At 45.8% G+C, this 144,179-nt stretch overlaps 2 protein-coding genes across 6 annotated transcripts in view; one reads left to right on the top strand and one right to left on the bottom strand.

Moving 5' to 3' along the window:
• The window catches only part of VPS26C (VPS26 endosomal protein sorting factor C), a 20,595-nt gene extending 7,789 nt beyond the window's left edge, over positions 1 to 12,806 (bottom strand). The window contains exons 1-4 of one of the 2 annotated variants that reach the window (XM_083171709.1): positions 12,711 to 12,799; positions 12,096 to 12,204; positions 4,639 to 4,782; positions 3,358 to 3,507 (exon numbers count right to left, since the gene is read on the bottom strand). In XM_083171709.1, the coding sequence (XP_083027835.1) occupies positions 3,358 to 3,507; positions 4,639 to 4,782; positions 12,096 to 12,204; positions 12,711 to 12,772 (465 nt within the window). In that variant the 5' untranslated portion in view covers positions 12,773 to 12,799. Of the gene's footprint in view, positions 1 to 3,357; positions 3,508 to 4,638; positions 4,783 to 12,095; positions 12,205 to 12,710 lie in introns of both variants that reach the window. The other variant, XM_083171710.1, reaches the window with a different exon arrangement.
• A 50,744-nt stretch (positions 12,807 to 63,550) lies between these two features.
• Positions 63,551 to 141,089, top strand: DYRK1A (dual specificity tyrosine phosphorylation regulated kinase 1A). Of its 4 annotated transcripts, none has more exons than XM_083171704.1 (12): positions 63,551 to 63,871; positions 96,434 to 96,505; positions 125,370 to 125,569; positions 127,304 to 127,396; positions 128,101 to 128,289; positions 128,706 to 128,853; positions 130,610 to 130,896; positions 131,010 to 131,156; positions 132,648 to 132,788; positions 134,118 to 134,424; positions 135,999 to 136,123; positions 136,633 to 141,089. In XM_083171704.1, exons 2-12 carry the CDS (start codon positions 96,496 to 96,498, stop codon positions 137,245 to 137,247), a joined length of 2,262 nt encoding a protein of 753 aa, XP_083027830.1. In that variant the 5' UTR covers positions 63,551 to 63,871; positions 96,434 to 96,495; the 3' UTR covers positions 137,248 to 141,089. The 4 variants fall into 4 exon arrangements, with proteins under 4 accessions (XP_083027830.1, XP_083027832.1, XP_083027831.1 ...); XM_083171706.1 differs by lacking the exon at positions 63,551 to 63,871 and adding an exon at positions 63,948 to 64,100; XM_083171705.1 differs by lacking the exon at positions 63,551 to 63,871 and adding an exon at positions 63,961 to 64,148.
• Positions 141,090 to 144,179: the final 3,090 nt, after the last annotated feature.

The following is a 144,179-nucleotide window of genomic DNA, read 5'->3' as shown; positions in this document are numbered from 1 at the left end:
AATTTCTCCCAAGTATGGCAATGCCTCACATGTGTCCAAAAAATACCAGTTGGGTGCATGGCAGGACTCAGAAGGGAAGGAGTGATATTTGGATTTTGCAGCACAGATTCTGGTTGAATGACCCCCGAAGCACCCATACAGTGGAACCCCCCCACAAGTGACCCCATTTTGCAAACTACACCCTTCAGGGAATTCATCTAGGGGTATAGTGTACATTTCAAACCCCCAGGGGTTTCACCAATTTTGATACAACTGGGCTGTGAAAATGAAAAAATTTAATTTTTCATTTTCACAGCTCAGTTGTATCAAAATTGGTGAAACCCCTGGGGGTTTGAAATGTACACTATACCCCCTGATGAATTCCCTGAAGGGTGTAGTTTGCAAAATGGGGTCACATGTGGGGGGGTTCCACTGTATTGGTGCTTCGGGGGTCTTGCTAATGCGACATAGCACCCACCATTCATTCCACCACCAAATATCACTCCTTCCCTTCTGAGTCCTGCCATGCACCCAAATGGTATTTTTTGGTCACATATGAGGCATTGCCGTACTCGGGAGAAATTGGGGCACAGATTTTGGGGTGCTTTGTCTCCTTCATTACTTGCGAAAATGAAAAATTTTGAGCCAGATCTGCATTTTTGTGTAAAAAAATGTATTTTTTTACACAAAAATGCAGTTCTGGCTCAAAATTTTTCATTTTCGCAAGGAATGAAGGAGACAAAGCACCCCAAAATCTGTGCCCCAATTTCTCCCGAGTACGGCAATGCCTCACATGTGACCAAAAAATACCAGTTGGGTGCATGGCAGGACTCAGAAGGGAAGGAGTGATATTTGGTGGTGGAATGAATGGTGGGTGCTATGTCGCATTAGCAAGACCCCCGAAGCACCAATACAGTGGAACCCCCCCACAAGTGACCCCATTTTGCTCACCAGCTTTGGGAGGGGGGCTGGCGCTGCGGCTGGTGGGGGGGTGGGAGGGGTGCTGGCGCTGCGGCTGGTGGGGGGGTGGGAGGGGTGCTGGCGCTGCGGCAGCCGGGTGGGTGGGAGGGGGGGCTGCCGATCAGTGCTGTACTTAACAGCACCGATCACTGTGTGTGTGTATGTGTATGTGTATATATATGTGTATGTGTGTATGTGTATGTGTGTATGTGTATGTGTATGTGTATGTGTATGTGTATGTGTATGTGTATGTGTATGTGTATGTGTATGTGTATGTGTATGTGTATGTGTATGTGTATGTGTATGTGTATGTGTATGTGTATGTGTATGTGTGTATGTGTATGTGTGTATGTGTATGTGTGTATGTGTATGTGTGTATGTGTATATATATATATATATATATATATATATATATATATATATATATATATATATATATATATATATATATATATATATATATATATATATATATTTTTTTTTTTTTTTTTTTTTCATTTTATTTCGCAAAAAATAATTTCAAACTGTGCTGCGGCTGGTGGGGGGGCTGGCGCTGCGGCTGCTGGCTTCTGGCTGGGTGGGAGGTTAGGCTGCCGGGTGGGTGGGAGGTTAGGCTGCCGGGCGGGTGGGAGGTTAGGCTGCCGGGCGGGTGGGAGGTTAGGCTGCCGGGCGGGTGGGAGGACGGGCTGCCGCTCGGTGGTGATCGGTGCTGTACTTAACAGCACCGATCACCACCGATCTCTGTGTTACCGAGCGGCTTAGCCGCCGGTAACACAGAAAACGCTGCAATTGGCTGTTCACTTTTGAACAGCCAATCGCAGCGATCGCCGACCGGGGGGGGCATCCCTGCCCCCCCTGGGCGACGAGGGGGGATGTCTGCTGTCAGGGACAGCAGACATCTCCAAACTGTCACCGCATCTATAGACGCGGTGACAGTTTAAAGCCATGACGTACATGTACGTCAAATGTCGGGAAGTACTTCCCGACCATGACGTACATGTACGTCAAATGTCGGGAAGGGGTTAACAGTTTCGGTACTTGTGTATTTTGGCGGCGCCCACGATGAGGATCGCGTCCATCGTGTGTGAAAAATCGGGTCCATCGCGTTGCGTCGTGTGCATTAACATGGCACACGACGCGACCGACACGATTTCTCCATAGGCTTCAATGTTAAAATATTTTAACATTGAAATCGTGTCGGTCGCGTCGGTCTTGTGCCATTATAATGGCACAAGATAAGATGGACTTGATAAAGTCCATTTTACATGGAATAAAATGGGAAATGGGCCAATATGGCCCATTTTTCATTGTATATGTCCCCGTCATGTCCAAATATAACTGCCCCCCCATTGTGAGCGGCACCCCAGTATTGACGTCAACCCGAAGAGTGGCGAGCGCAGCGAGCCCGCGAGGGGCGGCGGTGCGCGTCCTCCGACCTTTTCATAACCCTACTATCCACGTCGGCGTGGAGTTGAGAATAGAATAGTGTGGCGAGCGCAGCGAGCCACCGAGCCCGAAGCGTGGCGAGCCCCGCGAGGGGACGCGGATACCTTCACAGGTAAACGCGTCCCTTCGCGGACTTCACAGGTGTCCGCGTGGCCACGGACACCTGTGAAGCCCGCATGGGGACGCGGATACCTGTGAAGGTATCCGCGTCCGCTCGCCACGCTTCGGGCTCGGTGGCTCGCTGCGCTCGCCACACTATTCTAAACTCCACGCCAACGTGGATAGTAGGGGTATGAAAAGGTTGTAGGACGCGTACCGCCGCCCCTCGCGGGCTCGCTACGCTCGCCACGCTCCGGGTTGGCGTCAATACTGGGGTGCCGCTGACAATGGGGGGCATTTATATTTGGACATGATGGGGCCATATACAATGAGAAATGGGCCATATTGGCCCATTTCCCATTGTTTTCTATGTTAGATGGATTTTAACAACTACATTTGATCTTGTGCCATTATAATGGCACAAGTCCGACGCGACCGACAGTATTTCAATGTTAAAAATATTTTAACATTGAAGCCTATGGAGAAATCGTGTCGGTCGCGTCGTGTGCCTTAACTTTAAGGTACAGGACGCGACGTGATGGACCCGATTTCTCCATCGGGTTCAATGTTAAAAATATTTTAACATTGAAGCCTATGGAGAAATCGGGTCCATCGCGTCGCGTCCTGTGCCTTAAAGTTAAGGCACACGATGCCCACGACGGGCGCCGCCAAAATACACAAGTACCACAGTTTCTTATATAGCGCAGCATATTCCATTGCGCTTTGCAAAGGGGACAGTGATACAACAAAACAGGGTATTTACAGTCAAAATGTAGGAGGGCCCTGCTCGCAAGCTTACAATCTATAGGATTACCACATGCTAATTCCCAACAGGGAGCACTGAGATTCAGGTTCCACAGTCCCAACACTCACCTGAATATTCACAAACACACCGTGGTAGGTCTCAAACAGGACCTTATTGCTCTTCATGACCAGCGGGAACTCGAAAGGGATCTCCGTTTTACCGCTGGGGAGTTTTCCCGGCTTCACCATTTCTACGCTGTTGCTAATAATCTGAATTGGCTGAAATAAAATCAACAGTAATCTTAGAATTTCATGTTCGTTCTTTCCAAATGGGTTCTACTCATGACAATGTATAAATTGAAATTTTGGTAAAATGAAGAATAACTGGTCCACGTTAAACACTAACGAGCAGGAGATGGGACGTGAGCGCCAATGTTCGGGTGTCCAATTCATTAATAAAAAAATACTAAATTATAGGTTTGTTTGTGCACCACACAAAGACTACTGGATGTATTTGAATGAATGTATCACTTTTGGATAGCTTATACCCCCTTCCACATCACAAATACCGGGTCACACCAGGGATATGAACACTGGTCTGTCCCAGGAGTAACCCGGCATGTGCCCAGTAAGGCTCCCCTCAGCGACCTGGAAATTAGCCGGGTCTCTGACGTAACAGGGGTGGGGTGGAAGCGCATCATCAGAGAATGAGGCAGCGCTGCCTCCTCTCTATAATGTGAACGGGACCCGGGTTAGCCGTTTACACTGCCCAGCAACCCAGGCCCGACCCGAGTAAAACCCTTCTTTTAACCCGGGTCAGAATGCTGTGTTGCTGGACCTGGGTTTTTCCAAACAGAGCTTTCACACCACACAGAGACCCGGGTCAACCTGGTAACAAGCTGGGTTGGACCTGGGTTATTTGTGCAGTGTGAAAGGTGTAATAGTGACCTGGACAGAAAATGAGGTGTGTATTATCTCAATGTGACATCCGGGGGACTGGCAATAAAGGAATCCTACTATTCTTTTGTCAGAAGACATCCACACAGACTAAGCCGCGGACAAACACATAGTATATGCATGCAAGTATTACATAGGTTCTCTCAGTAATGGAAACCAGGATTGGATTCTAATCTACAGTTAGTTCTACCGGACTAAAAAGCTTTCTAATCCAAAATGACATTATAGACTTGGGAGAATAATGGGGTAACGTTTCCCTTTTAATGTTACCTGTTGTGCATAAAGGACCGGTAGTGGCTGCGAATGGCCACGAAGACATGATTTAGCCGTCACTGTATCCTGGGAGAACACGAGTTCTCATTCCATAGTCCCTGCAGGTTTATGCTTTGAGAACATTGACCAAGTGGAACTGAATGGGGGAATGGAACATAGTAGCACACAGAGCCCACGTACCTTCACTGAATTATAGAAAGCTTCAAACACCCCAACGCTCTTAGCACTGAGCTGTAAGTTAACGGAACCCTCCATGGTCAGCATGATCCCTTGGTGCTGGACAGCGTCTTTACTCGTTACAACCACCACACCAGACAGCACTTCCTACAGAGAGGATAAAGCCAGGAAGCAAGTGAGACAATTCAGCTGACACAATGTGACTGAATACAGAACACGCATCACAAAGCTGTGCTCCCCCCTAGGCAGATATTGTCCTCCGACTTGGTGCTACGTGGATTTCCCAGGGCTCCTCTAGTTCTCTTGTTGGAGTAGAACAGCAGCTTACAGGCTATGTTATGACCTGAACAGCTATACTGGAGGGACAGCAGGTGGCGCTGTATCTGAAGAGATCAGAGTTGTATATTTATATTTGTTGTAATGGTGTGTACACACAGGTGAGATTCCCTTGCTACTCGACTTAAGATTTGAGTGCAGTGCAATCTTTGCTATCTCTGTACGTTTACCATACAATCAGCATTAGATTTGCACTATATAGTCATTGGTGCCCTGTCTATCTGGGTTTCGATTTGTGCTGTCCCGGGAGCGCACATCGGGATCGAAAGGTAAAAAACTGTGCGATCTGCATGTGATTTTGACTATATAGTCAAAATCTGATGTCAAATCTCACTGTGTGTACACAGCATTAGGTCTTTCAGCTTTTATTTTTAAGTTATGTTACGAAGAGCCACAGTAACAAAAATGAAAATTGGACAAATATTGGTGTAAAGCAAAAACAACAAGTGGATACTTACTGTATGGTCAGCAGAAAGAAAAGCGATAGGCAGCAAATAGACATAAAAATGGTCTGTTATTAACCAGTTTTGTTTTATCATGGTTTCTAATCATAGTGCGCAATGGAATTTGCTGTGCCATAAAAACAGTTAAAATATAAATATGCCACTACACTAGATGACCATTAGGTGGCGCTGTGCCAGATGTCGCTGTTGTAGTTCGCTCTTTCTTGTGGTCGTGTACTTATTCCCATATCTTGTCTGTTAATCCTCCACGTTAACATTTTATAGTTATTGTTCAGAGGGAAGTTTATCCCACTTTCTACCCATGAGGGTTGATGCTTCAACAATGAATATCGTTTTCATACACAAGCCTAAAACCCATGTTTTGGCACGTGAACATGCATCGACCCAGGCCTGGCTTATGCCTGATAGGTAACTGAGATCACCCCTAAAAGAAATTGAATGGCCAGGGACAGGTAACTGAGATCACCCCTAAAAGAAATTGAATGGCCAGGGACAGGTAACTGAGATCACCCCTAAAAGAAATTGAATGGCCAGGGACAGCAGAATTTGGTGAGATCATGAGAAAGAGCCCAGAGACTGTCACTGGAAGATTCTTGTCTGGTGTGAATGGTGAGGACCTAGGAAAAACCCAGGACATCCCCCATGTGTGAAAGGAGCTTCAACTCACACGGTCTGAGAGAAGATTTTCTGTGTAAAATGGACCTAAATCTCCACCAAAATGGGGTTTGGGTTGTGAAATATACTGTGGGATCATAGCATATGCGGGAATATAATTTATTTTGGGCACGGCTATAATAAATGGGCACCACACATCACATTTCAATTATTTTGGGTGCCCATTAACAGGCTTGATATGCCCAAAAGCATTCGTTTTACCGCTACACCTGCCTAAACTCCTCGTTAGCGCACCAAAACCATAGACTTCTTACATATTTTAGGCACACCTTTAGTGGAGGGCTTAAAACAATTAAATTTGTCCGTTAAATCCAAGCTGGATACACAACTATAGATTATCTTTCCAATCTGGCTGGTTGAAACAAAAAAAAAAAAAAAAAATAGGGTAATGTCTGGGAACAAATTACAATAAATCGTTTGCTGGAAAAATGGACAAACACATAAAAATGACATAAATTGGTTAAATCAAAAAGCTTTAACCAATTTGTTAATATGACCATTTTAGTATTCCATATTTGGGAGCAAACGGTCAATTGTCATATGAACCCAGAAATTACCAGATTTTAATTCCAACAAATCAGATTGGAAAGATAGGATGAGAGATTCAGAAAGTGAGAGATTTGGTAAGAAGTCTCCAGTTGTTTTAAAGCGGCAATCATTTACACTGCAAAACCAGTTTAATTAAATGATTGCCGCTTTAAAAAAAAAAAAAAAAAAAAACATGGAGATTTCTTACCAAATCTCTCATCCTATTACATTTCACCCATAATCTTATAGTGCGTATTCATCTTAAGGTCTGGCAAGCAATAATTAATGTGAGAGATCCTTTCCTTCTTAATGATTATAGAAGGATTGAACATAAACTCGAAGAATAGGGAAGTCCTTTAACTAGGTTTAGACTCATTGAAAGAGCTTTAGAGGGGGTATTCAATGCTGGGTCACGACTGTAGTTACGTCCCAACAGCCTTGACCCTGTCCCGTTGTTGTTTGAATCCTGACTCGCGATTTGCGGTCGAGCAAACTTCCAGCCTATTGGCAAAAGGGGTAGTGTTCGCTTAAGCGGCAGTGGATTGTCGAGATTCGCCCGTGATCACAACAATACACCGCCGTTCTCTGCAAAACGGGCGTGACTGCTTTTAAATTCCGTCCCGTTCTGTCAATCTGCCTCTTCAATACAGTCGATCAAGACCGCATTGAATAGGAGCCTGACGCTATATCCCCCATTGGAAACTATTTAAAAAAAAATACCAATCACAGGAAAACAACTATAGGATCATTTCTTAGCAGATCCTGCCGAATCTATACGTTTAATATGGTAAAGAGGTGATGACGTCTCTATCAAAGCCACTTTGAAATGGGGAAGTAAGGAGAGGAAGTACCCAAAAGTTTGGGGCTTTCCTAGCAGTCTTCTCATAAATGCTCCAAGCGATGCCAGTAGCAGTTTAAAGGAGCACAACTGTCATGCTATGCTGTGGAAGTAAAGCTTTTGGCACACCCTATAGATTTCATCCACTGGTCAAAATCCCAAGAGGTGTCTTCTACAATTTGCTATGGAAAAATAAATAAAATCACAGACCAACAAATCTGTTCAGTTTGGCTAAATTTCGGGAATCGTGACAGCTGAACGGACAGTTTATGTCACTGGGTGAAGGACGAATTTCCTACCCAGCTACAACCTATTTCATGCACATGTGATCAGATATATGCAACAATATAATGATAGGCTAATTGGCTCCCACCAATTTAACCCTACAATGTCTGTGTACATGTGGTAGGGGATATAGATTGTAAGCTCCACTGGGGCAGGGACTGATGTGAATGTTCAAATATGCTCTGTAAAGAGCTGCGGAATATGCGCACTATATACAGAAACTGTTAAAACACACAATTCATAACATTCCCTGAAGCTACCACTAGATGGCACTCAATGAAGCAATTTGATTGTTGCTATGTTCAGACCTGTATGCAGTGGGATGTGCGAGAGGAAGTGTCCAAAAACCAAGGACATTAGATGGGTTTAGTCTTGCCAGGGTAAACCCGGTACTAACAGGTACACAAATGCACCCAAAATGGGCATGAGGTGATTGTATTGCTCAAATGGGTGCCCATCACGTACTAGGCACCCTAAAAACAACTGCAAGTGTGTTCTCACCACTGCTGTGTCGAAAATAGAGAACTTGTGTAAAGGCCCATACACACTGGACGATGGAGCTGAAAGTCGCTCAGTTTACCTGCCTGAGTTGCTTTCAGGTCAAAAGTCACACCGTGTGTACTGGCTAGCAGTGAGCGCTGATGTGCGCTTCTGGGTCATCACTTACCAGCAGATGAGCGATGGGGTGGACAGCTTTCCATAGCACTCTCCTATGGGAAGTCGTCCAACCCCAGGGAAAATCCCTTAGACGGGCAGCGATTTTCCCCATCATCTCCTATCATACACGCAAGGCAAAAATCGCTCAGTATATATGGACCTTTAAATCAGTTTTCGGTTTTAAGAAGGATAGTATGGTAAATCAAAAACAATATATTATATATAAAATTTGGGAGCATACTATCAAGTCTTTGCAGAAATGCAATTCTATTCCTGGGCACCAGGTGGCGATTATTGCCAAACACTGCAGCGATTTATTTGCTATGTGGCCAATTTTTGTGGCAATAAATTGCATGAAAAGCATCCAAATCACATGTTCTTGAAATCGGATTTGATGCGCACGGGCATCAGAGTAGGAAGTTTGCACCTACTGCACGATAGATTTGTCGCATCTCTACAGAATTAGCTGGTGTACCATACAATACATCGTACGCAAATGACCGCCAAACACTAGTTTATATGTATCTTATCACTCACCCTATCCTTGTGCAAATGCTCAAGTGCCCTGTGTAATGTCTAATGCAGTGGTTCCCAAACTGTGTGCCGTGGCTCCCTGGGGTGACAAGGAGCACTTGCAGGGGTGCCTTGGGTTGATGGTCCAGGACTATCTCATATTATATATGGTCAATGTAATAAGGAAAATCAGCGCTTGTCACTTCTGTTTATCAATATATTTTATAATTGGAAGTGAATCATGTTAGTCACCACAGAACTGTATCTAAGGATGACATAATCGCAACTTATTTCAGTTAATATATATCTCTGAGGTTCTTGTTATCTAACTTTTGGCCTATGTGTGCATCGAATTCTGATACTCTAGGGTGCAGGGATTCAAAAAAGTTTGGGAACCACTGGTCTAATGGTATAAACAGCGACTTTCAATAATCCAGAAAAGTGTATTCAAATAAGGTGCCTCGTACTAAAGGCCAACATTTTAGGGTACACAGACCCCTTTGTGAAGGTGCAAAAACCATATGGATTATGCACCTTGACAAAGAGGTTTGTGTACCCCAAAACATTGGCCTATGATGCACCTTATTTGGATACGGTTTTTTTTGTTTGTTTTTTTGAGACAGAAAAAACAAAAACCTCATGTTTTACACATTTTTTATTTAATATTTTCAGAACTCAAAATAATCTTGTTGTAACTTCTTTATAGTGTAAAATGTATTGATAAAGACCAGTACAGGTATAACTTCACAGTAACACTGTTATACATTATTTAAAATTCAACAATGAGTTCCAGGCACCCCTTTATTTTTGTCATTAATCGTACTTAAATTTACAGAAATCAATCAAACATAACACATCTGGTAGTACATCACACAAATTCCAAATTATATGAACACCTACATATTATGGCGTGTCCTCTGTGGAATATGCCAAGATAGGTTTACTGTATCTTTCTCATCATTGCGTGTAATGTCCCTATTATATATTTACAGTAGCAGCAGATTGTGTTGCGCTTTGTAGACAGTGATAAAACGGGATGCGGTCATCTATTAGAATGAACTTAGGTCTACAGTCATTAGGTCGACCCCACTAGGTCGACTGGCAGGAAGGTCGACATGGGCCAATGTCGACATGACTTAAGGTCGAATTTGCATAAAGGTCGACATGAGGCAGGTCGACTGGTCATAAGGTCGACATGGGTTTTTCACTGTTTTTTGAGCCGACAGGCGGTATTTCATGCCCTACCATCCACTAGGGCGTGGTGGGAGAATAAAATAGTGTGCCGAGCGCAGCGAGGCACCGTGCCCGAAGCATTGCGAGCGATGCGAGGGTCCGATTCTCATTGCCAACTGTGTCCATGTCGACTGTGTCGACATTCGTATAAAAAAACAGTGAAAAACCCATGTCGACCTTTATGCAAATTCGACCTTAAGTCATGTCGACCTTGGCCCATGTCGACCTTAAGTCAGGTCGACCTTCCTGCCAGTCGACCTAGTGGGGTCGACCTAATGACTGTAGACCTAAGTTCATTCTGACAGATGTCCCGATTCCGATAAAACAAACTGGGTAACAACAGACAGACTTGGAGGTAGGAGGGCCCTGCTGCAAGCTTACAATCTATGGGGACATAGGAGGGAAACACAAGGACATGACATAATACATAAGTGCCTCAGAGGGTTACGCGTGTGGTACTTAAATATGATAGGCTTGCCTGAAGAGGTGAGTTTTCAGGGAACGCTTAAAAGTTTGGAGGCTAGTGGACCCATTACCTATTAGCTTGACCCATGCTTCTGTTTTGCAACTCTGTATACAGTATTTATTGCTTCGGTTAAAAGCTATTTTTAATGGGTCAAAAAATAAATGAGTTTTCTCCTAAAGAAAATGTTTAAAAGGTGCATACACACTTGGTGTTTTTGCCCACATCTAAGCACTTTTCCCTGGGGTGGATAGCGTTCCTTCGCAGGACACTAGGGAAAGCCGTCCACCCCATCACTCATCTGCTGGTAATACCCCAGCAGATGAGCGACGGCGGCCGGTAATGATACAGGAGCGTGCATCAAAATTGCCATGTACACACTGCAACTGACAGAACCGAGCTGATTTCAGTTCAAAATATGGAAACCTGTTACTTCACTTGCATGCACCACCTGGATCAGATGTAAAGGTGCATACTATACTATAAGATTTTTAAACAATATGCACAACAATAATATTGGGCATAGTAGTGTGTACTCAACCTTCTGAGCATGCAATTCCATTTTGCCAATCATCAACCACTGCATGCTTGGCACAAGGTCCAGGTGACGTCACTGAATGATCTAGTTATCAATATGGTTCAATTTGTATGCGCTACATAATTTTCTATGGATCACCGGTGAGATCTTTAATGATATCGCTCTTGTAGAGCATCGTGCAGCCTTTGATTTACTACCAGTTATTTATAGGACGCAAACATAGGGGTCAATCCTAGTAATTGAGAGGGGTGGGAGTTGATCTTCCAACTGCGATTAAACGCCGGCAACGGCACCCAAATTCACAGGCTGAATTCACTCAAAATTGCTTTCCACCCTATGGGGCAGCGTGCGCTTCTATGCAAATTCCACCCACTGTAAAGTACGTACTGATGATTCGAAGAGAATAGGATTGACCCCATATTCCACAGCCCATGTAGAGAATAGTTTACCATTCACATCAGTCCCTGGACAGTGGTCCAACTCCGCGCGCCCCTGGACAGCGGCCCAACTCCACACACCAACAGTGGGAAGGAACACACCAATAATAGTTGATATGTGCAATAATTTCAGAAATATTAATATAAATGTCATTTTTTCCCATTATAGTCAATTTGCATTCCTTATCTGCAGACCATACTGTCATTCCACTGTCATTCCTTTTAGTATGTCCCCAAATCACACATGTATACTTATTTTGAGTTCGAAACCAATACTTTGAGGATGTCAGACAGCAATACTAGCCACTACACCACCATGCCATAAGTTCTCTAAACTCTAGTTATAGAGATTAACTCCATAATTTTGGTTGATGCAACCCCAGGCTTCCCCAGTTCCTAAGGGATAAGGGACCTCATCCTACCCGGCATCGCATACAGAGAAGCTGGCAGCCACAGGCACTATACCCCCGAGCTGGGAACCCCCCTCTCTTACCCCCTCCCTGTAGACTTTATTCGCCCTCTTGATCTTGATGTCAAGCGCGGTCCCCATGGTCGTCACCTCCTCCTTCTGCTGCTGCAGCTGCGGCCGCCACCTCCTAGCCCTGAGGAAGTAGAAAGTCACATGACTCGCCGAGCACATGATCACGCGGCGGCGTGCGCCGCTTCCTTGTTTGTGTTTTTTTTTTTCCCTACGTCAACGAGCTTTATTTGTCAGCCCCGTCGCAACGCGTGCTAGCTTCGCCCCTCCCTCTCCCTGCAGTTACCATGGCAACGGCAGGCCGGGTGACGTATGACACACTAGCTGTGGTGGTGGCGCAGTTCAATTAGAAACGCGCGGGAGAGAGAGAGGCTGCTGAGTCACCGCGGTGATTACCCCACGCTGCGGGCAGTGACCGGGCCCGAGGCGGGCAGGGTGACCGTCTCAACAATACCCCCATCCCCCCCCCCAACAGTCCGCGGAGTGACGCAGGCGGCCGCTATGACGCAGGTTTATTATTCCCTAGACTTTTATTATCACTACATCCTCCCCCCTCTCGCCGATGATGTCAGCCAGGGCGGGCGCAGCGCTCGGCTCCTGTCTCCATGGCGCTCGGGCTGCTGCTTTTACCTCACGGTGGTGGCCGGCGCAGTGGTTGCGTGCGTCAGCCTGAGGTAAACAAGCCGCCGCATCAGGTGTTGCTGCTGCTGCCAGGTCTACCTGAGTCAGGCAGCGGCGCCGTGCTATTGGTCGAGGGATTCTGAGCCGCTGGCGCGATTGGCCGGTCTCGGCTGTGGGCGTGACTCGCCCCGCCCTCTCTCCCGCCTGTTGTACAGCGCGCGCTGGACAGATTAACTCCTCGGCTGCTGGAGGAGAGTGATGATCTGGGTTTTTCTTCTTCTTGCGCCGGTCATTAATGCCACAGTGGCCCGATTATTGCCTCTGCCCTGGGGTGAGAGGTGGTGCTACTACGTGCTCAGCAGCTGGATGGCCTGCTGGCAGCTCTATATCTGTGTCTGGGCATGAACATATATTAATACTGTCCAAGTGCTAGCACATTGCGGCAGTGATGTGTGTGTGTGTGCTGCAGGTGGTGTGTGAGACTGTATACAGTCCTTGGGTTGACGATGACTAAGGACAGCCGCTAGATTGACCACAAATGTTTGACAGTGACTAGGTTGGCAACTAGAAATGATTGACATACCTTAGGTCAGGCATGTCAAAACGGTGGCCCTCCAGCTGTTGTAAAACTACACATCCCAGCATGCCTTGCCATAGTTTTACCATTCCCATATAGTAAAACTGTGGCAAGGCATAATTGGACTTGTAGTTTCAAAACAGCTGGCGGGCCATAGTTTGGACATGCCTGCCCTAGGTCAACAGTTCAACAGAAGGTCAACACAAGTTTAAGGTCGATGTGAGATTTTCACGTTTGTCTTTTTTTATTAAATGGTGTTTTTTTTACACTTTACTATTGAAGTGGGCATAGAGCAGTGGTTTCCAAACTTTCTTGACCGGGGTGCCCTAGAATATCAGCATTTGTTCACGGCATTGGTTCTAATAGTCCATACATTTTAGGATTGGCAGCCACCAGCACTGGTTTAAAAAAAAAAAAAAAAAACCAACAGTAATATATATTGGCACAGCTCTAACCTTTGATAAAGCCAGTTGAACTGGCGAAACGCGTTAGTTATCCAATACCAGCACCTTTTTGGCATTGCTAACCGATTGGACACATCCACCACGAGATTCAGTCCCAGACCAGACCTCCTCACCTTCCATTGAGCTTTCATCTTTGGGCGTCAGGATCTCCTCTGGTGGCAGAGAGCACCCCTTCACTCCAGGAACCCCTTGCCTATAATCAGAATTCAGCAAGTGAGGCTCGCCGCTCTACAATTCGTGAGTGACTGGGATCAACATTAGAAAGACCCCCCAAATATGGACCATAGGTCACAATAGAAACGGGACTCAAACCCACACAGGTACTGTCTACATTGTGAGAGATTGGACAGTCCATAAGGTATCATCCAAATGGAAACAATGCCACACAATTGCTGTTATTATCCTTGCCTCTAAAATTCTGATTATTATTAATTATCTTTTTTAAGTGTGTTTTTAATAAGAATAAATATTTGTGTTTTACATCCCATGGTGTTCAGTCAAACGTATTCCTCCTCAAATTAGCGTTGTGCCAATATATTTTCCTGTCTTTTTTCCATACAGTGGGACTAACTACCCCACCTCTGCACAGCAGCTGGGATTTTAACCCACAGCCCGTTTGTCCCTCAGAGGACAACTATTTTTGGCACCAGCACTGGTTTTGCCTGTCACTTTGAGCATAAATTTGTTTTGGTCATGGACCCCCAACACGAAACACCCTTGCAAACATCCCCAAGGGGTGCCCATAGAGTGAGAATATAATAGTGTGCCCGAAGCACGACGAGTGCACAGTACACTTGTACGGTGTTCATGTTGACAGGTCGAAATAGACACCCAAAAAAGTGAAAACACCATGTTAAATCTTGTGTCGACATTCTGTAAATTTCGGCCATTCTTCGATGTTGAACTAGTCATTTAGACATTGTCTATCATCTATACCATAACCTGTGAGACTGGCAGGTTCCCCCAACCTGGGGCTCATGCATAGCTCCCCATTCTGCTGTAAAACATATCATTTATATATGTATTGTTCATTCTAGCACCCGCTATCTCTGAAAACCCACGCAGTTCCTGTTCCCTGCCTGGGGTGTCGATGTCTAGTGTCCGTGTGTCACTGAAACAGCGCCACCTGTTGGCAACACTACATCTAACTTCTAAAGCATTTGCTTTGAGCGGGCTTACTAGTCCTCTCTCTCTCTCCATACATACACACACACACTGTCAGCCAGCCAGGTGCCGGACGGGTTCCCGACAGTCGTTTACCCGACATCGGGATCCCGACTGTCAAAACGCCGACAGCCGGGTGCCCGATGGCCACACACACTATTTTCCCTCGTGGGGGCCCACGACCCCCATAGAGTGAGAATAGAATAGGGGCTTTTTTGCGCTCGCCATGCTGTCTGACTCTGGCCAGTCGGGATCCCGACTGTTGGAGTCCCATACCACACCCAGCCAGCCTGCAGGATCGCCAGATGTCCTGAGCTGGTGCAGGCTGGTGGACAGGAGCTCCATCTGACAGGGACGCGCAAGCATCTCACATGCTCCCACGTCCCTGTGAGCAAGGCGGCAGGGAGTAGCTTCCCTGCCCGTCTCCGCTTCAGGGAGTGGGGGCAGCAGGAAGCCAGCGGAGGGCTCCAACAGAACGGGGAGCGAACGCCCCTTCTGTCTGAAGGGGCAACTGGTGCGGGGTGGCGATTGGTGATTCTATTGCCAGGAGCATCTATCTCTATCTATATATCTATATACAGTATACCTGTCCTGTCATACAATATGCTGTGCATGCCAGGAACACGCCTGCATTTCAGGGGCGTAGATCATGCGCACTAGTAAATATGACCACCCCTTCGGAATCTCCTAAATTGATACTATATTTTAGTGTGTATCCAACTTAAGGGGGTTATTTAGTGAGTGCTGATATTTCCCAAAGTCGAAAATAACAGCACTTTTTGCTGGTAATAGGTTGAATTTTTATTCAACCTATTCAATCTTACGTTCCCCCTATTTCATTGAATTTACATTCAGTCCTTTTCCAAAGGTTGGCTAACAATAAGTGCGGATCAGAAAAAAGGGTACTTGTTTCCTAGCACGGCCACAACGATCATGATCGTGGGCATCGTGAGGAAAAATCGTGGGCATCGCGGCCATCGCAAGCACTAAAAAATCGGGTGCGATGGCCGCGACGCGATGCCCGCGATTTCCCCATAGGGAACAATGTTAAATGCCTCAATTTAGCCGTGATGCCCCCGATTTCCCATAGGAAACAATGTTAAATGGGTCAATTTACCCAAATCATCATCGGGAACAATGTTAAATGGGCCATAAACCACCCAAAACACCCCTGAACAGTGAAATGTCCCCCCAAAAGTATTTTACGCCACCCCACGATCAACGTGAACCCGAAGCGTGGCGAGCGGCGGCGGTACGCGTCCTCCGACCTTTTCATACCCCCACTATACACGTCGGCGTGGAGTTGAGAATAGAATAGTGTGGCGAGCCACCGAGCCCGAAGCGTGGCGAGGGGACGCGTTTACCTGTGAAGGTATCCGCGGGGCTCGCCACGCTTCGGGCTCGGTGGCTCGCTACGCTCGCCACACTATTCTATTCTGAATTCCACGCCGACGTGGATAGTGGGGGTATGAAAAGGTCGGAGGACGCGTACCGCCGCCCCTCGTGGGCTCGCTGCGCTCGCCACGCTTCGGGTTTGCGTTGATCGTGGGGTGGCGTAAAGTACTTTTGGGGGGACATTTCACTGTTCTGGGGTGTTTTTGGGGCTTTCTGGCCCATTTCCCATTGTTCCCTATGATGATTTGGTGAAATTGAGGTATTTAACATTGTTTCCTATGGGGAAATCGTGGGCATCGCGTCTGGACCATTTAAGGCTTTTTTAGCCGCATACGACGCGACCGACGCGATTTTCACTATTTTCAATGCATTTCAATGGGAAAATCGGGGGCATCGCGTCGGTCGCGTCGTATACCACTAAAAATGACACACGATGCCCGCGATTGTGGCCGTGCTAGGAAACAAGTACCGAAAAAAAGTGCCAAATTTAATAATTTGACGTCCATTTTTTTGTCAATAGAGATTCAGCTTTTAAAAACAGTTAAATCTGCTACCGTTTTTGCTGATCCACGGTTGCATTGAATAAGCGAGTGCCAATATTTCTGCTGTCTGAAATGATCTGTACACATTGAATACCCCTCGATCATTTCTTCTCTCTGTGGCCCTAATTCAGCTTTGCCAGCAACGCTATGATTGCAGCATTTTGCCTATTAGCATAGACCAGACTCTGCTCCACACACATCGCAGCTGTGCAGAGGTGTGTGCTGAGCAATCCGTGCTTAAGCATGTCGCTCAGCACCAGCTCCCCCTGTGTATGGGGCTTTACAGTACATTACAATGCTGGACAAGTGTATGCTAAATATTGGTGCATCTGAGGTAACAACACCAAAGTAAGCATCAATGTGCCAGAAACCAAGGGTTAGGTGCTGTGTAAAATAAAACCACCATTGTTGATGTCAGAAATTCCTCTGTTCATACTTTAAAACATCCCATGCAGTCAAGTAACCTGTTCAATAGTACAAAGCCACCAAATAAATTAAAAATGTAACTATCACAGTTACATATGGCTGTAATCGCTGGGAGAGATACAGTACCAGTGTTTGTGTGAACTCAGGGTTATGGGTCATTAGGTCCACTGTGTCCAGGTAAACCATTATTGGGTGGATGACAAAAGGGTCAGCATGGGAATGGTCGACATACGTTTTTCATGTTTTTGGGTGTCGACATGGACACCTGTAAGTGTACTGGGTCCCCTCGCATGGCTCACTGCATCCATCATGCTTTGGGTACACCATAGTTGCCTACCCTCCTGCATTCTGCAGGAGACTCCCTGAAATAACAGCAATCTCCCTCTCTCCCTCATTAGTCTACTAATCTCCCTCATTTCACCTTGCCCACATTACACTGTTACATTTTTTGGGAAAAAAACTAATGAGAGATAAGCTGTGTACACACGCTTAGATTTTTACCTGTTTTCGATTTGATTTTGCTTTATAGGAGCAAAATCGAATCCACATCGAATCGTTTTTAGGACACTTTCGATCTGCATTCGATTCGATGCGCGCTCCCGTTTTCTCAAAATCGAATAGAAAAATCTACTGTGCAGCCAAGGAAATCTTGAATTCGATCCAATAAATCGAATGAGTACATTGTGCCTACATTGTGAAATCGAATCGAATGCAAAAGTACAGATCTAATGCCAAATTGAATGGGATGATCTGATGCCAGATCTAATAGAAAATCGAATCTAACATCAAATCTAAAGCAAATCTAAGCATGTGTACAGGGCTTTAGATACATTTACATTGAATCATCAGCACCATTTCCCAGCACATTACCAAGCATGACACGCTCCCTCAATGGGGCACTTTGCAAAACTCTTTGACCAACTATAAACTCCCTGAAACTAGTTTTCAAAAGTAGGCAAGTATGTTTGTTAGTGTAGGACTTGCAGTGGAATGGGGTCCCTTGGCGATGGGCTGCAAGCTTAAATGCATTGATCAATTCATGAACTAAAACCCCATTATTTATTTAATTGATTGTTTGAATGTTAAGGTGAGTTAGTTTGTTGTAGTGAGTGCTGGGCCCCCTGTGTTTGTTTGTGTGTGTGTGTGTGTGTGTGTGTGTGTGTGTGTGTGTGTGTGTGTGTGTATGTATGTATGTATGGATATATATATATATATATATATATATATATATATATATATATATATATATATATATATATTTGTCCATATGAATAGTTTATTAATTCCCCAGTGTGATCGGACAGTTTGGTAGTGGGAGAGTCTTTTCGCTGCTGTGTTAATCAAAATCTAGCCACCATGGTTACCTTGCTTTTCTTATTATTAAATCTTACAGGGCATCTGTACATCTTGGAAACAGGAACCGTCTCTTATCTTTGCCAATATTCAACAGCTTGAGCACTTGTATCGTCCAGACGGAGGAAAAAGAAATGGTTTATTTCTTCCAGAGGAAAAACTTACGCGAGCCAAACATTTAAAGCCTTTCTTTTGCTTTTTATCCAGACTAGTTGTATTCAAGACATACATGTACCATACTGCTAGCACACAGTCTGCATTTCCTACAAAATGTGATGTGCGCGAATTGAATAGCCATTTATTTGTCAACATATTTATTGGCATGCAGGGAATTAACACAATTTGTACATATGAATGTACTGAATGAATAAGAGGCTTTTTCACACCTGTAGAGGCTCATGCACAGTTTTGCCATCTCCCTCCACCATAGACTCTACCATTTCTGTTATGCTGAGTACTCCTCAGGGACAGACATCCATCCAGGCCCTGTTGGACTCAGGTGCAGCTGGAAACTTCATTTCAGCTGATATCGCTGCACAGCTCTCCATACCTCTCCAGCCGTTAGAGCAGCCTTTGGTCCTGACAGCCGTTGACAGTAGCCACATCTCCAGTGGTCATATCATCTCTCAGACTGTACCAGTACATCTTCAAGTCGGAGCTCTGCACCAAGAAAGGTTAGAGTTTTTGGTCCTTCCTCAGTCTTCACACGCTGTAGTTCTGGGAATGCCATGGCTTATCAAGCACAAGGCCTGGAGTAAAGACTGCTTTTCTTCGGATGTCTTTAGTAAAGGAGGTGCCGATACTCTGCCGCCCCACTGGCCGTGGGACTGTCCCATCAATCTCATTCCAGGCAAGACTCCGCCACGGGGATAAACGTATCCCTTATCGTTACCTGAGACAGAGGCCATCTCAAAATATATCCAAGAAAATCTGGAAAAAGGATTCATTCGGCCGTCCACCTCTCCTGCAGGGGCAGGTTTCTTCTTTGTCAATAAGAAAGATGGCAGTTTGAGACCATGTATCGCTATCCACTGCCTCTCATCACCGAACTGTTCGATAAAGTTAAAGGGGCTACGGTCTTCTCCAAACTAGACTTGAGGGGTGCATACAACCTGATTCGTATCCGCCATGTGGATGAATGGAAGACGGCCTTCAATACCCGAGACGGCCATAATGAATATCTCGTCATGCCATTTGGTCTATGCAATGCCCCTGCCGTTTTCCAGCAATTTGTGAACGACATCTTCTGGGGCATGTTGTATGTATCTATTGTTGTTTATTTGGATGACATTCTCATCTTCTCTCCCAATCTCAGTACTCACCGGCACACCGTCTGTGAGGTGTCATGTTGCCTTCGCCAGAACCAGCTTTTCTGCAAGCTTGAAAAGTGCGTCTTTGAAGTTTCTTTGGTTCCCTTCCTTGGTCACATTCTTTTCAAGTACTGGGTTGGAGATGGATCCTGAGAAGGTTTGTGCTATTCAAGATTGGACGCCTCCTAACACCCTCAAAGGAGTTCATCCGAAATTTCCCACTTTAGCAGCACCTCTTACTGCACTTACCCGAAAGGGGGCCAATCCTGCCCAATGGCCGTCCGAGGCTTCTGAGGCCTTTCGAAAGTTAAATCAGGCCTTCATAACCGCTCCAATCCTTCTTCAGCCAGATGTGAATAGACCCTTCATCCTGGAGGTTGATGCCTCTTCAGAAGGGGTAGGGGCAGTTCTTTCGCAAAAAGGAGAAGATTCAGAGCTTCACCCTTGTGCATATTTCTCCAAAAAATTCCTTCCAGCAGAGAAGAACTACCCCATTGGAGAACAGGAGCTGCTAGCAGTTAAATTAGCCTTTGAAGAGTGGCGGTATCTGTTGGAGGGGGCTCGTCACCAGATCACAGTCTTTTCAGATCACAAAAATCTTTCTTTCTTACGTCATGTCCAGTGTCTTACTGCTCGACAAGCCCGCTGGGCCATGTTCTTTGAATGATTCAACTTCCAGATCAAGTATCATCCAGGTGTTCTAAACAACAAGGCTTTATCTTGTTCCTTTGATGCCAGTTCAGACTCTGAACCCCTAAAGCAGCCCATCCTGAACCCAGTAGTCTTCACCCATATCACTCCTCATCCTACACCTCCTTCAGGGAAGTCCTTTGTGCCACCTAATTTACGCAAGAAGCTTTTGACTTGGGGTCACGCCTCCCGTTTTGCTGGGCATTCCGGTATTCAAAAGACTTTGCAATTCTCCTGCGATCATATTGGTGGCCGACCATTCGGCAGGATGTGCTCAGCACAAGACCTCTCGAACTCCTCCGTCTGGAGCTCTGCAACCACTGTCCATCCCAACGGAACCGTGGACGCATCTCTCGATGGACTTTATATCCAAACTACCTCCATCTGGCGGGTATACTGCCATCTGGGTGATAGTCGATAGATTTTCAAAGATGGCCCACTTCGTGCCCCTAAAGTCCCTGCCTTCTGCTCCTGTGCTTGCTCAACTCTTCATATCGTCCATCTTCAAGCTTCATGGTCTGCCTAAAGAAATTATATCCGACCGGGGTGTTCAGTTTGTCGCCAAATTCTGGAGAGCTCTATGTGCTGCTGTTCAAGTAAAGCTGAAATTCTCCACCACCTTCCATCCTCAGACTAACGGGCAAACCGAACGTGTCAACCAAGATCTAGAGACATTCATTCTACTTTACGTGTCCTCCTCTCAGGATGAATGGAAGGATCTTTTACCTTGGGCAGAATATGCACACAATAACTCTTACCATTCCTCTTCAGGTACCACACCTTTATTTACAGTTTATGGCAAGCATCCACGGTCCCCTGACTTCACAAGTCTGCCATCTCCAGAGGTTCCCGCAGCTGCTTCTTCTCTTCATCGTTTTGCAAAAATATGGGATGAGGTCCATAAAGCTCTTCTTTAAGCTTCTGCCAGATATAAGAGGGCGGCTGACGAGAAAAGAAAGGCAGTTCCGCTCTTAAAGGTAGGGGATCAAGTATGGCTGTCCACCCGCAATCTTCGTCTTCGTGTACCTTCCATGAAATTTGCTCCACGCTTTATTGGTCCATTTCCCATCACTCAAGTCATCAATCCGGTGGCTTACAGATTGCAAGTTCCATCTTACATGAAGATATCAAATTCCTTCCATGTGTCTCTTCTTAAGCCTTTAAAGTTAAGCATCTTCCAAAGGAGGGTACCCAGACCTTCGAGAGTCAATACAGAGAAAGATGCCGAATTTGAAGTCAAACGAATCATACACTCTCGTTTTCGCAACTACCGACATCAATTCCTGGAAGAATGGGCTGGGTTCGGTCCGGAGGAGAATTCCTGGGTAGACCAAGCTGATTTACACACTCCAAATCTTGTAAAACATTTCTTCCTGAAGAATCCTCATAAGCAGCACAAGCATCCTGAGGTTACCTGAAAGGGGGGGGGGGAACTGTCACACACCATCACGGCAGTGCACGGCGGGTACTGTACTCACCCGTCCGTGCCTGCCGCCGACTGGCGTGTGTCGGCCTCCATGTCAGGTGAGGCGGCAGGCAGAGGTCCGGCAGTGTGGTAGTCAGCATGGGAGTCTGCAGCGTGGTCCCGCTCTAGGCAATAGATGCCGGAAGACCAGCGCCGCCATCTTGCTTAAGGGCAAACAACTACCGACATCAATTCCTGGAAGAATGGGCTGGGTTCGGTCCGGAGGAGAATTCCTGGGTAGACCAAGCTGATTTACACGCTCCAAATCTCGTGAAACATTTCTTCCTGAAGAATCCTCATAAGCAGCACAAGCATCCTGAGGTTACCTGAAAGGGGGGGGGGGGGTACTGTCACACACCATCACGGCAGTGCACGGCGGGTACTGTACTCACCCGTCCGTGCCTGCCGCCGACTGGCGTGTGTCGGCCTCCATGTCAGGTGAGGCGGCAGGCAGAGGTCCGGCAGTGTGGTAGTCAGCATGGGAGTCTGCAGCGTGGTCCCGCTCTAGGCAATAGATGCCGGAAGACCAGCGCCGCCATCTTGCTTAAGGGCAAACAGGGGGATTGGGCCAGGTCAGGTATTCTCACCTGTTTCACTGTGACAGCCAATGGCAGCCGCCCTCTATGCATATAGGGGATCTGCCTAGGTAGCTCAGTGTCAGTGCAAAGAGTCTTCTGTGCTGTGCACTTCCTGTGGGCTCCTGACTCATTGTGCCCTTGCTATTCCTGCTGTGTCCGTCAGCTTGCTATTGGCTATTTGACCCCATCGCTCATTCTAGCCACGCTGGTCGCCAGCTTCTCCCTGGTACTCTTGGGTGCTACCTCCTGGATTCCTAACTCTGGGCCCGCTCCTGGATCTTCCAAGAATCCGTCTCCAGCATCCTCAGGTCTCAGCCATTCCTCATATGCTTTCAGTCTCCGGATCCATTGTTGTTGCCATTCTTCCACTTCTTTACCTGGACATTCCTCATCATTGTTATCTGGACATTCTTTATCATTGCTATTTATTATTATTTTGCCTGCCTTTATCTCAAAGAAGTATTTGAGTCCCTGTATGACATCATTCATTAAACCCGCTCGTTTTAACCCTAATGCTGCTGCCTCGTCTCCAGTCCCTGTGTATCACACGACCCCATCTGAATCTTCAACCGTGACATTGGCATGCACTGTCCCTATATTAATTTGGGGGGGGGGGGCACCAATTCCCTTTCTGGCACAAGGCACCAAAATGCTTTGGCAGCGTCAATAATCAAAACTCATGAAAATTATATGAAAATGTAGCACTTGTGTTTATAATTGATAAAATTCCATAACTTATGAGTGAAAAAGAACCCATATATATTGCTTGTAGGTATGATCCTGTTATGGTAAACATAATTTGTGGTGTGTGTTGGTTGCATTGAGAATAGTATTATGAGGCAACAATCCTGTATGGGCAGTCACACTACATAAACCGATTTACTGGGATGCGTTTATCATGTCGTTGGTCGGGATGCCGGCAGTCGAAATCCCAGCACCATAATCTTGACCAACGGTCATAACACTGGTGTTGGAATCACGCCATCGCTGGAAATCCGTACAGCCATAAGTATGTCGGGGACTGGGTTTGAGCACTGGGGGGGGGGGGGGGGTAGGGGCAGGAAGGTTAAGAACCAAGGAACTACCAACTGCTGCTGTTGGTCTTCCGAATGCCAGCATCCCAACCTCGGTTCATCCATATGTATTTAGATTTACTTTTATGAATGGAAACATGCAGGTGCTGCCTATGTATTAGCGGCAGGGTTGTGTTTTTTTATTTTTATTTATTCATTCTATTTTTCACATTGGGAAGCCTGCTAGGATCTGACTAATCAGTGCAGACTTCAGTCAAATACAGATTAATTCACCAGTACGAATGATTGCCAAACAGATAGAACACTGTGGCCACATAGGACCATGTTCTATCAATGGCATAGCCTTTCATAACAGCCAAATATGGCTGACCTGGCCATATATATATATATATATTTAAATTTACCCCAAACCATCTGTAGCACCATTAATTGATAGTACTTTTTTTTTCGTTGATTGGTTGGTGGTGAGGACTTTGCTGAGTTCCTGATGGCTGAGAAAGCCTTGGGTGCTGATTTATACGTCCTGGGTTGCATTCATATATTAAGAGACACATCTGCTTTCTCATCCTGGGCTACTGTTAAGTGCAAAATTAACCATATCCAGAGGCGGATTGGCCCACCGGGAAACCGGGCCGTTTCCCGGTGGGCCGGACCAGATTTCACTCTGGCTGGGCCGCTTACCTGTGTTAGAAGCGGCCGCAGCCCAGCCTGGTCATAAACGGCAGCATTGCCCAAAACAAATATGGCCGCCGCATATATGCATATATTGAATGCATACATGCGGCGGCCATATTTGTTATTGGCAATGCTGCACTGTCTGCGACCCCTGGATGCCGGCGGAAGCGCGGCGCCCCCCCCACACATGAACACCCGCCCCAGTGTACGTCCGCCGCGGCGCCGCCCTCCTCACTGACCTGACAGACCTTTTCTGCTCGGTCACTTATTCCGCCCGACGCCCACCCTCCCTGCCGCTTGCAGCTCCGCCCACTCCCGCCCGTTCAAACCCTCCGGTCAGCTCACCCCCCCGCAACAGCAGGGAACCCAGGTGGAAACTTTTTAAAGTGAGTAGTTGCCCACTGCCACCAATGTGTTAATTGTTAAAAGTATAATGCACACAATATATATATCATACCTCCCAACTGTCACGATTTTAGAGGGACAGTCCCGATTTTCGGGTCCTGTCCCTCTGTCCCACCCGCGGCAGGCATTGTCCCGCTGCGGGGGGTGGCAGTTGGGAGACCCCCCCAATCTAGTAGAATAGACGCTGTGCGCATGCGCACAGCGTCTATTCTCGTATGAAAATGAGGTCGCGGCTAATTAGCATAAGCCGCGCCCTCATTTGCATACGCCCCGCCCCCTTTTCGGGCACTCGCGCGGCTTCGCCGCGCGAGTGTCCCTATTTCTTCAAACCAAAAGTTGGGAGGTATGTATATATATATATATATATATATATATATATATATATATATATATATATATATGTATACATATATATATATGTATACATATATATATCTGTATATATATATATATATACATATACACACACTATATATACCTAATATATATATATATATATATATATATATATATATTAGTGTGTGTGTATATATATATATATATATATATATATATATATACAGTATAGGCTATGACTATGTTTTAGCCAGACATGCCCTGGTTCCAAAATTGTCCACTACCCTGTCGACTTGTTGTGTCGACCTTTCATTTTGCAAAATATGTTTGAAAGTGCTATGTTTAGCCTATACCAGTGGTCGAAGTGGGGCGGTATACGGGGGTATGCCATACCGCCACTTTAATCTGAAGATAAAAAAAAAAACTTTTTTTTCCCCCTCAGGATGCTCTCTGATCACTCAGCAGCGCATATTGTGCTTTTGTAATACCCCTGTACAACGGGGCAGTCTGGCAGGGGACGTTGATGGACAGGGGGGTGTCCGAAGGTGCGCACTATATTCACTCTTTACTTTTCCATACCCCCACTTCAAAATTTCCATACCCCCACTTCAAAATTTCCACTTCGACCACTGGCCTATACTGTTTATATATATATATATATATATATATATATATATATACACACACACACACACTAATATATATATATATATATATATATTAGTGTGTGTGTGTATATATATATATATATATATATATATATATACAGTATAGGCTAAACATAGCACTTTCAAACATATTTTGCAAAATGAAAGGTCGACACAACAAGTCGACAGGGTAGTGGACAATTTTGGAACCAGGGCATGTCTGGCTAAAACATAGTCCCGAGTTATTTTGAAATGGGGTACATTAAAATAACCAAAAAGAACCCCCAGACTGTTGTTCAGCATGTTTTAATTCTAATATGCACTTATATATCTGAGTCCCCATATCTGCTGGTTATATTTGACTTGCAAAGGCACACAGGTCCTTTTCAACAGCTGCGTGGAGTGCCGGCTCGTTGCTATCTGTATGTATATATATATATGTGTGTGCAGGGGCGTAACTAACTATTCAGCGCCCCCCCGCCGCACGTTTATTCGGCGCCCCCCCACCTAACCTGCCCCCCCTTCTTACCCGCGGTCTGCGTCGTCTCGCCCGGCTCTCTGTCGGGACCTTCCTGACGTCACGGTCCCGGCCGGCTCCTGCTGCTACAATGAAAACGGACTCTTAGAAAATGGCTGCCCCCATACTGCAGACAGAAAACTGTCTGCAGTATGGGGGCAGCCATTTTCTAAGAGTCCGTTTTCATTGTAGCAGCAGGAGCCGGCCGGGACCGTGACGTCAGGAAGGTCCCGACAAAGAGCAGGGCGAGACGACGCAGACCGCGGGTAACTATAGCCCCGCAGCCCCCCCCGGCGGCGCCCCCAATTTCTCTGCGCCCCCCGCGGGGGCTGCGGAGCTATAGTTACGCCACTGTGTGTGTGCATATATGTGTGTGTATATATATAAAATCCAGGAGACCGACACTCAGGTCTTAAATGATGAAAGCCACTGTTACTTGCTCCGGTGCCCTCCGATGAGAGGGGATGAAGCCTCAGCGATGTATGTGCAGGACAATAAGCGGCACTCAGAGACTAGGTAGCGGCTCGAGCTGCTTATTGTCCTGCATATATATATATATATATATATATATATATATATATATATATATATATATATATATATATAGCTTGTGGGGTTGCGGCCTGGCACTCTCCGATCCCTTAGCAGCTGCCCCGGTGCCTTCGCATGACATAAACAACAACAAAAGCATGATTGGCGGCACTCAGAGGTCTTTTCAAATGTATATTTGAGCAGAAAAGCTTGACGTTTCGGAGCTTGCGCTCCTTTTTCATAAGCGTTCTGCTCAAATATACATTTGAAAAGACCTCTGAGTGCCGCCAATCATTCTTTTCCATTCCAATTGTAAAGCGCAACGGAATATGCTGCGCTATATAAGAAACTAAATAATAATAATGCATGGCTGCAAATGAAATTGTAGCCATGCACATGGGCGGGATTTTCACCCAGACAGGGCGGGACCTGATCGCTGGGCTCTGACTATAAGCAGCCCAGCAATCAGTTCTGAATCAGGCCGTGTGAACAGAAATGCACTGAATAAAATGGCCCCTGCTCCCACCCTTGGAATTCAAACCCCGCCCATTATGTAAATAACCTTTTGTATGAAAGATTTTCAGCAAAGTCTTTTACCTCCTGAAAATCTCTCGCTCTTTGGCAAAAATGGCTGTGTGTATGCACTACTTTGGTGACAGATTTATCTTCAGAGATTTTGGCAAAGTCTTTTGAAATGAAAATCTTCTAGTGTGTATGGGCCTTAAGATGTAATATAATACATTTTACAATTTTATACTGTCAGCTTTTATATTGAGCTAAAGAGGTGTTAGTGGGAGATGTAAGATTAGAAAATAAAGTACCTCTAAAAGTAGTATCAGATGCAGACAGAGATGTGGTAGAAATTTTGAGAGGATTTCGGACCTACTGTATTTACCAAATATTGCAGGATATTCCCCAAAGAAGCCATTTTTAGGAGACACCCAACCACACCCCCAAAGGTTTCTATAGAGAATGCAATCAGATTCATCAAGCTCTAGTCTAGAATGCAATGTATTCCAGAACTTTGGTCCAATAGAATAATACGATCTCTAGACAGCATTATCCTATAGTAACCCGTGGGCTACCTTTTTGCAAACTGAGCATGTGCAGTGTGTGGCAGGGACCCAAACCAGGAAGTAGTGTTTCTCATACTCAAGGATGGTAATGGGTAACCATGGCTATGTAACACTGACAGGGCCAATCCGCCCCTGTCAGAGAGAGCTATTAACCATGCCCCCACAGCGGCGAAAATGGGGCGTGACCTCATTGAAATAGGCCACACCCACACCAGTAGGCCACACCCCCTAAAAATTTTGGGCGCGCCTCCGGCGCGCAAAAGGTACCCCCCTCCCCGAGGGCTGCTTAAAATTATTTCCCGGGCTGCTTTTAATTCCCAATCCGCCCCTGACCATATCACAGTTGACTGAGTTCCAACAGTTCAGCTGAGGGAGGTTTCTGTCTTCCCTGAGCTCGCCTTAGGACACTTGTGGGTACTTGTGTATTATCACGTCACCCAGTGGCGTAACTATAGCACCGCAGCCCCCGCAGTCAAGGGGGGGCGCTGTGCATGTGGGGGCGCTGGGGGGGCTGCGGTGCTATAGTAATGCCCCCGCCTCCCATTCCCCGTATGCTTACCTGTCTGTGTGTCTCGGCTCCCCTACTGGCTTCAATCAATTCTATGGAGACGGACCACAATAAAATGGCCGCCCCATAAAGCAAACAGTTCTCTGAAACTGTCTGCGGTATGGGGGCGCCCATTTTATCGTGGTCCGTCGGCATAGAATTAATTGAAGCCAGGAGGGGAGCCGGGACGCGCAGACAGGTAAGCCTGCGGCGATGGGGGGGGGCACCCCCCCCCATTAACAGCGGGGGGGGCGCCCCAAACCAAGCTACACCACTGACGGCACCCAATTTCCTTACGTACGCTACCGTACTGAAATAGCATAGTATCGCATGTTACGTTATAGTGGCATGCAATGCGATGCGATTTCGTTCCCGCTCCCTGTCATTCCCACCCCCTGTCAGACCCTGTCAGAATCATTCTGAGGTGAATTTCTGACAGGAATGGCAGCATCCCTCAGACCTGCCGTAGAATAGTCCGAAATGGCTGTACCTGTAAATATGTTCAGCTTGCCTAAGATGGAGGAGGAGGCTGTCCAGTTCTTTTAGTAGCAGCATCATCTGCTGCTGCTGAAGCAGAATTGCAGTAACGGGCACCCTATGCGGTTGTCAGTGAAGGAGTGTATGTGGGGTGCCATGTCAAAGCATGCCGTCTGAAGGTGAGCCTAAGAGCGGGCCATTGGTTTCCAGGGTGCTGCTTATCCTTCCTCACCTTGATTCGTTTTATATATTCCTGGGCAGAGGAGCTCACATCAATTGATTATTGTGAGCGACAGCTGCAAATATAAAAAAAAACTGTGGTCCTGTATAATCAATGGATGCGGGAGGCTTGCACCATGGACTTTATGGCGCAGCCCCAGCGGCGTATCGGTGATCCTGGGCACATTGTGGAGGTCGATGAGAGCTTGTTTGTCAAGCGAAAGAGCAATGTCGGCCTTACTTTGCCTCAGCAATGGATTTTTTGGCGGAATTGAAAGTGGACAGTGCTTTGTTACTATGGTGCCCAAACCGGATGCCACCACTTTTATGGCGGCTATAAATGAGAACATCGAGCCAGGCACAACTATTTATATAATTTATTTTTGAGTTGCCCTAACAGGGTGAATACCCTGATTTGTAAACCCACAGAACCAGCTAATAAGACCCTGTAGAGGACGAAAACCCTTTTGACACCAGAAGGAATTTTTGGAATTAGGAACTTCGGTGTGATTACATTTGTATTGTACATGGATAGAACTTTATTGAAAGGGAACAATCTTTGAAGTCAAGCACCTGGCAGGGTGGAATATCCACCTTATTGGTTAAGGCTTAACACTAATGTACAGTATATGGTCTCATTTTCATGATTTAGATTTTATTTGTTGAACATATCCACCTTGTTGAAATACCACCGTGAACTCGCTAACACTGATGAAGTCTCACCAGAGATGAAACGCTTTGGTTGATTCAGCTTGTTAACTTCAATTATGCACTGAAAAGTCTTCATTGAATTTAACCTTTGGAAAAAAAAGACTTTTAATAAAAACCTTTTTTTATGAACTTTGTTTATACATGTTATTTTTCTTAATAAGAAATGAAACATTGAAAAACTGTAAAAGGGATACAACTCCATTTAACAATAAGTCGGATAATGTGAAAATCCCCATGTGTTGTATATGGTTTTATGGTAATAATTAATAATAATTGTTTAATTATTACATGGGTAGGTCCACCTAAAATGTACTATAAGTATGCTCATTGGTACCATGTCCATTTTTACAGACCTTGATTGAAACCATACTTTGGTATATGAACTTAAGCTTCGATACCTTTCCTATGCATATACCTTAGAGTATTTTATACTTTGTCTATTTCCATCTGAAAGCTGTTACCAATTGGTATGTAAACAGAATGTATATGTAATTTAACGCATGGGTGCATTGGACTAAAGGTCCTGTCAATTAGCTTTTTTCACTTCACCTTCTTATATATTTGCTCCTTCCTGACATTAAAGAATTTCACTCCTCATTTCTGTCTTATGTTCTCTCCTCCCATCACATGTATATATTATTATGCCACCTTATTACTGGTTATACTATATAAATTACATACGGCATTGTTTCACCATCCAGATCCTTTGTTACCCTTGAAGAAGTCCCCATGGGACGAAACGCGCAGGGTTATCTCAGACCAATACCTATGGTTGAATCGGGTATCAAAACTCCTATGTGAAATCATATCAATTGCACATAACTGTTCAGAATAAATGTATTTTATAATGTATTTTATGTTTTATTATTGTTCGGAATAAATATATTCTACTTTTTACCTGTGTCATTTTTTCTGGTGAAACACATTCAAGCGCACCTCTATATCTTTCTTTCTATCCATCTACTGGACCTCTATTAACAGCGGGGTCCTAGAGAAGTGCTGCTATTCAAATAGCGGAGGATAAGGTCAAGGCGCCATCCCACAATTGTTTGTATAAGGCCTTAGGTCGATACCTGAAATTGGAAGATCGACACAGGTTGACAATGGGAAGGTTGACATAAGTTTTTCATGTTTTTCTTTTGTCCCGAATGTTGACACAGTCTACATGGACACTGTCCTAAGTGTACTGCTGTGCTTCCCATGCTATTTTTTTTCTCCCACCACGTCGTAGTGGATGAAATACCGCCTGTCTCAAAAAAAATTTTTTTAAAAAACTCATGTCAACCTTTTGATTGTTGACCGTATAACCTGGTGTAAATTCCAGCCAAAGATGGTGATAAGTAGAAAACCAAACATACAGATATGAGCAGGCAGACCACCTGATGTGTATAACACTGTATATCCGTGCATCAACTGTACATTTCTTTCTGTGTACACTATGATAAGAAACTATAAATAAATAATAAATAACTATGATGGAGCATATATCGATGACTTGCATTCTTCATCAGACTCTTACTATGCTACACTTGCACATAAATGCCATTAATTCATTCGTTTCGTACATGCTGGCACTGTGTGTGTTTAAAAATGTTGGTGCAAGTTGTGCACATGGCCAGTACAACAAATCTGTCAGATTCTGTGTCAAATTCTAAAGCATCTCTCTTCTCCCTTGTAAGGAAAACTACAGGTGCTAGCTGTATGAATCCTACTGAGATGTCATGGCTAGTGATACGGACTGCACACTTTTTTGTCCCACAGTCCAAAATATGTCCAAATGTTTGTAAATAGAAAGTCGATATGAGCTATTCGACACACTGTAATACCGCTAATGTATCTTAATTAAAAGCCATGGGGGGAGATTTACTAATCTGCCGTATTTACGCATTCGTATTCCCCTGCTATACGGCCGTTAAATATGAATCAGCAGCCTGCACGGATCAGTCAGATCAGTGCAGGCGGCAGTGTGTAAAAATGGAATAAATCAATAACCAGCCCCAATAATGGGCCCCCATCCAGAATTGACCATGCCCAGGCTGAAGCCCAGGGCTGTCCCCGGTGCCCCAGGATGGTGGGAATTGGGCTGATTACAGTGTAAATAATACGGTAAACCATTGTACATTGTTGTGGAGCTACAAGTCCCAGCAAGTCTGCGATGCATGCAGAGACTTGGAAAACCACAAGTCCCAGCATGCAGGGCATGTACCAGCATGCAGGGCATGCGGGCCGCTGGTACTTGTATTTCTACCACAATATAAATAGTTAAATAAAACACACTCATATTTACCTACCTTAATACGAAGAATCGATCCCCTTCTCCAGTAGAGTGAAAGTTGGGGGAACCTTTGGAAGGAAATTATATTTACCAGCTCCTATGGTGTGGTTCAGTCCTCTTCATTCCAAAGCACGCATCCCCGGACTGGAAAAACAAAGGATTGGCAATATCCGAAGCCAGGACAGACTGGAGTATTGCAGAATGTTATTGGTTACATTCGGCGCCCCCCCCCCCCCCCCCTCGAAGTGCGCAATGTGGCCGATCAGGAGCTGATTGGTCACTCAGCGCTCTGAGACTCATAGTAAGACAGGAAGTGATTCCTGTCTGGTCTGAAGCTGAGCAGTGAGGAGTGCGAAGCAATGTGGGATGAGGGGCGCAGAAATGTAATTTTTTTTTTTTACGGGGGAACAGAAATTTTGAAAAATGAATAGGAGCACAGAAATAACAAAATAATTAATAAAATATCTACATGGGGGGCTGCCAAGGCTGCCCAAATTTTTATAAAACTACAGGGAATGGGATGTTAAATATCAATAATACTCAGGGAGGGGGATGTTAAATATCAATAATTCTACAGGGAGGGGGCCAGAGCCTGACAAACCAATGGGCTGATCAGGCTACAGCTTAGAGCGCATGGCCACTCTTCATCCACCGCCGCTATGGCCCTGTGTGGTGCATACACAGCTCCCTGGCTGTTAAACAGCTCACACCAGCGCCAACAGACATTTGAATTATGGTGCCTGCTCGTGGAAAATCATGCACAGGTAGCGCTTGGTTGCCAGACCGCAAACTCAGATTGGCTCACAAGCCACAAGCCACACAGCAGCATAGGAACTGAGTATCCACCACACAGGGCCGTGGTGGTGAGCGCTCTCCTGCACTAATGTGCGAATTTTGTAAGGCGCACTAATGTGGACAATGTGTAAGGGGCACTACTGGAGGAATTATGTGTAAGGGTCATTACTCGGGGCATAATATGTAATGGGCATTAAGTGTGTGGCATGTGTAATTGGAATTACTTGTGTGGCCATAATGTGTACTGGGCACCATGGCATGCGACAATGTGTTAGGGGAGCTACGGTGTGCATAATCCTGGCTCTTTCAGATCACAGGTAGGACCCAGGATTTTGATCCCGGGTGTGACCCTTTTAATACTAAGGGGGCTATTCAAGCCAAGATTCCAACTGTCGGAACGTCCCGACAGTCGGAAACCCAGGCCATTTCCGCTACTCTTGACTGCAACTTAACAGCCGGGATTTAAAGTTCCGGCTGTCGAGTGTCAGAAAGTCTGAGGATTGTCGAAACCACAGCAGTTCCTCTACAGGGAGGCTGGTCTATAGCAGTTGAGCCCCGACCGGGATGGCGAGTCATTTTTACACAACATTTTTTATTTGAATTTATATAACAAATGTGAGGAATGCTGGTATTTTTAGCCAATATTTTTCAAATCTCTCACAGAGATGTTGACACTCAAAGGGTTAACTGCCGATATTTCCACTGCCATAAATATCCAGACATTGAATACCCCCCTAAACCAGGATCGAATTATTGAGTTCTAAACTCTGGCATCTCAAATACAATGGAACGAGGAGGCCCTGATAGCAGCATTTTTGCATGGACTCTTGGTAAAGGTCATATATGAGCCAGATTAACTTGATCTTCCAACTACTCTTGGATATAATGTCCTAAGATTGATCTTCACTTCCGGGAGAGATCTCTGGAGAACTTTTGTTTTTGAACGGGTCAAGCATCGACCAGCTCTTCGTCCCATTTCACCTGACTCTGATGTTGAGCCGATGCAATTAACAGTATCAAGCTCTCAGCAAAAGAGAAACAACATCGCCATCAGATAAACTTATGTATGTATTGTGGGAACACTGCCCACTTGTACCAAGTGCCTGGGAAACAGACATTCCTAGTTTCCAAAGGAGAGACGAAGCTAAAGGTGCCCACACACTAGAACGATTTTTGGGCCGATTGGCCGATTTTCGCTAAATCGGCCGATATATCGGCCGATATTTACCGAAAATCGGTCGAAAATCGTCCGATGCTCGTTCCCGTGGATCTTTTGCTAAATCTTCAGATCTTACGTGCTGCACAAAAGATCAGAAGATTTAACAAAAGATCCATAGGAATGCACACGGGATCTTAAGAAAAGTCTTTGGTAAAGATGTGCACTTGCCTGAAATCTTTTGTCCAGATCGGACAAAAGATTTGAAGGCTAATTTATGCGCACATCTTATGATCGCAGATCTTTCTAGTGTGTGGGCACCTTAAGAATTTTGAAATTCTCTCCTGCCAAGAAGAATTATGTTATTTCTGTATCTTTGCAATTGTTGACCAGAACAGAACCATTCCAGCTCTACTGTATTCCTGTGCTGCTGGCAATTTAATTTACGTGGAACTATTATCCCAACATTAGATTCCCAAGAAACGAACCCAAGCCATTACCCTCATGGCAGTAGATGGTAGTCCTATTCCAAATGGGACTATTTTCCAAGAAGCCGCCTGCCCAACCTCCGGACTGACTGCAGGACGCTGAGGTCAGGAGGTATGGGCTCCGCCATTGGTTGGAAATGGGTCCTGGGTAGGAAGGCCCAGGTTACCCTTTACACTGCCCCTGCTAATAAAAAAATTACTTAGTTATTAATACAAAGAGTTGTGTTGAAATACCAACAATACATTTAGTTTACAAAGGGTCGTAGACTTCCCATATGTGACGACTACATTTTGATATTGGCCCTCATTCTGGTTGGTACGCTATGTTGCGAATTTGAAACAGGGTCCAATGTTGAGGATCTACGCATGCACGAATATGCGGCTGTGCAGGTCATCGGCCGCCCTCGGAGACTTGCATAGTCTCCGTGCAGGAGGTGCGCTTGGGGCGCTCGTATGAAATGCTGGGTGTACCGGGAAACTGCTGATCATCCCCATGCAAACTGGGGCGGCTTTCTGCTGGGTGGGTAGCTGACATCAACGAGCAGTGTTCACGGGGCAGTGTGCCGCTAATCTAAAGCACCAGAGAATGACTTAGATTAGCGAACGCTTCTGAAATCATTAATAATTTGTATATGCAAAACAACCATTCGCAGCACTGCGGGGAAACTATGCGAATAGTGGAAGGGCAGTGCTACAAGGCCGGCAAAGCACCGAAATCACGCTGGTTTGCGAGCCAACCAGAATAAGGGCCAATGTGTTGAGTATAACGGAGGGCAAAAAAATTATGGTACTCTTTACCTAGAAGGGCGCCCATCGCGGACATCGCATGTCCAAAAAAATCGCATGCGATGCGACCGACGCGATTACCGCGATTTCCCATAGGGAACAATGTTAAATGTCCCAATTGACCCGATTTTCCATAGGGAACAATGTTAAAAGGCCCACAGAGGCCAAATAGCCACCCTGAAGTGTGAAATGGCCCCCCCAATTGTTAACGCCACCCCACGATCAACGCCAACCCGAAGCGTGGCGAGCGCAGCGAGCCGGCGAGGGGCGGCGGTAAGCGTCCTCCGACCTTTTCATACCCCCACTATCCACGTCGCGTGGAGTTGAGAATAGAAAGTGTGGCGAGCGCAGCGAGCCCCGCGAGGGGACGCGGACACCTGTGAAGGCCGCGAGGGGACGCGTATACCTGTGAAGGTGTCCGCGTCCCCTCGCGGGGCTCGCTGCGCTCACCACGCTTCGGGCTCGGTGGCTCGCTGCGCTCGCCACACTTTCTATTCTCATCTCCACGCCGACGTGGATAGTGGGGGTATGAAAAGGTCGTAGGACGCGTACCGCCGCCCCTCGCGGGCTCGCTGCGCTCGCCACACTTTGGGTTGACGTTGATCGTGGGGTGGCGTTAACAATTGGGGGGGCCATTTCACAATTCAGGGTGCCTATTTGGCCTCTGTGGGCCATTTACCATTGTTCCCTATGGAAAATCGGGTCAATTGGGACATTTAACATTGTTCCCTATGGGAAATCGCGGTAATCGCGTCGGTCGCATCGCATGCGATTTTTTTGGTCGCATGCGATGCGACCGACGCGATTTTTTTTACCTTACGATGTCCATGATCAAAATCGTGGGCGCCCTTCTAGGTAAAGAGTACCAAAATTATTTTACCTTACAAGTAACACTAGCTGGGCACTTTCATATTACAGCCATTTTTTTACAATAAGAACTTCCTCGATTTAAGTTTTAACAAAAAATGGATTTGTTAAAACTTGTGCTTAAGTACGATACATGACAGTGGGGTGGCCCTGTAATACATTCTTCAGATATTTATATGTGAAAGGATAATAAGTGAACTACATTCTTTCTGATAACATAGCAGGTTTCTCTGCCCATAGCAAGCAAACACAATTCCAAAGTGAGAGTTCAGAGAGTTCACAACACTCAGGGGCGTGGTGGCCAGAAGAGGAAGCCTGATGTGTTGTTATCTGAACTCAGACGGTTAATCAGTCTTCATCCCCACCACTGTTCTTAAACCAGCTCTGCGAATATTATTGCTGTGTACAAAACATAAACTCCAGTAGCAAACGACCTATTTATCCCAAAACATTCCATCTCGCGGTCGGCAGTTTCTTCCCTGCAGCTGTCAATCAAAGCTTTTGCCGCCGACATAATCCCTTCACAATCACCCCGAGTCCCCTCATTACATATACTAGTATAATGTGCCACTTTCATACAATGCCAGGGATCTCACCATAGAGCACACATCGTTATGGGGGTGGTATATTTGCAGGAAAGCTTTTATGTTGATGTCACTGGAGAGCAGTGACATTGGACACATGAGTGGGGCTGTCACCAATAAGAACTTTTATAAATCTGAGAGTGGGAGCTTCATAATCAGCATCTCTCGCTCCCCATGTGCCTCCCTACACTGCCCTGTAGCTGTCACTCTCCCTGTCTTCCGCTGTCACTCTCTCTGTCTGTGTGTCCCCGCTGTCACTCTCTCTGTGTCCCTTGTGTTGTTCTCCCTGTCCCTGCTGACACTCTTCCTGTTCCTATGTCTCCGCTATCACTGTCATTATCTCCCGCTGCCACTCTACCTGTCTCAGTCTCCCATTGTCACTCTCTCTATCCCTGTGTCCCCACTGTCACTCTCTGTCCATATGCCCCCGCTGTCACTCTCTGTGTCCCTATGTCCACACTGTCACTCTCCCTGTGTCCCCGTTATAATGCTCCCTGTCCCTATGTCACTCTCCCTGTCCCTATGTCCCTGCTGTCACTCTCCCTGTCCCTATGTCTCAGTTATCACTCTCCATGTCCCTACTGTCACTCTGTCTGTCCCTATGTCCCTGCTGTCACACTCTCTGTCCCCATGTTCCTGCTGTCACTGTCTCTGACTCTGCTGCCACTCTTTCTGTGTACCTGCTGTCACTCTCCCTGTCCCTGTTTCTCTGCTGTCCCTCTCTGCCCCTGCTGTCATTCTCTCTCTATCCCTGCTGTCACTCTCTCTCTGTCCCTCCTGTCATTCTACCTGTCCTTTTGTCACTCTCTCTGAATTTTGGCTCATACCATGTGGCATAATGTGAAAGGGGCACTGGTACTAGATAGTATAAGGGGTATTATTATTATTGTGCATAATGTGTATTAGGGGTATATGGTGGTACACTGCACTTACACATCCATTTTTGTGGCCACACCTCCTTTTCTGGAGCATGCGCATAACTACAGCTTCACTTTTTCATACCCCCACTTCAAAATTTACACTTCGAGCACTGTGTGTGTGTGTGTGTGTGTGTATGTATGTATGTATGTATGTATATGTATATATATATATATATATATATATATATATATATATAAGCAGAAGCACTCAGGAGGACTTGTGAAAAAACTTTTAGTGGCAAAGGAAAAAACTCCAACGTTTCAAGGCTCGCTAACCCCTTTAGCAAGTCTGTGAGTTTTTTTCTTTTGCCACTAAAATTTTTTTCACAAGTCCTCCTGAGTGCTTCTGCTTGTTTTGAATTACCAGTATATAGTTTCCCGAGAGTGCACCGAGGCAGTTGTACATTTTAGGGACAGCGTGCCGGGCTGATCTATACTCCTATGGATATATGAGAGGGCACCGGAGCAAGCATTCCCTGTCTTCCACACTCAAGACCTGAGTGCCGGTCTTATTGGACTATATATATATATATATATATATATATATATATATACTTGTCCAAGAATCGGCACTCCCAGAGACAGGCTTGTAACTTGAGCCGGTGCCCTCACAGGTAGAGGTATAGGCAGGTGTGGTGCGGCACTCTCGGCATAATAAGACACACGAAGTCAGCTTGTGGTCAACGTTTCAATTTTATAGGCAAAATTGTCATCAGGATGACAATGATGACAATTTTGCCTATAAAATTGAAACGTTGACCACAAGCTGACTTCGTGTGTCTTATTAAGCCGAGAGTGCCGCACCACACCTATATATAGATAGATAGACAAGCAGAGGAAATGGCAATCGGAGACTTTGAAGTGGTGAAAGAAGTGGGACCAAACTTTAATCCGTGGTAAAGCTTGGTCCCACTTCTTTCACCACTTCAAAGACTCCGAGTGCCATTTCTTCTGCTTGCCCATATTGTAGAGTCCTGATGATGGGGGTTCCCCGAAACAGCTGTTGGCATTAACCCCTTCAGTGGCAATCCCAAGAATTTTCCGGGCTGTGCCTTAGTGCCTCAGTGCCCAGTCTGGCAAGCCCAGAAAAATCTCAGGATTGCCACTGTTTAGAGCTGCTGCTCCCTCTCCTATGTGCCTAGGCACCCTGGGGTGCCTCAGGACACTTACAGGGGTGCCTTGGGTTGGTGGACCAGGATCAATTCATATTAGTTATGCCTCATTTCTACTGAATATATATATAAATATACACATTTCTACTGACTCTATTTGGACGGTGATAAAGAAATAAAGAAAAAGTCTCTGTTTAAGAGCAGATTAAAGGTACATACACACAGGGCGATTTTAGCCCTATTAGAAATTAAGCAAGGATCACTCCGTGTGTATGCCCCATGGCGATTCGCGGTCTCATGCCATCACCTGACTAGCTCTTGACTACATGTAGTCAAGAGCTAGTCAGATCACCAGAGGACACCGGTTAGCACAGACTGCCCATACACACATCGCTACGTTGGATGATCTAGCCGATGCGAAGAACAGGGGCGATCTCCCTAGCCTGCATCGCTCAGCATGCAGGTTAGCAGAAATCGCCCAGTGTGTGTGGGGCTTAAGCTTCAAGTAAACTCCAGGATGGATAAATTGTTGCAATATTCAAAACGCTGCCACTGACCACCAATGATAAATTGGGAACTAACTGTACAAATGATCATAATTTTAATTACCATTAAACTAACCATATCTAAATCATAGGCCACTAGATCTATTCACATAAACTCAACAATATCATACTCATCCTAGCATTGAATCAAAACCCTTTATGCAACAGAATTTTTATTAGCATAAAAAGTCAGGCATAAGCCTTGAAAATAACACCAAATGCTTTAATTTTTTATTATTAATAATATTATTAATAATAATAATAATCTTTATTTATATGGCACCATTACGGGCACTACACACATAGCGATGTGTGTAGGGCGACCTAGCTGTGCTAGGTCAGGCACTGCTGCACCGCTGTCGCTCAGCACACAGTGCTGACAGGCCACACACAGAGCGAGCTGTTAGCTCTGTGTACTGAGCCAGCTGACAGCGCCAGTGTTCTCCCGTGGAGAACACTGGCGACCAGTGAGATTGATGGACACTGCTTATCAATCTCGTACAGCGAGGCGCGGGGATGCGCATTGCTGTCACTATAGCCCCTACACACACACCGATGTAGGGGCATTTTCTAAGCGACTTTGCCAAACTAAGAAAAGTTGCTTAGAAAATGCCGTAATATCGGCATGTGTGTAGGCCCTATTAGGGATCCACATCTCATTTACAGAGTACATAAACAAATAAGCAAAACAAGAAGACTTGACAGTTCAAGACAATATATGACATGTGCAGGGTATATAAACATAGTTGCATCATCAAACAACACTGCAAAAAGTTTTAGCATGGGATTAGATGCTGTCGAAGGGAACATGGAGTAGAACACAGGTTCTCAAACTCGGTCCTCAGGACCCCACACAGTGCAGGTTTTGCAGGCCTCCTCGCAGAATCACAAGTGAAATAATTAGCTCCACCTGTGGGTCTTTTAAAATGTGTCAATGAGTAATAAATGCACCTGGGCAGTGGCGTAGCTACAGGGGTCGCAGCGGTCGCACCTGCGACCGGGCCCCTGAGCCAGGGGGGCCCAACCCCCACCACTGTAACCCCCGCCACTATAATAGGGCAGCCGAGGTTTAATGGCATAATTTCGCACATGCGCAGAGCCGTTCCAGCTTCAAGTATGGACGGATAGCATCGGGCGTCAGCGGAGCACGCTCCATACGTCTCGTAGAAGACCGCCCATTGGGCGTACAGCGTCACCAGCAGCAGCGGCTTGGGTGACGTAGTTGCCCCTGGTAACCTGGAGAGAGTCGCCGCGTAGAGGATGGTGAGTGGGGCCGGTGCGCCAGTGATGCCGCGGGGAGGCCGGTAACGTTAGGCGGGCGGCGGTGCTGGGCGTGCTGGTAGGGAAAGGGCATTGAGTGGCTGTGCCGGGAGGATTGCGGCTATGGATGAGCGAGCTCCTCCGTTGCTGAGACGCCATGATGCTGAGGAGGGAAGGTGGGGGGCTCATCCTGGGTGACTCATAGGAAGGAGATGCCATGGGGATTACAGACAGCCGTGCTGGGGATATCCCTTCCCTGCCAGCTTGCTGTGCCGATGTGGGCATCGGCATGCTCTGCCGATAGAGGATGTGCTGGGATTTGTAGTGCCACATCTAGATATCATGGCCACTAGTATCATAATATAATCCTTTGGGCCTTGTAGATTAATACCTAGCACACCATAGCTTCCAGTAACATGGGCCTCTCCAGTTTTATCATCTTTGTTTTTTTAATATTTTATTTAAATAAACTACTATCCTATGTTTAAATGTTAGTTCTATTATTAACATAATATACTTGATGTATTAAAATATAAACAGACCGAGATTTTAATTTTGTTGTATGTAGGGGGGCCCCAAGCTGACCTTTCGAACCAGGGCCCATTAACCCTTAGCTACGCCCCTGCACCTGGGCACCTTCTGGGTGACCTGGAAAACGTGAACTTGAGGACCAAGTTTGAGAACCCCTGGAGTAGAAGATGATTTAAAGTAAGAGAAGGGCCCTACATATGAAAGTTTATATTCTAAAGGGAATGGGTAGACAGACACAAATGACATGGATGGTGTAGACAGTGAGCCTTGAACAGTGGGTTATGATGCAATTTACCTGGGTTTGGTGAAGAAATGGGTCTTGAGGGACAATTTTTGTAGAGAGATGGAGAGTTCCAGGGAGTGGCACATGCAAAATCTTGAAGCCATAATCTAAAATATTCTTAGTTGTCAGTATGGAAGTTAAGATGCTGACGAGGGTGATTTCTCATGAAATGCCAAGACCCCCCGAATGAGTTTCCCACTGTTCGTTACATTGGGAGGATCTGGCATCTGATAGGATTAAACAAAAAAGTATATTTTGAGCGCTATGGGTCAGTATTTGGGTGCTGTGTGCAAGTGGCTGCCCTCTGGGAGGGGGTTGCCGCCCCCAAAAAAGGATACGTAGAAGAAAGGAGATACCAGTAGGCGCCTTATGCACACAATTTATGACAATTTATTAAACAATCTTAACATACAAAATATATTAAACTAATAAAGCATAAAATAATCCACAACAATACTATAAATATAAGAAGTTAAAAACATGTGCACTAGTAAATGCTGAATTGATGGATTTTATATTTACCAAGTCCCGGTAGGCTTTTAGCATATGCGCATATGTTGCCAGGTACTAATGTCCCAAATTGAAGAATAAAGAACCAGCGTTCTGCAGAAATATGTGACACCTGTGAGATTTCCCACAGGGTTTTTTGTAATCCAAGAAAAAGGGTTATTAGAGGCTTAAAAATAGCAACCAATGATGGAGTCGACACTTCTGGTAAATATAAAATCCATCAATTCAGCATTTACTAGTGCACATGTTTTTAACTTCTTATATTTATAGTATTGTTGTGGATTATTTTATGCTTTATTAGTTTAATATATTTTGTATGTTAAGATTGTTTAATAAATTGTCATAAATTGTGTGCATAAGGCGCCTACTGGTATCTGATAGGATTATCCTTTAAGTTCTTACTTGGTGTGCAGACATATGATTTTACTGTCTTTATTTGACTTGTGTGCCATTATTATTTGTCCCCCAGTAAAAACACCATGTTTTTTTTAGATGGCATTATCCAGACAGTCATGCCAATATTTTTTCATTAAGTACTAATAATTAAAAAAAGGACATCGTTAAACCTCCAAAGGATATTGATCATATACTTATTTAATGCCTCCATGGTAATTTTTTTCTTAGATGAATGTACAGTACCAGATAGGAAGTGTACTAATTAGCCTACACAGCTCTTCAACCAACATAATCCAATTTTATTAACCCCTTGGGTCTAGTAGGTTAAAGCTGTAATTGAAATAAATAGCTTTTTTTTTCTTGGTCTGACCATTATCTCAAAACAGTCATTATAATGGTGGAAATGTTATCATTGGTGCTTTCAAATAAATCCATCTTAATTTAAAAAAAAAAAATCTGACATTACACTATCCCAAAAATAATAATAACACAAATATTGATATGGAAATGTATATTCGGAAAAATATTATCCATGGAAATGCCTGTCAATATAATTAAAAGCCATCATCAATATGAGCAAAGTATTGATAGATTGTCTCTTCCTTTAAATAATTGTTTACTTGTTCTATTTATAATGATTATAGAAATACAGGAAATTTTGGGTGATATTTAATAGGATGAGAGTATCAGAAAGTGAGAGATTTGGTAAGAAATACAGTTTTTTTAAAGCGGCAATCATTTACACTGCAAAAGAAAACTGGTTTTGCAGTGTAAATGATTGCCGCTTTAAAAAAACTGGAGATTTCTTACCAAATCTCTCACTTTCTGAATCTCTCCTCCTATTAAATTCACCCCTTTGTATCTAAAAGAATTATCCTAGGAAAGGCATATTAACTCATATCATTTAAAAATCATATAAAATAATGTTATAGTAATCATGTCAACTGGTGTGAAATTTCCAGAATATTATTTTAAATAATTATTTTTTATTGAGGTTACACATTTTAATTTCTAAAGTTTTATTTATATCAACATTAAAATAAAGTTTTAAACAACATCTGTTTTTAAAAATTGTTTTTTTGTAGGAGAGAGCGCAAGACCAATTTTACTCCTTATAAAAAGTATATTTATTATACACAAATAACAATACAAATAAAAATTAATAATTATATTACAAAAAATATAGGGTGAGATTTAATAGGATGAGAGATTCAAAAAGTGAGAGATTTGGTAAGAAATCTCCAGTTTTTTTTAAAGCGGCAACCATTTACACTGCAAAACCAGTTTGATTTTGAAGTGTAAATGATTGCCGCTTTAAAAAAACTGGAGATTTCTTCCCAAATCTCTCACTTTCTCAATATCTCATCCTATTAAATCTCACGACCTATTTCAATAAAAAAAATCAACCAGCATTGCCACATTTATATATGAAGACTAGTTTGAGGCAATTTCTAAATTTCCTTAAAAATAAATGCACTTTAGATGTAGATTTTTTGCCTGCTTATAGTTACCGTCCATTTTTTAGTTTTTATGGTCAGTCCTGAACCTCCTTAATTGTACAGTGCTGCCAGTGTGTAAAGGTCCGATAAGAGTTACAAGGTCCCCCTGCACATAGGTGTGCGCACATAGAGTGTTAGGGGTGCACAGGCACCCCCTAATGCTGTGCCCACCCTTATATACTTTTGCTTTTTAGAACTGGTATTCCATTAAAACAAGCGCCCATGGTAATAGACCATTGTCAAATCACTACTTTCCTGCGTCATCCATATATGTTTATGACTGTATTTGCATGTACTGTTACACAGAGTAATAAAAGATTAAAACTGAACTAGGCAGAAGATTATGGTGCGGCTGAGAGATGTTTTATATTGTAGCGTGTGTAAATAGCTGATGGTAGACTTGTTTGATTGGTGGTATTAAACACACCCAATGGGCGTGTAAGACACCCCCTAATGAAATGTACTGCGCACGCCTATGCCCCTGCACCTCTTTCCTGGAGGGAGCTCTTGAATGGATGGGCTCTATCGCAGATGAGGGGAGCTGTGATCAGCGCCACTGAACTGGCAATGTTATTTAAATTCGGGATTCCGGCTGTGTCATCTTCTGAGAAAACCGCAGAGACCCATCCAGCAGAGAAACGCGTGAAGAAAGGGGTTAAATCAACCAGCATTACCACCCCCACTTCCAACTTGGGGGAATCCATTTGTGTCTGCCTGTACCTAGCATCTGGCAGATTTGGTACATCCCTGAGTGACAGCAGTCCACCTTACACGCACGCCGCAAGCTGGCTTGGACGCCGGAAGGAGCAAGCAGCCGGGCAGACAGCGACAGTGGTGTTAATTTGCCAGAACATACATCCTACAGCTCACACCCAGCAGAGGAGACTGCAGCTCCATACCCCCTGGGTGAAGGGGTTGTCACAGCCGGGATACCAAATTTGAATAACATTTCCAGTTCAGTGGCGCTGATCACAGCTCCCCTCATCTGCGATAGAGCCCATCCATTCAAGGGCTCCCTCCAGGAAGGAGGTGCAGGGGGACATTTTAACTCTTTTGGGACCTTTACACACTGGCAGCACTGTACAATTAAGGAGGATCAGGACTGACTATAAAAAATAAAAAATGGACTGTAACAAAAAATCTACATCTAAAGTGCATTTATTTTTAAGGAAATGTAGAAATTGCCTCAAACTAGGCTTCATATATAAATGTGACAATGCTGGTTTATTTTTTCTAATGAAATTATATATTTTTTAATATAATTATTAATTGTTATTTTTATTGTTATTTGTGTATAATAAATATACTTTTTATAACGAGTAAAATTGGTCTTGCACTCCCTCCTACAATAAAACCTTTATTAGCAAGTAATTAACTCCACGTTACTATTGGGAGCTGCATTTCCAATTTTTATTTTATTTTTGTTGATCTTAAGATTGTTATTTGATTTGCGACACCCCGCCCGATTCTTTAGTTTTTTAATATTTTTAAAAATAAATTAAAGTCTCTGTTGATCAAAAAAGTTTATACTGAAATTTCTTAAGGAAAATTAAAATTACATTTCTTTTTTTGTTTTTGCAGAACTTTTCACTATCTGACTTGTGAAGAAAATGCTCCAAATCATACAGAAAATGTGTGCTTTCAGAAGTCCACATTTCAATAGATGTTGTATTGTTTATATACTAAAGAGGTCTGGTGCACATGTTTTAAAAAATGGAGTTCTCCAAATGTCAACATTTTTTTTTCTAGAAATCAGAATTTTCTCCAAAATATTGACAGCAAATTTCTTGTTCTACAAATACAGTGTAATAGGCAGTCTTGAAAATATATGGACGATGAGTTTAATTTAGCACAGATATTTTGTGATATACTATCCCCCGTATCAGTGTCAAGTTATTTTAGAAATATACAAGAATGAGAGGAATGTTACTTCCATTACTACATTATGGTAATGTCTGGCCGCGCCAGTTAGTGTAGATATTCAGACTGTCTCCTGCTGTAAAGTGCACAGTCTGCTCTCTTTGAAAAATGAGACCAACACTGCAAAGCGATCATCTAAAAAGACCCACACTTCTAATATAAGATGGCTACTAACTGTCTGTGTCTCTCCAAACAAAATGTATTCCTTAAGATTATACTCCTAATAGCCGAAAGGTACAGCACCTTTTCTATACAATACTAAAGTTGGGCTGCGACTTTAACTACATGAGAATTAGTTTTAAACACATACGAAGTCACAGATGAAGCATAACAGTACTAGCCGTGAAAATGCAAAAATGTTGCCCTTAGTTGTTTTATTTGTGCGAATAATATGTACATTTTAAGAACAGATGACCTGGCGCGCCAAGAGGGACTATTTGTCGTGACTAAAACTACAATGTATGAGGACACACCTATATGTAAAGCATCTGGATAATGCCAGTATCCTTAGCTTTTCAGAATGTCAAACAATAAATAGGGGTCCATCGTAGATGAGACATCGCAATAATTCTAAAGATTAATAGTTGGGGAGTTGGATCTTAGGCACAAATTGTGTAATGTCTACCATTAACTCTCCAAAGAATAACAATATGGAATTATTCATCAGCCAAGCCGTTGCCTTAAAAATCTTTACTGTATAACGATATCTAAAGGTAAGTTTAGTGTGATTTTTTCGAAGAGGGGCAGCACGGACTGTGTAATGGTTAGCATTACTGCCTCACAGCACCAAGGTCATGGGTTTGATTCCCACCATAGCCCTAACTGTGCAGAGTTTGTATATTCTCCCTGTGCTTGCGTGGATTTTTCTGGGTACTGTGGTAGAAGTGACACCATGGATACCCTAAGGTCGTGCTTTCAACCTATCAAACAACATTTTTTTGAATATCTTAAACTAAAGTCAACGAACTTCTGAGGTAGACTAGAAGAAGAAGAAGTAGGTCGACTCAACACTTATTAAATTACCTAATTATTTACTTTGACAATGGCATCATCCACTTTATTTTTTACAATTGCAATCTAGTGTTCATTTACAGTTATAAAAAATTATAAAAATAAAAATATATTTCTATCTAAGACTTTAAAGCATTTTTTCATGCTGAATTACGAAATTATAAAAGTCATAAAAACAAAGACGTTTCCGTTTATTAATATTTTATTGCTATTTTAATTATATTTTATTTGTGCAAAAAAATTGATCTAGTTGAAAAAAATGTAGATGTCAAATTTATTTTTCTAGCTCTTTTCTTCGGAAAAAATAACAAAAAAAAAAAATCTTACATCTATCTTTAGATCCATCTAGATCAGGGGTGTCCAAACTTATTGCGACGAGGGCCAGATTTGGTGAAGTGTAAATGTGTGGGGGCCGACCATTCAGCCTGACATTCTTTGAATCATTAATCACATCAGAATGGTCCCCCACTCTGCCCACATTCACTTTATGTCCCCCAGTCTGCCCCTTCCCTGTATTTCCCCCAGCCTGCCCCCATTCACTGTATGTCCCCCAGCCTGCCCCTCCTTCACTGTATGTCCCCCATTCACTATATGTTCCCCACTCTGCACCCATTCACTTTGTCCCCCGACCTGCCCCCCTTCTCTTAATAAAAAGAAATAAAGACAAGTGGTGTATGTTGCGCAATTAATAGCAGCTGGAACAGGGTTTTGTCAAGAACCCAACAATACTAAAAGTAAAAAAGGAATGGTTGTGTGCCAGCGCTTGCTGTCTCAATAATTCATTACATGGTTCTCTTAATCGAATTTTTTAATATAAAATATATAAAAAATACATACAATTACACATATATGAAAAATACATTCACTGTATATCCCCCAGCCTGACCCTCCTTCACTGTATGTCCCCCGCTCTGCCCCCTCCCTTCTCTGTATGTTTCCCAGCCCCTTGTGTGAGGCACAGGAAGGAGAGGCAAAGCAAGCACTGCAAGGACAGGAGATGCTTGGGCTCCCGCTGCTGGCCTCCTCCGCTCTGCATGTTACGGGAGCAAGCTTCCCCCTTGCTGCCCCCCTCCCCAAACACTGCTGTCACTGTGATTGTGGAGTAGGGTGATATACAAGTGCAGTAGCAGGGGTAGGACGCCGAACACATCTGACTGTGGCGGTCGGCACCTCCTCACTGCAACAGACAGCAAGGTAAAGGAACGCTCGTCGGGGCCCCACCTTTAGTGTCCTGTGCTGTGCTTCCCACATCTGATGCTCTGCCTGCTTCCAGCTGGAGGCTGTGGGCCACTTGAAATTACAGCACGGGCCGCATTTGGCCCCCGGGCCTGACTTTGGACATGCCTGATCTAGATCTATCCATCCATCCATCTATGTATAGTTAGCATATTTATCTATTTCAGTTGTATGGAATATGCAGGAAATATGTTTTAGATGATAAAAATGCAAATTACTGAAATATTCTCTGTAAAGCGCTGTTGATTATGTGGGTGCTCTATAGATAACAATAAATATATTGAGCAGATTAATAAGATTAATAAATTAAATATGTTTATAAAATGAACAATGCATTCTGTTCTAAAATAGATAAAAGAAATGGTTTATATTTAACCAGATATATATATATATATATATATATATATATATATATATATATATATAAAATCTTTTCAAGCTGTAGGAACGTATTTGATTTCCATAGAAACAAACATTTAACAAATATTCTAAAATACTTGTCTATACCGGTTTGTCACCTTTTTTCATCCACTTGATAACTCATTTATATTAGGTTGCATGTTTGTCAATTTAATACCCCTTTTACACAAAAATCCGGGTTTTTCCTCTTTGACCCAGGTCAGCGGTGGTATAAATGAGGTAGCGCTGGAAAAAAAAATGGGTCCATTTACCCGGGAATCCTACCCAGGTCCTGACAAGGGTGGAACCTGGTGAGGACCTGGGTCATGGGGCAGTGTAAATGGGTATGCCAGGTCATCAAACCAATTACACCAAATGGGAGCCCAACCTCCCGACTGCAGTGTCCTGTGGTCAGTATGGAGGTTAGACGGGGGGGCACGTACAGCCTCCACTGCTGTCTGCTGTACTGTGCAGACAGCAGTGGAGCCAGTGAGGAGGTGAATGGATGCCTGTGTGCAGCATACATTCACCTCACAGATGGCGGCTAGGGGTGCACAGAGGTTGGGGGCAGCCCAGCAGCTTACCTTGGTGCTGGGCTTGCCTCCAGTGCGGCAATCGGCACTCCCGATGCGTCGCTCGGTGGTCCTGATGCTTGGAGATGATGTCATCTCCAAGCGCCGCCCCCTGCACCCATGTGTAGTGTAAATGGTGCCGGCCCAGGAATATTCCGGGTTAGAACTGCAGTGTAAATGGGACAAATCCCGGATACGACCCGGATTGGATCTGTGTTACAAATACCGGGTTGGATCCAGGATTTTGTTGTAAAAGTGATATAAGCGAACTAGGGGGAGATTTATTAAACATTGTAAAATACACAAGTAATGGTGCTGCTCAGAGAGACCAATCAGATTGTAAATATTTAGTACATTCTATAAAATGTTATTTAGAATCTGATGGGTTGCCATGGGCCACACCATGGTAACTTCTTGAGGTCAATCCAATTCCGAGCACAACATGAGAGTTGCCATGTTGTTTAAACGATGGTAACAATAATAGGTGCCCACATTTCACACCCATAGACAGATTAAATGGAGTGTGCAGGGCATACTATACCACGAGGCCCCTTCTTCAGGGTGAGCCACAGCGCCCTCACATCTTTAGCTGTCCCTCTTGTGCAGCAGCAGTACCAGGCAGTCAGCTTGTGAGCAGAACAGTATGCAGTGCAGGCAGAGTCACATTAGTATCAAGTTTCATGACCTAACAATGGAGAGATAGGTGGGTGGACAGAGCAGTAAATGACCGAGGGGTACCATCTTTTCCTCTTCCCCACCTAGGTGTCTGGTCATTATTAAACTATTACTTTTAAACTAATATACACCATTGGTTTACATTTAATATACACAATCCATACATACCAACATGACCTATTACAGGAGAGACAAAAGGATCTCTACTTGGACGTCCTTCTTCAGTTATGGTTGCAATCACACAGGTGATGCCAATTACATGTAGAGTGAAGTCCTGGTATGTGTCCCTCCTGTAATGAGTCATGTTAGGTGATATGCACTACATAATATAACCCCCCCCCCCACACACACACACACGTTCCACCAGAGTCTCCCCTGTCTTAAGTGTTCTCGGCCTCCCCTAAGGCTTAATTGTAAGGAGGGATGTGTACGGAACCCTGTTGCGGAGCTACACTGTCCTGGTGACCTCCTGCAGGCTAAGGCTTCACCTTTAACAGCCACATTTGAAGGGTAAATTCGGTTCACCCCAACCCCGGTGCCACCAGGACTTATGGATGATAAGGCTGCTGCAGGAGGTAGAGGGCCGCAAGATGGGAATAAACAAGCTAAAGTACATCTTTTGTGGTATAAAATTATGCAACAAAAATTGGAGGACACGCAATGCGGAGAGTGATCTGGCAAGATTAGAGATGAGAACAATTTTTGACCTCAGAACACTCTCCCCCAATGGTCTTAACTTAGACTTTGAATGTAAATGGTTTTTATGATGTCTTTTTTATGATGTCGACTCTATGGTTTTATACTAATCATGTACATTCTTTTTTGTCTTTGTTTTCCCTATCTCCAATGCCTGGCAAGTTGATTTAAATACCGGCGTGTAGAGAGTTAGGCGATATATAATGAAATATTTTATGCTCTTTTCTTACCATGTTTTAGAGTTTTTTATGATATGTACTAAACTGAGATTCTAGTTTTTTTATGATATGTATTAAACAGAGATTTTAGTAGTTTTTAAATAATTTTTTATCATTGTATTAACTTCATCTGCTTGTTTAAATTGTATTCAGCATGTTAATGAGTAGGTAGTTGTGTGTAATAATACGAGCCGGGCTAGGTTTTGCTTATTGGTCGACAGACAGCATGTGATCAACAAGCCTCCCTTTAAAAGAAGCCCGGGAAGGATAGCGGCATATCTTGATAAAGGAATACATCTTCCGAAACGCGTTGATGCCGACCCCATTGAAGGAAGGACAGAGACACAGATCAGAGGACTGAAGCCGCAGCGTCTGCAGCGCTGCCCGCCGGCTCATCTAACATCCGTCCCGCCGTGTCCTTTTCTTCACATTACCTGTTCCCGTGTACATTACCCCCGCTTTTACCTGTATGTCTGGAGAATAAATCGTTTTTACCTGCAGAGGAGTGGAGCGTTTGATGTAAAGAACCTGTTACGTGCACGCGTGACAGAAAGCTAAAGTAAGTCTGTCTCCAATTTCCTATGCACAGACGTGGGGATTCTTGAAGTTGTACTGATACTGTTACGTGCATGCGGGTCAGAACTTGAAAGTAAGTGTCTGTCGTTAGGGGATATCCCTGATCCCACCTGCCTTTCAAGTTACTGTTACCTGCACACATCTTTGGGACGTTCAGAAGTAGGATTTATGCTGTTTGTCACATCCAATTGAACTCTCCCATTACTACTCAGCGCTGGTTTCATTCACATCTTTTCTATTTTCCAAGCTAAAGTACATACACATTCCCAATGAGGGTTAGAGCCACGAATGTAACAATGCATATATTGTTACCTGGGAATAATCCCAACTGCCTAAACGTGTAACAATACACAAGCTGATACAGGAAATACCTAAAGAATAATAATCAAATGCAACAATGCAGAAATATGGTACCAGTAAGATAATAATAATACACAGAGGCTGTTAACCCCAGATTTATCTGAAATAGCTGACCACAGCCCAGTACAGGAGCAAGTAGGCATGCTGACAGGTAGGCAGACAAACCTACCTGTCACCTGTCCCCCAGAAACACGTTGACTGAGGCACCAGTGCATACAGGACGCTATAACCGGCGTCCTAGCAAAGGCTTGGAAGGTTGAAATACGAATCACCCCGCCTACAGGCGTGGGTGATGTCCCCCTGCTGTTGCCGTGCCCCGGGCACACCCAACGCCTCACTGATGCATGTCCCATACATCGCCGTCCGGGCGGCGGCGGCGGCTAACATAAATCCAGCCTTGCCTGCACCTATTACATCTACTTATTTTTTTAGCCAGAACTTTAATACATAAAACATTGAAACACAGAATTGGACAGATAAGAACCACTTGACCCATCAAGTTTGCCTTTTTTATTTTACCTTTTGGTTTCTTACTTAAGAAATCACCAGCAAAGTAGCGATAGATAAATTGAGCATGGATAGTAGACTTTTTCAGTTTTCAGCATGCCCCAGCGTGTGTAGGTGGGGGAAGCAGGGGTGGATGTCACACAGAGACTGAACATCTACTGCCCCATTCGGCTGCCCCTGGTATTCTTTTTTTTTTTAGCATACTTTAGTGTTCAACAGCCAAAGGCATATTGGGGGTACAAGGTTCATTTTAGCAGATCGCATTGAAACGTGACTATCTTTACCATGTAAAATACATATTTTGAAAAAGTTTGAACAAATCTTCCCACCAGGGGAGAAGGGGATTACTTTTGTCATCAAAAAATAGCGCTACTTAATCTAAACTGATGAACAGCACTCAAATGCCCTAATTTGGTGATTTCCATAAAATCTGATAAGTTTGGACAACTGTGTACTAGCATCCAAAACGCAACCAAGAAAAAGGCACCTGGGATGTAACACCAGCGATAGAACACGTATTGGAAATTAAAAAATTTACAGTTAATGGAACCACCTGGGGCGGCATGTGTCCTTCCAATTTTGACATTTCATACCCTTAGGGTCAAACCATCCCATATATTTAATGCAGGGACGCTGATTATAGTGTCTTGGATAGATCACAGATTTTATATCATTTTATCCAGAAAGCAATTTCATATAGTCTACACACGTTATTTGCTCCCATTTCCAGTTGAAGGACTTTCTTCAGGCTGCACCTACTCTGTGGAATGCCCTCCCACGCACAATAAAATTCTCCTCTAGTGTCCAATCATTCAAGGGTTCCTATAAAACTCACCTTTTCAGACAGCTTATCAGATTCTGGAACCGCCCATGTAGCCTTCATAAACCTTTCCTATCCAATCACATTCCCCACTGTATCCTCACTTATTTTCACACTCACCTTTCCATCCTCCTGACCCCTGGCCAACATTGCTGTCACCGTATCATACAGACCATTAAGAACCGTTGTAATCTGGTGGACCATTATGCAATAGATAACACCTATCCTTGTGTATCAATGCCTTTGACCCTATAGATTGTAAGCTTGCTGTTAGGACTCTGAGAGGCAACGTCAATCCTGACCACTGACTCTATTGCCTCTCCTTGTGGTCGACTGACACGTGCAGTGCTAGACTTCACCTATAACAGGCACGTTCGAAGGAGCTGGTTATGCTGGCTCCGACCCCGGTGCCGCCAGGCCTTACATGAGACAACGTGTCCGCGGAGGCGGGGATAGTGCAAGAGGAGAGCTAGCTAATGACCCGCACAGGACGGGGTACCCCCAGAGTCTTCGGGGGAGCAACAATGCTCAAAAGATGACACACTAATAGAAACAACCAGGTGTAACATATACACAAGATGGTACCGTAATAAAGAGAATCCCAATAGCTGAGGTGCAACAATGCACAAAGTGAAACCAAATAATAAATGCAGTGAACTCCTGGACTTATCTGGGCGATGGATATCCACAGGAAGTTCAAGGGGTAGGGAGACTGACTGGCTGTAGATGGAACCAGGAACAAGCTGATAGATAGGCAGCACAGGACTGGCACTGGGAACGCTGACAGAACGCCTGGGCACTGGGAACATCCAAATCCTAAATGGCAGATCTATAACCGGCGTCTGTGCCCAGCAGACACCGGCCTTATGTTTCTGAGACGCTGCCCAGCGAAGTGTGACATCAACCGCTGCCTCCTGCAGCGTGCGGCCGCTCGTCAGGACAGAGGCTTGGGCCATTGCTTAGCAACGGACCAGACGCTTCTGTCTCCCCTGCCCGGCGACTGACAGTGAACATGGACGCCACGTTCCCCAGCCTTCGCCCCATCAATGACAGCAGCACTGCCAGAGGAAGGAGAGCCGTGGAGACAGCACCGCGGCCGCCTAAACTTGCGAGCAGGGCCCTCCTATCCTTTTGACTGTCTATAACTACCCATTTTGTTTTACCCTATTTCCAATTGTACAGTGCAACAGAACCTGCTGCTCTGTATAAGAAACTATTAAACTGCGTTTTACACTAGATGCAAGAGGTATCTTGTGTAAAAAGACACACAGCGTTGTCTTCTCTGATCCGCTGCCTGCATCTGAAGTCCGAAGGCGCAGCATAGATCCACATCGCAACCATCAGTCGCAACAGTGGGCATCTGAGTGACCTTCAGATCAATCAGAACGTCCCACAAATCTAAGCTGCCGTGCCAGTGAAACACCCTTAAAGGATGCAGTCACTTCAATCTGCACACCCAATTGGCATGCACAGATCTGAAAACATTGGGCAGTTGTGACCGATTAGCTACTGAATCAGACCCTCTGTTATGTATAATAGGTACCACTGGTTAATGTCTGTATACTTTTACACCAAAACTAAAAGTATGCGACCCGGCAGTTGTTCCCTTTTACACCGGCATTATGCCGGGTGGGTGATGCCGGCTAAGGCGGGCCCTGAGCTCCATGCACCGGGAAACCCACCAGCTGGGACCCTCTCAACGCCGACCGACACACTGGGGGCAATCCCAGCACCTGGGAAAGCTGCTGGGCTTCCCCCAGGCTCTGTGCACCCTCAGTCCATGATGAATGGATGCCGCACACGGGCATCCATTCACCTCCTCCCAGCCTCCGCTGCTGTCTGCATAGTACCCTAAACAGCAACAGGGGCTGTACGCAGCCCCTGCCTAACCTCCGGACTGACCGCAGTTTGGAAGTATGGGCTACCCTATTGGTGGAAATGGATCCCTGGGTGGGATGACCCGGGTTACCCATTTACACAGCCCCTGACTCCAGGAAGCCCTGTGTTCGAACATTTGCCAGGTCGGACACCCAGGGAACTTGACTCAGGTAATTTTTTACTCCTTTTACACCAAGCCCTGGCCAAGAGTGGAGCGGCAATAACCCGGGTCGAGGCTCTGGTGTCAAAGGAGTCGTAGACTCCTGGATTAGAGGGAACCACCTTCAAGACTCTACCAGAGAATACTTATTACCATCTACAAGGTAAGCAGGGGATCATCGAGTAGGCGGTGATTAACCATTTGAGTGCCAAGTGAATTTGTCAAAATAGGTGTGAAAATTGCCAAGAAAACAATTGTATTCATTAGAATGACCTGTAATGTTTACCTTATATAGGAAATTTTTTTTTTTACACAACCTTTTTTATTTGAATTTATATAACAAATATGAGCTGGCATTTTTAGCGGAGATGATGATGGCACTCAAAGGGTTAATGGTGAAATTTGCAGTATCATACAAATTTCCTGTCCACTTTATTTGCATCGAGCTTCTTCTTTTTATATATATTAGTCCCCAAATTCCTGGAAGTCAGAAGTGAAAAGCAGCAATTATGTTTTGTAGCTCTGCCTAGTCACTGTCATTTTCTTGAACCTTTGTAGAACTGGCCACAATCCAGTTCATGAGAAGATTATGACAGAAGAGCACTCCGAAGACATAAAAGACTAGCGGGGAAGGTAACATTCACAATGGAACTGTACTAAACAGTAAATTCTGCAAGCTAACCTACTAGCGTCCTCATAGAATTTCGGCATATATATAACTGGAATATTTTGTACATTTACCCTTTAATATTTACATAAGACAGATTCTAAGGAAAATAAAAAGATATAATGGTTGCAGTCCCTTTAATGTATGTAAAGCAGTAGCAGAAAGCTGCAGGGAAGAACACTGTGGACTGTACTGTACTGTACAATGAGCCAGCATGAGAAGGAGAGGTCCAAGGTGAACTTCGCTTCAGCAGCTCAAAGTGTTCACTTGTTAACTTTCCTTCATCCTCGCATTTACCCATCATGGCATTAACCAGTAACGCGACATTTCCTATGTAATGCACAGAGATGATTTGTGTCAATTATTCATCAATTACTCTTATAGGCTGAAGATAATTATGGGTAAATTTACTAAAGCTTCTGCAAATTATTATTATTTCTATATTGCAGTGGTTCTCAGACTCGGTTTTACAGGTCAGATAGCTCAGACAGATGCACAGGTGCACTCATTACTCACAGACACATTTTAAAAGATCCACAGGTGGAGCTAATTATTTCACTTGATTCTGCAAAACATGCACTGTGTGGGGTCCTGAGGTCCGACTTTGAGAACCTGTGCTCTTTTGCATCCTAGAAAATGATAGACAGAATCTAATTTTGATTTTGCTTGACCGCAAATTGCCAGACGGGATTCAATGTCCCGCCTGCCGATTGGTGAAAAGGGGGCGTGTCCACGTAAACGCCAGTGGATTGTCGAGATCTGGCCGTGATCGCGACAATTTGCGGTTGTTCTCGGCAAACCAGGGCCGATAGCTTTTAAAGTCTGGCCCGTTCTGTCAATCTGCCTCTTCAATGCTGTCGGGCAAGACAGCATTGAATAGGCGCCCGCCTCTATTTCCCCTGTCAAAAATAGCATTGGGGATTGAATACCCCCCCCCCCCCTTATTAAGTTTACACCCTAATGTTAAAAATAAACCTTTATTACCTAATGCTCTCATTATAGCCCCCTTATAAAAGTTTTTCTAGTGACAATGGGGCACATGTATTAACCCCTTGGGTGGTATGCCCAGAAATTTTCCGGGCTCAGCAGGAGGTCTCGGAAAATTCCGGGCATATCACCAATATGCACTAGGTGCGCGCCAGTGGTGTCCAGGTGTGCACCACTGGCACACCACCCATAGACACCCCCCCCCAACCCCTCTGCTACAACGATCATACAGCGGAGCTCTCCTGACCCTAGCCACCATTCACTTTACAGCAGTGACGTAGGCGACAGGCTCAGGGATGTTCGGTGTGGCTAGGTAGCGCTCAGGAGTTCAGGCGCCCGAGTCCTCCCGAGACGCCACCAACATCCATGAGCCTGCCGCCTATGGTCACTGCTGTAAAATGAATGGCAGCTGGGGCAGCGGTGGCAGGGGAGCTCCGGCATACAAATCCTGGAGCAAAGGTAAGGGGGGGGGGCTCCTACATTCTGTGGTGGGATTTGCTGGGGCAGGACAAACCTGCCCTGGTAGGTTTGTCCTGCCCCACCAAAACCCACCACTCAAGGGGTTAAGCTTGGTGAAGAGATAAAGTGGAGATAAAGTCACAGTGCTTAGACAGGCTTTACAACTGAGGGGCTAATTCAGTGCCGCTCACTAAGCAGTGGCCGTTTGCCTGGGCGAACACCCGCCCGCTCCGCCGCCAAGTCCCCTCGGTACCATGCGAGGGGATGTACGTGAACACATTCCCTCACATGCGGCCATAGGGGAAAGAAATCATTCCATGGTCGTTTCTCTCCCCTTCAGATATAAAAGTCGGTCTAGACCAGTGATTTTCAACCTTTTCACCTTGCGGCACACTAAATAAGATTTTAAATTTGCCAAGGCCCACCATGAGATCCCCACAGGGCAAAACACATTTGCCCCCATGGGAAAAACCAAACCTATAAGCCCCCATATAAAAAAAAAAAAAAACAATCACACTCTTCCCCACAGGTAACAAAAATAAAATACATTGGCACTTTACATGAAAAGAAGAGACCAGTAAATAACAGTTGAACTGGTGGTGGCTGTAAACTGGTTAGGGCATCTCTAGATCTAGAACAGCTTAAGGAACACTAGTGTTGAAAAACACTGATCTAGACTGAACTTTATTTCCCTCTGAGTCCGCCGAAGAGGGAGCGGGTGCTGATGTCCGCCAGCCCCCGGCAGGCTATGGCCCGTTTGGGTTCCCAAGGGAACGCCCAGTGTTTTCATGGGCCCGCCCATTAAATGCTGGGCGTTCTCCTGCCCCGAGCCAGTGTTCTCCCCCTCTGGAGTGAATGGCACGGCAAGTGTGAAACTCATAGCCGTTCCCTCCCCGACAGATCGTTACAGAATTTCCCCCTGATTCTCGATTCTCCATTGTTTCCAGCCGATACTCACCAGTCTCCATTGTTTCCAGCCGATACTCACCAGTCTCCATTGTTTCCAGCCGATACTCACCAGTCACAATTGTTTCCAGCCGATACTCACCAGTCTCCATTGTTTCCAGCCGATATTACCCAGTCTCCATTGTTTCCAGCCGATACTCGCCAGTCTCCATTGTTTCCAGCCGATACTCACATGTCGCCAATGGTTCCAGCTAATACTCTCAGTCTCCATCGGTTCCAGGTGATACCTAAAGCCATTGTCAGGAACCCGGTTCTCATGCCGCTCGCGTGCGCCTCTTACCGGCATGCTGGTGTAATCTGCTCTGCAGATCAGCTGCTGGTACAGTCTGCAACCCCTGGCACGATATCTCCTGCTTACAATCCATTCCCTGTGTCACCTAGGAATCCAGGTGTAATCCTTGTCCTGATTGCGGGTCACATGATCCAGGTAAACTCCAGCTTACTTTCTGGTCTGTGTTCTGCTGCTGCGGCTAATTCCACAAGCCTGCGGCTGATTCCCTAATCACCTGGAGGGATAAAAGCCTGCTTCACAGTCTCCTCCCCGTCTTCAACAACTTGTCAGTTCCCCTGCAAGTTCTCCAGCGTCAGGCTCCTTTCAAAACTCCCCACTTGCTCCAGAGGTCCGGTTATCTGAGTCCGCTGTTACCTGCTTCCATCCACAGCGTTCCTGGTTATTCCACTCCTGCCAGAAGCCTCCACGAGTTCCATCTGCCGTGTGATCCAGCTCGCTGTGTGCAGCCCAGGTTACCTGCTCAGCGTCCGGATACCAGTGGGTTCCCATGCCCGTCACCTTTCGGCTTCCAGGCCGCCCCAGTGATCCCCAGTGATCACCATCGAGTCTCCTCCGGCTCACAGGCCGCATCACCGAGTATTCTCCTCTGGCTCCCAGGCCGCATTGCAAGTACTCTCCTCCGGCTCCCAGGCCGCACCATCGAATACCATCAACCGGCTCCCAGGCCGCATCCGACGGTACTCAGTCCCCTATACTGTGTACACCTTGCTATCTACATTCCTCCGTGCCCTCTGTGTTGCTACCAAGCATTCAGTGCCATCGATCACCATCGATGGTTTAAGTACCCCATAACATCTTTGCTCTACCAGTCTCCAGAGTATCAAACCCTGACAAAGTCACAGAGGAAGCTGGGTAGAGGGCCGCGACCTGGTCGACAGTTGCAGCTAAGTCCATATCCCCTTGCGGGGGTAACTGGTGAACACCACTGTCGGCTTAGACCCTGCGCCTCTGCCTTAGGTTCAGCCAATCCTCTGTGTCCCCAGCAGGTCATCCCTCCGTGCATGAGCTTCAGATATCTTAAGCCTCCCAGCTTCTGATTCCCTGCGCCCTCCACTGGCTCACCCAGGTCAGTGCCGGGAACACAGCAAGTCCAGGCCGTGACAGCCATCATAGGTTCTAGCCGTTACTCTATAGCAGGTGTGGGCAATAAGTGGCCCTCCAGCTGTTGATGAACTACACATCCCAGCATGCCTTGCATCAGTTTCTGCATGGCCATATAGTAAATCTAAGGCAAAGCATGCAGGGATGTGTAGTTCCTCAACAAAAATTTCTATTTACGCTACTGAGCAGACTAAAGGTTAAATAGAGAGGAACATCCATTTAAAAGCCTGCAATTTCCTGGGCTTTACTTTGTCGACTGAGATCAACTCCATTCAGAATCAGCTTTATTGGCCAGGTATATTTGCATATACTAGGAATTTCCTTTGGATTGCTGTGCAACAGCCAGGTAGGTAACAGTTCAACAATGATAGTACAGATATACATGAACACATACAGGTATAAACTACATGTACCTGGGAAGGGTGATAGACATGCACCGGAACATATACCCACCAAGCTGCACAGCTTCTAGGCAGCCATCGGTGGCGCCAATGGTCGCCGCAGCAGCCAGTCAGGTAACAGACAAGCAGAGACAGTACAGTTATCACACATAACCGCCGAGCTGCACAGCACCTAGGCAGCCATCAGCAGCGCCACTGGCAAAGGACGGAACACGAAAATATGAAGAATGTTTAGGTCTATCTACGCATGCCTGACAGCTATATGTGTTACATACGTAGGCATGGTCAGCCTACATATGTAACATACGTAGGGATGTAGCAGCCTTTTCTGCTACATCCCCTTATGTCATACTTTTAGGCAACTTTACTTAGTTAACTCACCCTCGGATGTGGATTATTAGGTCGCTAGTAACTAGGTTGACCACTGTTGGTCAACAGTGAAAAGGTAGACAGTGAAAAAGTTGACATGGACAAAATGTTGACTCAGGCAAAGGGTCAACATGGAAATGGTCGAGACATAAAAAGTTTGGCATAAGTTTTCACATTTTTGGGTGTGTATGTCAACTTCTGTTGACATGGACTCCGAATTAATGTAAAGCATTCTCTTGCTGGGCTGTAATTGGATAAGATAAGGTTATGTGGGCGGTTCTGGAATTTGATAAGCTGTCTGAAGTTTTCACAGAACGCTTGAAGGTTTGGAGACTAGAGGAGAGTCTTATTGTGTGTTGGAGGGCATTCCACAGAGTAGCTGCAGCCCAAGGAAAGTCCTGCAATCGTGAATGTGGATGAGAGACGTAGGGCTGGATTAAGGTGTTTGGGGGCCCTGGACAACAAAAGGTCTGAGGGCCCCCACCCCGAAGGCAGCCAACCCCCCTCCCCGACGGAGGCAGGTTGGTCCCCCCCTCCCCTGGTACCTGACCAGCGTGGGGATCCGGGCAGCGGATGTTGGTGCTGGATAGGAACTAGTAGCGCTACTAGTTCCCATCTGCCGCAGGGACCCCGCCGCTGACTTCCCATCCGCCGCAGGGACCCTGCTGCCTCCTCAGCACTGCATGGACCCCGCTGCCCGGATCCCCGCACTGGCCAGGTACCAGAGTAGGAGGGGATTGGTGTGGAGGCTCCGGATGTATGGGGGCCACAGGCGACCGCCCCTGTTGCCCCATGTATTATCCGCCACGGATGAGTTGGGAGATATTTAAGGATAAGAGACATACTTTGGTGTAGTTTGGTTTATGGCTTTGTGTGTGAGTAAAAGTATTTTATATAGAGTACGGTAGAATACAGGTAACCAATGGAGGGACTAACAGAGCAGTTTTGCAGATGATAAACGTATGGCTAGGAAGATCAGCCTGGAAGCTGCATTCATGATGGGTTGTAGTGGTGAGAATATCTGTATTGTTAAAGACAAGTAAGGAGACTATTGCAATAATTGATGCTGGAGATGATGAGAGCATGGATTAGAGTTTTAGCAGTGCCTTGTGTAAGGTATGGGTGTATTTGGGATATGTTTTTTAGATGCATGTAACATGATTTAGAGATAGATTGAATGTGGAGGACAAAGCACAGTTCAGAGTCAAGGAGGATACCTAGGCAGCGAGATTGTGGGGTGGGATTGAGTGTTGTGTCATGTTCTCAATAGTGATAGATATTGGGGGAAAAGTTACTACTACCACTTTCACACCGGACAAATAACCCAGGTTGTTGTGCAGTGTGATACCGCCAACAGGAAAATACCGGGTCCAGCAACCTGGAATTCTGACATGGGTTAAAAGAAGGTTTTTTCCCAGGTCATAGCTGGGTTGCTGGGCAGTGTAAACGGGTAATTTATTGCTGAGTCCTCACTTCGCAAATTTACTTAGTGATTTAGTACCCTCTAGGTCTAGAAGATAATGGATAGGATCTGACTGGTTGCCCATAGCAACATCCAATTGGTTACTACAATTGGTGGGGGAAATAGGTACTTGTTTCCTATCTGGGCGCCCGCTAAGTTAATTGCGCACCATGCTATTCTCCGTAGAGAAATCTGATCGCATCGCATCGTACACATACACGATATTGAACGATGCGATGCGATGCGATCCGATTCGATTTCCCATAGGAAACAATGTTAAATGGCTCAATTTAGCCAAATTATCATAGGAACAATAGTAAATGGGCCAAAAACACCCCTGAACATTGAAATGTCCCCCCAAAAGTAGTTGACGCCACCCCGCCATCAACGTGAACCCGAAGCGTGGCGAGCGCAGCGAGCCCGCGAGGGGCGGCGGTACGCGTCCTCCGACCTTTTCATGCCCTACTATCCACTAGGGCGTGGAGTGAGAATAGAATAGTGTGGCGAGCGCAGCGAGCCACCGAGCCCGAAGCGTGGCGAGCGCAGCGAGCCCTGCGAGGGGACGCGGATACCTTCACAGGTAAACGCGTCCCTTTGCGGGCTTCCCAGGTGTCCGCGTCGCCATGGACACCTGGGAAGCCCGCGAGTGGACGCGTATAACTGTGAAGGTATCCGCGTCCGCTCGCCACGCTTCGGGCTCGGTGGCTCGCTGCGCTCGCCACACTATTCTATTCTCACTCCACGCCCTAGTGGATAGAAGGGCATGAAAAGGTCGGAGGACGCGTACCGCCGCCCCTCGCGGGCTCGCTGCGCTCGCCACGCTTCGGGTTCACGTTGATGGCGGGGTGGCGTCAACTACTTTTGGGGGGACATTTCAATGTTCAGGGGTGTTTTTGGCCCATTTACTATTGTTCCTATGATAATTTGGCTAAATTGAGCCATTTAACATTGTTTCCTATGGGAAATCGAATCGGATCGCATCGCATCGTTCAATATCGTGTATGTGTACGATGCGATGCGATCAGATTTCTCTACGGTGCCGTACGTAGAAAACCTGGGCGCCCAGATAGGAAACAAGTACCGGGAAATATAATTCGTTGTGTTTTGGAAATATTAAGTATTCAGTGACACTGACAAATACATATGGTGACAAATCCTGCTAGCCCACTGCTGCCCAAGCCTATGTGCTAGTCACTGGTTTGCTCCACGATACGCAGATGAAAATGGGAGTTCATCTCCTGCTGTTTCCATGTATTGAAAAGTATGTCCTTAAGTTTTTATATACACTGAGCGTCCATACGGTAACTGAGACACTGCAAGAGGAAGAGCCATGGTTACCTAGCACACATGAGCAGCGCAGCCGGAATATATACATTTCTATATGTAGATAGCAACCTATATAGATATATATCTATATATACACATACATTTGTTTGTGTATATAGATACACACACATATAGACGCACACATACACAGGATACATAGCTAATCTCCATAAACCGACCGCGTACCCTCTGTGTCCGACAACCACAATATTTACATCAATATGTTTATTAGCTGCAGAGCTCCCGCCCCACACGTTTTCCCCCCCTTTAATTGTTTCTTCTCCCGTCTCCTCCCCTCTCTAAGCTCCTCCCCATATCATGTGACCGCAGTCGTCACGGCCGACCGCTGCTGCAGCGCCACCTCGATTCTCCGACGTCAGCGCGCATCCGGGGGCTTTGCGCTGATTGACAGTCGCCATGGCAACGCGCTCACCCTGCCGCCATTTTGTTATCCGTTTTTTTTTTTCTTTTTCCCCGTCCTCCCCCCTCACGGTCTCCCCCCCCCCCTCTCCGTTTCCCGCCCCAGCAGTATATACCGTGTGATACGTGTGCGGAGCCCGAGCCTGTAATAAAGCTATACTGACTGACTTGTTGTGTGTGCGGCGGGAGTCTCCCCCTCACGGTGATAATGAGGAGGGGGAGAGAGTGACGCTGGTGTGGGGGCTCCGGTGTGAGGCGGAGGCGGTGCTGCTGCTGTGGTGGTTTCCCAGCTGCCCCCCCTCCCCTGCTCCGCAGCTTTGGAAACGCGCGCCATTTTGTGACTCCCCCCTCTCCCCCCGCCTCTCTCCATCCATCCATCCATCCTGCACGGCCGGGACCCGAGGAGCCGCCACCGCTGCCGCCGCCACCGCCTCCTCCCCCAGCAGCAGTGCCGGGGAGCTGAGCACCGGGCTATGTGCGGGGATCCGCTCCTGTGTGCCGGGCGCTGCTGTGACCGGAGCGGCGCATAGCGGGGAGCAGAGCAGGGTAAGGATCTCCCTCCTCCATCCCCGTGCACGGGGGTCTCCGCCGCCCCCTCCTCTCCCCCCTCCCTCCCGCGCAGCACGGTGACATTCCCAGTGCCCACATCGGTACGAGGCCGCACGGGGGCTGTTGTCGGGGGGCCCGGAGCGGCCGGGGGATGGTTATGGTGTGTGGGTGTGGCTAAGCCCCCGGTGTACCCGGCGCCCCTCAGCTGGGAGACAGAGAGACCCCGGTAACGTATCTGATGGGGACACGGATCTGTGTGCTGTGTATTCCTGCTGTATGTATATAGGGATCTATGCTGTATATAGGGATCCTGTGTGCTGGCTGTATATAGGGATCCTGTGTGCTGTCTGTATATAGGGATCCTGTGTGCTGTCTGTATATAGGGATCCTGTGTGCTGTCTGTATACATACAGGGATCCTGTGTGCTGTCTGTATACATACAGGGATCTATGCTGTCTGTATAGTGATCCTGTGTGCTGTGTATTCCTGCTGTATGTATTTAGGGATCTGTGCTGTGTATATATATAAAGGGATCCTGTGTGCCGTCTGTATATAGCGATCTATGCTGTCTGTGTACATGGATCCTGTATATAGGGATCTCTGCTGTATTTTTATAGGAATCCTGTGTGCTGTATATAGGAATTCTGTGTGCTGTATATAGGGATCTATGCTGCATGTATATATGAATCCTGTGTGCTGTATATAGGGATCTATGCTGCATGTATATAGGAATCCTGTGTGCTGTATATAGGGATCTATGTTGCATGTATATAGGAATCCTGTGTGCTGTATATAGGGATCTATGTTGCATGTATATAGGGATCCTATGTATTGTATATAGGGATCTATGCTGTATGTATATATGAATGCTGTGTGCTGTATATAGGGATCTATGCTGCATGGATATAGGAATCCTGTGTGCTGTACATATATAGGGATCCTATGTGCTGTGTATGCCTGCTGTATGTAGTAGGGATCTTATACAGTATGATTAATGTACTTGCTGTATATAGGAATCTATGTGCTGTTTATACCTGTCACATGTTTTAGAGATCCTATGTACTGTATGTAGGTGTATATTATATAGTGTTTGTGCTGTATATACCTGCTCTATATAGGAATCTACATGCTGTACCCAGGGAATTATGTACTGTATGTGGGGGACTGCCTTATATATAATTATATCTCTGCTCTATATAGGGATCTGTGTGATCTATACCTGCTGTAAGTAGTATGTTCTGTATACCGGGATGTATTTACTTTTTGAACTCATCTGGATACATGTACTGTATAGTGATCTGTGTACCTGTTGTATAGGGGTAAGGGTGTGTGTGTGTGTGGAGGGGGTGTATTAATATTGGGATGTGTATGTGTGTGTGTGTGTGTGTGTGTGTGTGTGTATATATGTATATATCTATATATATATATATATATATATATCTATATATATATCTGATAATCATGTGAAGTATAGGAGTACTGAGCTACATTTGGTGTACAGGCAGCACAGTGTTTAATGTGTCACATAGTCTGCTGCTGTCAGTGGGGCCCACCTGTCATCTGCTCTCAGCTGGGACTTGCATGGTCTCAGGGACCTGTCATCTGCTCTCAGCTGGGACTTGTATGGTCTCAGGGACCTGTCATCTGCTCTCAGCTGGGACTTGTATGGTCACAGGGACCTGTCATCTGCTCTCAGCTGGGACTTGCATGGTCACCGGGACCTGTCATCTGCTCTCAGCTGGGACTTGTATGGTCTCAGGGACCTGTCATCTGCTCTCAGCTGGGACTTGCATGGTCTCCGGGACCTGTCATCTGCTCTCAGCTGGGACTTGTATGGTCTCAGGGACCTGTCATCTGCTCTCAGCTGGGACTTGTATGATTTCAAGGACCTGTCATCTGCTCTCAGCTGGGACTTGTATGGTCACAGGGACCTGTCGTCTGCTCTCAGCTGGGACTTGTATGGTCAAAGGGACCTGTCATCTGCTCTCAGCTGGGACTTGCATGGTCACAGGGACCTGTCATCTGCTCTCAGCTGGGACTTGTATGATTTCAAGGACCTGTCATCTGCTCTCAGCTGGGACTTGTATGGTCACAGGGACCTGTCGTCTGCTCTCAGCTGGGACTTGTATGGTCAAAGGGACCTGTCATCTGCTCTCAGCTGGGACTTGCATGGTCACAGGGACCTGTCATCTGCTCTCAGCTGGGACTTGTATGGTCTCAGGGACCTGTCATCTGCTCTCAGCTGGGACTTGCATGGTCACAGGGACCTGTCATCTGCTCTCAGCTGGGACTTGCATGGTCAAAGGGACCTGTCATCTGCTCTCAGCTGGGACTTGTATGGTCTCAGGGACCTGTCATCTGCTCTCAGCTGGGACTTGTATGGTCTCAGGGACCTGTCATCTGCTCTCAGCTGGGACTTGCATGGTCACAGGGACCTGTCATCTGCTCTCAGCTGGGACTTGTATGGTCTCAGGGACCTGTCATCTGCTCTCAGCTGGGACTTGTATGGTCACAGGGACCTGTCATCTGCTCTCAGCTGGGACTTGTATGGTCCAGGGCTTGCATGGTCACAGGGACCTGTCATCTGCTCTCAGCTGGGACTTGCATGGTCACAGGGACCTGTCATCTGCTCTCAGCTGGGACTTGTATGGTCCAGGGCTTGCATGGTCACAGGGACCTGTCATCTGCTCTCAGCTGGGACTTGTATGGTCACAGGGACCTGTCGTCTGCTCTCAGCTGGGACTTGTATGGTCACAGGGACCTGTCATCTGCTCTCAGCTGGGACTTGTATGGTCCAGGGCTTGCATGGTCACAGGGACCTGTCATCTGCTCTCAGCTGGGACTTGCATGGTCACAGGGACCTGTCATCTGCTCTCAGCTGGGACTTGTATGGTCTCAGGGACCTGTCATCTGCTCTCAGCTGGGACTTGTATGGTCACAGGGACCTGTCATCTGCTCTCAGCTGGGACTTGTATGGTCCAGGGCTTGCATGGTCACAGGGACCTGTCATCTGCTCTCAGCTGGGACTTGCATGGTCACAGGGACCTGTCATCTGCTCTCAGCTGGGACTTGTATGGTCCAGGGCTTGCATGGTCACAGGGACCTGTCATCTGCTCTCAGCTGGGACTTGTATGGTCACAGGGACCTGTCGTCTGCTCTCAGCTGGGACTTGTATGGTCACAGGGACCTGTCATCTGCTCTCAGCTGGGACTTGTATGGTCCAGGGCTTGCATGGTCACAGGGACCTGTCATCTGCTCTCAGCTGGGACTTGCATGGTCACAGGGACCTGTCATCTGCTCTCAGCTGGGACTTGTATGGTCTCAGGGACCTGTCATCTGCTCTCAGCTGGGACTTGTATGGTCACAGGGACCTATCATCCGCTCTCAGCTGGGACTTGCATGGTCTCAGGGACCTGTCATCCGCTCTCAGCTGGGACTTGCATGGTCACAGGGACCTGTCATCCGCTCTCAGCTGGGACTTGTATGGTCACAGGGACCTGTCATCTGCTCTCAGCTGGGACTTGCATGGTCACAGGGACCTGTCATCTGCTCTCAGCTGGGACTTGCATGGTCACAGGGACCTGTCATCTGCTCTCAGCTGGGACTTGCATGGTCACAGGGACCTGTCATCTGCTCTCAGCTGGGACTTGTATGGTCTCAGGGACCTGTCATCTGCTCTCAGCTGGGACTTGCATGGTCACAGGGACCTGTCATCTGCTCTCAGCTGGGACTTGCATGGTCAAAGGGACCTGTCATCTGCTCTCAGCTGGGACTTGCATGGTCTCAGTGACCTGTCATCTGCTCTCAGCTGGGACTTGCATGGTCTCAGGGACCTGTCATCTGCTCTCAGCTGGGACTTGTATGGTCTCAGGGACCTGTCATCTGCTCTCAGTTGGGACTTGTATGGTCTCAGGGACCTGTCATCTGCTCTCAGCTGGGACTTGTATGGTCACAGGGACCTGTCGTCTGCTCTCAGCTGGGACTTGTATGGTCACAGGGACCTGTCGTCTGCTCTCAGCTGGGACTTGTATGGTCTCCGGGACCTGTCGTCTGCTCTCAGCTGGGACTTGTATGGTCACAGGGACCTGTCATCTGCTCTCAGCTGGGACTTGTATGGTCCAGGGCTTGCATGGTCACAGGGACCTGTCGTCTGCTCTCAGCTGGGACTTGTATGGTCAAAGGGACCTGTCATCTGCTCTCAGCTGGGACTTGTATGGTCTCAAGGACCTGTCATCTGCTCTCAGCTGGGACTTGCATGGTCACAGGGACCTGTCATCTGCTCTCAGCTGGGACTTGTATGGTCACAGGGACCTGTCATCTGCTCTCAGCTGGGACTTGTATGGTCCAGGGCTTGCATGGTCACAGGGACCTGTCATCTGCTCTCAGCTGGGACTTGCATGGTCTCAGGGACCTGTCATCTGCTCTCAGCTGGGACTTGCATGGTCACAGGGACCTGTCATCTGCTCTCAGCTGGGACTTGTATGGTCACAGGGACCTGTCATCTGCTCTCAGCTGGGACTTGTATGGTCCAGGGCTTGCATGGTCACAGGGACCTGTCATCTGCTCTCAGCTGGGACTTGCATGGTCACAGGGACCTGTCATCTGCTCTCAGCTGGGACTTGCATGGTCACAGGGACCTGTCATCTGCTCTCAGCTGGGACTTGCATGGTCACAGGGACCTGTCATCTGCTCTCAGCTGGGACTTGCATGGTCACAGGGACCTGTCATCTGCTCTCAGCTGGGACTTGTATGGTCTCAGGGACCTGTCATCTGCTCTCAGCTGGGACTTGTATGGTCACAGGGACCTGTCATCTGCTCTCAGCTGGGGCTTGTATGGTCCAGGGCTTGCATGGTCACAGGGACCTGTCATCTGCTCTCAGCTGGGACTTGCATGGTCACAGGGACCTGTCATCTGCTCTCAGCTGGGACTTGTATGGTCCAGGGCTTGCATGGTCACAGGGACCTGTCATCTGCTCTCAGCTGGGACTTGTATGGTCACAGGGACCTGTCGTCTGCTCTCAGCTGGGACTTGTATGGTCACAGGGACCTGTCGTCTGCTCTCAGCTGGGACTTGTATGGTCACAGGGACCTGTCATCTGCTCTCAGCTGGGACTTGTATGGTCACAGGGACCTGTCATCTGCTCTCAGCTGGGACTTGTTTGGTCCAGGGCTTGCATGGTCACAGGGACCTGTCATCTGCTCTCAGCTGGGACTTGCATGGTCACAGGGACCTGTCATCTGCTCTCAGCTGGGACTTGTATGGTCTCAGGGACCTGTCATCTGCTCTCAGCTGGGACTTGTATGGTCACAGGGACCTGTCATCTGCTCTCAGCTGGGACTTGCATGGTCTCAGGGACCTGTCATCTGCTCTCAGCTGGGACTTGTATGGTCTCAGAGACCTGTCATCTGCTCTCAGCTGGGACTTGTATGGTCCAGGGCTTGCATGGTCACAGGGACCTGTCATCTGCTCTCAGCTGGGACTTGTATGGTCACAGGGACCTGTCGTCTGCTCTCAGCTGGGACTTGTATGGTCACAGGGACCTGTCATCTGCTCTCAGCTGGGACTTGTATGGTCACAGGGACCTGTCATCTGCTCTCAGCTGGGACTTGTTTGGTCCAGGGCTTGCATGGTCACAGGGACCTGTCATCTGCTCTCAGCTGGGACTTGCATGGTCACAGGGACCTGTCATCTGCTCTCAGCTGGGACTTGTATGGTCTCAGGGACCTGTCATCTGCTCTCAGCTGGGACTTGTATGGTCACAGGGACCTGTCATCTGCTCTCAGCTGGGACTTGCATGGTCTCAGGGACCTGTCATCTGCTCTCAGCTGGGACTTGTATGGTCTCAGGGACCTGTCATCTGCTCTCAGCTGGGACTTGTATGGTCACAGGGACCTGTCATCTGCTCTCAGCTGGGACTTGTATGGTCTCAGGGACCTGTCATCTGCTCTCAGCTTGGACTTGTATGGTCACAGGGACCTGTCATCTGCTCTCAGCTGGGACTTGTATGGTCACAGGGACCTGTCATCCGCTCTCAGCTGGGACTTGCATGGTCACAGGGACCTGTCATCTGCTCTCAGCTGGGACTTGTATGGTCACAGGGACCTGTCATCTGCTCTCAGCTGGGACTTGCATGGTCACAGGGACCTGTCATCTGCTCTCAGCTGGGACTTGCATGGTCACAGGGACCTGTCATCTGCTCTCAGCTGGGACTTGCATGGTCACAGGGACCTGTCATCTGCTCTCAGCTGGGACTTGCCTGGTCACAGGGACCTGTCATCTGCTCTCAGCTGGGACTTGCATGGTCACAGGGACCTGTCATCTGCTCTCAGCTGGGACTGTATGATCCAGGGCTTGCTTGGTCACAGGGACCTGTCACATGTATGGCAGGGAGTGCATGGCCATCTGCTCTGAATTGACACATCATTGGTCCAGGGCTTGCATGGTCACAGATCTGTCTTTGCTCTGAGCTTGCACATCTATGGTCCGGGGCTTGCATAACCACATTGAGCTGTCATCTGCTCTGTATGGGCATGTGCGCTTTAGGACTTTGGGTGGTCACAAGGACCTGTCACTTACTCCGAGCAGGGACATGTAAGATCTAGGTTTGGATGTTCCTGTGGCCTTTTCACGTGTTATTAGCTTGGACATGTATGATTTATAGCTGGCGTGATCTCCAGGACCTGTCACTTATTTTGGGTATCTATGATTCAGGGCTTGCATGGTTACAGGTTTCTGTCACTTGCTACTAGCTGGGACATGTATTATGTTGGACAGAGGTTCCCCAACCTGGGCCTTAAAGGCACACTAACTGCCCAGATTTTAAGAAAAGCTATACTTGAGCACAGGTGACTAAATTATACCTCGTTATTTGGTTTAGCTATCTGTGCTTAAGCATGGATACCACAAAATCCTGGACTATTCGTGTACCTTGAGGACCGAGGTTGAGAAACGCTGATCTAGGACTTGCATGATCACAAGCACCTGTCACTTGCAATGAGCTGGGACTGTATGACTACTTGTATGGTCACATTGCCCGGTCACTCTGGTGACACCTGCATGGTCACAGGGACCGGTCACTCTGGTGACACCTGCATGGTCACAGGGACTGGTCACTCTGGTGTATAATATAGGACCCCTGCATGGTCACAGGGATCGGTCACTCTGGTGTATGATCTAGGACACCTGCATGATCACAGGGACCGGTCACTATGGTGTATGATCTAGGACACCTTCATGATCACAGGGACCGGTCACTATGGTGTATGATATAGGACACCTGCATGATCACATTGACTGATCACTCTGGTGTATGACTTATGACACTTCCATGGTTACAGGGTCCGGTCAGTCTGGTGTATGAATTAGGACACCTGCATGGTCACAGGGTCCTGTCACTTACTTTGAGCAGCAACATGTATAATTTAGGGCACTTGCATGGTTACATGCACCTGTACCTTAGATGTTCTGGTGTGTGATGATGAAGAGTAGCGGTGCCGGAGGGGCATATGTTGGGCATTTACGTAAATGAGACTTCTATGGACATGTCCCAGTATCTGGGCCGTGATGTCTTGAAATTGGGCAATGTTCATTCCATCTACAGGTTGTTTTTCCTTCCTTTATCCTATTGCATTATGCTGATGTATCTCTGTTAATGTAATATATTGTCCCATATATTGCATCTCTCCTATATTTAGCTATAATGTCCTGTGATCTCACGTTGGGTAATGATAACGTCTGTCCCAATTTCTTACTATACACTATTGCGATCTCTGTGCTCCCATGCATGATGTGATTGTACTTCTGTACATGGTAATTATGGTAGAGACCAAACCAAGCAAACTTTTTGATAAGTTGAAATGACCGGCTTGGGCCTTATTATATTATTCTTCACCGTACAGTCCAAACCTATCCTCCTTTCACTTTCTTTTTCACACTTTTCATCGTCCAGACACCTGGCCAAAATTGCCGGGTCACCATATCATACAGCCCACCAAGAACCTTTGCATGCTGGTGGAAGTTATGCAATAGGGAAAACCTATCCTTGTGTATCAATTCCTATTTCCCTATAGATTGTTAGTGTTCCTTCTAGGAACTGTAGCGGGCAGGGCACTGCTGCATGGGGGCAGCATAAGGGGGGCAGACCAGGCCCGCCGACGTCACTGTTGTGGGCGGTCCGAGCCACCAACGTCCTGAAAAAGGGACATGCCCAGGGCTGCACCATCATGAAAAGGGGTGGGCCCAGCCGCCGCTGTCACTAGAGCCCCTCCCGATGTCTCTGCACTGCTGGGGAAGCACCGGGCATCGCCATGTATAGCGGCACTGGGCTTCCCTGTGCACACCGGTAGGGTCGGAGGCAGGCTCTTTCAGCGGGGCGCTGCTAGAGGGGCAGGGTGCATTTTATCCTTTAAAAATCGGGCAGGGCCCAGCGCCCCGCTAAAACAGCCTAGCCGGAACACTAATTGTAAGCATGTGAACAGGGCCCTCGTACCTTTTCAACTGTCTGTAAATACCCAGTTTGTTGTATCACGGTTTCCAATTAGTAAAGTACCACAGAATTTGTGGCGCTATATAAGAAACGATTAATAAATAACAGGCTGCCATTTGCAGACATTAGGATGGTTTCTGAGATATAACCGCTAGAGCTAATGTGACAGTTCTTCAACAATTTGCTGTTTTAAATCTACTTATACTGTGGACGTGGAACCAGCAAATTTATTCTTTTACATTTTTAGTAGTGTTCATTCTAGAGCGCTGCACCTTTCACAATCCATGCAGTTCCTTTTTCCTGCCTGGGGTGTCGCCGTCTTGAGATACAGACCGGACTGCTAGAAACACCACAGCAGACAGCGACACCCCACGCAGGAAAGAGGAACTGCAGGGTGCTAGAATGAACAGTACATTTAGGACTTGATGTCTTTTTTCTTATACTCTGTATTATTAAGTTGTCACTTGTATAATGGGAGGTGGCATTATATCCTAGGTAAGTGTCCAATGCAAATTTATAGTCCAGTGATACACAACAGGCGACAGATTCATCGGGATTTGTTTGTTACAGCTTGTAACACTTGTTAACAATGCCTGTTGTGTTTACTGATTATAGGTATACTTTCGGCTTATTACTAAGGGGGGGTACACACCAGAACGATTAGGGCTCAATTCCATCAATCTGGATCCAATTCCGACCGATTGGATGCAGATTGTATGTAGATTGGGCATGTTTAAGTCCAATTCCGATCCGATTCCAATCTGATGTGCGTCCCCGCTGTCGTTTGGTCGTTTTACAGATCCTACCTGCTGCAGTGAGGATCTGTAAAAGATCCATTCAACTGGATACAGACTCAGATCGGATTGGGATCAGATTGGATGCAGATCGTTAGCAGATTGTGTGCTCCAACAGACAGATCGTGCGAAAATCACACAATCTGCTAACAATCTACTAACAATCAGGATCGTTCTGGTGTGTACCTGGCCTTAGTGGATGGAATATGTGCGTCTCTTTGTAATTATAGAGGGTAGCCCCTGCGGATCCTCAGGTGTATCAAGCTGCCTGATTCAGAGTCGCTCGCTAAGCTGTGTTCTTTCGCCACCCGCATCCCCTCGGTAACATGCGCGGCGATGTGTGCCAGAAAGAATTTCCTCGCATGCGGCCGACGTGGACAGAAATCGTTCAATGTCACCGACTAGCGGATGATTTCTTTCCCCTTCGGAGATAGTCAGTCAAAACTGACTTTCATTTCCACCGCTGTTCGCCGAAAGGAGGGCGGGCGCTGTCATCCTGCGACGTTAGCTGCCCGCCCCGAGCAGACATCGGCCTGCCTGCGCTCCCATGGGGAACGCCCAATGCTTTCATGGGGACACCCCCTTAATCACCCCCTTAATCCAATGGTTATTATGTTACCCAAACTCACATGTAAATAGTAGAGATTCCGTATTGGTCGTGTCCTTCATATATCTAGTAAAGGTAAATCACTACCCAAACGTTACCGGTCGCGCTGCGTACACACCGCCATTACTATTCAACATTTCGAACCTGCATCTTTAATGTCTTAGGCGCATGGGAACAGACGATAAAGTAAAAGCCCGTGTACCAAATGATGGCCAAACTTGTATACTTAGTTGGAAGCTTATGTTTTTCTCAATGGGGAGAAATGAATTTGTCATTTTGTGGATGCAGCTCCTGAGTAATAAGCCCGAAGCTATTCAATTGCTCGTGCAGTGTACTCAGGACTAGCTTATCCCAGGAGATGCTGCAACTAAGCCCCTGACATTAGTCACAGTAAGGTGCATCTCATGGTTCAGCATGGGTACAGAGTATTCGATAGAGCGGCTTCAGGTATGTAACCCAGGAGCTACATCCCCACAGTGACAATTGAATATAAGGGCTTGATTCTGGTTGGCTTGCAATGTTCGCTTGTGCGCAGATCCTCACCATAGCACTTTCCTTACGTACGTAAGAGTGAGTTCGTTAACCAGAATCACCCCCTATATTCCTAATGTACATTTCCTCATGGGTATGTCACAGACCAGTGTAAAAGGTACTGATAGACTGAGATCAAGCTCTTGGACTGCACCAAAGCCCTGCATTCTCCATGTGTTGCAAACTCCAGTGTATGTGAAGCGTTAAGGAGTTCCAGCTGGTGCGTTTGCTCTGAGGAAAACTTATAAAACCATAAGAAACTCTAATGTTACAGTAGTTGTGGAAAGCAGTAGTATGCGATATTTGTTACCCATCAAGGGCTTTTTAATGGATAAAAACTTTAATTGTAACTCTTAAACCCTGCACACAGGGGGCGACGGGGAGCAAAGATCACTGCTCATCCCACAATGCACCTGTGAGGTTTGCTGAGAGATCTGTGTGGAGCAGTGTTTTTTATATGCAAAGAGTTGCGTTCTTAGCAGGAAAGACAGTGCATGCAGGACGGGCAGGGCCGCACATCGCCATCGCTGGGGGCAGGGCCGCACATCGCCATCGCTGGGGGCAGGGCCGCACATCGCCATTGCTGGGGCCATACACACATTTGTTGGTCTCCTTTTAATGTTATATCTTAGTTACTGTTTGCTTACAAATATCATGGTCCATTTTGCACTTGTCCCCTTTCAGAATGATCATAGTACGAAGACTTAGGGGGGGGGGGGGGTCTTCAATCCCGGCGGCTGTTTCTACCGGTGGAAATAGCGCCCCTCACCTATTCAATGCCGCAATTTACGACCGCATTGAATTCAGTAAACTTTAAAACAAGTCGGATCGGTTTTGTCAGAAAAGGCCGCGGATTGTCGATTTCACGGCCGGTTTTCTACACTCCGTGGCAAATCCTCTGACTTTCCGACAGTCGGAACCTTGAATTCCAACTGTCGGGAGAAACAAAAACGACTTGGGATTCTGACTGCCGGGACCTTTCGAAAGCTGGAATCCCGGATTGGATGCCCCCCTCCCTCCTTGGAGTGGAAGCAAATGAGAAAAAAATACAATGGCCCCCCAACTGCCATTTTTAAACAGACAGTTAGGAGCTGGCTGGTCCTACTTCCAGTTAATGTGTCCAGGTGGTACTGACTCCTTGAATGATTTCTGCATCACTTTGCCAGCCTGGGCTATGTATGTCTGCATTATTATACTTCTGTGTTCCAGTTCTTGTTGACTCCAGCGGTCCCCCTTCCCCATTGGCTACTTTAACCCTTGGAGTGCCAATGTTGCTGCGACAGATGTGCAAAATATCCACTAAAAATGCCAAGGCCGTACTCTAGGAATATGAACACTTTATTCCCGGCAAATGATCTGAAGTCAATTCATTTAAGTGCAATTAAATATTGCGCCCCCAAAGAACTAGTTGCCGGGACCGGTGTTTTTGTTTAGCAGATATTTTGCACATCTCTCACCGCGACGTTGGCACTCAACTCCCGAATCCAACTGTCGGACGTTGCTGACAATGGAAATGTTTTACATTTCCGGTCATTTATTATATAGTGGTGAGCACCAGTTTATCATTGTGGGCAGTCTAGAAGGAGACATTTGCTGCAGCGGCATTGTATCTAATCGCCGTGGGTTAATGTGTTGCCGGTAGACGGCGTGGCGTATTTCCCAGTTGCGCATATGTAGTGAACGGGTTCCCCTCAATTTTTCTTCATTCCTAGAAAGTTGATTTTCGCGGTCGGGTGCACGATGGATTCCTCCAGATCAGCGCAAAGAGCCGTTATCCAATCTCTGCGCGGGGAAGGCGAGCGTGATTCAGACATTGATCGCAGGATGAAGGTGGTGTGCGGAGAGCAGTGTCTCGCACAGTGCACCATTTGTGAATGAGCTCTTCCCCAGCCGTAATCGTGGCAGGGCTGGCGACAACGTGCACCTGCCGGGGCCATGGCAAGTCCTTGATGCTTTCGGGTCCCGCCTCATAGCGCGGAGACCACCGGAATATGGTGCACCATGTGAGACACCGCTCTCCGTACACCGTCTTCATCCTGCGATACATTTCTGATGCAAGCACGCAAAGCAACTTTCCAGGAATGAAGAAACTGAGGTCAAAGCCGTTCACTACACATGCGCAACTGGGAAATCCGCCACGCCATCTTTCGGCAAATACATTAGATGCACCTTATACCTCTTTCCTGGCCCTTTGCAGAGTAATTCCCATTACCCCCTCTAATGTCTTTGTTGCCTCCACCTCTACGCTGTTCAGCACCAGTCGCAATGAGGAGGGGAGAGCAGTCTGGCTAATGTTCGTGTGACAGATCAGGTGCCTTCTGGATATTGTGCCACATGTAGTAGTACTGTATTGGCCTGCAGTCCATCCTGGTGGGGTGGGGGCTGAAGGGGGTACAGTTGATTATATAGTCTGGAACTTTTTAAACTTGTGTTAAGAGCATCTATATTTTCAGCATTAAATGTTCTTTCTTCCATAATTTGGAGCAACATGTTGAAGTATTGACCTAGATGTGAACATACACTGTCCCAGTCTCTGTTCTGGACCAACCAGGCTTGCCGTCCATGGACTGCATTATGAACATCTTGGCTCGACCTCTAAGTATTTAGGGCCTGATTCTGGTTCACTCAAAAATGCAAATTCTCTCTCTCTCCAATGGACAAAACCATGCTGCACTGCAGCACTGTGCATGTTACATGTGCACAGAGAGAGTTAGATTTGGGTGAGTTATTTTGTTTTTGTGCAGGGTAAATACTGGCTGCTTTGTTTGTACACTGCAATATAGGTATCAGTTTGAAGTAAAAACCCCACCCAAATCTAACTCAATGGGCGGTATTCAATGTTCTCCGATAGTTGTGTTTTTTTCGCAGTTTCAATTTTTTCCGCTCTTTTTCTATGTTCGATACTTTTCACCTATTCAAAGTGGGATTTATGTAATGTCGATACGGTATCGCTCGTTTTTTCATTTCCTTTGTTTTGCTTAGTTTTCAGCGATAGATAACTTCAACAACTGACTTGCCATGTCATTCCTAGCACACAGCCTAATATGCATTGACACAGTAAATAAAAAAAAAATTAAAAACTAACCCATGATATACAAAAGAATAATTAAAAAAACAAACCAAAACAAGACCTTACAAATGCAGAGAAATAATTACCATTTATTGAAGGCAATTTTCTGAAAAGCCAGGTCCAAATGATGTCGCAGTAAAAAATCGATCCAGGTGACTGCGAGCTAACTGCATCTACGACGCACGTGTCCACAATGACTAAACTCCGCACGTGCATGCCAATATATACCTTTTATCGATGGCGGGAAAGCAAAATAGAAACTCCCACCGTTTGCCTCATAGGTCTTTTACCGCAATAGACGTTACGCGTCATACAAATTTTGAATAGCGGAAAAAATGTATTAAGCAATACATTAACGCAATGCGAAACAAGCAATAACATTTTATTATTGCCATGCGAAGCAGTGACGGTGCACATTGACTACCGCCCTCTCTCTCTGCACAAGTTACATCTGCCACACCTGCAGTGCAGCATGGTTTTGTCCATTAGAGAGACAGAATTAGCTGTTGCAAATGAACCAGAATCAGGGCCTAGAGCTAGACGTTGACCACAATTATGTGTGTGCTATATATATATATATATATATATATATATATATATATATATATATTTTATATCTTGCTGGGTTCTGCAGTCTAGAACAGTAAAATCATCAATTACAGTAACCCCTGCCTCAGGCAGCATGCATAGTGATAGTGCAGGTTCCACGCGCAGAAATAGATTACTACGGTACCTCCCCTCCCTCGCTGTAGCTATAGCAATACTTACTTTGTTGCCTTGGTATTCAGGATGCTTTTATAGCCGATGAACTCACACAAACTTTAGGAATTAGCATTACTAAACTGTCTCTTCTACAGCAGACACAGTTCCGTGTGGCTGAGGACACGTTTCCCTACTTTATAGGTTTCCGAGTGTAACTAAAGTGATCCATTCCCCTCTGTCTCAGTAGTCATTAATAAAATGTTACCAAAACCATAAGAACCATTTCCCCAATTATGTGAAACCCCCCCCCCCCTAAATTTATTGTGGTACCAATCGTTAATTGCTCACTGTTGCATATATTTGCTTAACCTACAAAGTGTATGCGGCATGCATGCAGGATATCCTGGAAACCTGAGCTGGAATTTGGGAAACGGACTGCACGTTTTAGCAGTCTGACCTCTGATACGGCAAGGAGCAAGGTCCGATCATGGGAGCCCAAATGTGACCCTGGTATCTCGCTTTGGGCACCATGACTTATAAGGCAACAGATGTTGACATAGTGACAGTGCTAGGCCTCCAACCTTGCTCCTCCCCCTTGCGCCGAGTGTCACGTGGTTGACTGTTAAAAATGCAGCGGGCTCCCTGCATTAGCCACGAGCCTCGCTTTTTGGGGGAATCCTTACGGTCATATGACAGCAAAGAATTGCCCCGGAATGTGGACTAGGGTGAGTGGCCGGCGCGGGCGGTAAACAGCGAGGGTGGCTTGTTTTCGGCGATCCTCCCCGTTTAACCCCCTCGCCGGCCGCATTGAATACGGCCCACCGGGTTAAAGCATCTGCTCTAAAACTTTCCCAAGTTTAGCAGTGATCCCATTTCCCCAGTGTAATCACATGTTAATTGGTGGATCATTTCTCTTTAATCAATGGGAATTTCCATTTTTCTGCTCCTACTTTTTTGTTGTACTTCTTTTTTGCCACATGCGTTACTTGCGAGTTTGAGATCACCCGTGTTACTTAGTAACTGAGGTTTGCTGGGGTTTTTTTTTGCAGCATTTACCCGCATCATTTAACTCCTGTGTTTACAGTTTCATTTGTATCTCTGAAACGACGATGTAATCCAAGGGAACCTTAACTCTGTCTGTCCACCATACGGCAGTCCGGAGCGAGCCACGGGCTTGCCGATACGGACACATCATCTGCCGCCGGCTTAGAACCCCGTCAGAGCTACTTTTAAGTCTGTGTACCACTTCTTGAATACACTGTGTTCTTTAATTACTAGGACTGCGCTGCAGTTTGCCTGCTACGCTGTGGTATCAGGTTGCTGCTGTTTTGTTATGTTTTCAAGAAGCAAAACTCTAAACCGCGTTCAGATGTTGTAACAAGCAGCGTGTCTTCTCACGCTACTTCCTGATCGCTTTCACTTATTAGCTTGTGCGCACCCTCAGGCAACTTTTTACTAGATGCACTTATTTCTGTTTAGCTTTCTCCTTTTGTATTTTCGCTCCTATATTTTCATCACTGGGCAGAGTAGTACGGTTAGTTGTTCTGGGATAGGACCCACCACCGCCTATGAAGGATTGCTGGCATCCAGTGCAGGAGGCTGAGCAGAGCTGGGTTGTATCACAGAACAACAGGAATGCATCATAACGCTGACTGCGTACAACAGGCATCTTCCTGGTGTTCTATGGAGCCACAAGTTATTTGCCATCCTGGGACCAGATAGGAGATTCTGGGCTGACTATGTCCTGTTTCCCACCGTAGTCCTATGGTGAGATGCGCAGTGGGTTTATACATATGTACTTTGTAGGTGGTAACGGATGTATCCGTGCACTGGGGATACATAGGATATGCTGGTGGTCAAAAGACCGACCCTGTCATCCCGATACAGAGAATATGGACAGAGGCTCTTAATATTCACTGACACATTTCCCAGGTCACCCGACAGGTGCATAGGTGTACTCTTTACTCACTGACACATTTCCCAGGTCACCCCACAGGTGCACTCATTACTCACTGACACATTTCCCAGGTCACCCGACAGGTGCATAGGTGTACTCCTTTACTCACTGACACATTTCCCAGGTCACCCCACAGGTGCACTCATTACTCACTGACACATTTCCCAGGTCACCCGACAGGTGCATAGGTGTACTCTTTACTCACTGACACATTTCCCAGGTCACCCCACAGGTGCACTCATTACTCACTGACACATTTCCCAGGTCACCCGACAGGTGCATAGGTGTACTCTTTACTCACTGACACATTTCCCAGGTCACCCCACAGGTGCACTCATTACTCACTGACACATTTCCCAGGTCACCCGGCAGGTGCACAAGTGCACTCATTACTCACTGACACATTTCCCAGGTCACCTGGCAGGTGCACAAGTGCACTCATTACTCACTGACACATTTTAAAAGATCCTCAGGTGAAGAAAATTATTTCACTTGTGTTTCTGTGTGGAGACCTGGAAAATGTGCACTGTTGGGGTTACTTGAGGACCGGGGTATGGAACCACTGCTATACCATAGTACACTGATTTCCGATCGCAGTTCGCAAGTCGCCCCGACAGTCAAGGTTTTAAGATGTCTAAGCTGAAGCAGAGGTGACAGATTTGTGCACAAGCAGAGACAGCCCTAAAACCGGGACTGTTGGTGTGCCTTAAGGACGGTCTGTCTGGGAGCCACTGCCATTGGGTAATTGCTGCATATTTACTATTATGTCCTGTGTTTCTATGAAGCACTGTATGACATCAGCATGTAGCGACACGCTACTGGCCCGGTTTTTACCGCAGACGTTATTAACACATAAATGTACATGTACCTCTATAATGGTCAGATTTACAGTATATTTAAGAATCTGGTAACTTTCCCTTTGGGTATCTACGGCCAAATGTAATCGCCTCTCAGGGCAAAGTTTGACTTTTATTTGGCAAAAGTTTAAAAAGCATTTCATATGTTCTGTTAATTAGCAATCATAGCTACTTATTAGTTTGTGCAGATTTATATATTTTCTTTTAAGAAACTGTTACCATAAAAAAAAACTGTCAATCCCTGGACTCCTGGGATCGGCCTCCTGATATGTGAGGGAATGTGTTTGAAGGGCTGGGGTTCCCACTGCATTACCAGTCCGCCGTAGGAGGGGAGTAAGAGCAGGAAGATGTCGGGAAGCCGGGCTGTGTACATAGCAGCAGGTGCGGAAGGAGTTGTGGAGACTCCGGGCAGACGCATCAACAGAGGTGAAGACGAGGTGACCTGCACACAGAACTGGGCAGACGGGATGCGAATTGGACTCCAGGCAGGCGTGGCGGCTTTGTAAGGAGGCCAGGTCTCTGCGGGCAGACACAGCGGGCCCAGGCCAGTGCATGGCTGCGCAACATGACCTCTAACATCACGCTGCGCAGGTGCACAAATGTGTTACCAGGCAGCGCCTGAGCCGTGCCCCGCTTCTACTCAATCGCACATAGTACACCTCTCACCGTATTTGGGCACCATTACAGTTGATGTGTTTGGAACATCATAATTAAATGTTGGGGTGTTTGGTATACCATACTTTATATGTACAATTGAGGTGTTTTTTTATACTGTACTTTGCTTAAGGCCCCCATACACTAGGCCGACTCGTCCTAAGGACAAGCTTGACCCGATTTGCCTTTAGCTCCCCCGGCAGAACCCTGGTGGGGCTCACATACGATTTGGCACTTGATGTGCCACTTGATGTGCCATTTTTACTTACAATAAATTGCATTTGATTCATCGCATGTAATAAGTGGAGCTGTCGGGGAAGTAGAATGTTCAAATGAATGGGCGGCTACTGATTGGCTGAACGCGGATGCCCAGTAATTTGAATGGGAGTTTTGATATACAGTATACGGTACTTCATGTTTGCACGTGGATGTTTTGTATAACATGCTTTTTTATATTATACAGTTTCTGTGTTTGGTATGCCACACTTTAGCTGTATTACATTGTCCTATCACACCTGATGTCTTGAAGATTGTGTGTATGTTTACAGTTGGGGTGTTTGGTACATCGTACTTATCTATTTGCCTGTGTTGGTACACTGCACTGTACATTTACAGTTGACGTGCTTGGTATACTGTACATGTCGGCTCTCCTGTTTGGCACGCCAAACTTTACGTTTACAGTTGGCCTACCTGGTATGCCGTACTTTACGTTTACATTCGGCCTCTCTTGTATGCTATACTTTACGTATACAATTGGCCTGTCTTGTATGCTATACTTTACGTTTACAGCTGGCCTGCTTGGTATACCGTACTTTACACTTACAGTCTGCCTCTCTTGTATGCTGTACTTTACGTTTACAGTTGACCTGTCTGGTACGCTGTACTTTATGCTTACAGACGGCCTGTCTGGTACGCTGTACTTTATGCTTTCAGACGGCCTGTCTGGTACGCTGTACTTTATGCTTCCCAATGGCCTGTCGGGTACACTGTATTTTTACATCTACAGTCGGTCTGACTGGTACGCCGTACTATACGTTTACAGTCGGCCTGTCTGGTACGCTGTACTTTACGCTTACAGTCGGTCTGTCTGGTACGCTGTACTTTATGCTTCCGAATGGCCTGTCTGGTACGCTGTACTTTATGCTTCCCAATGGCCTGTCGGGTACACTGTATTTTTACATCTACAGTCGGTCTGACTGGTACGCCGTACTATACGTTTACAGTCGGTCTGTCTGGTATGCTGTACTTTATGCTTACAGCTGGCCTGTCTGGTACGCTGTACTTTATGCTTACAGTCGGTGTGTCTGGTATGCTGTACTTTATGCTTACAGTCGGTGTGTCTGGTACGCTGTACTATACGTTTACAGTCGGCCTGTCTGGTACGCTGTACTTTACGCTTACAGTCGGTCTGTCTGGTACGCTGTACTTTATGCTTACAGCTGGCCTGTCTGGTACGCTGTACTTTATGCTTACAGTCGGTGTGTCTGGTACGCTGTACTTTATGCTTACAGTCGGTCTGACTGTTACGCTGTACTTTACGCTTACAGTTGGCCTACAGAATTTCTGTATTTCATAGCCTCTATTAATGCTCTGGTTTTATGTCTGCTTTCATTTTCTTAGTTATATTAGAGGATCTGGTTGTTGTGTGTTGTCTTTTAGCACTCGCGGGCACCACAGAACTCTGCCATGAGCACAGTCTGTGTACCAAGTTGTGCAGACGTGAAATGACACACGAGGATGACACCGTTACCTGTATGTCAGCTTGTGGCAGCCGGGCCCTGTGTCTGACAGATCTGTGTTGTGTTGTCTGGATGACAGCGTGTGTCACAGGAACACTTGTCACCACCCGTGTTCCCCATAGTATTGGGTTACGTCCCTGTCTATGATTATCTACTTCACAAACTTTGCTTCATTCTAAAGGGTTCGTTTTAGGTTTCGCATACTCTTATTTATGTTCTTAGAATTGTTCCATTACATTGTCACTGTTCATAGAATATAATGACTTACGTTACTCCACATGACCATGATGTCATCCTGACCCTTCTATGTGCAAGGCCTCTGCTATCAGTGACTGCCTGGTCTGTCTCATGATGTACAGGTACATCACTGCACCACCTATTACCCGGCATTAGGATATTTGCTGTATATACTGTATGTAGTATCTTCACTAGTATGGTGCTACAAGGTGTATACAGAGAGTATAATAGTACACCAGGATGTACAGGGGTGAGGGTAGTCAGAAGATGGGGAGAGACTCTTCCACTTCTCTTGCACTTTCTCCTCTTCAGTGGCACAAACCAGGGCACCGTACAGATCACACAAGGAGAGCACAATTGCCCCCATTTGTCATTGCATACAGTGTATTTTTGTCAATTTCATGTTGAAATTACATTTATTTAAATGTCAGTGTGGTCAGTAACTAAAGTGGAATATATAGAAGTCCATGGTGGCGAAATGCGTTGTATATGTATAAGGCCAGCGGTACAGGTGCAGTATACAGTCACCAGAGCGAGGCTTGAGTTGGGTGAACTCGCAGATGGGATTCGCAGGCCTGGTTTCGCTGACATAAGATGCGGGGGACTCACAGAAAGATTGGTGCTTTCCGCACTTTTACAAGAAATGCACACTGGGCATGGTTTTATTTGGGAGGGTGTGAACGAAACTTTCTTGACGTCCTCTCACTATTGTGCGCCCCTTATTTGGACTGTCCTGTTGGGAGGAGAAACTGACCAAGGCATTGGCACACTATATTTATAAGAAGCTGTATTCAGTGGACAGATATGGACTACAGCTGTCGTGCTGTATTTTATTTTACACACAGGTATGTCTTTGCCTCGGTTCTCCGGCTGGGCCATGAGAGAAATTTTTGTAATGTTGACTAGAATGCCACGGTCCTATGCGCAATGTGTCATTCGTTCAGCCGATGAATGATAATGCGTTCATTCATGTGTACAGCCCGATACCTTGCAGATGTAGGGCGGTAGTCAACGTCAGGCGCTGTTTCCGACAGCATTGGAGGCGGAGTTCGACAAAAACAGATCCGACTTTAAAAAATTTTGATCAGTTTTGTCGGAACCTGACGTGGTTTGTCGAGTTCACGGCCGTTTCTCGAGAATCCGTGGCTGATCTCACTGACATGCCCACTTTTCCACACTCGAACATTGAATTCCGCCGATCGAGTTGCCTTTGTTATTCTTCCATGCCAGTGTGGCATTTGTTGTATGCTTTGGGTCCTTCTCATGTTGGAAGATAGTGCTTTTGTAGACTGGACTAGGTGAGGGATCAGTTCCTGGGTGCATATTTGAGGATCCTACATCACATCTGAAGCCCCCTGCTGCTGTTGGAATCTAAGGCCCTTGGGGGGGTATTAGACGTAAGAGGAGGGCAAAGGTCAGTGACCTCAGAGCATGGGGGGACGGGGACGAACGCACCACAACGTGCTTCCCACTATTGTCATACTGGATAGATACTATTATATATTATAGTAATATGCCTTATTTGCGGGCATCTTCCAGTAAGGGATGTCCATGTATGAGTCAGCTCATCTTCTGTTTGGGTAACCGGAGCGGAAACCGTGCTCTCTATAATACTGGTGCAGGGCAATGCTCCAAGTAGCAGCGCTGGTAAGTTTTTAGCTATTATTTGATACAGTGTGTATGTTCCGACGGCATCCTGATCTTATGTTGCCATGGAAACATAAGGCGCTTTCATATCCTTCAGCTGTCTCCTCAGTACATGTGAACAATTTGTAGCAACAGGGGAACATTTTCTAGCTTGGAAAGACACGGATGAATTTTTAGTCAGGAACACCCTTTTTTTAATAAAAAAAAATATATGTATTTTTTTTTCTATTTTTCTTAAGAATATTAAAATTATATTTTTACCAAAATGAGATAATAAAATCTTTAGACCCTTTAAATTTGGCAGTATTTTTTTTTTCCCTCCTCGCCAGGTTGCAATAGAAACCCAGATACAGCTTTTGGGCGTAATTCAATTGTTTTTCTGGGTGGTGATAACTCGGGCGCTCGTCTGTTGTTTCTGGCTATTTCTAGTGTGAATGTACTTCATTATCCTGTCTGCAATGCAACTGAACCCTCTACAGATCTGGTTAGTGCGCCCATACAAAGGACTGTTCACCCATTTCTGCTCACAGCACCAGGAGGTGGCAAGCAGAAACAACCGACAGCTCAGACAAGGGCGCATGACATACTGCCGTGCCAAAAACAATGGCATTCACCCCTCTGTATAATATAGCTGTAGATGGTTGTGTCTTCTCTGTCCTGTTTGTTAGCTGGTGGAGTATATGTGACATCTGCACGGGGGGGGGGGGGGGGGGGGGGTGCTTGGTGCTGTTTCTGGTCTTTTCATCATTTGCGCACAATGTGACGCATTTGTTGAATGAGGCAGCCACAACAGTACAATTAGCCACACACAATTATTGTCCGCTATGGCTCATATTCATACAAATTTGTTCTCAAAATGGGCAAAACCATGCTGCAGGTGGGGCAGATGTAACATGTGCAGAGAGAGTTAGATTTGTGTGAGTTATTTTGTTTCTGTGCAGGGTAAATACTGGCTGCATTATTTTTACACTGCAATTTCCATTTTAGTTTCAAGACACCCCACCAAAATTTTACTCTCTGCACATGTTACATCTGCCCCACCTGCAGTGCACATGGTTTTGCCCATATTGAAAACAAATTTGTCCTGCGATCAGATCTGAATAAGGGTCCCAGTCTGGCCAACCTGAGGCACTCCAGCTGTTGTGAAAGTCCCAGCATGCATTGCTCCTCTTTTAGGGAATGATTAAACTGTGGCTCATGTACTAGTTTAACAACAGCTGGAGAATCACAGGTCGGCCAGGACTGTTGCAGACCTTTTACATTATCACCCCGCCGTTTTAGCGGACACGCTGGAGCCCCGCAGCCCTGGCAGTTTGCATTCCATCACCTGCCTGCAGATTAGTAGGGTGATGGTGTATTTGCAGAGGTTTGGGTTTATTGGTGATGTATAGTATAGTGTTGGCCTGGAATGTACTCCCATGCTTACTGTAACATAGAAAGATTACAATGGCGGAAGCTGCAGTCAGCATGGCAATCTGCACAAACCAGGTGCTGCCATCAGAACCCTTCTCCTACATATTTCTGCAATCTCCCCTTACTTAGGAGGCTACAAGAAAACATGTGACATGCTTCCCATCAATGTGTGAGTGTGAGGCCGGGGTCCTGCATCAAACAGATGGTCTCTTGGTGACAGTTATAATAAGAGAGCATCCTATATTTTAGCTGCCCGGTACCTGTATTGCTGTGTCACTGTTGGTCTGTGCCTGAGCTTCGGTGCGTTACATCTTATATAGGTCACCTATTGGATGGAGACAAGTGATGATTCATAGACCATTCATCCCCAGGATGCAGTCATTTGCTGCTGCAGCAGAACTGCGCGCCCCTCCATCTCTCCATACACCTGCTCTGTGTGTGTGTGTGTGTGTGTGTGTGTGTGTGTGTGTGTGTGTGGAGAGAGATCTCTTCCATCATGATACAGAACTACAAGTCTCATTATGAGTCTCTCAGCCTGGCAGGGCATGGTGGGACTTGTAGCTCCGCAGCAGCTGAAGGCCTGCGGATGATCTATTTTGTCAGTTTAATGCGCTGGACGAGATTCGGCGTTCCGCAACGCTAAATCGCTTCCGTCTGCACTCCATAGAGGAACACAGGAAATGTGCAGGGCCAGGACTGCTGTAATTGGGTGATACTTGCGCAGCGGGGCACCACCACACATTGGGCCTTATTCATTTGGTTGGACATGCATCTCATGTCGCAAGGCACATTTTATCGGGGATTTCTGCATGCGGGGAACCCGTACAGTGCGTGTGCAGTACGGATCTGCGACGTAGGACGCAGTACGGCATCTGACTGTCGGAGTGCCAGGATTTAAGACCCGTGTTGTCCCTTTCACACCATAGAAAAACCCGGTTGAAAAGCTTTAACCTGGTAATTTGTGGGTGGTGTGAATTGGGGTCAGGCTGTACCCGGCAAAATGACCCGGCACTCAAAAAGGCCTGTGCGAAAGGGGTATTACGCTACATAGATATAACCCCGGCATTCACTACTACTATCCTTGTTGTATTTGGGAAGTGCTTTATGTACTGCTGGCTGCACCTTTGTCTGCAGGCCACCGCAGTGGTGCACTGGTCTGTGCTACAGCGTCCTCGGGGGGTGATTCTGGTTACCGAGAGCCAGAGACGCCGCCCATAAGAGCCCAGAAGTGCTGCTGATTCACCTCTTTAACATGCGAGGGGAGGTAACGTGTAACTAAAACATATCCCGTCACATGTCTCCACTCAATGGTCGCCGACTATCAAATGACATCTCCTGCAAATAAGTCAGTGGAAAGTGACATTTATTTGCGGCCGCCGGAACAAAGTCGTGACGCGCTGTTGATGTTCTGTGAGACATTGGCCCATCTGCTTACCCATGGGGATGCCCATAAAACGCATGGACGGCCCCAGTCCCCTCAGCCATCTTGCCCATACTCTTCCCCCCCGGTCCTTGCCCCCAAATTCACCCCGTTCAGAGTCCATTAGAATGAAGGCCTAGGTGCTCTGGTTTCTCCTGCTCTTGTCTTGTCTTCTGCTTACTACAATGCTTCATCCTATCACCCCTACGGATCATTGATTCCATGTAATGTTCTCACATCCCCATCATCTAGAAGAGCCAAACTGCTTTTGGTGGTCATAGATCCTCTGTATAAAACTTTACAGTAACCTCAGAGGGACAAATAGAACAGCACAGACAATGCTATGACATCGATGCACATGTCAGCAAGACTGAGGCTATCTGCTGCCGCACCTATATGTGTGACCTACTGTATAACCACCACAGGGTACATTTACTGATGGGATGTTACCCATAGCAACCAATTCCGCAAGTTCGCCCCAGTTGCCCGGAGGCAAGATAAATATTGGTGCCCCCCCCCCCCCAGATAGCTTAGTCAGTAAGGTTTCTGTCTCCAGCAAGACAGGTCATGGGTTCTAATACAGGATGTGACACTGACACTAGCAAATATGATGTTATGAGGGGGAGTCAGCCACAAAAGTGATATCGATGGCTTTCAATTAACTGATTCAAACTGGCAGGAGAGGAGAGGTGCAGGCAGGAGCAGGAGCCCGGCGGCAGATGACTCCATTGCCTCCCAGAGTTACGCCTATGAGCAGAAGGGTGAGAGAGAGAAAAGGGAAGAGGGGATTCTTCCTCCTCACCTGGCTAAGCCTCAATCTGGGTTCCCGAATGCGGCCCTTGAAGCTCCCCAAACACTCTAGGTTATAAGGATAACCTCACTTGAGCACAGGTGAATGAATCAGTACAGATAAAGCCACGCTCGTCGCTGCTGCAATGTGGCTGCTAGTGCCCGCTTGGCGCAGCAAGTGCACCCACGAAGCGTAATCGCCACGTTTCCACCTAATGCTTTTCAATGAGCCCCAGGTGTGACTTTGGCACGTGGGTGAGGCGGCTGGTGTGCATCTTTTGCCACGCATGTGACCTGTGCGGCATAGCAGTGTTCCAACGAGCGGGGCTATACCTGTATCTCAGTAATTTTGATTTAACCATCTGCGCTCAGCCATGGCTATCCTGAAAACCCGGACATGTTTGAGAATTGCCGCTATAGTTTAATGTATCGGCCTTGCTTTATAACATCTGCGGCAGAACGATTGTTCCACCAGCAGGGCCCAATGCGATTGTCAAGGCACTCCCAGCAATCCAGGTTTTAGGGCTCTCCCTGTTTGTGCGCAGATGATCTAGTCACACTGACGGAGGTACTCATTAAGTCAGCTGTGCTTAAGCATGGATATCCTTAAAACCTGGCATTGACTAAAACCCTTCTATAATGAATTGCATTCCTAGAAGATCCCTTGTCTGAGGCGTAAATTCAGTGCGGGTATTCCTGCTCCTCCACGTGTGCGGATAACTATTCCTGCTCCTCCACATGTGCGGATAACTATTCCTGCTCCTCCACGTGTGCGGATAACTATTCCTGCTCCTCCACGTGTGCGGATAACTATTCCTGCTCCTCCACGTGTGCGGATAACTATTCCTGCTCCTCCATGTGTGCGGATAACTATTCCTGCTCCTCCACGTGTGCGGAAAACTATTCCTGCTCCTCCACGTGTGCGGATAACTATTCCTGCTCCTCCACGTGTGCGGATAACTATTCCTGCTCCTCCACGTGTGCGGATAACTCGTACGCAGGGATAGATGAAAAAATGGACGTTGCGCGTTGTTTGAGAAAAGTGTTGGGGAGATTCCTCCCTGGGTCATAGTGCTGTGGTGTTGGTGCAGTGATGTATGACAGCGCAGAGGTGCGGCTTCTATGGAATATTGCAGGCCTTTAGGAAACTGTTCAGTTGGACTTGTGTTGCTCAAAAGAAGCGCTCTGTGCATGTACCTGCTGGTACTTGTGAGTTATCCGGGCGTCCGATTTTTTGATTGTATGCCTTAAGTTAAGGCATACAATCAGATGCGATGCGATGCGATATCGCATCGCATGCGACCATCGGATGCGATGACCCGATTTTTCCATAGGAATCAATGTTAAAATGATTCCTATGGAAAAAGGGGTCCTTTTCATACCCCTACTATCCAAGTGGGCATGGAGTTGGATATAAACCTGTGGCGAGCGTAGCGAGCCACCGAGCCCGAAGCGTGGCGAGCGAAGCGAGCCCCGCGAGGGGACGGTATTCCGTGTCCCCTCGCGGGGCTCGCCACGCTTCGGGCTCGGTGGCTTGCTACGCTCGCCACAGGTTTATATCCAACTCCATGCCCACTTGGATAGTAGGGGTATGAAAAGGACCCTTTTTCCCATTGAATTCCATGTTAAAATGGACTCAGTCCATTTTAACATTGATTCCTATGGAAAAATCGGGTCATCGCATCGCAACCGATGGTCGCATGCGATGCGATGCGATGCGATGTCCCGATCCGACCCGATTTCAAAATCGGACGCCCGGATAACTCACAAGTACCTACCTGCTTTGTAAAAGATGCTAATCACCCGTGTCAAGCTGTGCATGGTCCAGGTTTGTGTGAGCACATCAACCGTGAACGGATCCCCCATAACCAGCATAAATGTAGATGTGATGTCATTGTGTACGGTATAGAGGTGCATTACAGTGATGTCATCCCACCAGGTCACACTCTCTCTATAAGGCCTCCCTCAAAAATGAATATATATTACAAATAAAATCAAGCTAGATCACACTTGCCAACTGCATTGTATATATTACCATTCCATATTGGTATAGTGGCTGATGGGGTCTGGAGTTGAACATGGAGGATGTTAGCGTCCCACGTTCACAAACGTGCCTCCCACAGATCCCTTGGTATGCTCTATCATTTCAAGAGCTCAGGACTCGTAGAGAAGACCGTTCCCACTGGATGAGCTGGTTAATTAGGAACAAAGGCAAAACGTCCCATATGCAAGTTCCAGTTCTTATTGGAGGGGTGAATTCTCAGGAAATATCAGCCGATGGATGTTGACGAGTAGGGTTGGAAGTGTAAATGAACGCTCAACGCGTTTCCCCGGATGCTACACTCCGGCTTCCTCAGGAGCACTTGCCGGATGCCAGCTGCCCGTCCACTTCCTTCTGAATGCCCACGTACATCTAAGGTTACCTCAGAGTAACCTTAGATGTGCGTGTGCCTTCCACGTCATTCGATGGTCGTGACAAACGAATGATGGGGGTGTTCCCCCACAGCCTGCAAATGGATGTTAATGTTAAACATCCATTTGCAACCCGTGCGTACGAACGTTGCATGCGAGGGGGGCATGTATATCGGCAGCCTCGAAATCAACCAGAATAAAGTCCTATATCTGGTAATTTATACCAATGTTGCAGCGTTTCATGGCGGTTAATTTGGCCAAAATCCATGGGATTGTTTGTTTTGGGGGTAAATGTTTGGAAGATATTTTTTTGCGTGTACTCAGTAATAGGAGGCGAGAAAGGTTAGTACATAAAGGAAGTGCATTAACTTGCATTAATTACATCTCTTGTATGGATTGTTAGATTCAAGCACCCAATCTGTACCATTATCTGCACGTTGTAAGGCAAACAACTGACGTGCTGTGTTATGTTGTTTGAGCTTTTTGATTATGACCATCATTGTAGCTGCGTATGGTCATGTGATTCAAGCTTAGACAAGCCGCGTAAACACGGCGTGATGTGCTAGGCAATTTTGACTAGACCTGTCTGAACCACTTTAAATGCTGTCTTTTAATATAGAATACAATTGTGGGATGATATAGTTTTTGGATGCGTTCATTTATCCAGTGGTCTGTCTCGTGTACTTGTCGTTTGTTTCCTAAACACACCATTTAGAAACGTTCCTTGTACCTTAAGCATTGTCCTTGATTCTGAACCGTATATTGCTCCAGCCACTGTGTTGGATACCTCAATTTTTGTGGCTTTAGAAATGTTGGTTCCAGAGGCCTATTTCCGAAATGCAAAGGCAGCTGTGGCACATCTTATACGGCTGGCGATGTCACGTGTGGTTCTCTGTTGACCATTTATAGATGAACCCAGGCATTTAAAGGTATCCACTTGTTCAATGTAGTTTCCATCTAGATTTCCAACCGATTCAATCACGCGAGCTTTACCATTATCCGCAAGTTATAAGTAAAACAACTGACATGCTGTGTTTTGTTGTTTGAGCTTTTTGGCAAGTGATATAGAGTTTGTCATTTACATACGTGTTTATGGTTCCAAAGATGTATCGGGCATGGGTTTCCCGGTAGCATGTTTGATTGGAAGACTCGGTGGCCAGCGATCATTAGTCCGGGGAAGCATTGCTTTATAGTTCCCAATGTTTTGTAGTGATCCCGCTAGGATCAGGACAGGGCGGGACGGCCCTGCTGACATCACTGACGGGGCGTGCCCGGCACCTACGGAGATTCTGGGTTCCCTCCAAGCTCTCTGCTTAAACTGAATAGATGATCTATTCATACGGTGACTGTGTGGGCAGGCTGTTATAGCAGGGTGGTGCTAAAGGGGCATGGGGCATTTTGCCTTTTAAAAATTGGGCAGGGTGCTAAAACACTAGTGGACACTATTTTGGGAATTATGAAGAACTTTGTATCATTGTTGTTTTTTAAAGTGTTTCAAAACTGTACAACACCAGGCAGTGGGGTAGGCATATGAAGCAGTGATAGAGAAGTGGCCCATGGCAACTAATCAGCACTGAAGTAACATCTATAATTTGCATAATATAGAATTAGAGTTGGAGCAGCTGATTGGTTGCCATGGGCCACTTCTCCTCTGGCTCACTTCTCCTCCCTTATCAATGCTTCATATATCTACCCCAGTGTTTGTTACAACTCAGACCCATCATTCCTAAATAGACAAGTACATAGGAGACTGATGAAAAGAGTGCGGGCGTGAGGCAGGGAGGAGAGAGGGTCCTGCTCGTCAGAGCTTGCTGCATCAGTCAGGTATATAGTTGGAGTAATCTAGCAAGGAGCGTGGTGCTGTATTTGTACGTGGTCCCAGGTGCTGCCTATGTCCCTTCTCACATCCAGGTGTCGCTAACATTCCTTATATCAGAGGTTTGCATGTGTTTGACCATCTGACACTGGCGCTTCCTTACGGCGTGAGCGGCAGCATGGCGGAGGAGAAGGGGTGGTATAACATGGGCAGAGTACATTAAGGGTGTAATTGCGGGTAAGGTAGACCCGTACAGAGACCCAGTATTCTGTATTAGTAGGATACACTAGGCAGGTGCAAATACCCACATCCGCTTCTGATTGGTTGGTTGCAGGTGAACGTGTGAAGCTGATAGGTGCTGTCTGCATTGCCTGTGTTATATGGCTGTGTGTCAGGATTACGTCATTGAGAAGACTCATTACACTGGTTCAATTATAGATTTTGTTTCCATTTGAATCATACCTAAATAGAGATTTCAAATGGTTGACACCAAATGGCCATTTTGCATTAGGTCAACAGCGACAATAGTAGTCTGTATTAAAATGTAACCTTTATTTATTCTTATTTAAAAGAGAGGGGAGATGATGTATATTCTCACCTCTCCACAAAAAAAAAGAGAAAGAAAAAAGAGTGCATTAAAGTAGGAAATAGTGTTTTAAAATAAATGATTGTTAGGTTCTGCCTGCCTGTCATCCTCAGAGAATAACAAAAGGAGGAAAGACTGTCCGACTACAGAGGTGATTAATTACTAATATACAGAGTAAAGCCAAACATACCCTGAAAAAAGGGAATTCGCTGCAAGTTGGAATACAATAAAGGGTACATGATTCATGAATATTGAATTTAAAACTAAACGGCACATATAGGTCAGAACCTAACAATCATTTATTTTAAAACACTATTTCCTACTTTAATGCACTCTTTTTTCTTTCTCTTTTTTTGTGGAGAGGTGAGAATATACATTATCTCCCCTCTCTTTTAAATAATAATAAATAAAGGTTACATTTTAATACAGACTATTCCTTTCCAATCAGTTAAACGGACCATGGGACAAACCCACGAGTGCACCCAAAACATCTCTAGCCTCTCTCTTTTTTGTCTGTTACATGTGTAAAAATTTCTAGAGAAGGGTAGCACCATAGCTGTCAAAACAATAGAAAATAGAAGAAAACACACAACTAATAGTGTGGAATGTAAATAAGAAGAATAAAGGAACAGCAGGGAATTGTACAGGGTCCGTACAAAGGAACACTCTGTGCGGAATAAAAACACTTCTTCCAACAGCGACAATAGGTCTGTAAACAACTAGTCGGCAGTGTTTAGAGTCGACGTGGAAATGATTGACACAAAAATAGTTGACAGTTTTTTCAATCGTTTTGGGGTCAAGGAAACCACACGTCAACCTTATTCCTGTCGACATTTTGCACTTCTCGACCTTCAGCAGTATCGACCTACTGTAGATCTATTAATCCACACTCGTGTTGTAACGATGCTCTCTCTGTATGTAATGGGCCCCACTGTACGTATTATAGAGATATAATGCTGTCTTATACAGTGTTGGTGATGGACCTCTCGCTATATGCTGCTGTTTGGGTGCCCGCTGCGCTGGCCGTACTGTCAGCGGATGACACCTGTACTGCACGCGGTCACTGGGGCCTTAGCGCTGAGATGAGAGGTCGTACTGATTATTACACACCCGCCAAAGCCCAGCATTCACAATTGCTTATGTGAAAGATGAAGAGATGGGAGGGGTCATAGGGTTGACTTAATTAAGGTTGACATACATTATTAGACCACTGATGGTCGACACCTGAAATAGGTCAACATGGCTAAGGTCAACACAAGCATTAAGTCGAAAGTCAAAATGTTGACATTAGGTTTTTGTCCCATAGTCAACATGGACACCGTCTAAGTCAGGGATGGGGAACCTTCGGCCCTCCAGATGTTGATGAACTACACATCCCAGCATGCCCTACAACAGTTTTAGCATGGCCAAATAGCAAAAATGCAGCAGGGCATGCTGGGATGTGTAGTTTAACAACAGCTGGAGGGCCGAAGGTTCCCCATCCCTGGTATAAGTGTACCGCTTCCCCTTGCATGGCTCGCTGCACTCGGCGCACTGTTCTGTTCTCCCGCCGCGCCGTAGTGGATGATCGGCTAAAAAAACCCCTCATGTTGCCCTTTTGATTGTCGACCTATATACGATACACCGTATGCAGTCCTTTTGCATACTATGGAGAGTTCACATGGGATGTTGCTACGGGCAACCAATCAGAATCTACTTATTTATTTAGCAGCTTCCAGAAGATAATAGATAGTATCTAATTAGTTGCCCATCGCAACATCCCATCTGAACTACAACTCCCATCTTAGTAAATGTCTCCCTATGTATCGTATGAGTTCCCAGTAAGGGCTGCCAGATTCAAGTAGTTGTCCCTTGTGATCTCTGGTTCTGATCCGATGCGGACGGGACTGCGAATCGGATCAGTATCTGAGATAAAACACATGCGATATGCCACTTTACCCCTCATTTCTCAGCCCGGTGCTTCGAAATCGGGTGAAAGGGGCCCAAATCGCACCAGTGTATGGGGGCCTTTAGAGGTATATTATAAGGAGGCTGAGAGGTGGACGTCTATCCAACCACCTGTCTTATCGTTAACCAAGCTTTATAAGAAAGTCAGCTTAAGGGGGGTATTCAATCTTGGATTCCGACTGGCGGAATGTTCTGACAGTCGGAATCCCGCCCGGTTTCGCCCTGCTCGACTGGTGGAATTCAATGTTCCGCCTGCCTAGTGTCGGCAAGTTGGTGTGTCGGCGAAACAGCCGTGAACTCGACAATCCACGTCCATTTCCGACAAAACAGATCCGAGTTGTTTTAGTCGGATTTGTTTTGTCAAAATCCGCCTTCAATGCTGTCGGAAACGGCAGCATGGAATAGCCGGCTGGCGCTATTTCCCCTGTCGGAAATAGCTCCCGGCATTGAATACCCCCCTAAACCTGCGCGGCGCATTATATTGTAAATATGTTCCCACCAGTCCTTGTGCGTGCTTCCTGCGGCCTAAAGTAGCGCTAGGCACTCATCTATCTGGAGGTCTGCAGGCAATAAGGTGCTAGTAACCGATCCACCCAAGAATGACTCGACCGTATCCCCGTAAGAGGACAGCTTCAGCCGTCGGGCAGCCCATCTCGTTCTGTGAACTCTACCGTTCACACAAATTGAAATTGACAAAGCAAAATGATTCGTATGTTTATCAAGTTCATGGAAAGTCCATTCTATTGTTTGCCAGCCATACTTGCACGCATGCACAAATGTCATTGTAGGTAAACAAATCCAACTTTCTTGTAGTTGTCCCGGATCTGGGAAATAATTGTTGCGGGTGCAGATGATAATAATGACCCTAATGTACCGTTCTCTCTCTTCTTTGAAGCTTTGCGGTTTGCTGCTGGACTCTCCCCTCCATTCACAGGATATGAGACTTGAAAGAAGACGATGCATACAGGTAAATGCCATTTATTCCTTCTGTATCCCTAATATTCCGTGTCTGCCTCAAAGGTAATGAGGGCGGATTTCTCTATTCATCTGTACTAAGGAACCGGCTCTGATGTCCTACAATGTGAAAACATGTCTGCTTGATAGTTGAAGGCGCCGTCGTTTAAAAAAATGCGTTAATCAGCGTTTAAAAGAAAAAAAAAAACTCTTGAGTTCTATGCGGTCATGTGACATGTTCTTAGGTTTCCAGACCAAAATGAATGATTTCAGAGTGGAGCGATTTATACGTTCTGGTTTTAAATGTGACCTACGTTGTGGCCCCAGTGACGGTAACTACAACGCTTGATTCTCAGCGATTGATTTCCGTTATATGATCCTGTCACGGAGTGTCTTCAGCAATTGTTACAGATTAGGGGGTCTATGTACTAAGCATTGGAGAGAGATAAAGTACCAGCCAACCAGCTCCAGTCATTTTTCAAACACAGGTCAGTATTCAATTACCCCATGGGGGTAATTGTGTTGGTGGGGGTGCAATTAGCCCACAGGTTCTCAAACTCGGTCCTCAGAACCCCACACTGTGCAGGTCTCCTCACAGAATCACAAGTGAAATAATTAGCTCCACCTGTGGTTCTTTTAAAATGTGTCAATGAGTAATGAATGCACCTGTGTACCTGGCAGGTGACCTTGAAAACGTGAACTGTGGGGTCCTGAAGACCGAGTTTGAGAACCTCTGAATTAGCCTGTATAAGCCAGCTCCAGCATTTTCACTGAACCTATGGGGGTTATTCTAGTTCACTCTTTCTGACAAATTCCTTCTTAGATGGACAAAACCATGTGCACTGCAGGTGGGGCAGATGTTACTTGTGCAGAGAGAATTAGATTTGGGTGGGGTTTTACTTCAAAGTGAGATCTATATTGCAGTGTAAAAATAAAGCAGCCAGTATTTACCCTGCACAGAAACAAAATAACTCACCCAAATCTAATTCTCTCTGCACATTTTACATCTGCCACCCTGCAGTGCACATGGTTTTGTCCATCTAAGAAGGATTTTGTCAGAAAGAGTGAACTAGAATAAGGCCCTATGTGTGGGTTTTTTCGGCGGGAAATTTATGTATTCTGAGCTTTTCCAAATTGGATAGGCCAAAAAATTGTGAAAAACACAGTTTTTTTGCTCCTGATGTTTCTTCGGAATATGTCATAGCCTGCAAGATGACAGTTAGGAGTGCATTGACTGGTACTTTAACTCTCTTTACTTTATCTCTCGTCACTGTATTGCTTTCCAATGTTTGGCGCAGGAGAAGTCTTGCTCTCTCACCGCTGTGATAAATAAAATGCTGTTGTAGCCAGATTAACGCTGCCGTTAAGCGTCAGAGCGCGTTGTCAACCGTGTTATTGGTATTCTGGGTTTCTTTTGGAAAGATTGCTTGAATTGTACGTATTGTGTCTCTTGTATGAAGTCAGAAAGATGATTGTCGCCATTTTTTATGTCCTATAGTTTGATAACTGAACGAATTGATGTTGGAATTCTGGTCCTTTCCTACCTGACCCTAAGTGATGTGCAGCAGAGATTAGCAGTGATCAGAGCACAACCAGGCCTCGGTGTAGCCCTGTAAATATCCCATCATTATGGAGACAGCAGGCACAATGGCTGCCCATTCCCTCTTGTGTCTGTATGGGCTGAACTCTACACAGGGGCCTGGGAGTCCTGCTCTGTGTGCGCTGTAATGGGTTCAGCAGGGAAAGGAGCAGATTACAAACGCCCATGAGGTGGTCGCGATCGCTAAGTGCTTTACCCTTGGCTTCCTGTCAATATGTAGGATACTGGTTCTAGTTTCCGCGAAGTCACATTGCAGCCCCTGTGTGCCCCTTCTGATGCCACAGTGTGCGCAGTGCTGAGTACAGGGTCAGGCCTTGGCTGGATAGCGACGTCTTCTCACTAGTCAGCTGTGCGTATACTGGGTTGGTGTAATAATGTAACGTGACCCACAGAGCGAATGTACAGCCACTTGTTAGGCCTGTGAGAAATGCCGTACTGCCTATCACTGATCTATGTGGTTACTGCTGTATCCTGGCTCCCCCCCCCCGGACTCTGTAACTGCGCATTATCGCGGTGGTTGTCTATGTAGGCCCGGGCCATCTATTGCATTATCAGTATAATGAATGGGATCCCCTAACGTTACATTGGCTGTGAATATTGCATTTGCTCTCTGATGTTATTACTCTAAGGACCGTATCCGCCTCTGGTGCCAAGTGTCACCTGGAACTTTAGGACTATCGTTTCCTCACGGACCCTTTCATAGGTTTGGCTATACAGTCCTAGTATAGGTTACTGGCCTGATGTATTGCAGCTTCACGGGGCTGTGACGTTTATTTTATATGTTACGTATTTCATGGCTTGTCTTTCTATTGTATGGGGTCGTTGGGTCGACACATGTAAGGTTTTTGTTTTTTGAGCCGACATGTGCCGACAGGTGGTATTTCATACCCTGCCATCCAATTGTGGCATGGAAGGAGATTAGGATGTTGTGCTTAAAATTGTAAACAATATTGTGTAAAATGAGTTTGTGTATAACGTCGATGTTCACAAACGCTGTCCTCAAGGCACCCTTCAGTTGAGCGGTCGATTATATCGATGGACCATCGGCAGTTCTGATGTATTGGGCAGTGTGTATGGAGAACGCTGTCCAATCCATCTATAAATATATCTGCAGATCAATTGATCTGCAGATATATCTGTTAGTGTGTACCCAGTCTTAAGCCGGCCCTACATCTACAGGTCGGTTGTCAGATTGGGCTGGTTGGATCAAAAACCTGGTTATGGATGAGTGACAGTTTTTGGCAGCTTTCCAGCATTTCATAGCAAATGGTCAACTGTCAGTTATCCTCATCTATTACCAGGTTTTTGTTCCAACCAGCCCAATCTGACAATCGATCTGTAGATATATCTGTTAGTCACAGTGTGTACCGGTCCAGTTTTTAAGTTCTATCCATGCTTGCCAACAGATGACTTAATTTGTATCTCAGTCAGTTTGGTTTAGCCATCTGTGCTGCTTCAGGGATATCCTACAAACCTGGGCTGTTAGGACGTCTTGAGGACCGTATTCGGGAACCGATGGTATGAAGTGTATATGAAACATAAATGCATTCTGTGTTTAGGCTTGGTGCCCCAAGAAATCTCATTATGGTACGCTTGCATTGCAAACTACAGAAACATTCAATATCCAAAATACTTGTTGCCCCATGCATTTTAGACATGGGAGACTCAACCTTTATTTTATATGTTTAGTTGTTTGTTGCTATAGTTGTTAACATGTTTGTAATATTATTGGTCGCCTGTATATCTTTCGTGGTCACAAATTTATTTATTTTTATATATTCATAGTTTTTTTATTTTTTATTATTGTCTCTCTAGCACACTCTGGTCTGTATTACAGCACTGCGGTACAAACCAGAGTGTTCTAGAAGCACCAGAGCAAAGAGCAACACCCCAGGCTGGAGAGAGTAACTGCACAGCTCGTGACAGGTGCAGGTTGCTGTAATAAACACTGAGCTTATATGCTATATATATGCTGTATATTATCCCGATACTGGACCTTGATTCAGAAATGACATAAACACATTTGCGTTTTGTGCGTTAAAACTGTGCGTCTCTTATCTGCTGCTTTTGTACATGACCCAACCATTGGCCACACATCAGTTGGACACCAAATTTCGAAGTAACTGTTTAGCCACCCAGCATGGCCGCTGTAACTGAGTCATAATTAGCCGGCTGAAATGGAAATAACTTGCACAGTATTGCACTGACAGGGTTATATAGCATAGGCTGCGATTATATTGTATAAAGTGGGTCTTGTGATGCTATTTGTGTTGTTATGTTACCTTATACACGGACGGGTGACTCCGTCTCTGCAGTACAAGCAGGTGAACGTTTCTTGGCTCCGTGTACAATCTTAGGTGCTGATTTATCAATGAGTTTTAAAACTAGATGTTTTTGATAATCGGTGTCCAGCCAATCGGCTCCTATCATGTGTTTCAAAATGGAGTTAGCAGCTGATTGACTGGACACCACTTATCATACACAACTATTTTTATTTGTTTCAGATTTTTTAATTTCTCCAAAATTGTTGTTTGGTTGGTTGTTTTTTTAAAACACTGAAAGTTTGATAAAGTTTTTTTGTGGGAATTGAATTTGGCACGCTGTGCAGACATTGCCCAGTTACCTCAGTGCTGACATACGTTTTGCATCAAACCTCTATAAGGTGCGACAAAGTCTGCATTTTTATACCCCCCCCCGGTGTATCGTGACAGGCCAACATTTGTCGACTGGTGGTGTGTGTGACCGGTGCTGTGGTTAGAGGAGGCGATGATAGAGTCTCACTGTGGTTAGATGAGTCGGTGATAGAGTTTCGCTCTTATGCTTGGTCATTGCCGTGTCACTACTAGTATTGTGTAAGAGCTACGGTTACTGCCACAACCTAGCGCTGGCCTATGTTCTCACAAGACCGTCTTGGATAGATCAGAGGGAACCACAATGCCTTTATGAGGACTATGGTGCTATGTATTAACACTATAGAGACCATCAAACCACATGGACAATGCAAACAGCAGCTTAAAACTGAAGCTAGTAAGTTGTTTGAACATTGCACCATCAGAGTGCGGTCATTTTGACATCACGTGGCTGCTTACCAGATGCCAATCTCCTACAACATTGGATCTTGAAATCCTCTGTGCTGCTGTGCATGTTGTGATGGACTGATTGGCTTCAGGTTTCCCTTTACCGACCCACTTCAGAACTAGGGACACATGAACTGCCAGGAGTTGGATTGCATACAATGAGGTCCGTGATTACGCTTGTATTACGTTATTAAACAGCCGGCTTGGTTATATTTACTGTGTGCTCAATCCGCAACTTCCATCGCTCTCCCTCACTCCTCTGGTGTCAGGCGGGAGGAAGTGGTCGGCGTAGGCAGTGTTAGAGTGGCCGCTTTGCAGACTTGCTGCATACAGAATGCATTGTTATAGTGGTTGGGTTATACACATCAGTGGGAGCAGTGATACCACATTAATATAACATGGCTGCGTCCCCTGTGACTTCCCTTGGAGACAGCTGTGATGTAGTTGGGGCGTTATACGGAACTGCAGTGTAATATCGGGGTGAATACATGGTTTCCACACAGGTCATTTATGACCATGTGTAATTATGGTGTCCATTTACTGGTCAGAAGTACCAACCAATCAGCTCCTAACTGCCATGTTGCAAGCAGGGTTTGAAAAATGTCAGTTATAAGCTGGTGGGCTGGTATTTATTTATGTCCACTGTATCTCTCTCCCTAGATCCTTGTATTGGTTCGTGATCCTACAAACTGAGAAATGCAATAGTGTAATGAGAGTCCTGTTACAGTTTTAGTGTTCATTCTAGCACCCGCCATATTTGAAAACCCATGCAGTTCCTTTTCCCTGCCTGGGGTGTCGCTGTCTGCTGTGGTGTTTCTAGCACAGGTCTGGTTTGCATATCAGTGCTGATATACAGACCACACTGTGCTAGAAACACCACAGCAGACAGTGACACCCCAGGCAGGGAAGAGGAACTGCATGGGTTTTCAAATATGGCGGGTGCTAGAATGAACACTAACGGGAAACTCTCTTCTGTATAACATAGATGGATGACACACACAAGTCTGCTTCTGTGTGTATGTAATACTGTACATATCACATACATAGTACAGGCCCAGATAAATGACTGCTGCCTCCTATCCGTCCTGAGCCGGGGTTATGCTACATATGACTTGTAAGGGATTTATTGTGTATAGGGGACCATAGAGTACAGAGTGCGACACTCCCTTCCTGACCCTGTCACTACCTAATATCCCCAGCATCGCTGTGACGCTGCTATTGAGCGTTCACTAATATCACTAGGCTCCTGGCTATAAGATATAAGACTTGCAGCATTCTAGATCTTCTGGATCTCTGTATGTAAACACGACTTTTCCTTTTTTGACCTTTTTGCTTGTGTCGATTTTTTTCCCAGTGTTGACCCCATGCGTTGCAGAGCCCACAGCTGTAGAGACATGTGCTTTATACTGTAGATGTGGCTGATGTCTAATATTAGGATAAAGTACTCTCCATAGGAAGGGGGACCATGAAGAATGCCCTCAATGAATTTCCTTCTATCTGGTAACGTGCAGTGACTGCAGGCACATTGCCCCATTCCGGATCGACACATTGCTCCCATTAACATCGCAATTATTCTGGGAAATGTTGATGCGTTGATCTTACGATAATAGTCAGATATATGTAGGCAGCTGGGCACCGCGGCAATGCTCGGTGGCACATTGCAAGGGACTGGATTCCCTCCATTGATATGGTCATGAAGTGTAGAGAACAGTATAACCGTCCCAAGAAAAGTTGGGTGTGGTATAGGGTTCCGACAGTCGGGATCCCGACAGTCATTAGCCCGACGTCGGGATCCCGACTGGCTGGACCCAGACAGCATTGTGAGCGCAGCTAAGCCCCTTGCGGGCTCGCCACGCTGCGGGCACGGTGGCTCGCTACGCTCCCACGAGGGAGAATAGCCGGTGGCCATCGGGAACTCGTCTGTCTGTGTTTTAAGAGCCGGGATCCCGCCGTCGGGTAAATGACTGTCGGGACCCCGTCCGGCACCCGAAAAGTTAGTTAGCAACAGATGAGAAGTGGGCTGGATGCCTTCATTCACTCAAACGTCTAATTGGTGCGTTGGGACGTTTCTAACTTTTGTTGTGGCTTGCCATTGCATATTCTATCATATCTGTCCATATGACTGTCCCATTGTTTCGTCCTTGTGGTAAGGGGGGCCACAGGCGCCGCGCCGTATTCCCACACACGCGACATGTCTACATCGCCTTCCTATACACATGCTCTAGCACGCACCCCTGTAGCCATTTCCTGCATTTCTACTGATTTATACAGACACCCTGCCGTACAACTACACAAACACAACATCATTATATACTTACAGAAAAAAATGAGAGATTGTTGCACGGACAGAGGAACTGGGATATGACGTATAACCAGGGCTGTTCCTGGGCGTGCGGTTTGGGTTCATCGAGTGCATCTCTTTAAGAAGATTTGTTTATATTTCGCAACCTGTAGTTGACTGTTCACGCGCGCCTGTGTCTTCACGCTGTTGTGAGTCTCACACAAATAGCTGAAACAGGAATAGACCTTCTAAATATAGCCCAATTGTTGGGTAGAACGGTGTCTGACATGTGACTGCGAATATCAGGAGCTTGTTAATTGGTGCGAGTTCAACATACTAAATGTTTTGTGTGTGGATCCAAATGTGATCAGTCTCTTCCCATCCTGTTGCTGCTCATTTCAGCGTGGCTGTAGAAGGATCGGAGAGAACGCCAGTCATGGGGGACGTTTTTTTTTATATTTATTTATTAAAGATCAATTCTATTCTAATGATCAGGTTTAGTTTCATGTAATTCTGTTCATGAATGTTTAGTAAATAGTCCATCGAGTCCCTTATTTCTCCGCATATAATCTCAAAGTCTATAAAAGTGCTTTAGGCCGGTTACAGTGATTCACATTCATTCAACACATGCTAAAAATTCTTCAGCACGCCTTTTACCTGCTGCCGGTATGACTTGTATGTCGTTATTAGTGCTCCTTCTAGGGGCAGGGCGCTGAGGTATGGGGTCAGCATGAGGGGGGCTGGCCTGGAACGCTGATGTCACTGTTGGGGGTGGGCATTGCACGCCAGTGTGGGGCGGGCTGGGCCTAGCGACAGTACTGCAGGGGTGAGCCCTGAATCTACAGCAGTGCTGGGCTTCCTCGAGCGTTCTGGCGGAGACGAGTGCGCTGGATTTTCTAGCAGGGCACTGCTTGAGGGACAGGGTGCATTTTGCCTTTAAAAATCACTATTATAACAGCATGGACAATAGCGAGGACAAGCAGATTACTACTAAGGTGCCCATACACTAGGTTGATTCCACGGCAATTTGATCACTCGTTATCCAATCCCGGTGAGAAATCCGATGAAAAGTGTCAAAATCGCATGTGTTTGACATGTCCTGTCAGCATCGCATCGGAGCCTGAAGATCACACCTGCTGCATGATCGATATATTGCATGCAATATATCATACGCAAAAGGCGTGCATAACGTGTATCATGACCAAATTGAGAGAATTCTCTGTTTTGAAGACAATTGTCTCAATAAATCGGCAATGTGGGAGAGGTTATCTGATAAAATCACACACTGATCGGGAAAGCAGATTTTTAAACGTTCTTAAAAATCACGATCTATCCGGGCTTTGCTTTTTTGATGTATAGTGGGGACTGTCCAGTTGGGGTGGGGGGGGGGATGTGCAGCCAGGCAGAGCTGGGAGTGAAGGTGGCAGGGTGCAGTGTTCTGCATGCTGTGAGTGGAGGGGGTGGGGCAAAGGCAGCCAGCGAGAGCTGTGATGGGAAGTGGCAGTTTCCTGTGAGAGCTGTGAGGGGAGGTGACTGGAAGTGAGCGGGTAAACCCCGCCTTCCCGATCTGGGTACATACGTTCACAGATCTATTGCACAGCCCATGGCTGATATTTAGAAGCATCGTGCTGTGGGTACCGACCACCCATATACCCGCACCTGGAGCCTGCGGTGTTTGACCGCTCACGCCCAGTTGTGACGTCCGTCCCAACTGATCAGGAGGCGTGTATGGCGAAAATGCGGCCTGATCAGCCTGTAGCTATATCGGCAGATCAGATATATGGATTAGTGTGTACCCAGCCTTAAGGTGCCCCATACATCTATAATGTATTGGGGAAATCCCATGTTCCCCAGGCAGTCGTTTCGGCTGGATCGGGATTTTTAAACCGGTTAAATATCTTCATTAAACATGTTCTAAAATCCCGATCCTGGCGGGGATCACAGAATCAGACACTTGTAACCTGCTTCTTTTCCCCGATCATTGATACTCAGGACATCCTGTCTGTCGGGGGTTCAGTGCTTCCTGCGGGTCGGAGGGTCGCACCTGCTGATGTATGGAAACCTGTAGGCAGAGGTCGCGGTTTTTAGTTCACACCTGCGGAGTTGGTGATAGCTGCGTACAAATCATTTTAGTGTAAAAATGTCAGGATATAGGGAAGTAGCTGGAACATCCCTTCTAAGGAATAATATCGTCTTTTTAAGTAGTGACATATAGGCACAATAAACTCCTCATATCCATGTTTTTTTGTGCCAAGAGGAGGTTGCAATCAAAAATAATGGGTGTCCGCAGAATTCATTCCCATCCGCACTAACGAATAAATACCCCCCCCATCACTTTAGACAGGGGAGCGGATGGACAATAAAATCTCCCCAATGCATTTATAAGGAGTACAAATTGTACAAATGTGTAAAATAGTAATAAATATATATGGTACATCATTTTTTAAGAAAATGTAAAATATGAAAGGTTTTACAATTAAGTCTAACAATGGTTTAACGATTTATCTGTAAAGGATCAGTACGGAACACTTGACACAAACCATTTTTGATTAAGGTTAAGTTCAAGGTTAAATATTCTGTTGTCCGGCTGTTGCACAGAAGGATTAATGGCATTTTGGGCAAATTTGTCTCATTTGGAGTGCCTTTGGGATGCCCTTGAGCTCTCCTTGCAATGTGTTCTGAATTTTGGAAAGGAGAATGTTAAAACCTGTCGCCATTAGCATACACAAGGCATTCCCAACCTGTTCCAAGGTGGCTCCAACCGTCCAGGTTTGAGTGATAGGCTAGCCTTGTTTGAGCACAGGTCATTTAATTAGTACCACACATCTTTTGATTTAACCATTTGTGCCTGGTATCCCTGAAAAGCAGGGTACAGATAATCTGTCCACTCTGCCTGGTGGGAACAAAAATCTGGCAATGTTTGGGAGCACATGACAGTCAGAGATTTCCTCCCAAATACTGGTTATTGGACAAAAATGAATTCAGTAAATCAAATGGATTTAACCAGTTTGTCTGAAATGTGCACTGTTTGTTTTTCAGTGTTTGGGTGCAGATAGTTGATTTTCATTTGCTCCCATACATTACCAGATTTTTGTTAGTCCAGTTGCGCTGCCAATCCACCTACCACCTGTACACCTGCTTCAGGAGCCGAAAGGTGATTGACAGCTCAACTGGGCGGGCACATGTAGACGCACCCACCCAGTTGTGACGTCAGTCCCGACCGACAGTGTGTATGGGGAACATGCTGCCCAACCTTGTTCAGCCACCATTGCTGGTTTTCCTGAGGTCTGGCTATGTCGTCTGTTCTCAATCTCAGCCATCAGGTCCCCAGATAGTTCATGTTTTCCAGGTCTCCACAGAATCACAAGTGAAGGAGTAAGCTCCACTGGTGGGTCTTTTTAAAATGTGTTCATAAGTAATAAAAATCTGGTACTGGATGGGAGCGAAAAATCTTGGAAACAGCCAAAAAATGTCGCTCGGACAAGGTGCGGTAGGTGAATCTGTTTGGGCTATTTTTGTCCATTTTCCTTGGTTTGTGAGCATATTGCTGATTTGTCATTTGCTCCCATCCAGTACCAGGTTTTCAGTCTAACCAACCAACTAGTTGGATGGTCGGATGAAAGTTGGTCTTGTGCAGGGGTGGCCAAACCGGACCTCGGATACACCAACAGTTCATGTTTTCCAGACCACCTGTGGATTAGTAGAATGCGTCAGAAATTTTTGAAAATGTGACAGTTGGTAGTGACTACACCTGTGCACCTGCTAGGTGGTCTGGAAAACGTGAACTGTTGGTAGATCTCAAGTACCGGTTTGGCCAGCCCTGGTCTAGTGTATGGCCAACATAAGATATCATCACCGGCTGCATTAGGGGTGTAAATCATGAAGTTTTGGGGGGATACTATACTCTTTAGTCACACTCACACACCTGAGAAAATAAATCCATAGTTCTGCGATAGTTCCTCCACATTTTACCAGTAAACCTTTTCTAACAATTCCAGTCCAGGTTTTCTCTGAGTGTGGTGTGAGAGTGCGTTTGCGAGTCCTCCAATTCGCATTTCTGGAGAGCAAGAGAACAAGTCTGTCACTCACACACTGTGGAATCAGGGAACTTCCTCTACTAACCTGGTGATCTGCAGCATGGGACTGCAAAATGCAGAATAGGCTGTGCATTCACTTATTATGTTCTTCCTGAGGATTCCCGTTCCTTAATGCAACCTCCTGTTTTTGTGGGTTTTCCTATGTGCATTATATGCAACGTGTGTGCTGCAAACACGGTCATTTCGCCACTTGATTATACTAGAAGTCTACCGGATGATTAGCGAGTCGTGCGCCGAATCATGTGCCGAGGCGGTTTGTGATAAACCACTTCTTGCAAGGAGCTGGTGATGGCGGATAAATACCTGGACTGGATAATGAAAATGATAATTAACAATATGATTATGCAGCTAAAATTGTGATAAATATGAATGAATGTATAATAAAGAGAATCTATATGTACTATTATGAAGAGAAAAGGAGTTTATATAGTGAATGTAAAAAAACCCCCAATAAATTAAAACCACGTAAACATGATAAATGGATGAAAATAATGTACGGCATTTGATTCAGTCAGTGAATTCTGATTAATTGAAATGCCTTAAGTGGATAGATTCATATCCCTTTTCCACTGAAATTGTGGGTCCAACACGGGTTTTGAACAAAGTTCCAACCAGGGTCGGACCTGATTAAAAACACTGTTTCCACTGCACTTTAACCCAGGTTATTCCCGGGTTTACCCCATAAAAAGCGACCTTTTTAAGGCTCACAAAGATGAGGTCACAAAAGTCCCCAGGGGCTCAAATCAGTGGCCAAAAATGTATTAAGTTGGGAGTTCTATCTCCCATCTTGATAAATGACCCACAGTGTGTCACAGTGCTACCCGGGTCAGAAAACATTGGTAACGTCTGTTTTCACTGAACCGTTATTACCCGGGAAGGATTCACGGGTCACTTGACCTGGTATCAAACCTCCCCCAGTAATTTATCAAGGTACAAGTCGTTCCAGGTCCTAGGCTGCTTTCAGAAGCTGGTGCTGGTTAATGAATAAAAGTGTAACGACGTAAAGTAATGAGTACTTAGTAATGCAGTCTAATGTTTAAAAGGGTCTAGGAAGGAAGTCATTTACCTGTGGATATCCTATAGAGGGGGCACCATGTTGGGCACAGGCAACTTGTATTACCACCAGGTCTAGGCCTATCTCGGGTGGCATTGAACCTGTCAGACAAACCCTCAGAGGATTTGGCTCATGTTTCGCTGTGACCCAGTAATAGGGTCCAATACTGATTCCGCCCTAGCCATGGGGCGTTGCGGCATTATTAGACCTTTCCGCCCCCCCAACCGCTTTAAAACGATTACTGATTCCTTACAAACATTGGGAATACTTTAGGCAAATGGCGATACCTTCCATATATATCTAATATATGTGTGTGAGCTCCCGATCCGGAGGATCTGTGCTCCACGGTGCTCACTTTGATGGGTCAGATGGGAGCTGGGGTTCTCCTCATTCCGCAGCTGCTGGGATTCCTCTCTGGAAGCAGCAGGAGATCTGGGTTCTGTCAGCTGCTGGAGGAAACGGCGCAATCTCCAGTCTGACTGGTGACATGCATTGTACTTAGGTTAACCCTTCGCCTGCCAGCCATGACACGACCTTGAGCCCAGCAGGCCTGCAATGTAAGACCGTGTCGCCAGCTGCGCGTTGCAATGATCACAATGCGAGTTTCATCTGCGAGAAAGATGCGGATTCAATGTGAATCTAATTCCAAACCCACGGTGTTAATGGGGGCACTGCAAGGTGATGAGTCCCAGTAGGGTATCTGCTCCAGGTGTTCGCCCAGATCCCTATAGCTTTAGGCCAGGGACGGGGAACCTTCGGCCCTCCAGCTGTTGTAGAACTACACATCCCAGCATGCCCTTCAACAGTTGTAGAATGGCAAAATAGCAAAACTCTGTAGCAAGGTATGCTGGGATGTGTAGTTTAACAACAGCCGAAGGGCCGAAGGTTCCCCATCCCTGCTTTAGTCTACTGGTAGAGAGATTGGGTTCTCTTCAGAGTTCATCCTCATGCATTGCGGTGGAAAAGGGTACCCCAACATCGCTGGTTTCCTTGCATACCGGGCTGCGGTGTTACTCAGAGTGTCTTCCCTGACCAATTCTAGAGCAGGCATGTCCAAACTGTGGCCCGCCAGCTGTTGTGAAACTACAAGTCCCATCATGCTTTGCCACAGTTTTGCTATTAGGGAATGCTAACACTATGGCAAGGCATGCTGGGATGTGTAGTTTCACAACAGCTAGTTTGGACATGCCTGACTTGAAGGTAAATTTACTAAGCTGGGAGTTGCATGGTAAATGGTGCTTCAGCCAATCGCCACCTAACGGTCATGAGTTTTAAAAATGACAGCAGCTGATTGGCTGGAGCGCCAGTCTTCCTACCCAGGGAGTCGTAAATAGCTAAAACTCGTTGCTAAATGGGCCCCCAAAGTTTTGATCTGGTATAAATTTCACACCAGAATAGCCATGCTGAGATTTGTAGTTACACAAATCCAAATGTACCTACAGTGCTTATTTATCGATAGTTACTTCTATAGATCACATACGCCACAGCGATTCCCTGAGACTACTTCAGTCATTCACATCAGTCCTTGCCCAAGGAGCTTAAACTCTAGTCTAGTGGTTAAAATCTCTTGGATGCACTGAGCAGGTCATTACTAGCGATGCACTGTAAGTCCCATGCTAACCTGTGTAGAATCTGTGTGCTGTATTTCTATTCTGTCCCAGAGAGCTGAGTCTGTTGTATAGAAGCAGATAGTGAGGCTGCAGCCCCCCCAATGCTAGGTACAAGGCTGGGGGGGGGGGAAGGGGGACACCCCCCCCCCCCCCCCGCCAATGTATAGTCTCTGTGACTCCAGCATCATGTCCAGCTAAGTGCTGCAGGATTTATCTGTAAATCCCCCTGTATCATCACTGCATTGCCCTGCCCTTTTCCAATGGCTTGCAACAGCACAAGCATGAGTATATATATAATCTCCTATCAGTTGCAACTGATCCCCCCCCCCCCCCAATCGCCACCTTAACCCCCCCTTTTTCCCCTCTTTTTTTATTTTTTTTTTATTCTGCGCCCGCCCTTTCCCGATTAATCTTAAAAGTGTTAACGACAAACTTAAAAAAAAAAAGAAAAGGAAAAAAAAACTGACAATGCTCAATTTTCATTTCTTGTTTATTGTTTTGTTTTCCTATTGGGCAGCCGGGAAGCGGCTCTGCCCTGGCAACTCGCAGCAAGTCGATTTGCATAGGGCCGTCTCCATTGGCCCGCCGCTGCCGGAGCCCCGTCCAATCAGGCCGTGCCGTCAGAGTGGCAGGCTATGCTAATTAGCCGCTGTTGCTGGGGAGGCCGGCGCCTGTGCTCCTGCATTGTGTTGCCTGGCCAGAGACGTTGATAAACGAGAATTTAATGATCTGCAGCAGCAGCAGCGGCTCCTGCTCACTGCAAGGAGGATGTCATTGGACATCTTAAATACCTTTATCCCATATCCACAGAGACCTATGCAATGCTAGTAATAATCCTATAGATTTATAGATGGGTTTTAAATGTTTAGTTTTGCGTTATGATTTTTTATTTTTTTTTGCATGCAATTTGCCCAGTGCTTGGAATATCAGTATGCAAGAGGGTGGCATTGCATGGCATAGAGTGCTGGCAGGAGCTGGTCTGCACATGCAGCCCGGTGATCAGTGCTTGGTGCATGACCTGGAACGTGTTTACTGCATTCTAAAAATATTCAGCCCAGGCATGTGCTGGTGTCGCCGCAACAGGTGGGCACTGGGGGTGACTCCGGCAGATAATTTTAGTCTGCAGTCACATGCCCTTCTCTGGCCAATCCCCTTTTTTTGGATGGTTATTTTTTCTTTTCTGTGCACTTAACTCCATCAGTGTCTAAAAGGCAAAAGAGGGTATTGGGGAGGGGAGAAAGAGAGAGAGGGTGGGGGGCAGCGAGGTAGTCTCACGCCGGACGAGTGTAAATAGCAGCGTGTAAAATAAATACTATATAATAAATACTATATATATAATTAAAAAAAATACTATATATATATATATATATATATATATATATATATATATATATATATATATATATATGCAAAAACTTTGATCCCAAACAGCTTCCGTGGTGCCGTACCAGATAGATAAATACACAGCAGTTTTTTGTTCCCAAAGACAAAATGAGTCGGCACTCCACGTTTTCCAAAAATAAATTGTATTCAAAAAAGATACATTACAAGGTGCTCCAGCAGTGTCATCAACGTTTCATGGCCCCTACGGCCATTTCGTCAGGATGTGGGCTGCAGAGTGAGAGTGTACCAGTGCCAGTGTGTATATATACTGTATGTGTGTGTGCGTATATGATTTATATTATAAAAACACTCAGCATGGAGGTTTCGATGCGGCGCTTTCTATACTTACACAGGTCACCATAGTGCCAGGTGCCAAATGGGGAGACTCACACTTGGCCGGAAAGCCATGAAACAAGGTCGTGTTTCGCTCTTGGCTTTACCAATGTTAGGTCTTTTTATGCTGCTGAATAGAACCCTAAATATATTGTCTGCAACATTTGTCACATTACCCAATCGCGTCCATCAATGCCTAGTGTTACCTTGTGTTTCCCTGCATCCATCAGATCCTAGTGCTACCTTGTGTTTCCCTGCATCCATCAGATCCCAGTGTTACCTTGTGTTTCCCTGCATCCATCAGATCCTAGTGCTACCTTGTGTTTCCCTGCATCCATCAGATCCTAGTGTTACCTTGTGTTTCCCCGCATCCATCAGATCCTAGTGTTACCTTGTGTTTCCCCGCATCCATCAGATCCTAGTGTTACCTTGTGTTTCCCTGCATCCATCAGATCCTAGTGCTACTTTGTGTTTCCCCGCATCCATCAGTCCTAGTGTTACCTTGTGTTTCCCCGCATCCATCAGATCCTAGTGCTACCTTGTGTTTCCCCGCATCCATCAGATCCTAGTGTTACTTTGTGTTTCCCCGCATTCATCAGATCCTAGTGTTACCTTGTGTTTCCTGCATCCATCAGATCCTAGGGTTATCTTGTGTTTCCCCGCATTCATCAGATCCTAGTGCTACCTTGTGTTTCCCCGCATAAATCAGATCCTTGTGCTACCTTGTGTTTCCCCGCATCCATCAGATCCTAGTGCTACCTTGTGTTTCCCTGCGTTCATCAGATCCTAGTGTTACCTTGTGTTTCCCCGCATCCATCAGATCCTAGTGTTACCTTGTGTTTCCCCGCATTCATCAGATCCTAGTGTTACCTTGTGTTTCCCCGCATCCATCAGATCCTAGTGTTACCTTGTGTTTCCCCGCATCCATCAGTCCTAGTGTTACCTTGTGTTTCCCCGCATCCATCAGATCCTAGTGTTACCTTGTGTTTCCCCGCATCCATCAGATCCTAGTGCTACCTTGTGTTTCCCCGCATCCATCAGATCCTAGTGTTACCTTGTGTTTCCCCGCATCCATCAGTCCTAGTGCTACCTTGTGTTTCCCCGCATTTATCAGTCCTAGTGCTACCTTGTGTTTCCCCGCATCCATCAGATCCTAGTGTTACCTTGTGTTTCCCCGCATCCATCAGTCCTAGTGCTACCTTGTGTTTCCCCGCATCCATCAGATCCTAGTGTTACCTTGTGTTTCCCCGCATCCATCAGTCCTAGTGCTACCTTGTGTTTCCCCGCATACATCAGATCCTAGTGTTACCTTGTGTTTCCCCTCATCCATCAGATCCTAGTGCTACCTTGTGTTTCCCCGCATCCATCAGATCCTAGTGTTACCTTGTGTTTCCCCGCATTCATCAGATCCTAGTGTTACCTTGTGTTTCCCCGCATCCATCAGATCCTAGTGTTACCTTGTGTTTCCCCGCATCCATCAGTCCTAGTGTTACCTTGTGTTTCCCCGCATCCATCAGATCCTAGTGTTACCTTGTGTTTCCCCGCATCCATCAGATCCTAGTGCTACCTTGTGTTTCCCCGCATCCATCAGATCCTAGTGTTACCTTGTGTTTCCCCGCATCCATCAGTCCTAGTGCTACCTTGTGTTTCCCCGCATTTATCAGTCCTAGTGCTACCTTGTGTTTCCTCGCATCCATCAGATCCTAGTGTTACCTTGTGTTTCCCCGCATCCATCAGTCCTAGTGCTACCTTGTGTTTCCCCGCATCCATCAGATCCTAGTGTTACCTTGTGTTTCCCCGCATCCATCAGTCCTAGTGCTACCTTGTGTTTCCCCGCATACATCAGATCCTAGTGTTACCTTGTGTTTCCCCGCATCCATCAGTCCTAGTGTTACCTTGTGTTTCCCCGCATCCATCAGATCCTAGTGCTACCTTGTGTTTCCCCGCATCCATCAGTCCTAGTGCTACCTTGTGTTTCCCCGCATCCATCAGATCCTAGTGCTACCTTGTGTTTCCCCGCATCCATCAGATCCTAGTGTTACCTTGTGTTTCCCCGCATCCATCAGTCCTAGTGCTACCTTGTGTTTCCCCGCATCCATCAGATCCTAGTGCTACCTTGTGTTTCCCCGCATTCATCAGATCCTAGTGCAACCTTGTGTTTCCCTGCATCCATTAGATCCTAGTGTTACCTTGTGTTTCCCCGCATCCATCAGTCCTAGTGCTACCTTGTGTTTCCCCGCATCCATCAGATCCTAGTGCTACCTTGTGTTTCCCCGCATTCATCAGATCCTAGTGCAACCTTGTGTTTCCCTGCATCCATTAGATCCTAGTGTTACCTTGTGTTTCCCCGCATCCATCAGATCCTAGTGTTACTTTGTGTTCCCCCGCATCCATCAGATCCTAGTGTTACCTTGTGTTTCCCCACATCCATCAGATCCGTAGTGCTACCTTGTGTTTCCCCCCATCCATCAGAGCCTAGTGCTACCTTGTGTTACCGCACATCCATCAGATCCTAGTGCTACCTTGTGTTTCCCCGCATCCATCAGATCCTAGTGCTACCTTGTGTTTCCCCGCATCCATCAGATCCTAGTGTTACCTTGTGTTTCCCCACATCAATCAGATCCTAGTGCTACCTTGTGTTTCCCCACATTCATCAGATCTTAGTGCTACCTTGTGTTTCCCCGCGTTCATCAGATCCTAGTGTTACCTTGTGTTTCCCCGCATCCATCAGATCCTTGTGTTTCCCTGCATCCATCAGATCCTAGTGCTACCTTGTGTTTCCCCGCATCCATCAGATCCTAGTGCTACCTTGTGTTTCCCCGCATCCATCAGATCCTAGTGCTACCTTGTGTTTCCCCGCATCCATCAGATCCTAGTGCTACCTTGTGTTTCCCCGCATCCATCAGATCCTAGTGCTACCTTGTGTTTCCCTGCATCCATCAGATCCTAGTGCTACCTTGTGTTTCCCCGCATCCATCAGATCCTAGTGCTACCTTGTGTTTCCCCGCATCCATCAGATCCTAGTGCTACCTTGTGTTTCCCCGCATCCATCAGATCCTAGTGTTACCTTGTGTTTCCCCGCATTCATCAGATCTTAGTGCTACCTTGTGTTTCCCCGCGTTCATCAGATCCTAGTGTTACCTTGTGTTTCCCCGCATCCATCAGATCCTTGTGTTTCCCTGCATCCATCAGATCCTAGTGCTACCTTGTGTTTCCCCGCATCCATCAGATCCTAGTGCTACCTTGTGTTTCCCCGCATCCATCAGATCCTAGTGCTACCTTGTGTTTCCCCGCATCCATCAGATCCTAGTGTTACCTTGTGTTTCCCCGCATCCATCAGTCCTAGTGCTACCTTGTGTTTCCCCGCATCCATCAGATCCTAGTGCTACCTTGTGTTTCCCCGCATTCATCAGATCCTAGTGCAACCTTGTGTTTCCCTGCATCCATTAGATCCTAGTGTTACCTTGTGTTTCCCCGCATCCATCAGTCCTAGTGCTACCTTGTGTTTCCCCGCATCCATCAGATCCTAGTGCTACCTTGTGTTTCCCCGCATTCATCAGATCCTAGTGCAACCTTGTGTTTCCCTGCATCCATTAGATCCTAGTGTTACCTTGTGTTTCCCCGCATCCATCAGATCCTAGTGTTACTTTGTGTTCCCCCGCATCCATCAGATCCTAGTGTTACCTTGTGTTTCCCCACATCCATCAGATCCGTAGTGCTACCTTGTGTTTCCCCCCATCCATCAGAGCCTAGTGCTACCTTGTGTTACCGCACATCCATCAGATCCTAGTGCTACCTTGTGTTTCCCCGCATCCATCAGATCCTAGTGCTACCTTGTGTTTCCCCGCATCCATCAGATCCTAGTGTTACCTTGTGTTTCCCCACATCAATCAGATCCTAGTGCTACCTTGTGTTTCCCCACATTCATCAGATCTTAGTGCTACCTTGTGTTTCCCCGCGTTCATCAGATCCTAGTGTTACCTTGTGTTTCCCCGCATCCATCAGATCCTTGTGTTTCCCTGCATCCATCAGATCCTAGTGCTACCTTGTGTTTCCCTGCATCCATCAGATCCTAGTGCTACCTTGTGTTTCCCCGCATCCATCAGATCCTAGTGCTACCTTGTGTTTCCCCGCATCCATCAGATCCTAGTGCTACCTTGTGTTTCCCCGCATCCATCAGATCCTAGTGCTACCTTGTGTTTCCCTGCATCCATCAGATCCTAGTGCTACCTTGTGTTTCCCCGCATCCATCAGATCCTAGTGCTACCTTGTGTTTCCCCGCATCCATCAGATCCTAGTGCTACCTTGTGTTTCCCCGCATCCATCAGATCCTAGTGTTACCTTGTGTTTCCCCGCATCCATCAGATCCTAGTGTTACCTTGTGTTTCCCCGCGTTCATCAGATCCTAGTGCTACCTTGTGTTTCCCTGGTATCCTTGTGGAACGAGGCTAGCATTACTACCTAATTACATTGTGGCTGTGAGTTTGTTTCCCAAACCTGTTCCCATGTGAGTGGAGTTTGTATGTACTTCTTGTGATAGAGTGGGTATACTCCTGGTACTTTGGCCCCACCCCCCACACTCCAGGCATACTGATAGGCTAATTGGCTTTCGATGCAATTGATCTTGCATTACCACCAGGTCTAGGCCTATCACGGGTGGCCTTTTACCTGTCAGACAAACCCTCAGAGGATTTGGCTCATGTTTTGCTGTGACCCAGTAATAGGGTCCAATACTGATTCCGCCCTGGCCATGGGGCGTTGCGGCATTATTAGACCTCCCCCCCCCACCACTTTAAAACGATTACTGATTCCTTACAAACATTGGGAATACTTTAGGCAAATGGCGATACCTTCCATATATATCTAATATATGTGCGTGAGCTCCCGATCCGGAGGATCTGGGCTCCACGGTGCTCACTTTGATGGGTCAGATGGGAGCTGGGGTTCTCCTCATTCCGCAGCTGCTGGGATTCCTCCCTGGAAGCAGCAGGAGATCTGGGTTCTGTCAGCTGCTGGGTTCTGTCTGCCGCGTTCATCAGATCCTAGTGTTACCTTGTGTTTCCCCGCATCCATCAGATCCTTGTGTTTCCCCGCATCCATCAGATCCTAGTGCTACCTTGTGTTTCCCCGCATCCATCAGATCCTAGTGCTACCTTGTGTTTCCCTGCATCCATCAGATCCTAGTGCTACCTTGTGTTTCCCCGCATCCATCAGATCCTAGTGCTACCTTGTGTTTCCCCGCATCCATCAGATCCTAGTGCTACCTTGTGTTTCCCCGCATCCATCAGATCCTAGTGCTACCTTGTGTTTCCCCGCATCCATCAGATCCTAGTGCTACCTTGTGTTTCCCCGCATCCATCAGATTCTAGTGTTACCTTGTGTTTCCCCACATCCATCAGATCCTAGTGTTACCTTGTGTTTCCCCACATCCATCAGATCCTAGTGCTACCTTGTGTTTCCCCGCATTCATCAGATTCTAGTGTTACCTTGTGTTTCCCCGCGTTCATCAGATCCTAGTGCTACCTTGTGTTTCCCTGGTATCCTTGTGGAACGAGGCTAGCATTACTACCTAATTACATTGTGGCTGTGAGTTTGTTTCCCGAACCTGTTCCCATGTGAGTGGAGTTTGTATGTACTTCTTGTGATAGAGTGGGTATACTCCTGGTACTTTGGCCCCACCCCCCACACTCCAGGCATACTGATAGGCTAATTGGCTTTCGATGCAATTGATCTTGCATTACCACCAGGTCTAGGCCTATCACGGGTGGCCTTTTACCTGTCAGACAAACCCTCAGAGGATTTGGCTCATGTTTTGCTGTGACCCAGTAATAGGGTCCAATACTGATTCCGCCCTGGCCATGGGGCGTTGCGGCATTATTAGACCTCCCCCCCCCCCCACCACTTTAAAACGATTACTGATTCCTTACAAACATTGGGAATACTTTAGGCAAATGGCGATACCTTCCATATATATCTAATATATGTGCGTGAGCTCCCGATCCGGAGGATCTGGGCTCCACGGTGCTCACTTTGATGGGTCAGATGGGAGCTGGGGTTCTCCTCATTCCGCAGCTGCTGGGATTCCTCCCTGGAAGCAGCAGGAGATCTGGGTTCTGTCAGCTGCTGGGTTCTGTCTGCCGCGTTCATCAGATCCTAGTGTTACCTTGTGTTTCCCCGCATCCATCAGATCCTTGTGTTTCCCCGCATCCATCAGATCCTAGTGCTACCTTGTGTTTCCCTGCATCCATCAGATCCTAGTGCTACCTTGTGTTTCCCTGCATCCATCAGATCCTAGTGCTACCTTGTGTTTCCCCGCATCCATCAGATCCTAGTGCTACCTTGTGTTTCCCCGCATCCATCAGATCCTAGTGCTACCTTGTGTTTCCCCGCATCCATCAGATCCTAGTGCTACCTTGTGTTTCCCCGCATCCATCAGATTCTAGTGTTACCTTGTGTTTCCCCACATCCATCAGATCCTAGTGTTACCTTGTGTTTCCCCACATCCATCAGATCCTAGTGCTACCTTGTGTTTCCCCGCATTCATCAGATTCTAGTGTTACCTTGTGTTTCCCCGCATTCATCAGATTCTAGTGCTACCTTGTGTTTCCCCGCATCCATCAGATCCTAGTGCTACCTTGTGTTTCCCCGCATCCATCAGATCCTAGTGCTACCTTGTGTTTCCCCGCATCCATCAGATCCTAGTGCTACCTTGTGTTTCCCCGCATCCATCAGATTCTAGTGTTACCTTGTGTTTCCCCACATCCATCAGATCCTAGTGTTACCTTGTGTTTCCCCACATCCATCAGATCCTAGTGTTACCTTGTGTTTCCCCGCATCCATCAGATCCTAGTGTTACCTTGTGTTTCCCTGGTATCCTTGTGGAACAAGGCTAGCATTACTACCTAATTACATTGTGGCTGTGAGTTTGTTTTCCAAACCTGTTCTCATGTGAGTGGAGTTTGTATGTACTTCTTGTGATAGAGTGGGTATACTCCTGGTACTTTGGTCCCACCCCCCACACTCCAGGCATACTGATAGGCTAATTGGCTTTCGATACAATTTATCCTTTAGTGTGTGCGTTTGTGTGTTGGGCTGACATGAAGTGCCAAGATTATTTGTACCGCGCTGCATCAATTGGTGACGCCGTGTAAATATCCGGACAGTACGTCGTCAGGCTCTCCGTCGACGTGCACATTGCCGACATAGAAAAAAATGCTGATTAGGTACACCATGTAAAAAAAAGTTTGTATTATTGTTAGACATAGGTTGTGTTAAGCAAAAAATACCTTTATGTCGACATTTCAATCATGTTGACATTTATGCACGTCGGTCCAACGACAGTCGACATTCTGTATGTTGCCTTTGCATTCCACTACCAAATAATTTATAATAATACCCCTAATGTCTGTTCCCGCTGAAAACCTTTCAGGATGATGTTTTCTTCTTTATCCAATGTGCAACCAGTAATACCCCTTTCACACCAGCCTGAATTCACGGGTTGGCCCCAGGAACAACCTGCGACTAGCGCTGGTGTGAAAGGTTCCCAGGCCAAATTCCTGGGGAAATGTGCCGGGATTTCAACCCCGCTAGCTACCGTGTTTCCCCGATAATTAGACCTACCCTGATAATAAGCCCTACCCCAGATTTGAAACATTTGTCCAAAATAAACCCTCCCCCGAAAATAAGACCTATGAAATTTCCCATAGATTTTTTTTACAGTTGTTAAAGTGTAGCCCTGCTCAACCCCACTCACCTCGCCTGTACGGTAATACCGCGGCTCCCGTTCCCAGGGATGCATTGCGGTAGGCGCGGCGTGACATCACGCCGCGCACATCACGCCGCGCACATCACGCGGCTGCTGAACAGTACAGCCTGTGCAGCACACAGCGCCAACGGATGTTTTGGGGCCATCAATACCGTACCGTACGGAGTTACGGTAAACAAACAGGTTTGGGGCCATCAAGAATGTGGGGGCATGTGGAAGATGGATGACTGGGTTTAATTTTGAGATGGTGGACTGGGGCATGTTTTAAAGGAGCAGTGGGGCATTTTCTTAAAGGAGCACTGGGGCATTTTTTTAAAGGAGCACTGGGGCATTTTTTTAAAGGAGCACTGGGGCATTTTTTAAAGGAGCACTGGGGCATTTTTTAAAGGAGCACTGGGGCATGTTTTAAAGAAGCACTGGGGCATTTTTTAAAGAAGCACTGGGGCATTTTTTAAAGGAGCACTGGGGCATTTTTTAAAATAAGCCCTCCCCCGAAAATAAGACCTATGGTCTTTTTTGAGTGAAAAAAAAAATAAGACAGTGTCTTATTATCGGGGAAACACGGTAGCAGGGTTGCTCCCGGGACCAGGCCGGTGTAAAAGGCACTTACCCGGCATCCCGGCTTGCTGACGGCTTCCAGTTGTGGTGGTGGGCAGCGGCGGCCGGGAGTTTGTGGCGCCATTTGCCGGACGGCAGGGGCGGGAAGCGCTGCTGAATTTGAAAACATTTTAAAAAGACTGGCCGGATGCTGATTGGCTGAATTCAGCCAATCAGCGTCCGGCCAGTCTTTTCAAAATGTTTTAAATGATCCTGTCCAGGCTCCCCCATGTGTACAGCCGCTCTGCAGACGAGTGACTATGGGTCATAGGGTCGACACTATAAAGGTTGACATACATCAGGCCAACCACTAAAGATCAAGAGTGCTTAGGTTGACACAGGATATCGGTCGACATGGCTAAGGTTGACGGGGTCAGAAGGTTGACACACGCATTAAGTCAACATTCAAAAGGTCGACGTGAGTTTTGTCACATTTTTTTGTCCCGAATGTTGACATGGACACTGTATGTGTATAGTGTCGTCCAAGATACGGTATCCCGGAGGAGGGTGGTACCTACAGTGCTTAGCTACAAACTTTCAGAGAAATATGGAAGTGTGCAGTGGGCATTCTGGGGTAAACTTACTAAGACGGGAGTTCTACTGAAGAGGGGGTGTTGTCCATAGTAACCAATGGGATTCTGAGATCAGCCAGGTAAGCTGCTAACTGGGGGACAATACTTTTATATCTAACCATGGTTCTGTGGGACGTCCCAATCTACTTAGTCAAAGACCCGAAATCTATTTGAGGATAAAAGTCGCCGTTCACTCATTGCCGGTGACTATGCAGACTGTCCCAATTCTCGCTTCCTTTCCCCTTTTGCCCTGTTATGTGGGATTAATAATTGACGCTTGTGGCTGTGGTGGGGGTGGGGGGGGGGGGGGGACGACACAGACCTCTCTCTCCTATAGCAGAGTCGCTTTGGCGATGCAGCAACCTCCAATAAAGTGGCTGTATCTAGGACGGAGGGGGAAATCTGCAGTTTTCTTCTTTGTTAAATGGCTAAGTGATGTGGTATTGAAGCTGTATGTGCCTTCCCTCCGCACGTCAGTCCCAAGGACAAATAGTGCCTCTCTGACACAGATCCTAAGCAGATAATGCAGGTATTGTAGTTGATAAGAGGAGGTGAGTTCATAAAAACTGCAGGAAACAAAACACATTATCTTCTGCTTTTATACCGCAAACGGTAAACGGAGGCCGGTGCAGATAGTTGTCTCCTTGGGGGATTAAACAAGAGTACCCCCATTGGAATGAGTACTGCGCTCAATGCAGGGGGTTTGGCATTTCGGTTATGGTGCGCTTGAATCTACCCTTTCCCCTTGGTGCCTTATGTCATAGGAGGCTTAGAGAAAGTTGGGTAATACCTTCTTAGACAGGTTACTTGTGCTACAGCAATTTCATTCAAATCTATGTACTACAGACGGCCAGTGCGGGACAGTCGCAACAAACAATTACATCTATTCAGTTTTGAGAATTCTTTTAAATGTATTTAAAGGGCAGGAAGTCGCTGTCGGACTGGGGCAGGAAGGGACCACCGTTTAATGCGGTAGTAGGGAGCTCCAAGCTTAAGAGGGTGTGGCAAGCCACCAGTGGGGGTGTGGTCAGCCACCACAGGAGGAGGAGCCCACATGAGATATATTTCCCTGTGCACATCACCACTTATTACAGTCACTCAACTTCACCCTCGGGGGTCTGTGGGGAAATATCCGCAAAGTTTGTTGCCGCTGGGTGCTATAGAGACAGAACGCTGGCACCTCTTGGCCATACTTGGCCTTGGGCATGGCACCCTGCATGGGATTCCATTGGACTCCTATAGGTGTGTCGCAGTTTTCCTGGTCATTCTATTGCAGGCATAGAGGAACAGTGAGGACATAGTCAGCTCCCTTCGCTGTAGTTATCCTAATAATTGCCATGCTTTAGTGAATATCACATCATAGCCCTGATTCTATTAAGTTAGGCAATATGTGATGATCTGTCCCAGCATGCATTGCCACACAGGTCACGCTGGGGCTTGTGCTAGGACCCCGAGCACAGTCCGCTACTTGCTGTTAGTCTGATAAATTATTTTGTTGTTTATTAAGGACTATGCTGTTGCTGCATAGATAATGTGGTGTAACCCATAGCAACTTAGCTTGCTAAACTGTAATGTAGATGATTATCCTTTATTTATATGGCACCATAAGGGACCTGCAGCTCCTCATGGGTGGAGATACATATTATTGTGGCCCCTCAATTCTATGGGTCCCAGAGCGGGGCTGGGTAGTCACACAATCAGATAGGTGTTGTATTCTCTAGCTCAGTGGTGCCAAACTCACAGCACAACAGCTGTTGTGGAACTACACATCCCAGCATGCTTTGCCACAGTTTTTATATAATGGATTGCTAAAACTGTGGCAGGGCATGCTGGGACATGTAGTTCCACAACAGCTGGAGGGCCATGAGTTTGACACCACTGCTCTAGCTGCTTCCCAGACTGCAGTCAGACGGTGACTGGCTGTGAGCATGCTGATTGGTGGATAAGCTACAGACAGCTACCTATCAGGAAGATGGCAGGCATTCATTGTATGGAAGCATGTGGACAGAGACGGAGCAGGATGGCAGTAGGGGCAGGTTATGATGGGCGTGTTCATTGCTCGGCCCGGGGTCTTCAGTGCTGGTATGCTGGCCCTGCATGGACATGGGTTATAAACATTGGCGCAGCAGCAGGTGTCCTTATACCCAAATAAGCTGGGGACACCTGCGGATTGGTGCCGTTGTAGGCATGGGAGAGGAGACCAAGGGAAGGAAAACTGATATGGTCGCAAGGTCGATACTGTGACGGTCAGCATACATTAGGTCGACACAAAATCGGTTGACATGGCTAAGGTAGACAGGGTTGGAAGGTCAACACAAGCATTAGCTGGACAATGGGAAGGTCGACAGTCAAAATGTCGACGTGAGTTCCCCCCCCCCCCCCCCCCCCCGAGCCGCGGTGCACTGATACTGGCGTCAAAAGTTGGTACAAAAACCATGAAAAACGCATGTTGACCCAATGCTTGCGTCGACTTTCCCACCCTGTCATACTTAGCCACCTCGGCCTATTTCATGTGTCCCCCCTAAGCCATGTCAACCTTTAGTTACCAACCTAATGTATGTCGCCTTTCATAGTCATGACCCATCCAGAAAGAAGGCCTGGCCTTGTGCGAGCTTAATCTAAAGGGGAGGGACAGGCAGGCAGGGGTGACACAGAGGGGAGGGACAGACAGTCAGGGGTGACACAGAGGGGAGGGACAGACAGTCAGGGGTGACACAGAGGGGAGGGACAGACAGTCAGGGGTGACACAGAGGGGAGGGACAGACAGGCAGGGGTGACACAGAGGGAAGGGACAGGCAGGCAGGGGTGACACAGAGGGGAGGGACAGGCAGGCAGGGGTGACACAGAGGGGAGGGACAGGCAGGCAGGGGTGACACAGAGGGGAGGGACAGACAGGCAGGGGTGACACAGAGGGGAGGGACAGACAGTCAGGGGTGACACTGAGGGGAGGGACATAGAGTCTGGGGTGACACAGAGGGGAGGGACAGGCAGGCAGGGGTGACACAGAGGGGAGGGACAGACAGTCAGGGGTGACACAGAGGGGAGGGACAGGCAGTCAGGGGTGACACAGAGGGGAGGGACAATGAGCGGGTAGCTGAGAGAGTTGGAAGACTGGAATGAAGAAGTGGGTCTAGGTTTTGTAGAGAGGGAGAGAGTTCCAGAGGGAAGGAGCAGCTCAGGCAAACTCTTGTAGCCAGTTGAGGAGAGGTCACCATTAGTGGAGCGGAGTGGGCGATCGGGAGTGTGAGGCTGGCAATGTGTATATAGGAGAGGATTGAGTGAGGCCTTTGTCCAGCTCCTCACACTTGCAGAATCCTAGTGCCGCTCTGAGTTATGGAGTATCTTGCACTCATTTATTATCCTGTTATGTACAACCAGGTAACAATACCCGGTAAATATATCCTTACCTCTCTTATTGGTATTGATCATTCCAATGTTCTTTTATGTGTAACCTTTAAATATTTAACCAGATTTAATTCTAATTTCCATGTCAAGAAGTAGGACATGTTCAGAATTCAGGGAATATGTTTCAAAGCTTGGAGAGTGATTGCAACCAATTAGCTCCTGTCATTTTTCAAACTGCTTATAAACTGACAGTTAGGAGCTGATTGGCTTGGTGAGATTTGGTAAGAAATCTCCAGTTTTTTTTTTTTTTAAAGTGGCAATCATTTACACTGCAAAATCAACCTGGTTTAGCAGTGTAAATGATTGCCGCTTTAAAAAACCCTGGAGATTTCTTCCCAAATCTCTCACTTTCTGAATCTCTCATCCTATTAAATTTCACCCACTGCTCACATACATTTCTTATAAGTTGTTCTATAGCCCCATCTAGTGTCTGTTTGATAAACTGCTGCCAAATCAATGCACTGTGTCCTAGGTTTTCATAATCTATGTTTAAGGCAAGTATGTTAGCCGGCCTATAAGCATCCAGTAGTTTATAGGGCTATTTCACATGCTCCGGCTCCTGCCGGGCAGCCAAAAGCCGTACCGCACACAGTAGTTAATAATGATCGTGTCTATTCACGCGGCCCGGCCGCCCGGTTGCAGCTGGATCCCACCACTGGAAAGGACGGCTGCCGGGCTGTTGCCATCCCCACCATTCTAAACTTCTGTCTGAGGCACTGCTTATTCGCCATGCGCGGTTTCGCCGCACAGCAGGAGACGGCGCGTGTGAAATAGCCCATATAGTAGGTGGTCTTTTTTTTTTTTTTGCAAATGATTATTTCACATAGAGATTGGCCTCTTGGTTAATTATCTTCATTCTATGAACGCTATCACTGATCACGAGTAATTGGCTAACCAGGGGCTATACAGTTATTTGTTAATGCTACTCATACGTTGGATAAGTTATGGTGTCAGCCAAGTTACCAGTGCTGGAACCTGATATCAGATGAACAGTTGTGTAAAGGAATAATCAGTTTGTTCTAATAAAGCAATGAATGCCTAATGTGCATTATACAGGAGTGAGTATGTAGTGTTTGAAATGTTTTTTTTCCTCTCTCTTTCAGGAGGAGAGACTTCAGCATGCAAACCGTCGTCTGTACGGCTTGCACCCTCATTTTCATTCCATGCTGCCGGTCTGCAGATGGCTGGACAGATGCCGCACTCGCATCAGCAGTACGGTGACCCGCGCCAGCAGAACCTAAATGACCAACAAGCATCTGCCTTATCTCACAATGACCAGAATCAGCAACCGCTGGCTAACCAGGTGGGAGGGGCAATCACAGCTGTGTCTCATTCATGCTTCAGAATAGGCATCTAGCTCTGCTTAAAGAAACTTAATAGGCCAGGTTTGCAAATAAGAATTCCATTGGTGGAATCTAGCATTATGTATTCCCGCACACTGCCATATTTAGTGGTTCTACAATAGCCCTGAAATGTGATCAGCACCAATGATTTCAAAAGCTCAGAGGTCGGGCAGAAATATTATTCCATTCCAAAAGTAACTTATGGGCAGAATTACTAAGCCTGGTGAAGTGATAAAGTTTCCGGTGATAATGCAGCAGCCTGTCGGCTCCTAACTGTCAATATGCAGGTGGTGTTTGGAAAATGATAGTTGGCTGCTGCGTTATCACCGCCCACTTTATTACTTCACCCGGCTTAATACATCTGCCCCTGGTACTTCATGTAATAATGGGGAACATGTATTAAGCCTGGTAATGGGATTAAGTGGTGATAAAGTGAAATGTGATAATGCACCAGCCAATCAGCTGTGTTTGAAAAATTACAGTTAGAAATTGATTGACTGGTACGTTATCACCCTTCACTTTACCACTGCTTTATCACTTCAACATGCTTAATACATCTCATATTAGCTCGTATTATTTCAAATAATAAAATCCAACCAATATATTGAAGCAATTTAATTGATAATTTAAGTGATACTGGGGCAGATGTATCATAGCAGCGCTTATCGCGCCGCTATGATACTTCCTGCTTCGCCTCAATAGCGAGGCGAAGCAGGAAGGGACATCGACAAGATGTATTAACATCTTGTCTGCCGAAGCGGGGGAGCGTTAACTCCCCCCTTCGGCGATGTCCCTTTCTGGAGATAGCGCATCAGTTAATACTGATGCGCTATCTCCTGTCCCCCGGCCGGCCGCACTGGGCATGCGCGAGATCTCGCAAAAACCGCGAGATCTCCAGCGCAGCCCAAGCCAGACGCAGGGCTAGCGTTGTCCCCATAGTGGGGGATAGGACAACGCTAGCCCTGAGCTGGCGAAGCGGCCGGGGCGAATTAACGCCTTGAAGGCTGTTAATACATCGCCCCGGCCGTTAATCCCTGGGGGGGATTGCAGGGACAGCCCCGCCGAGCGTAACTCGGCGGGCTGTCACTAGCGCACGTTAGGTGCGCTAGTAATACATTAGGGACAGACGTAATCCCCCCCCCAGTTAACCAGCGTTAAGTGCATTTTTGCACTTAACGCTGGTTAATACATCTGCCCCAATGTCACAGTTATTAACCAGATCTTAAATTCAAATTTTAACTGTCAAAATTCCAATATATTTTAGATCTACTTCGTATATTGTTTTATTCCGCCTATTGTAATTTGTCACAAACCGTACTCGGTGAATGTGAAACTAATATACAAGACTTGGATCAATGCTTACGCTCGCTGAGAAACCAGGATAGAAAGTGTTTTATTTTTAAATTGTTTTCTTAATATAATATTTTAAAGAGCAGATGTTGAGTGCATGCGGCTGAAGTGGCAATGTGTTGGGTGAAATCAATATCTCAGAATGCAGACTATCCGTTCTGTAAGAGTAGGTGACACGTTGCTGATGAATGCTGGCTCAGCCACCAATCACCGCCTCCACTTTTTGTGTTAAAGCGAGCTCTTTAAATGATGCTTTTAATGGCGCTGTGGGTGTACAGCGTGCATACGTCTGTCTTTGTTATGGTCAGATGAGTTAAGACAATGCATTTTCTATCTTTCTGCAGCGGCGGATGCCCCAAACCTTTCGTGATCCGACGGCAGCGCCTTTACGGAAACTGTCAATTGACTTGATCAAAACATACAAACATATTAATGAGGTGAGAGGTTAATACTGCGGTTCTCCATCTTGGATGAGGAGATTCTAATAAAGGCTTTTTATTTATCTGCTCTCAGTTGAATCTACTGTTGTTCTATCTTGTTCTTTTCCATCCATATGATGCTTGTGATCTTTCTGCCCTACGTTTGCCCCATGTGTGTCTTTGCGCCAAGGTTGCACCATGTGTTTCTTTGCACCAATGGTGACCCTTGTGTTTCTTAGCGCCAGGGTTGTCCCATGTGTTTCTTTGCGGCAAGGTTGTTTTGGTACTCTTTACCTAGAACGGCGCCCGCGATTGGCATCGCGGGCAAAAAATCGCGGGCATCGCGGGCACATAAAAAACGGGTGCGACGCGATGCCCGCGATTTTCCCATAGGGATCAATGTTAAAACTGTGATTGGACGCGATTTTACTGTTAAATGCCTCAATGCCCGCGATTTGGCCATAGGAAACAATGTTAAATGGGCCACAGAGCCCTAATAGTGCCCTTGAACTGTGAAATGGCCCCCACAATTGTTAACGCCACCCCACGATCAATGTTCTAGGTAAAGAGTACCGTCGTTTTTTTTCCTGCCGTAAGGTTGTCCCATTTTTTTTTTGTGTGTGCTGAAGTTGCCCCATTTGTATTTGTTTTTATTATTTGAGATTATTCTGAGGTTACCCTGTCTTTCTGCCTTGTCTCACAATGAGTTTTGCTCGTTCTAGGTCTACTATGCAAAAAAGAAGCGGCGGCATCAGCAAGGACAGGGCGATGACTCCAGTCATAAGAAGGAGAGGAAGGTTTACAACGATGGCTACGATGATGACAACTACGACTACATTGTGAAAAATGGCGAGAAGTGGATGGACCGCTATGAAATCGACTCTTTGATTGGAAAAGGTTCCTTTGGCCAGGTACAAACTGATCGGGATTCGTGCGCGTAGTGAACAGTGGTGTGCAAAAATAAACACCACCCTGACGAGAATCGAGATTCCTACTGTCGGGACATTCCAACAGTCGGAATCCCATATTGGATACCACCCCTTAATCCTTAGGATCCGATAGTTATTGCACCTGAACTGATGCATCCATCCATGCAATTTGATGATCATTAGGTGTCAGTATACATTCTGGGGTACATTTACTAAAGCTTAAATAATAGAGAGGTTCTGATTGGTTGCTATGAGCAATATCACTTATTTTCAGTTTTAGTAGGTTTCCTCCTGTCTGTTAACATTTGCACATTGTCTGCAGCAGCTCAGCACGGAGTTGCGTGTTTTGCGCGCGTTGCGTACTATGTAGTAACAGTGCCGTTGTTTTTGTGTCCTAGGTTGTAAAGGCGTACGACCGCGTGGAGCAGGAGTGGGTGGCAATTAAAATTATAAAGAACAAGAAAGCTTTCCTAAATCAAGCGCAGATCGAAGTCCGACTTCTCGAGCTGATGAACAAACACGACACAGAGATGAAATACTATATCGGTAAAGCGGGTTTGCGCTGAATTATTACTCCACCTGTTTGAGACTTATGACGTTGGGTGATTGGGTGGGGAGCAGAAGGAGGTGATATATATATATATATATATATATATATATATATATATATATATATATATATATATATATATATATATATAGACAGTCTGGGGGTAATGGATACCGGCCAATTAGACTCCAGTTTTTATTTTTAATTTATTTTTGTAATATTATTATTTCTTTACTTTTTATTTGTTATTGTTTAATGAGGCCTATACATCAAACAGCTATTGGGGCAGTTCTATATTTTGTCAATATGGGGGAAATCGAACATGTTGGAAATCCTGTAATTGGCTGATTCCACCCCAAAAATGATTGGGATCAGCCATTCTGGAATTTTTTTCAACTTTGGCAATTCCATACCTTTTCTTCCATCATCGATGCCAATCATTAAGTCAACATCGGCAGGATGGCGAATCGGTCAGTAGATGTATGGCCACGTAAGTGATCATTGACGGAAAACAGTTTAATGTCTATAGTCAAAAGGTTGACACCTTAGTTTTGAATGGCATACTGTCGACATTGTTAACCTGTCGGCATCTGCAAAATATTGACAATAGAAATGTTAGGATTAAAACTGGGTGTCAACATGTCAGTGTTGACTTTGCGGCATCTATATAATGACTGTCAACTGATATGTGACTGATCCATGTTTACAGCTCTTTAGAGATTAACAGAGTAACGTTAAAGGTATATTTCACCTTCAGGCAATTTTAGTTTACAGGTTTGTATAATGAATAGTATGCATTGCGATTTACCTAGTATCCATTGCGATTTACCTAGTATGCATTGTGATTTACCTAGTGTGATTTACGTAGTATGTGTTGTGATTTACCTAGTGCGAATTTCAATTTACCTAGTATGCATTGCGATTTACCTAGTATGCATTGCGATTTACTTAGTATGCATTGCAATTAACCTAGTATGCGTTGCGATTTTACCTAGTACAATTTTACCTAGTATGCATTGCGATTTACCTAGTATGCATTGCAATTAACCTAGTATGTGTTGCGATTTTACCTTTGCTATTTACCTAGTATGCATTGTGATTTACCTACTGTGATTTACCTAGTATGCATTGTGATTTACCTAGTGCAATTTACCTAGTATGCATTGCGATTTACCTACCGGTAGTATGCATTGCAATAAACCAAGTATGCATTGCGATTTTACCTAGTACAATTTTACCTAGTATGCATTGCGATTTATCTAGTGCGAATTTCAATTTACCTAGTATGCTTTGCTATTTACCTAGTATGCATTGTGATTTACCTACTGTGATTTACTTAGTATGCATTGTGATTTACCTAGTGAGATTTACCTAGTATGCATTGCAATTAACCTAGTATGCGTTGCGATTTTACCTAGTATGCATTGTGATTTACCTAGTGCGAATTTCAATTTACCTAGTATGCTTTGCTATTTACCTAGTATGCATTGTGATTTACCTACTGTGATTTACCTAGTATGCATTGTAATTTACCTAGTGCGATTTTACCTAGTATGCATTGTGATTTTACCTAGTATGCATTGTGATTTTACCTAGTATGCATTGCGATTTTTACCTAGTATGCATTGCGATTTTACCTAGAATGCATTGCAATTTTACCTAGAATGCAATGCTTTGTCCTTTTGTTGTTTCATAAGGGTGTTTATATTTATGATGCAGAGTTGATTATGATTTTGTTACCTTATTCCGCAGTGCATTTGAAGCGTCACTTTATGTTCAGAAACCACCTCTGCCTCGTTTTCGAAATGCTCTCGTACAACCTCTACGACCTACTGCGCAACACCAACTTCCGCGGCGTTTCTCTGAACCTGACACGAAAGTTTGCCCAGCAGATGTGCACGGCACTCCTATTCCTGGCAACTCCCGAACTTAGTATCATTCACTGTGACCTAAAGCCGGAGAATATCCTGCTGTGCAATCCCAAGCGCAGCGCCATCAAGATTGTTGATTTTGGAAGCTCGTGCCAGCTGGGGCAGAGGGTAAGGGTCTAACGCACCATTACTACGTCTAATGCGTCAGACTTAAAACGTGCATTTTTATAGCACACGATTGCCTTATTTACGCGTCTCTCCTTTTCCCCCCCCCCCTTCAGATATACCAATATATTCAGTCTCGTTTTTATCGGTCTCCGGAGGTTTTGCTGGGAATGCCTTATGACCTTGCGATTGACATGTGGTCCCTTGGGTGCATTTTGGTAGAAATGCATACTGGAGAACCCCTCTTCAGTGGAGCCAATGAAGTAAGAGGAATGTTCACAATTAACAGTAGCTTCATTATTTATTGACACGTTAATACTTAATCGTCGAGGTAGGAATTGGTGGCATAACTCGCCGCTGTCACCAGTTCCTGGCGACTTATTATAATTACGAACTGGCTGAAGCCTGTACCCTAAAGCGAATCGGCCAGCGTGACGATCGGTAAGTGCATACACCCTTAAGGATCATTGGCCATAGCAGGCCTGCAGTAGGGATGGCCATCGATGAATCATAATCATCGATGGTTTATGCTGGATGTAGAATTGTTTTTCCATCAATGGTTCTCCATCATCGATGGCACAGCATAACCAAATATTTTTAGTTTTTCATGCTTCCGAATGTGCAGGGACATGGAGCATAGCCCCGCCCAGACACATGGGAAGCCTTGTCTACAGGTTCTGATTGGACCTTGGGCCAGCCAGTCAAAGAAAATAGATGCCCGTTGGTAATCAAAAAACATTGATGCTCATTCATTAGATATTATGCTGCGATCAGTGACTGTTTGTACTATCGCCGTCGATGGCGACCACAACAGTGGCCATCCCTTCTCTGCAGCAAGTGTACGGGCCTGTAATGCATCTACATATATCGCCCATTAACTGTGCTGCAGGGCTGACCCGATATGCCTGACATATACACACCTGCAGACACGCCCACAATATATTGGCCAATCTGTATCCAGCATAATAGATGGGAGCTTACAGCAGGTTCAGGGCAGGAGGAAGAAAGAGAATACAACTCATGGGGAGGCAGTTGAGGATGACACAGCAAGATGAGCCAGTGCCAGGTGGCTTAGGATGAGATAAGTGGCAGACAAGAGTATGGAAGGAGGGGGGAGGCCAGAGATGTATAAGGTGAGGGGGGATTTGAAATGCTCTTTGTTAGGAGTTAGGGTGCTCATGTAGTACCTGGCAGAGAGGAGGCGGGTGCTGAGTGGTTGGGGAGGACAAGCCAGCATTCAGAATGAATTGGAATGGAAAGAGCTGGAAGTCTTGAAGCCCAGATAAGAGAACGTTACAGCATCCAGCTGTGGGATGAGCAGTGTAGTGGATGTTACCTCTAGGATAAGAAATAGGCGGATCCTGGAGATATTGGTGGATGTGACCAGACTGAATTTGGAACTGAAGGCTGTCTGCTGAGTTGAGGGCTGTTGTATAATGTTAAAAAATTTTGGTTCTAAAAATCATCGTAAACCACTTACTGGTATTGGATTACCCTAGTGTGCCATAAATAAAAATGTTTGTGCGTGTAGAGGTAAAGTCTTTGGTGTTTATTAAGCCGCACTGTTGCAAACCGGCGGTTTTTCAGTTGGTTTAAAAAAAAAAAAAAAAAGTCCATAACAAATTTACACAAGCCAGTGGTGATATCTGATACAGATGGTGGCAAATTGTGTGTTTGTGTATATACTGTCTTTCTGTTTACGGTAATACATCCGTATGGCTAGAATCGTGGCTCAGTTGCGCATCTCTTGATAGGTCGATCAGATGAACAAAATTGTGGAAGTTTTAGGAATACCAACTGCTCACATCCTCGACCAAGCACCAAAAGCCAGAAAGTTCTTTGAGAAGACGCCAGAAGGCACTTGGAACTTAAAGAAGACCAAAGACGTGAAAAAGGTAATTCTGCCATTGTCTGTACCCCCTTGTGGTCTCTAAAGGCTGGTTTGGTGAAAGCATCCAGTTGCCACCCCGTAACTCGGTCTCCGCCAGCTGTTTGGAATCGGCAGAGATGCATATGATTCGCTTGTAGCAGCTCAATGTTGCCTAGGCTGGCTGCATTCTGTCTAGCTAGTGCCCAAGTTGTATGTGCTGTTTCCTACTTACCGGTAGACCGTAGGGCTGTGCAAAGTTCTAGCAGTTGCCATGTCACATGACCGGTGGCCCACAGAAAAGGGAAGCGCCGTATACACCCAGCTACATAATGTGATTTTTCCAGCGAGATCGCTAATAAGCTCTGGGATTGGCTTTTTTATGGTCCCTTCTCACTATCCCCAGTCTTGAGCTATAGGGCAGGTCCTCTGGATGGGTGCCGGACGGGGTCCTGACAGGCATTTTCCCAACGCCGGGATCCCGACTGTCAAAACACCGACAGCCGGGTTCCCGATGGCCGTTGGCTATTGTCCCTTGAGGCGGTCCATGACCCCCTATAGAGGGAGACTAGAATAGGTGGCTTGCGTAGCGTAGTGAGCCACCGTGCCCGCAAGGGGCTTAGTTGCGCTCACCATGCTGCCTGGGTCCGGGCAGTCGGGATCCCGACGTCGGGCTAATGACTGCCGGGATACCGACTGTTGGACCCCTGTACCACACCCCCTCTGGATGCCATCAGTCTCTGCTTTGTCACTCACTCTATGAAAATCATTAGTTCTTGAACGTGGTAACACTGAGCCTCTAATTAGTAATGAGCATAGTGGTATATTGCCTTCTCTATCTGATCCCTGACTGTTTTCATTTTATCTGTGTCAAACATTGCGGGATATTCAATTGGCATCACAGGAACGTAGCCCCTGGGTTAAGTTCCGGGAGCTATTCAATTGTTTCCTTGACTAAGCCTGAGTGTTGCACTTTACCATGAATAATGGCCAGTGCTAAGTTGCCGTAAACTGCATTCTCATGGAGTTGTGCAGGCGCCATGATGATACCGCACGTGGCAAGACCGTCGCACTAGTTAATGCAGACTCCAGCCCCCTACTCTCAGCAAAAGTCTGCTAATCATGGTTTTACTGTGGGAGCAATTGCAAAGTTGTATTTAACCAGGCAGCTCCATCCCTGCGGTGGCAATTGAATGACCTCCGATGTTGGATATATTCAAAGAAAAGCACACGAGGAGAGAGGGCCCTGCTCGTGAGAGCTTACACTCTACATCATTGGTTATGTACAGTCCTGAGTTCTATGAAGAACTGGAATATTCGTTGCGTTTTCATTATTGCTACTCTCTTGTCTCTGTAGGAGTACAAACCAGCAGGAACCAGAAAACTTCATATTCTACTTGGAGTGGAGACTGGAGGACCAGGAGGGCGACGGGCGGGTGAATCAGGTCACACTGTAGCGGACTACTTGAAGTTTAAAGACCTGATTTTAAGGATGTTAGATTACGATCCCAAAACCCGGATCCAACCATACTATGCCCTGCAACATAGTTTCTTTAAGAAGACTGCTGACGAAGGTACAAATACGAGTAATAGTGTATCTACAAGCCCAGCTATGGAGCAGTCACAGTCATCGGGAACCACCTCCAGCACGTCATCGAGCTCAGGTAACCCACATTCTGTAGTGCCTGTATAATTATCCATACTGTAACCTGGCACATATAACGTGTGTATCCGTTCATGGCCTGGAGATGCAGGAGGTAGCCGAATGTCCCGGGGGGTAGTATGGCGCAGGAGGAGTACTTATGTGGTTAAGGCCACCTTCCACTAGTCTGATTTGGCCACTTTTCACCCAATTCCGATGGATCGGGCTGAGAAATTGGGTGAGAAGTGGCCAAATTGGAAGTGTTTGACATGCGGTCCTGTGCGCGTCAGATCGGAGTCGGAGATTGGATCCGCTTGCAGGTCCAACCTCCATTCCTGGCAGTGGGCGATAGGATCGTATGCGATAATGTCCCGGCCGGCCGTAAGGGGGATCGGCTGTGACTCCTCCCCTAGGCCACACCCCCTTTCTGATTTTGTACCGATTTCTGACCCTCAGATTTTAGAGGGTATGTCATAGGTGCTAAATCTCAGGAGGGGATGTGGAATTCATCAACATACACAAACTATCAAGTCAGGAGCGGTGGGTTTCAAACAACAACACCACCACACCTGATTTCATTGCTGTCACTGAGTATCAATGCAAACACATTCTAACATTATGGTGGAGGCTTTAACAAATTACAATCTTAGGTCTTTGGCACAGCATAAGACGACATTTGACAGCCATTTTGGAAATAAAAAAAGCCCCAAGGTTTTCCCAGGCAATGCCGGGCGGGTCAGCTAGTAATATAATATACCCAGAAGCACACTGTTATGCTATCGCTGTAGAGGTGTCAGAAAAAGTTTTGTGCAAAAAATTGCCGGAACGTGGCGCTGTGCAATGTGAAAGTGGACAGACAAGTGATAAACACAAGTCTAATGAACGATTAATTTTATTGGATTTCATTAATTCTAAAAAGTTTTATGTTTTTGTACAGTGACCTATTCCACCTACGTTTTTGTTTTCAGTTTGACAGACTCAGACCACTTGGCCAATGAACCTCGATTGTTGATTAATAATGTGGAGTGTGCATATGCACTGTGTGTTTTCCGTTGCAGAACTACAAGTCCCAGCATGATAGCACCTCATGTACATAGGGTGTGCATTCTAAACCCCCCCCCCCCCCATCCCTCCCCCTCGCCCAGACTCGCCCCACTACTCTGTCCTCAGAGACCTCCATCCTTTCGCTGTCTGATGTGCAACCCCGCCCTCTCATACCATTCTGACAAAGTGATTGGCGGCTGGTCCAATACGTACGGGTGAGCAGGATGTAAAGGAGCAGCTGCAGTCTGATTTGACACAAGCCAGATGCACCTTATATTGAATACTGATATCTTCTCAAGACTTGTCCTATGCAAATCATAATTACACTGACAAACTGGTTCACCAATTACAGAACGGAAAATCATGACAGCCAATCAGATGTTTCTTAAACTGATCTAGAATCAGCAGAGGTTTTCCTAAAAGTCCCGCTATGTCCCGCTCATGCGATCAGTGCGGTGGTAAAAGTATCTATATCGTCGTCAATGACCGCACGTTATAATGGTATATATATAATAGTATCTGATGCATTATAAATCTCTTCTCATGTACAAGGTGGCTCCTCTGGGACAAGTAACAGTGGAAGAGCAAGATCTGATCCTACTCATCAACATAGACATAGTGGAGGACACTTTACTGCTGCTGTTCAAGCTATGGATTGTGAGACACACAGTCCTCAGGTGAGCTGCCATTCCTGACCAATCATTCCTCACCAGCACATTCTTTCCAAGAGCGTGAGTTAAGCATTCTGCAACACTGGTGCACCAGTCTCTTCCACACTAGAAGTAAACATGGTGGCGCGTTCAGTGTTTTGGCCACTTCTTGCGAGGCGCGTTTAATGCTTGGAATAGAAAACCACCTTTTGTGTGTTATATGATGGTGTGGCCACTAGAGGTGCTGTTTCATCACAATATGTGGCCAACAGTTCACAGAGAACTGAAGATCTGATGCTTAATAGCACCATGCACCGCAAAAGGGGATAAATATTGACCGCATTTAAAATAATATATTTTATTACAGCATTTTTAAAGTAGGCTAATTGTAGAATTTTGATTTTCCTCCGAAATTCACATTAAACAGCAAAAAATAAGCAGTGTGGTGTTTTTTGGTTTGCAATACAGGTCGATTATGGATATTGCTTTACGATTATTTATTGGATCCCGCCTTTACACATTTCACTGTATTCCAGGTTCGACAACCGTTTCCTCCACCGGTGGGTTGGACTGTCACTGAAGCCCCCACACAGGTCACCATAGAAACTCACCCAGTCCAAGAAACTACATTTCATGTCCCCCCTTCACAACAAAATGTACCGCATCATCATGGGAATAGTTCTCACCATCACCACCATCTTCATCACCACCACCATGGACAGCAATCGTTGGGTAGCCGGACGAGGCCCAGGATCTACAACTCTCCGTCAAATAGCTCCTCCACCCAAGATTCTATGGATGTTGGGCATAGCCACCACTCCATGACATCCTTGTCTTCCTCAACTACTTCTTCCTCAACATCTTCCTCGTCTACTGGCAACCAAGGCAATCAGGCCTACCAAAATCGCCCCATGGCTGCTAACACCTTGGACTTTGGACAGAATGGAACTATGGATGTTAATTTAACAGTCTATTCAAATCCTCGCCAAGAGACTGGCATTGCTGGCCATCCAGCGTACCAATATTCTGCGACTACAGGCCCTGCCCACTATGTAAATGAGGGACATCTGACAATGAGGCAAGGAATTGATAGAGAAGAGTCTCCCATGACAGGAGTTTGTGTTCAGCAAAGTCCTGTGGCTAGCTCGTGACTAAATTCAATTTAGGTTTGTTTTTTTTGTGTGTTTTTTATTTTTTTTTATTTTATTTTTCTCTTCCTATTTTCTTTATTTTTAAGACGTGGTGTTTTTATTTTGTTTTGTTTTTGCGTTTTGTTTGTTTTTGTTTTTTTTTTTCAAGAAAAAAAAAACAAAAGAAAAAAAAAAACAAAGTGCAAAAGCTGCTTTAATCAGAAGGAGATAAACACACTTAACCGCTACAACAGGGAATAGCTGACTATTTTTTTAAACTTGAAATGATTGCAAAGGGACAATGAAGTTGAAACTATTTTTATTTTTTTAGAGCTAAGTCCAAATCCACCTTATTGGAAAGCTCCGAGGTTGTCGCCTCTCCTTTTGCTCCCCCCCCCCCCCTTTCCCCATTTAAACTCTGTACACTCTTATCGCAATTATTTTATAAAAATTATATATGTATTTGTACATACATATATATATTTATATATTTTAACCATAGTAAGTTATACTGAACATAGTCAGTTGCCAACATGATAAAAGCAACATTATAAATAAAAATTTTAAAAAGTCCTTTTTGGGGCTTTATATGTCCAACAAAATGTGGGCACAGTCATGCAGTACTTTAAGGATTAGGGACCTTCGACAAAACTAAAGGTATCATTGTAAAGGGATGGTTAACTTGTTGTCGTGCTGAACAGTCAACATGCAAAGTGGCGGTTATCAACTACTCCTAGTGTGAATCTGGGAAACAAAGCAGCCATTTAATGGGAATTTGTGGGTCTTGCAAGTTGAAGACCAGTCAGCTAAACCTGAAAATTCAACCCGTCTCATTTTAAGGTGCACTGAAAAGCAATCAAGCGGTCAGTCGTGGCCAGTCCTGGGGAGGTCTAAGTGTTGGTCATTGGGATAACCTTTGACCTTATGGAATTGGACTCTAAGTTAGAAGAGCCTGCCATTTCAGATGCAATCACTTTTGGATATGTTTTTTTGCAGACAGTCCTAATGCTGAAAAACAGAATGGGGTAATTCAAGAGGCCTTTATTTAAAAAAAAAAAAAAAAAATAGACTTTTTTTGTGACCCACTAATTGTAGGTTTTTTTTTCAAGGTCACTTTGAGTGTGTCATAAAGCTGACTTCCTTAATGGTTGAAGGTCACAGAAGTAGTGGTTTGCGTTGATGGAAATAGCTACACCTGTGTCCCTTTCTGCTTCATTATTTCGCTCTCCATTTTCATTTGACAAATTTTATTTTTTCATTTTTTTCCCCCGCTTTTATTTTTATTCTTTTTCTCAGCACGTATACCACTCCACCATTACTTCTGCACAAAGATGTCTTCTGTTCATCTTGAACATTTTTTTAAAAAAACAAACAAAAAAAAAGAAATGCAGAATTTTATGTGACTGCTTATTTTTGCCTCACAATTATGCTGTGAATTTTACAAAAAAAAAAAATTTTTTTTTTTTGATAATTTATTGTACCAAAGCTGTTTTTATAGCACATAGATGTCTGTAACCAATAATGTAGCAGTTCTGCACTGTGACACAAGGTGTAACTAGACCGGTTTTGAATATCAGTTGAAAAAAATAATGGCCGTATCAAGAGCTTAAACAAAACTGGACCTGTTTTTAAACGATTAGCAAAATCTTTAATTCTATCTAGTCAACGTTCAGAGTTCGAAATCAAATCGGGCTATAAATTGCTTTAGTTTTTTGAGTCCTTGTTTTTAAATACCTGGCGGAGACTGCAAGGAAATGTGTTATTTATTTTTTTTAACCGATATTAAACAAAAACTTTTAAGTGATGCAAAATTCAGACCTAATTATATAGTTTTAAATAACAGCGAAGGACATAAAGTAGAAGATTTGGATCATATGCGCATAAAAGTGAAATAAATGCTTGAATTTAGCTTTTAGGCTGGTTCCCCGAATCTGAAAACAAAACAGCTCTGTATGTGGCATCTGGGGTGGTCTCGGGTGTGAAAAAAACTCAACTCAACTGGGAGTACCCTAAATGCAATAAACAGGTATTCATGTTTTAGAGAAATTATTTGGTGGTCACCAACCATCGAATGAGCCCCCCCCCCCCCCCTCACAAATAAGTCTGCCGATAACAGGGCGGGCGCTGATTTCGTGTGCCGTCACCCACCCACCCTGTGCAGGCTTCCTCTCGCATGGGACGGGCGGATGAAGCCATTTGTAAAGCGGCCATGCACATGCGTATTTTCGCCTATACAAAAGCACAGAACCGCACCATCGGTTCCCCTGAGCGGATACGCTGGGGACCGAGCTATGTTGAATCAAGCCCTATGTTAGAAGCATAATAGCAGACAGCGACACCACAGGCAGGAACCAGGAACTGCAGCGGTTTTGAAAGCTGCAGCTTTGCTGGAATGAAACCTACGTATACTAAATTCAAGCTTCTATTTTATTTAGCACAATTATACAGGGGAGGAATTGGTCCATTATATAGAAAATGGCTCACTCATTTGGGTGAATCTCTTTTATTACCCAGCATAACTTTTCTATGTACCCAGATAACCAGTTGGACTATGCCCCATAAGTTAGGATCTACCTGAATTTATATCATTTTATTTACATTGTACTGATTGTACTCACTGGATTGAGCCCAGTACAAATAATGTATATGCCACACATTTCTATGGTATTCTTCTTTATGGGGGAATGGAATTGTTTTCACAAGCAGCTGTCAGTGCCTGGTGCCCCACAGAGCTCCTCCACTTGGGTGTAGACATCTGCCGGTCCTGTCAGGACGGTCACATGCTCCAGGCCCCGCCTCCAAGTCTGCTCATTTCTTCAGTACAGTCGACTAGTTGCTGCGCCATCTCGGCAGTACGCAGTTTCTGTGCTTGGTTATAGGCTTTTGTCAGGGTATACCCATCGCTAGTCTAGGGGGAAAAAATCACTATATCATCTTGTGCTATTGACACTAATAGTTGCCTGGACGTCACATTAGCAATGGCTATACCACACACAGCCTGGCAGCCATTGATGATGATTACCATGTATGGCTGTGTATGGAACAAATTTTGTACCACACACACACAGGCATACATGGTCGTCGCCATCATCATCAATGGCTTCCAGGCTGTCAACCGTACTAGCAGGATATGTCCTCAATTTCTGGGTGTACAGTGTGTATTACAATTATATGATTTCCTTTGTTTCAAATCAAAGGGTAACATTGGCGTAGCTAAATATATTTTGGGGTAAAAGGTAAAAAAGTTCCCTGTACCCCTGTATTAGACAAAACAGTAACCAATTTTATTTATATATGTAAAAAATATATATATTTAAATTTGCGATTCGTTTTTTTTATCTTAAAAGTTTTTGTTTAAAACGGACTCTCTTAGATTTTTTAATAATTGTTCGGTAAATGATAAAGTTTGCATAGTTTGAATTTTTTTTTTTTTTATAAATACCAGTGACTACGCCATTGGTTTCCTTTTTAGCGGACTGAACCAACATTTAAGAGTCTCCAGCCAGTCAATTTAATAACTATGGAATTGATTAGCTATAGCTTCAGTCCATAAAATGATGGCCTCCGTTGTGTGCAGACAACTTTAAGACACATGGCATTGCCCCCTTCCCATTACCCGCGGACTTCTTGCATTCCCTCTGCTTTCACGCTACAGTCCAGTTTTGTATGCTTTACTACACAGTTTGGTTACAGGACGTCTGTGCATCGTAAAGAAACAGCATGGAAAAAAAGGTACCTATACCTGTGTTCAGATTGTACGATCTAGTCCGGACTTGCTGTGTATATTGTAACGTTAAATGACAAAGAAACGCCCTTTGTATTATAGTCATGCAGTCTTATGTATGATAAACAGTTGAATAATTTCTGCTCAGACTCTTTACTTTTTGCTTTTTTGCTTTTTTTTATTATTATTTATGAAATTTCTATGCAGTGAGTTATTTTTCTGCAGCATTTTGTGTCTGAAATGAAAATATCTTAAAATGTCAAAAGGGGGCGTGAGTTTCCGATTGATGTATAGTTCTACAGTACAAGGTGGTTCGGGATTGATCTTTTTCACTATACAGTATAAAAAAAATGATTTTAATTTTTTTTTTTTTTCTTATTTAAATACCTACATTTTTAGAGACGTGCTCTACCAAGTTATATTACTCACAAATGCCTTTAACTTCAGTTGCTCAGTGAAGGCCTGGTTAGATTTTGGTTGGGAAGTCACGGTCTAGTAGGAATGCTACAATCTTTTATTGAGGACGCTGGCTAGGTTACAAGACGTTTGCCTTTATTTTGCCTTACTGAAAGTTGACTTTGCATCAATTTCACAACAGTAGACAAGTAGAGACATTGACTTGCCCCTTTTGTTGACCCCCAAATCTGAAATATATTTATATGAAATAAAAACCGAATATATACAGCGTATATTTTGCTCATTTAAAATCTCCTAAAAGATTATATTTCTTAGTTCTTCACATATATATATAAATATATATATTGAATGCCAAAGCCAGCTTTACTTCAATGTTACCGTATCAACTGACTATTTGCTATACTTAAAAAAAAAAACACGCTGAGCACTTGACGTGTCCAGGACACCATGTTATTTTCAGGCATGACAACACTCATTACAAGTACTGCTACTGTACTCATGTTTTTTTTTTATATATATATAGCCTGACCATAGCAAAGTTGAATAACATCGTATTTTGTTAGGGGGAGGGGAGAGGGATTTTTTGAGAGGAGGAAAAAAAAAACCCAACAGGTGTTCTAGATTTTAGAGTACTTAATGCAGGTGTCCAAATTGAAGGTAATTTTTTTTTTTTTTGGTGTCTTTAAAAAAGTATCACAAAATGATGACGTTTGTAATCCTTGGAATGGAATGGCGTGGCGATTGCTTTTGCCATTGGAAAAGTGGCATATTTTTGTATTCTTTAATGTAGATTTAAGGATTACGTTCACCACAAAATGTATTTTGTCATACTCCCTTTTAATCTGTATATAAACGCAGCTTAATAAATAAGTGTACAGTTTATCCCTCAACTGTGTTTTCTTCACTACTCCTTGACCTCGCAGAGTACGCATTGAGACCCGGAAAGCAGAATGATGTCATTTTAATGCGAGACACAAGGCCACACCCCCCCCCCACCACTCACCGCCACCATATATCAAGACTAAAGCAAAGCTTTGAAGAGTTTAAGGAGACGTAAAATGATATCACGCTGCCTTCCACAAAAAGATGTGGTTCATGCAGCCTGAGGAAGAGACAGCAGTGAGCAAAACACACCAGAAAACCCCTCTGCTGAACACGCGTTCCCTTACCTACACGCAGTGAAAGCGGCCAAGCAGGTGTCTTTTGAAACTTAACACTCTGAGACTCATTGTAAATTGGGAGCAAAACAAAAACAGTGTAAATAGTAACTGCACATAGATAAACCATGCTATAATGCAAGGGGTGTGTAGACACTTGTGTACTTTGCATGCAGGGTAAATATTGGCAGTTTTTGCATAAAGCCCTCAAATACTAGGCTTCTTCACTTTCACACGGCAGTCTAGATTCCTGTTTGGAAACGCCCCCATCTAAATCTCTGTACTTTTTGCATCTCCCACACCTGCAGTACAGCATGGTTTTACAAAGGTTCAAAGTTAATTGATATGTTTTGCTTTGCTCCCAACTAAGGCTCTGCCCCTGTGTTAAAATCTGAAAATAAATTATTGCAATGGACTTTTTCTCTTTCATCCATAGGGGACACTGGACCTTTTACACTGGGGCATAGACAGGTGATCAGTGGAGCTTGAACTTTAAATTCTGAAGTGTGTTACTGGCTCCCTCCCTCTTTCCTACAGGAAGCACTGTGCTTACTGCTTGGGCGCTCTGGTGCTATCTTCGCGCATGCAACATCTCGTCGGAAGAGGGGCGGAGCCTCTGCCGGTTTTCTGGCTGCTAGCGAACTGTGCTCGGCGACCTGCTGCTGTGGCTGCTACACTCCGGCTCCAGGTTTATTTGCAACAGTGGGGGCTGGTAGTGGTAGGTAGGGAGTGAAGATATATATAGAGAGAGAGATACCGAAAAGCACTGGACTCTGATGGAGAGAGAGTTATATATATGTATGAAAGGGGTGGTGCTTTATCCAAGTGCTCCCAGAAGCTCTTTACATGCAAGTGTTGTAGGACAAAGTTTACACAGTACCCTCGTGAGGTCTCTACTGTGATGGGTCCTCTCCTTTCTGGGCACTATGGGCTCTACACAACAGACTTCATCTGCCTCGTCTTCTGCCTTCCTCCAGGGCCTCCCGCTCCACATCATTCTTAAAACAGGTCCATCCATTTGGGTGCCATTTCATTCTGTGGTCCTGACACCGCCTCCTCTACTGCCATTGGGTCCAGAGGTTGTGGTAGTCCTACTACAACCGACTCTCACCAGGATACCAAGCTTACTTCCAAGCCTACTTTATGACATGCTTCCCTCTTACCTGGGGGCCCCAGAGTGGGAGACTTTCTCATGGATTTCTAGGTTTTTTGGCACCAGACTTTCCACGATGCATGTGTCAGATCTCATTTTCCAGGGGTTCAAACTAGAATTCAAAGTAAAAACTTCTCATCAATTATTCACCTCTGGTTTACCAGTTTTGGATTGCAGAAAAGAGGTTCTGCAGGATGCTGTCAATAGGTTGCTAGCTGCAAGGGTCTTCATTTGGTAATTGTGGGTATGGAGGTGGGAAAGTTCTTGGTTTTTTGGACATCAAAGATGCTTACCTTCACATCCCCATCTGGACATCACAACAGGTATATCTTCCATTTGCAGTACACACTTTTCAACCTCTTCTTGGCACCATGGGTATCTACCAAAGTCATATCGGCAATGCTGTCACAACTGCGCACTCAGGGTGTGAACATCATCACTTATCTGGAGGATCTGCTCCTCACTTCAACATCCAAGGATCTGTTGTGCCACAGCATTCTTT

Source organism: Crinia signifera, chromosome 2 (genome assembly GCF_055691185.1).
Source record: "Crinia signifera chromosome 2, ASM5569118v1, whole genome shotgun sequence".
NCBI classification, from domain to species: domain Eukaryota; kingdom Metazoa; phylum Chordata; class Amphibia; order Anura; family Myobatrachidae; genus Crinia; species Crinia signifera.
This window is presented reverse-complemented; position numbering and strand designations above follow the sequence as displayed.

Coding starts and splice junctions, on each gene's coding strand:
- DYRK1A (XM_083171704.1), top strand. Junction 134,425..135,998: donor CAGCACGTCATCGAGCTCAG/GTAACCCACATT, acceptor CTCATGTACAAG/GTGGCTCCTCTGGGACAAGT. Junction 136,124..136,632: donor GTGAGACACACAGTCCTCAG/GTGAGCTGCCAT, acceptor ACTGTATTCCAG/GTTCGACAACCGTTTCCTCC.